Source organism: Eulemur rufifrons, chromosome 16 (assembly GCF_041146395.1).
Source record: "Eulemur rufifrons isolate Redbay chromosome 16, OSU_ERuf_1, whole genome shotgun sequence".
In the NCBI taxonomy this organism is placed as follows: domain Eukaryota; kingdom Metazoa; phylum Chordata; class Mammalia; order Primates; family Lemuridae; genus Eulemur; species Eulemur rufifrons.
Window position 1 is genome coordinate 20772698 of NC_090998.1, and position 144179 is coordinate 20916876.

The 144179-nt window shown below is 35.6% G+C and overlaps 1 protein-coding gene across 2 annotated transcripts; it reads left to right on the forward strand.

Moving 5' to 3' along the window:
- The first annotated feature begins 4391 nt into the window (after positions 1-4391).
- ETNK1 (ethanolamine kinase 1) lies at positions 4392-70656 on the forward strand. 2 transcript variants are annotated; one of them, XM_069490345.1, is made up of 8 exons: positions 4392-4745; positions 26163-26422; positions 46051-46191; positions 48857-48999; positions 58592-58675; positions 60332-60492; positions 69648-69721; positions 70053-70656. In XM_069490345.1, the coding sequence occupies exons 1-8, from the start codon at positions 4590-4592 to the stop codon at positions 70123-70125; spliced, it is 1092 nt and encodes a 363-aa protein (XP_069346446.1). In that variant the 5' UTR covers positions 4392-4589; the 3' UTR covers positions 70126-70656. The 2 variants fall into 2 exon arrangements, with proteins under 2 accessions (XP_069346446.1, XP_069346445.1); XM_069490344.1 differs by lacking the exon at positions 4392-4745 and adding an exon at positions 10162-10218.
- The last annotated feature ends 73523 nt before the right edge of the window (positions 70657-144179 follow it).

The following is a 144179-nucleotide window of genomic DNA, read 5'->3' on the forward strand; positions in this document are numbered from 1 at the left end:
CATTTCCTCTTCTGAGAACTGATATTCTTTGCCCATTATTCTATTGGGTGGTTTGACTTTTCTTGTTGATTAGTAGTATTCTGAATACAAATACTTTTTTGATCATGCACATTGCAAATATCTTCTCTCTTCTAATGACTTGTCATTTAACCTTATGGTGTCTTTGGTCATGGAGTTTTAGATTTCAATATTTTCAAATTTATCAATCCTTTTCCTTCATAGTATGTGCTTTATGCTTTATGTTTATTGTAAAAAATACAAATATGAACTAAAGTTCATAGTTAATATTAAAGTTCACCCTTCATGTTGTAGAGTTCTATGGGTTTTGAAAAGTCCATAATGTCATGTACCCACCAGTATAGTATGAAACAGAGTAGTTTCCTTGCCCTAAAAAATCCCCTATGCTCTATTCCTCCTTCCCTTTGCCTGATCCCCTGGCAATCACTGGGTTCTTTATAGTTTTGCCTTTTCCAGAGTGTCAATGGTTTCTTGTGACTTGATCCCTCATTCCTCTTTATCGCTGAATAATGTTCCATTGTGTGGATGTAGCATACATGAATTTTATCCATTCACCTATTGAAGGACATCTTGGTTGCTTCCAGTTTTTGACAGTTGTAAATAAAGGTGCTATAAATATTTGTGTGAATGTTTCTGTGTGGATGTAAGTTTTCAACTCATTTGGGTGAATACCAAGGAGCATGATTGCTGGATTATATATAAAATGTTTAGCTCTGCTAAAAGTCTGCCAGGTTGTCTTCCAAAGTGGCTATATACCATTTTGCATTCTACCAATGATGAATAAGAGTTCTTGTTCCTCCACATCTTCATCAGCATTTGGTTATTGGTGTTTTGGATTTTAGCCATTCTAATAGATGTGTAGTGGTATTTTATTATTGCATAAAGTTGCAATCTCTAATGCCATATGATGTTGAAAATGTTTTCATATGCTTTTCTGTCATCTGTACATCTTTTTGATGGGGTATCTGTTCTGATCTTTGCCCATTTTTAAATTGGGTTTGTTTTCCTATTGTTGGGTTTTAAGAGATCTTTGCATATTTTGAATACAAGTATTTTATTCAATATGTTTTGTAAATATCATTCCCAGTCTGTGGCTTATCTTTTCATTTGCTTAACAGTGACTTCTGCAGAGCAAAAGTTTTTTAATTTTAATGAAGTACAACTTATCAATTTTTATTTCATTGATTGTGCTTTTGGTGTTGCATCTAAAAAGTCATTGCCAAATCCAAAGTCACCTAAATTTTCTATTATGTTACCTTCTAAGAGTTTTATAGCTTTGTGTTTTACATTTATGTCTATGGTCCATTTTAAGTCTTCCTGTGAAGGATAAGATCTATGTCTAGATTCTTTCTTTTTTTTTGCACGTGCTTATCGAGTTGTTCCAGCATCATTTATTGAACAGGCTATCCTCTTTCCATTGAATTGCCTTTGCTCCTTTGTTAAATATCAGTTGACTATATTTGTGTAGATCTATTTCTGGACTCTATTCTGTTTCATTGATCTATTTATCTACTCATTTGACAATTCTACACTGTCCTGATAACTGCAGCTTTATATAGTAAGTTTTGAAGTCGGGTACTGCCTGTTTTCTGACTTTGTTCTTCTTCAATATTGTGTTGGCTATGCTGGGTCTTTTGCCTTTGCATGTAAACATTAGAATTGGTTTGATGATATCCACAACATAACTTTCTGGGATTTTGATTAGAATTGCATTGAATCTATACATCAAGTTGTTAAGAACTAATGTTTCTTGCACATTTTTACAGTTTTGCGTTTAACATTCAGATTTTTAATCTTCCCAGAATTAATTTTTATGCATAATGAGGGATCAAATTTTTTCCCATACAAAAAGCATTTGTTCCAGTACTGTTTATCGACAAGCTCAAACTTTCTCACTAATTTTTAATGTTACTTTTGTCATATACAAAGTTCTCATGTGTGTATAGGTTTTTTTCTGGGATCTTTATTATATTCTAATGGTCTATTTGCCCATTCCTAAACCACTATATAGTAAATCTTGGCAGCATGGGACTCCCAACTTATTCTCCAACATTACGTACCTCTCTCACCCCCCAAATTACAGCAGCTTTCCTGGGACCTTGTCAACGGAAAAAAGCCAAACTCTGTAAAATAATTTTAAAGAGATTTATTCTGAGCCAAATTTGAGGACCATGACCTAGAGCCACGCCCAAGAGGCCTTGAGCAAGTGGACTCACTGTGGCTGGGTTATAGTTTGGTTTTATACATTTCAGGGAGATACAGGTTACAGGTAAAGTCATAAATCAATACGTGGGAATCATACATTGGTTTAGCCCGAAAAGGTGGGCCATTTCAAAGGGGGGGGACATTACAGGTTATAGGTGGGTTTAAAGATTCTTTGGCTTGTAACTAGTTAAAGACATGAAGCTTTGTCTAAAGGCTTGGAATGTTTTAACACAGTTGCTGTTTATCAGAGATAAGCCATAAGGACATAGATTTGTTGTGTAAATTGAGGGTCTGTAGGTTTGTCTTGCCTACCCTTAGGCTTGTTAATGGGTTACAAAGGATATCCCCAAGAAGGGAGGGGGGCATGATGAGGCATGTCTGATCTTCCCTCTCCTGGCAGGCAATTTAGTTTTAGGATATTCATTTGGCCACGAGGGGGTCCATTCAGTCAGCCAGTGAGGGGGTGGAGGTGAGCCTTAAAATTTTATTTTCTTTCACAACCTTAAACTTTGGTATGAATTTCAATGTCATTTTAACAAGTTCTATGAAAAACTCTGTTGAAATTTTAACTGGAATTGCGTTATATGTATTGATTAGTGCAGAGACAATTGAGGTTCTTATAATAATTATCCTTTCTTATTTATGAATGTGGTTCATTTCTCCATTAGTATAATTTTATTCATAAAGATCTTGTACTTTTTTTGGTTACTTTTATTAAGTACTTAACAGTTATTTTTTTCTTTCTATTTGTTAGTGGACTCATTTAAAATTACAAACTAGTTCAGTTTCCAAAATAAATTTTCATAATTTGCTAAATTATTTTACAGTTACAAAGTATAGTTTTAAAATTCTTAAAATGTCAGTTTAACAAAAAAATACATACAAATTTATATAAAAATACAAGAAATGTGAAAGCATTAGTATATTATCTCTTCCCAAATTGGAAGGAACTTATAATCTAATGTTTCTTGTAGTACATGATTTAAAAAAATATGCCTAAGTCTGCAGAATGTTGAGTCAACTTCCTTGATGTATTATAAAGCTCAATTCCACCTCCCTTTTCAGTTTAGGATGTTTACTGTTATCTATTAAGTATTTATTTTGTGACTTACAAAGGTAAGTTCTTTCTGAACAATCAATCACAATGTACACTTGTGCTAATGAGATAATTAAACATGAATGTTAATTAAACTGAGTCCAGTTGAGGATTTAATTTACTATCAACAAATGTATTCACCACGTTCTAAGTGCTGCAGGGAAGATACAAAGGTCAAATTCCAGCCCATTTTCCTCCACCAAAAAGGAAAATTAGGAGGGCTCAATAAATTACTTGTGGATTACCCAATTCCCAGTATTCCCTTAATAGGGGAAATGGGTGCCATAAGGCATTGAGATGCAAAGTTTCAAGATAGCAATGGTGAGCCCTCAGGGCCCACTTGGGGAACCTTTGCACAATGAGTTGTTCTAGCGCTAAGCCGCAAAACTATTTTCCTTTCCTTCCCTTTCATCTTCATCCCAGACTTTAACCTGTTCTTCCTGGCTTTGAATAATTGTCAGCATGGTCAAACCGCTGACTACAGATAACTCTTGAAGTGTTGTTGTTGTTTTACTCAAGTAACTTTAACTATGACTCGAGTACTGCGCTCTCGTTATACAGCTATAGGGAATTTAGTTGCTAATCCAACTAGTATGTGGTCTCCAGTACCTAACAACGCCAAGAGCAAGGCGACTAGGTTAATCTAGTTTGCCAGACCAGGCCGAGATCACAGAACGATCCTGGGGTTATTTCAGAGCGTGTCCCTGGCTTCCCAGAGAAATTCCACCGTAACTCAAGCCCAGAGCCCCACACCCTTGCTGATCAGGTGAACTAGAGCTTTAAAGCCTTAGGAACCCTGGCAAGGCTCAGGTTCATACCGGAGAAGGAAGCGGGCGTTTTTCAGACTCGCAGCTCACAGGACTGAGCGTGTAAGAACCGCGGTAGATAGTCCCACCGCGGAACAGCGGGCCTATTGTGCCCGCAGGCTAGGAATCCAGCCTCGGCCGCTACCGCAGGCGGAGGCTCCGCCCCGCGCGTGACGCCAGCGTCAGGCCAGTCCCGGCATGCTCCGCGGCCGCCCGCGGTCGAGCGCCGACAAGAGGAATTTTTCCCGTGAGCGGCCCAGCGTCAATTCAGCTGCTGTCCAGACCGGGTCGGCTGTAGTGCCGCCTCCAGCCTTTCTCCTACCGCTCGCCCGCCCGTCCGAGCGCCCCCAGCCCTCCCACGAGGGCGCCCCGGGACGGAAGGGTCCACCAGCCTGTCGGCGCCCGCCGTTCTCGTGGTCGCCGTCGCCGTCGTCGTTGTGGTAGTCTCTGCCGTCGCCTGGGCCATGGCCAATTACATCCACGTTCCGTCCGGCTCCCCGGAGGTGCCCAAGCTGAACGTCACGGTTCAGGATCAGGAGGAACAGCGCTGCCGGGAAGGGGCCCTGAGCCTCCTGCAACACCTGCGGCCCCACTGGGACCCCCAGGAGGTGACCCTGCAGGTAACGCCCACACCTCAGCCCTAGGTCTCTCACATCCCTCCTGCGGCCATGAGGCTCCTTACCACAGTCCCCTCTATTCCCCCATGACCGGGGAGGACCTAGGGGAACCGTGGCCTCCTTCAGTCCTTTGGGAGGCGACCCTCTATTTCCTCTGTCACACCTAGGAAGGTCACTCCCCCTTCCTTCACAGTTGCTTATTGAGATTGACCTGAGGGCAATTTTCTCTTTTTTAGAGGGGGCTACGTAAGTGACGCACCGATCACACTGGGAACAGTCCCCGTTGATAGTTGCCCCTCCTCCCACTCCCCTGACTTGCTAACTGCAAAATGAACCTTTTCCACTCCCCTTCCTAGGGGTCCTCGCCTACTGGCCCAAGTAATCTGCCTTCCTTTGCACAAATAATGCAGTAATTAATCCTCTCTGATCTTTTCCTTTCTCTCCCCTCCCCCGGTGATGGATTCCCACGTATGCCTCACCCTGCGTTTTATCTTCCCAAATCCTTGGATTGGCGAGAATACTGTATTCCAAAGTAATGACCATGACCATGCATTGCTATGGTCGGGTTCTCAGGTAGCACTACACACGTTGTTTTATTTGACTCGATATTTCTGAATTGTTATAGTCGTCTTAGTAAAATTAATATCTGATGTTCGAATGAGCAATGGCTTGTGAATTTTTCTTGAGCCACTGTATTCACAGATAGACCAAAAATTGGGATAAAAATCCCTGAGAGTCTAAGAGTTTTCTAATAACTTGGAAGTTATGATTTCATGTATGTGACATTTTGAATACTAATTTGTTTTTAGCTTTTGCAATATATAGTTTCAGGAACTATATAGAAAATTGAACCTCCTTTTCTCCTTTTCCCTTGCAAACAAAAAACAAAGCCAGTAATTTTAAAGGGCTGGATATTTGAGGTTTGTTTCAAATATGAGCAGTGATGTAAGAACATCGATTTGAATTAGCCTAATCATCTGCCTCATCTTGATGACTAATTTAGCCAGCAACGTTTATCGATTTAATTCTTTGCTAACCTAGCTAGCCACCTATACAGAGATGAATAAAACGTGAACAGTGCCTAGAGCCCAGAAAAGTTCCTGACACTGGGGCTTTCATGAGTGTTAGTTTCAGTTTTTATTGCTTAGAAGAGTTTTGAGCAGATTAAAAGGACCCATATGTTTTGGAAAAGAAAGTTTTTAGACAAAAAATTTCAACATTTTAAGGGAGTATCAGCGAAGTATATAGGACATAGTGGATCCAAAATGATCTTCATGCATAATTTAAAAAATTGATATATTTCTTTTAATTAAGGAAAGTCTTCCAGGTTGAAACTCAGTACTTGTGTATTAATTCATTTGTAGTTTATTATAGAAGGTTCTAAAATTTATTAAAATGATTTATTTTTTGGCATCAATTATAAATTAAACAGATATTAATTAAAGAGAGTGCTACTTCCTGGTAAATTCTAGTGCTGGCAAATCATGTTACTTTTTAAGTAGTGACTTTAAAATCTGAAGCTTTGAGGACTGAAATTTCCTTTGATGTATTTGTCTGTAGAATAGCCACCGTGGGGTAGTATATGCCAGGCTGTGGGGCAGGTGATCTGTATATTTTTTTATCATTTAGTCACCCAGACAACCATATTAGGTAGGCACTATCTCTTTTTTAGCTGACACTCAGTGAAGTAAAGCCAAGATATAGGTAAAAAAGGACAAAATGTAGTGACATCGAACTGTTTTTGATCATTGGAAAGTAACTATTTGGGATTGAATCTTCTATAAATGTAGCCAGCTTTTAACTTTAAGATGTTTGGTTTTATAATCCAAACCTCTAAGACACTTACTTGTAAGTGAAGGCAAATGCTACCACTTATTTTGCCCTAAGGATCATGATTACTTAGAAATACATTCCCTCATTGTGCAAACAAAGCTTTTGGGGCATCTACTAAGCTGAACTGATGGTGGTTCACTTCTAAACGCAATAGATCTGAGTCCTCAAGGTTATTACAAACTCCAGTTTTGTGATGCTTTGGGATTTTTTTTTTTGTAAATCTCATTGGGAATATTTTCTTTTGAGATTTTATTTTAGTTCCTTTAAAGTTTAAAGATAAAAATCGTACCGCACATTTCAGAAGGGGAAGTATGGATCATATAGTCAACAGATTATAATGTGATTTTAGAACAGCCGGGTAGCAGTAATATAGCCTGTTTTTTTCAAAGATTTTTTTCAAATACTTTTATGTGATTAAAGTATGTTTTCAATATACTTTAGAAGCTTACTATAGTAATACTTATCTTACCTGGTGATTACTCCTGCAAGCTGAGCTATCCAGAACATATCAGAAAATTCAGTAACAAACAAAAAAGACTTTGATACAGTCAAAATGATAGAGGACCCAGTTTTTGCTCAGAACTTATAGGCGCTTGGAATAATGTATCTCAACTTGGATAGGGTTCCTGTCCTTACAAGATTAAAAGGAAAAGTATAAAAGGAGTGATGAGTTTTTTGGAGTGTATTATCTAGTAGATCTAAAACGACAATACCAGCCACAGTACTTTGTATTTCATGATACTTTACTGTTTACAAAGCACTCTCACATATATTCTTCCAACTATACTGTGGGGTAGATGTAGACGAGTACTATTAGTGAATATTTTATAGTTAATGAAAGTGAATTTGTGGTTTGTAAATGGCAGAACTCATCTTATGAATTATTGCTCTTTGACCAAGAAAAGGTTATGTTTGAATATTATGATTAAGACAGGGAACCCATTTCAGTCTGAAGTTAACTTCTTAAAAATAAAAGCTTTGGCTCATAAAAAGATTTGGCTTTAAGTTCCCCTGAACACAATTTGAATTACTTTTTCCATAAGTGACACTATTTTAGAAAAAAGGGATCGTTTCAGCTTTCCTTTAAGATAGTGACCTCTGTTGTGTAACAACTCTCTTCCTAACTTATTTGAAGGTTGGGATTTTTGATTTAACTACATTTCTTTGGATAGTCATTTTATAAAGGAATAGGGAATCAAGTCAGATCTCAGGTCCAACAATAATTCTCAAGAGACTCTTAAAATTGTTTTTCCTTCTAAAAGAGCTGATGTTTGGAATATTCCAGTACATTATCTCAGGGTCTTTGTGTTTGCAATGTTGAGCAATGTTGTTTTTCTCATTAACTTGTCATTGTGTGAATTTTTCAATAACTTAGGACCTAGAGTAGGTAATGGCAAAGGCTTGATAGGTTGGGTAGTAAACCCATAGTTATTATGTAATATTATAAACCGAATATATCTATTCTTATTATAGGGTGTCAACTAGATTGCTTGCTATATGGTACCTTCTACAAACTTATTTTTTCAATAACAATGTATTATAGTGCTCAAGAGTGTGGAGCATGAACCCAGTGCTGGTTTTTAGTCCAGGCTCTGTACTTAACTAGTTTTGTTACCCTGATCAAGTTACTTAACCTTCCTAAGACTCAATATCCTCAGCTGTAAAATGGATTCAATAATAGTTCCTACCCCAAAGGGTTATTGTGAGGATGAAATAAATGCTGTCTCTCATGGTAATTATTATTGCTGCTGCGCATCTACTATATATTGGATGCCTGAGTCAAAACCCAAATATATGCTCTTTGAAATTCCCTGTCTGATGGAGAAGACAAATAAGAAAATTGTAACAGTATAGTGTTTTTGGAATGAACATTCATATTTTGTTCACATGTAAAAATTACACAGGAACATTTAAAAAGTGTACTTTTTACTGTACTACAAGTTTTTGAATGCATGTTTTTGAAATTTCATTTTATTTTTTAAGCATACATACACTATCTTGGAAACTAATCTTTGTGTCAGGTTGTATAGCTACACAGGAGTTTTTCTTCCTCTTTCCAACCGTGTTAGAGGTAGTTACCTGAATAGTCTATTAAAAATACACAACCCCTTTTATCTTAATATTGATATTTAATGTTTTATATTATTTGTTTTAAATGAGGAATCAAAAACCAGATCTGTATAGTTGCTCTTTTAAGTGTGTCTCTTTTAGTGTTCTAATTTAATAACTAATTTTCTTTTCTATTTTTAAAAAGATAAATATAACATAAATTGTTGTAAAACATATATTTGCATAACACCAGCCCAGAGAAAGAAAGTATCTCCAGCAACCCAGAATATGTTTTTCCTTTCCTAGTCCTAACCTTTCCCTCCCCCTAGTGGTAATCACAATAGCAGATTTAATTTTTCTAATTAAAATAGAATGTTTAGAATTAGTCCCTTTTCAAAAATATATACTCTGAGAAAATAATATGCTAAATGCATGAATGTCTTTTTACAAGAGACTACATGAACACAAATATCACAATATTGAAACTTATTTAAAATTTTTTTTTTTTTTAGAGACAGGATCTCACTCTTTTGCCCAGGCTGGAGTGCAGTGGCGCAGTCAAAGCTCACAGCAACTTTGAGCTCTTGGACTCAAGCAATCCTCCTGCTTCAGTCTCCCAGATAGTTGGGACTACAGGTGCACGCTGCCACACCTGACTAATTTTTAAAAATTTTTTGTAGATGGAAATAAGGGATAAAATGTGAGAAGGGGGTCTCACTGTATTGCCCAGGCTGGTCTTGAACTTTTGGTCTCAAACGATCCTCCTGCCTCAGCCTCCTAAAGTGCTAGGATTACAGGCATGAGCCGCAGTACGCAGCCATAATATTGGAACTTTGAATAGAAAAAACCCATTTCCCATCATTAATGTTCTATTCTATTCACAACTGTTTTATTTTTGTTAATTACCTTCTATTTCTCCTAAACATACTTTACGTGGTTGCAATCCTATGTACAATTTTGTATTCCTTTTTTCTTAGCCTTTCATAAACATTTTTCCATGTTTCTATGCTATTGACTATAATTTTCAATAGCCACAAACATAATATTTGATGATCATGTTAAACATCATGAGATTTAATTATTTAAAAATGACATCAGATTTTAAATTCTAAGGAATATAGAGAAGAAAATTAGGCCCATACTATAACTAAACCTTTTAATTTTGTTTTAAAAATACAAATAATGTGTGCCATTAATAAAATACAGTTGTTTCTTGGTATCCTCAGATTTGTTCCAGGACCCTTGCTGACAGCAAAATCTGAGGATGCTCTAGTCCCTGATATAAAATGGCATAGTATTTGCATGTAACCTATGCATATCCTCCTGTATATTTTAAATCATTTCTCGATTACTTATAATACCTGATACAATGTAAATGCTATGTTAATGGTTGTTATACTGCATTTTAAAATTTGTATTTTTTTATTGTTGTTACTTTTTTTTGTTTTTTTCTGAATATTTTCTATCTGAGGTTGGTTGACTCTGTGAATGTGGAACCTGCAGATATGGAGGGCCAACTGTATTTTAAATACAAAACTGTAAAATGAAAAGTAAAAAGTCTAATTCCCTCAACTCTAAATCAGTATCCCCAAAGGTAATTTTGTGAACAATTTCTTTTTCCTTCTAAAATATTAGTGAATTATGGATTTACCAGGCCACATATCTATGTTTATAAATATCAATAAATATCACTATTTTCCTCTTATATATATATATCTAAATTATTCTGTATCTTGCTTTTTAAGTAATATATCTTAAATATTCTCTCATGTCAGTATAGATAATCTCATTTTTTTAAACATCATTGAAGTTGTTTCTATTTTTTGGTTATTAAATAAACAGTATTGCAGTGGACCACTTTTGTTCATACATTATGGATAAATTTTTTTAAGTAGATCCATAGGCAGATTCTTAGTAGAATTTAAAGGTTACAAACTGTGTGTCAGGGTTCTCTAGAGAAACAAAATCATGTAGACACACACACACACACACACACACGTGTGTGTGTGTGTGTGTGTGTATCTATATATGAAATTGGCTCATGTGATTGTGGTGTCCACAACTTTGAAATTTGTAGGGCAGGCTAGTAGGGTGGAAACTCTGAGGCAGGAGTTGATATTGTAGTCTTGGAGCAGAATTTATTCTTCAGGAAAACTGGTTTTGCTTTGCTTTTACAGTCCTTCAACTGATTGATTGAGGCCCACCCACATTATGGAAAATGATCTCCTTAAAGTCAGCTGATTGTATTAATAGTGGACTACAAAATATCTTCACATCAGCACCTGGATTAGTGTAGAAGGGTTCCCCTTTGTTGCAGTAGTCACCAGGACCTGGGTGCGGGGCATATTAAGTGGTTGAATATCCTGGTCATTGTGAAGCCAGTTTGGTATGCCCTCCATATGCAGCTTATCAGCTCTCATCTCTAGTTTTCCACTGTGCATGCAAAGGAGCGACAGGAAAATTTCCTTTCTCAGTATAAACAAACTTTCTAGCAAATTTTATTCATTCCACTAGTCTAGCAGTCCTGTTGGGATTAGGTTGCTGTCGAGGTTAGTCACAGCCATTCAGGACTGTTCAATAGTGAACCGTGGGTTGTGCATTGACCCACACTTGCCATTATCTTCAAACCATGGAGACTGCTTCTTACTTTATTCTTATGATCCATCTTAATAAAGTTTCCTAAGGGAACCTTTTGATCCACAAAATATTGATCCCCAGAATGTTCCACAAAATCATTGTATTCATCGAAGAAATGAGATAATTTCCTTTACACTTTCATCTCCTGGTTTCAATAGTTTCCTGATTGTGTTCACCTGTGCCTGAATTATGTTCGTGAACAGGGAGCTGTCTGCTGTTCCAGCATGATCTGTCTCTTTTAGGATGATTCTAAGGTTAGGAGCCGGAGGTTGGATTGGACCAGCTGGAATCTAGAGTCTGGGTCAGTACAACATCAGGACTGTCTTTTCCTTTGAGCACTATGGCTAACAGTAGCCAGGGAATCGTGTATTACTTTTCTCATTATTTTGCACTTTATTGTGTGTATGGTGACCCAGCTCTTCTGGGGTTGGCTCTATCATTTCTAAGTTTCATTCACTTTTGTGTCCTGTTAACAGATGGCAGCATGCCTGCTGTTTCATACCGTGGGTGATTTGGCAACCTACTTAGGCATCAGGGATTTATCATCCTCTGCCCCTTCCTTATTCTTTTCCTCAGATAATGCTTTAGCCATATTATAATGAGTCTAGGATTGTTTTAGTGATCCATAAATTTGAAGATGGTCTTGATACCCCTGAAACAGATAAAGAGTGAAGACACCAGATTTTTAACCTGTTCTACTACTGTGTGACTTTGGATAAATCTGGGAATTTATTTAGGCCATGGTTTCCTTATCCTACAAACTGGTAATTTCCAAAGTACTTTATAATCAGCCTGTACATAAGCAAACACTTTTGAATATCTTCTACAGTCTAGGCCACTCTTTCAACTCTCTTTTCTAATTAATCTCTAAGAAGAATATTTAAATTAAATTAATTAAAATTAACAAATTTCTATTGAACAGGACAAATTAAATACTAAAGAATAAGATTTTATCAGGTAGGGTTAAGTTTCGGAGAGCTATAAAACATTGAAATATCTAAGATCTTTTTTGCCCCTCAATAATGAAATTTTGCTCCTTTGGCAGTGATATTGTCTCTGTTGAGAATGCATTAATAGACTAAGAAATTTTATTTTGTTTTATATATGTCCCTTCTTTAAAATAGTAATATATAAATTAAAGCCAAAGTTCCAAAGTTCTGTATTTCTTTTCAGTTTTAAAAACCTTGTAGCTTTGGGAAATTTTCTCTAGGGTTACTATAAGTGGAAGTTATTGAAAAGAGTTAAGTAGAAATATATTCTTTGTGATGTGAATATCAAATTAATACTTTATTAAAAAAATGTTTGTTGATGTGTGACATATGTAATCAAAAGTATACAAATCTTATTTTTAAGTGTGGAACCTGATGAATTTTCCTACGAAGTGGCCACACCCACTTAACAAGTATCCAAATCAGAAAATAGATCATGGCCAGCACCCCAGAATACTCTCTTGTGCTCTCTTGCAGTCATCATTCATCCCTCTTATAATTAATTAGTTTTGCCTCTTTTTTAAATGGCATTGTGTGGAACGTACAATTTTTTGTGTGTGGAGGAGGGGGTTGGTGTATGCCCAGATATTGAGAAATTTATTCATGTGTATATAGTCATAGTTCTTTCTCATAGCTGACTATCCATTATAAGAATATACATCAATTTATTTATTTTCTACTATTTGTGGACACTTGGATGGTTTTTACTTTTTGGCTAACACAAATTATGCTGCTACAAACATACTTGTATTTATCTTTTTGCAAATATGAATATCCATTTCTGTTAAGTAAATACCTAGAAGTAGACTTTCTAGTCATCTGGTGTGTGTATTTCCAGCTTTACTGGATACTTTCAGTTTTTCAAAGTGTCCTAGTTTATATTCTTAACAGCAGTATATGAGAGTTTCAATTGTGTTGTATCTTCACCAATAATTGGTATTGTCTATCTTTATTTTTCTTATTCTGGTAGGGCATCTTATTCCAAGTTTAATTTGCATTCTGCTGATAATTAGTGTATAAAGATACACTTTTCTACCTGTGTTGGTTATTTGGGTGTCTTCTATTTTGAGGTGCCTGCTGAATTCTTTTTCTGATTTTTTCTATTGGATTGTCTAATTTTTTTGTTAGTGATTTGTAAATGTTTTTTATATATTCTAAAAATACATTTGTAATACATTTTTAGAAATGTATTACAAACATTTTCTCCTACTTTGTAGCTTGCATTTTCACCCTTAATAGTGTCTTTTGATATATAATCAAGACAAACTTTTCAATTTTTATCTTTATGGATAGCATGCTTTATGTCTTGAACAAGAGATCTTTTCCTATGCCAAAGTTATGAAGATACTCCCCTGTGTTTTCTTCTAGAAGCTTTATTATTTCCTTTTACACTTTGACAAACCATCTGGAACTGATTGTTATGTGTGGTGTGAGGTAGAGGGGGTCATGATTCATTTTTTCCCATATGGCTATCAGTTGATCCAGTATCATATTGAAAAGACCATCTTTTAAACATTGCAGTGTCACCTTGTGGGTCTGTTTATGAATTCTGTTCTGTTTTATTGATTGTTTTGTCTCTTACTGTAGCAGTACCACACTGTCTTGATTCCTCTTATTTGTTGCTATAGATCTTGGTATCTGATATACTTACTATAGTCCATGGGGTAGTACTCCAGCTTTGTTGTTTAAGATTGCCTTGACTATTCTTGGCTTTTTAAATTGCCATATAAATTGTAGACTAAACTTCTCAATCCTGCAAAAGAAACTGGATGGGATTTTGATTAGTATTTTGTGGCATCAATAGATAAATTTGGGGAGAAGTGAATTCTTTAACAATATTGAGTCTTAAGGTCCGTAAACATGTATGTCTCACTTATTGAGGTCTTTAATTTCTCTGAAACGTTTGAAGTTTTCTGTAGAGAACTTACACATGTTTTATTTGATTTGTCCCTAGGTATTGATGCTTTTGAGTATTATTGTACAGGGTATCATTTTAAAAATTGTTCTTGATTGTTGTTGGTATATAGAAATACAATTGATTGTTGTATATTGACTTTTTCACATATTTATTCTAATGTTTTTTGTGGAAATTCTTTTTGCATTTTCTCTGTATACAATCTGCGAATAATGTTTGCTTGCTCATTTGCTTGCTTGCTTGCCGTCTGTCTTAGTACATTGGCTAGGACCTCCAGCACACTATTGATATAAAACGTAAAAGGTGACAGTGGGCATCCTTGTCTTGTTCCCAGTCTTTGGGAGAACATTTACAATAATTTATTGTTAGGTATGATAATTGCTGTTGTTAGGTATGATATTTTCTCTAGGTATTCTTTGCTAACTCTGTCAGATTAAGAAAGTTACTTTTTATTCCTAGCTTTGTAAGTATTTTCATCATGAATGAGTGTTGAATGTTATCAAATGTTTTTTCTGCATCTCATGACGATTACGAGACTTTTCTTTTTTCTATTGTTGAGGTGAATTATTTTGATTTTTTAAAAAAATTGAATGTTAAATGACTTTTGCATTCCTGGAGTAAACCCTGTTTGGTTGTGATATGCTCTCCTATTTATATGTCATTGTATCAGTTGCTAATATTGTAACTATATTCATGAGAGAGATTGGTCTATAATTTTCCTTTCTTGTAATGTCTTTGACAAGTTTTGCTATCAAGTTGGAAGGTGTTTCTTCTTTTTCTATTTTTGGAAGAGTTTTTAATAATACTGTATAGTATCTATAGCAAAGTACATTTCTTTATTGATAATTTGTGTTGTCTTATTGTGTTGATAAATTGTGCTCAGAAGTTATCAGCTTTATTGATCTCTTCAAAGAATAATTTTTGATTGCTGAGTTTTTTCTGTTTAATTGATTTTGTCCTTTATTATTTTCTTTCTAATCCTTTTTTCTCTCAAAGGTTAATAGGCTGTTAAATTTCTAGCTGCTCCTTTATTTTAACTTTTTTATTTTAAATTATTATGGGTTGGTTCATTATAGTTGTATATTTCTAGCTTCGTGAGCTAGAAGCTTAGATCACTACTTTTTTTTGCCTTTTTAACTTGCCAATATATTTATTTATTACATGTTCTGTAAGCACCCACAAATTTTGATATGTTGTTGGGAAAGGCAGTCCCCCTCCCACCAAATAAGAATGGGCCTTGGGCCTGGAATGCTTCCTTACTAAGAGATAGGGTCCTTACAGCCTGTGCTGGACTTTTATCTAAATGGCAGTATCCTTTCCTGTTTCAGACTCAGTGTATACTCGTTCGTTCTGCTTAAGCATGTGTGTCATATGTCATTTGGCCAACCTAACTACTATATTTCACTTGTGGGGAGGGCATGGGTTATTTTGTATCTGCACAACTGCAGGCCATTTGGTGTGTGCAGGCCATTTGTTTGCATCAGCTGCTGGGAGGAACCCACTGGCCACAGGGGACTGACACCGCTACTGAAGTTGATTTTGCTCTTTCCCTTACTCTATGTGAGTAAAGTGTTGTTCCACGCAGTGCTTGACTGTGCATTGTGTTTTCTTTGGTGACTATGATACTGAGATACAATGAACAGAAGTTCTCAGACTTCTCCTGATAGTAGGCGACAGGTACTACTTGCTCGGCAATATGTGTTTATTATTACTCAGTTCAAAATATTTTCTAATTTCCATTGTGGTTTTTTTTCTTTGCCTCACAGATTATTTAGATGTGTTTGATTCATTTTCAATGAGTTGGGTGAATTTTTAGTTTAAAAACAATTGTGCTAAAAACATAAAACTTATCATCTTGACTATTTTTATCTGGTAAAGTGTGTGCTATTGGTGTCTAGCTCATATCCACTGTAGTTTGAGAAGATACTCTGGCTGATTTTGATCCTTTGATAATTATTTGGGCTTGATCAATTTTGGTAACGTTTTATGTGGCCTCTAAAAGAAGGTATGTTTTGTTGTTGGATCTGGATGTTCTGGGTGTGTCACCTAAGTTGGATTTTTAGTTTTGTTGTTTGGATCTCTTATTACATAATGATTTTCCTCAACTTTTAAAAAATCAGGTCTTGAATGGTGTGCTCAAGTTGCTAATGATTATGATGAGGTTTGTTTAATTCTGTCAGTTTTTGCTATGTGTATGTTGAAGCTATGTTATTGGATGCATACAAGTTTAGAGTTGTATCTTCTTGGTGGATCAATCCCTTTGTCATTATGAAATGTCCTTTATCTCTAGGAATATTTCATTATGGTCTATTTTGTCTGATTTAGGACATCTACATCAGCTTTTGTTTGCATGTCTCTTGTAAGCAGCATATACAGTTGGCTGTCTGTACTGGAGGGTTCTGCATCCATGGATTCAACCAACTGCAGAGTGAAAGTATTTAAAAAAAGAAAAAATGAATGGTTATATCTCTTCTGAACATGTACAGACCTTTTTTCTTGTCATTCCCTAAACAAAACAGTTTAACAACTATTTACATAGCATTTAAATTGTATTAGGTATTATAAGTAATCTAGAGATGTTTTAAAATATATGGGAGAATATGCATATGTTATATGAAAATGCTATGCCGTTTTATATAATGGACTTGAGCATCTGTGGATTTTGGTACTGGGGAGGAATCCTGGAACCAGCCCGCTGTGCATGCTGAGAGATGAGTGTAGTTGTTTCTTTCATACTTAGTCTTTTAATTGGATTGTTTATTGAGTTCTTTTACCTTTAATGTAACTACTTATGTAGTTGGGTTTTTCTCTCTGCCATCTTAGTATTTTTTTTTTTTTTTCGTTTGGCGCATGTGTTTTCTTTTGAATATTTTTCAAGTCTCTGAGGAACTCACAGTGTAATATGGAGTGGCAAATATAGTTAAGCAATTATAGTGCATTTTAGTAAATGCTGTGGATAGGATACTAGCAAGCACTAAGAAATATTTATGCTTTGTATGAGTTTAGGGACTATCTCTCAGAAGAGATAACTGCTATGCTACAATTTTTAAGGAAGTTATTACAGAAGTTAGTGAAATGAAGAAAAAGAAGGAAAAGTTTATCAGGTGGATTGCTAGAGAGGTGTCAGGGAACTTGTATGCCATAAGGAGCTTGGAGCCATTTGATGATTTTCAATCATCCTGTTCATATTTGTATTTAATTTAATTTAATTTATTTTATACTCCAATGTAGGAAGTACAAATAGATATATATAAAATAAATAAAATAAAACAGTGACTTTTACTGTTAAGCACTGGATAGTTTTGCGGTTATTTGAAATAGTTTGAATTGTTCAGATCTTGCTTTTAAAATTTATTAGGTGGGACCAGTGCATCGTTTAGACTAGGGCTAATTATTAGTAATTACTGACACAAGATCCATTTGTGTACTCTATCCATTAGCCCACGAATTATGAGGTTTTCCTGTGTGGCTGTTAGGAACAGGGACCATTTCCAGTCCTGTGTGCATGTTAGGTACTGTTTTCCTCTAATCTTTTTGGATGGTTCTTTCTCACAGGTAGTTTCCTCACATGCATGTCCCAGTCAGTATTCTTTTGAATACTCAGTGGGGCCATTTGCATATCCCTAGAGGACTCTGTCTTTCTCTGCTTCAGTACTCTTGTCCTGCATATTCTGTCTTGATTGCCTCTGATTCTCAGTTTATGTCAACTCAGAAAGTCCACACAGCTCCATCTGAGCTCTCCTTGCGTGTGCTGGGGCTTGAGAATTCTTTCAAGGCATTAAGCTGGGACAGTTGTAGAGCTCACTTTTGTTTGTTTCCTATCTCTGAGGGATCGCTATTTTCTATCATCTAAACCCCAGTGTCTTGAAAATTATTATTTCATTTGGGATTTTTTGGGGGTGGGAGAGTTGTTTTAAGTAGAAGGGTAAATCCTGTCCCTGTTACTCCTCCTTGGCTAGGAATGAAAGTGGCCCAATAAATGATTCAGATCAATGATTTTCAACCTTTTCTCTAGGGCTAGAACCCTTTATTCAAATAAAAGCTTATGCCAAAGTCCAATATGTAAAATAGATGAGTGAGATGATGGTAGTGTAGTGTGTGTGCATATGTCTTTGTGTGTGTTGGGGAGAAAGCAGAGCTTTGCTCACTTGAATTTCTATTCCTATTGCTTCAGGGCTTTACAGCCCAATATTGGGAATACAAATAGGTATATAACGTAGTAAACAAATGAGAAAATAAGACCGTTATTAAAGAGGAAACAAATCATCTGGGAAAGGAAATTTATAGTATACCTCATGTTGGGGTTTGGAAGGATATGTACATAATGGTATAATTGAAAATTGATAAAACAAAAAATCTAATATACCTGTGTGTTCATGTGTATAGCAGGAGATGATACAAAAAGGCTCAGTCTTATAAGAAGCCCTTAAGTAATGTGTAGACTTTTTATAAAACAGTTTACGAATGGTATTTAAAATAAGGAATTATATAACATGAGAATTGAAAAGCAGTTTTTTTGGGGGGGAGGTACTGTTCCTTGTTGTTAGACTTTTAGTACTAGTTAACTTTTTAAACCACATGCCACAAGTATTGCTTGATAAAAATAAAAATTGCAAAAAATAGTAACTTTGGAAGTGGAAATACTGAATATAAAATTCTCTTTCAACAAACTTGCCTGAGAAGGGAAAGAGAAAGAAGTTGGCCTCCAGAAGTGGTTGGGATACATGACCACATAATCTATTTTTCAGTCTCCTAGCACTTGGACCTTTTAACTTACCCTCCCCTTTTTTTAACCTGTCTTTAAGTTTTATCATTTATCTGTTTTGGAATCTGCTAATAAATGAATCTTATATACTTGTGCTATATTATATTATGTAGTTCTCTAATAAAAGCTCTAGAGAGTTCCTCACTGATGCTTTAATTAGTTATATCATGCAAGTTAAAAAATAACAATTTTCTGTCGGGGGCAGTGGATCGTGTGTGTAATACCAGTGACTCAGGAGGCAGAGGTGGGAGGATCACTTGAGGCCAGGAGTTTGAGACCAGCCTGGGTGATGTGTCGAGACCCTGTCTCTCAAAAAATAAGAAAAATTAGCCAGGCATGGTGGTGTGTACCTCTAGTTCCAGCCAGCTGCTCAGGAGACTGAGGCAGAGGGGTCTTACTTTAGTCTAGGAGTTCAAAGCTGCAGTGAGCTATGCATGCCATAACACTGTAGCCTGGGTGACAGAGCAAGATCCTGTCTTTAAAAAAGAAAGAAAAATAATAAATATATATATATATACACACACACATATATAAATTTTTCTAACATACTCAAAGTACAGAAAATGAAATGAGTATTCATATATCCATTATGCAGAATCCGCATTTGCTTCATTTGTTTTTTTAACCCCTATGAAGTACTTCGAAGCAAATCTCATATCTCAAGTCATTATCCTTGGTTATTTCAGTATGTATTAGTAAAAAAAATATATATATATTTTCTTAAATAATTGCACTGTTGTCCTACCAAACAAAATTAGCAATAAATTTCTAGGCATAGTTTAATAACCAGTCCACAGTTGAATTTTCCCCAGTCACCTCAAAAAATATTTTCACACTTTTTTGCTTCAGTCTGGCTACAAAGTAGATCCATGCATTGGTTGTTATGTTTCTTAAACCTCTTTAAACTATTAATAGAATGTCATGCCATTGACTATGGTGGATCATTTATGTAGACAGACTTACATTTTCTGTTTTTTGTTATGCTTCTTTGCAGTGTTTCTTGAACCCCTGTATTTTCCTAAAAATAGAAAGATCTAGAAGCTTGATTAGATTCCAGGTCATCGTTGGCATAGTATATTTCACATCAAGAGGTGTATAATATGTCTGGTTGTGAGTTCATGTGGTGACCAATGACTCGTACCATTATAAAATTCCCCATCAATCTTTCATCTATTGGTTTTATTCATTGAAAATTGTTGCCAGAGTAGTTGTTTATTGGGGGTTGTAATATATTGATTTTCTAGTTCTGTTGTTTCCTCCACATTTGTCAGTTGAAATTCTTTGGTAGATAACTTTTTCTTATCAATAAGGGCTGTTTGGATATTGTGAAATATAGTTCATAGAAAATGCAGGATAAATGTTTAATTCTATTTTAATTGCCAATTTTCAGAGTAGAGTGATATCATTAATATTAAGTAATGAAAAAATGTTAAATCTCGAATTGTTGGAATTTGTTAAAGGGCAAGTTTAAATCCTATTTTTAACCTATACGTGTTGTTTTTTAAAACCATGTGATGAGGTAAAGCAGAAAACAAATTTAGAATCTATTATTTATTTACCTAGTATTTAAAAGCTGTTAATATTTAACCTAAAAATTAGAAGTGATTAGGAGCTAAATTCACTAACTTAGTTATATGCATTTTAGGAATTAAAGTTTAACAGAATATAATTAGTCATTAAAAACCTAACACACGTACAGGGTAGTACTAACTGGAGAATGTTGAATGGCATTTTTGACTAACTAAATTGAAGGCTTTTTACTTTCTTAGGTGTGAAAAGAGAATTTGCCCAGAAATGGTGATATTCAACATTTAACTATCTGGATTTAAGCTATTTTTAGAGAAATATGTTGGAATTATTGTGTGTGTGTGTTTTTTTAAATCCATCTGAAACCAAACTCTTTTGTTATTTGTAAAGATAGAGTCTTGCTATTGCCCAGGTTGGTATCCAACTCTTGGGGCTCACGCGATCTCCACCTTGGCCTCCCAAAGTGCTAGGTTTACAGGCATGAGCCACTGCTCCTGGTCTCAAAACCAAACTCTTGATTTCCAGTCTTCATAGTCTTTCCATCTCAATGGAATTTAACTCCATGTGGAATTCAGCTCCATATGAGTATTCAGGCCAAAATATTTCTCATTAACCTTGCATTCATTCTCACTTGTCATTCAACCCATGAGCATATCCTGTTGTCTCTACTTTCATTTTCCACCACTTTTACTACCACTGTAGACTAAGCCACTACCACCTTGCCTCCATACTTTATATACTTTTACCCTGCTACCCAGCAGCTAAAATGATCCTTTGAAAATTTGTCACATAACATAACTCTTCCTCTTCAAAGCCCTCCTATAGTTTCCTGTGTGATTTGGTCCTCTTCCCCTGTGCACTCAAACTTCCTACCTCAACTCTTCCCTTTTGCCTTCTTGGGTCAGCACAGTGGTGACCTTGTTTCCAGAACACATCAGGCACACTTGACTGCATCTGCTGTTCTGTCGGCCTAGAATGGTCTGTCCCAATACCCATACTACTTCGACACCTTCAAACCTGCATTCAAATGTCACATTCCAAAGGCCTTCCTAGACGTTAGTCCTCTTCCTCCATTCAGTTGTTTTCTACATCTGTAACAAAGCCCAGGGCCACTAGAAACATACCTGTGTCAAACTTAGAGTCAATGAGACAAAATGTCATATGCCTCTGATGTGTATAGAAGGATACATTACCTATTATTTTTGCCCAGAATGCCTTAACCTAACTCTAGGAATAACCAGAAAAAGAAAATAAGGGGTAACTACCTGGAATCATAAAACTTCATGAAAGCTGGGGTTGGTCACTTCCTGATTAAAAACTAGACATAATAAAATGCAATTTATGAACCTTGATTGGATCTGGATGTTGGGGGAATACAGCTACAAAGAACATTGCAGGGAAGTAGGGACTCTACTGTAGATCTGAAAAATTTCAAAAGAAATTGGGGCAGAGGGACCAGGTCCCACCAGCACCTGCCCATCCTTCACATTGCTATTTTTATCTGCCCTTTCAGACTTTGGAGGCTAGCTAGCTCCCCAACTGGATTTCATCTTAGATGTTACCTCAAGACTCTCTCCCACTTATCAGGTTACCCTGGTTTCCACAGCACTGACCACTGCCTGAAAATTCATGTTAGTGTGTTTCAGAGGGCAAGTGGCCTCCTAGATCAGAGTCTGGCTCTTCTTCCTACATTTTAACACCGGCAATCAGGGCTTGAAACTGTCAAGTTTAGAGTTTCCCACACCTATTTGAATTTGCTTTCTCCAATCACCAGGGGGCACTAATAACCTGATTAGTATCTGCATCAGGTTTTGGACATTGTGGACTTTAAAGTCACCAGAGCACCAGCCTGAGCAAAAGCAAGACCCTGTCTCTACTAAAAAAAATAGAAAGAAATTATCTGGTCAACTAAAAATATATATAGAAAAAATTAGCTGGGCATGGTGGCACATGCCTGTAGTCCCAGCTACTCGGGAGGCTAAGGCAGGAGGATTGCTTGAGCCTAGGAGTTTGAGGTTGCTATGAGGTAGGGTTAGCCCGGGCAACAGAGTGAGACTCTGTCTCAAAACAAAACAACAAAAAAAAAAGTCACCAGGGCAAAGTCCAGATAGCTAAATCACTGGATTCACATGTCCAAATGGACCCAAAAGTCACTGGCTTTTCATTAGTTTTAACCTTTAAGCTTTTACAAGTGTAGCCAACCAGGTGAGGGTGGCAAGGGACATTTCCCAACACTTCTAAAGTAAACTCAAATTTTAAGTTCTTCACTATATACACAGCTATTCCTGAGTTGTGAAAATTCTCCGTGTTTTTTCCTTGTATTCCTCTATTCAATCTTGGCTGCCACGATCAGGCAGACAGAAAGCGCAAGGACATTTTTCTTGCATTTGTAGTGGAATTATTGTTTTTAAATATTGTTTTAACATGGATTTTGTCTTCTTTTTAGTCTTATGATTTCATCATGAATTATTTTGCTGTTTGGTGTTAAAATTTAAATATATAGAGATTATTTTGTGCTAAGCACTATTCTAAGTGTTGTTATGTATAACTCACTATCTTCATACAAGGCTACAAAGTTGATTCTAATATACTAATTTTATATATGAGAAGATTGAGGCACATAGAGCTTAGTGACTTGCCTAAAGTTACCCAGTTCGTGGGTACCATAGCTGGGATTCAAACTCAAGTACTCTGGCTCTGTAGTTCATCCTCTAAAATACTACCTGAAATACTTGACAAACTGCAGCATAAACTCCCTTAAAAGGAGCACCATAAGATTTATATTTTGTCCTACCTTGACTGAGGTAGAATTTTGTATTTTAAGTATATATTTAGTATAGTATACATATCTAGACTATGTCTAATATGTTTTAATAGTATATTTTGGATGGTTCAGCACGTTGGGTTACTTGCGGTATATGTATGAGGTGGGAAACCATTCTAGGGTAGGAAGCATTATCCATACGTCTTTAAACTGAAGTCATTGTTCTCTAGCCAGAGACCAAAACAAACACACCTATAGCTGAGCAAGTTCTGCAGCAAAGAGGACTACATCATGGAGAATGGTCTTGATTTGTCTGGTGATTTGGGGGAGGGTTCAAGGTAACAGGGTATTCCTCTGGATTGGATGTTTTCAGGAAGGAAGTGTATCTTAATCTTACCTAGAAAGCTGGACGAATGAAGTAGGGTCAAAGCTGTGACTGGAAAAGCAGTAGCAGTCACTCATGTTAGCCAGCATAGGGGGGTATTTGGGGATGTTTGGTAGTTTTTGTGGTTTGGACAAAGTTCATAGTTTTACATGCATTTAGACATGATTACAGAATAATTTTGTTTTTGTCTTGATCTTTTATGATCACACAGTGGCCTCATGTGTTGTTGGATGTTGATGTTCTGTGAAATTGTTTTATGTTCAGCATCTGTTCAGCCTATGTTCAGGGCCTAGCTGTGAGTGCCAGGTCAATGCCTACCTGTTGGACTGTATTTCTCTTTCTCACTAGTTTTTTCACAAGTAAACAAGGTTCATGGCAGAAGAAAACAAGTGAGGAAACATACATAAGCCAGAAGAAAAAAGTTTAAACTACTTATGGAGAAATAAGAAGCAAGATTTAAACTACCTAGTATTTTATTAAATATCTTTGTAGACATTTTAATCCTTATTTGTACATAAAATATTTTTATAAATGTAGAGTTATAGTATTCATATGTTTCTTTTTTTCTTTTAGAGATTTATTTTGACTATCATTTCATTGCCAAGCATGGGGTTGTTGTACCATACAGAAAGTTGTGGTTAGGGTTGTTGGAGTTGTGACATTGTGTCATCTTTATAAATGTTTATATAGTGGTCAGTAATCCATATTCAGTAATCTTCTTGTCTTTCTCTAGCCTTTTAAGTACATGTATCTTTATATGTATGTTTTTGTAAGTACACATAAATGTACCATATAGCATGTTCAGTTAAGGAATTTATGGTTATAGGCAATAATGAAAGAATACAATTTTTATAAGCTAGATAAAGAAAACATTAATATGTGGGTCCTAATGTTTAAGTATTAAGTACCTACTATTTGCTGTGAAGATAGAGAAAACAGATGATGATTTCCAGAATTTGAGGAGTCCAAAGTGTCATTCATTATAAGCATTTCAGAATGTTAAGTAGTTTCTCAATCTTTATTATAGTAATTGAATCGATATATCTATATATGACATCTGAAGAAGTTATGTAATAGCATTTGTGAGTTGATATGGCATTATAATAAGAAATGACATACTTTTCAACACAGAGTTTAATAAAATGATGATTAGCATTTAGTTTAAGTGCATATGCTTCTTGGCAATGTCTTCTTTCATATATAGTGTTTTTGAAATCTAAGTGGAAAGCAATACTGGTATGTCTATGCATACCTAAAAACATAGATACTCAAAATAAGTCTCTTTACATTAGCTTATGCAGTTTTACCTGTATTAGGTGAATTGATAACAGGTTAACAGCTAAGCTCTGTATATATTTAATAATACAAACCATTATATAAACACTTATTAGGTACATACTCATTTTTGTAAATACTTTCTTTCAAATCTTCATCTGAACATCTAAAGCTTTTCATGTATCATTTATTGTCACAAGAATCCAATTGAAATAGAAATGTTTACTCTCTTTCTCAGGCATTTGTTAAATGTACATACATAGTTTTAAAACTTATCATCTGTCCTTTTTTCCCGTTCCTACCCAGTTGTCATGAAAAAAATGTCCTTAACTCTTGCTTTCACTTTTTCTTTTCTTCCTTTATTCTACTTGAGAGCCCCTAAAAGCTCTGAATTATAATTGGGTAAATAGAAGAGTTAGTTTTAGTGTCAAGTTAGTATGGAGATAATGTAAGTTACAATTTTTGAATAGACTTTGAGAACTAGTATTGCTAATCACCTGTTTGCTTTTTAAATATACCTTCTGAGCTGAGATCTAAAAAAGTATTTGAAGTACTTGACTTTACGCTCTTGAAAAGTCCCAAAAGTCCCATTTAGAAAATACCCTGCAAATAGCTACTTACCTCTTTATCTTCCTCTAATTGAGGTTGTACTTCCTTTTTTTAGCCATAGCATTTAAGTTTAAACTATTATACCTTGAGTGCTTAACACAGTGCTTAATGCATGTTAAGTAATCTTTAAAGTTAATATTTAAAATTGAGTTTTGTATAAATTGGAGAATTACTGTAATGTAAATTATGATAGATTATATTTGTATGTTTAAACCTGTGAACATTATTGAGGACTTCTGTATGTGATGTACCAGACTGAGAAGAGGGCAGTGTTCCCATCCTCAAAGACTTATCAGTTTGTTGGACATAGGGGAGATTATCTGTGTGTACATAAACACACACATGCAGTGACTGCAGTACAAGACAGACTGTGAAATACAAGAGGTAGCAAAAAAGTTATATGGACATAATGAAGACTGTGAATAATTAACACTTTTGGATCATGATGTTACAGTAATTAAGGGCAACATGTTAAATATTAGCATTCTTTTTTGTTTAAATACAGAATTAAAGTTTTAGACATGTTAGACAAAATGATATCCAAAGGTTCTTTTATGTTAAGAAGTAGGTATTTTCTTTTAGTTAGTATTTAACTCATTATTTTCAAATTATCTCCTATTCCTTAAAAATATATAATTGCTTTTTTCTCCCATTTCTTTCTTTTTCTGGCAGCTATTCACCGATGGAATCACAAATAAACTTATTGGCTGTTATGTGGGTAATACCATGGAGGATGTAGTCCTGGTGAGAATTTATGGCAATAAGACTGAGTTGTTAGTCGATCGAGATGAGGAAGTAAAGAGTTTTCGAGTGTTACAGGCTCATGGCTGTGCACCACAACTCTACTGTACCTTCAATAACGGACTGTGCTATGAGTTTATACAAGGAGAAGCATTGGATCCAAAGCATGTCTGCAACCCTGCCATTTTCAGGTACATTTAACCAAATTTTTTTTCCTTCTGAAAAATAAGAATATTAAGTTCCCTAAGGAACTATCTTTTAATATTGCCTTTTCTTTCTTTTGAGCAACTATTTGGTTAGGTTAGAAACTTTCTTTAGTTAGGGTTTTATTTTTGTTTCCTAAAGAGAAAGAAAGAAATTCCTTTAAATCTGTAGTTCTCATTGCTGACTCTCTGCAGAAGAAAGGACTATGAGGCTTTGGGATTAACTTGCTGCAGAGAGTCAAGTCTTCCCCTTAATTTTTTAAAGTAGTGTTTGAATTGAAGTATTGTACATTTTCTTATTGCCAATTGCTTATTACTTAATTGCGCATATTTTCAGAGTTCTTGCTTATTATGTTTCTATTGTTTCTGTTAACAGTTCTTTGGTTTTTTAAGTTGTTCATTATTTAATTCAATATATTATGTTTTCTCTAAAGAATAATGTCTTATATATGCTTGATCATTTTTCTAGAATTGCCAACTTTTAAAATTTTCTGTTTTTGAAAACTAGAAAATAGGCTTGATTTGAAAACAGCAAGTTAATTCATAGGTTAAACCAACAATTCTCTACTATTTTGGTCTCAGGAACTTTTTACAACTCTTTGCAGTTATTGAGCACCCAAAGAGCTTTTGCTTTAGTATTTTATTTATATTTATCAATACTTATGTTAGATATCAAAACCAATTTTTTGGAACATGAGAAATCAAGTACATATCCCGTTAGCTATCAGTGTGGTGACCTTATCACATATCATGTAGCCTCTTGAAAATTATACTGTACATGCATGAGAGAACAAGAGTGAGAAAGGTAAATAATGTCTTCTGAAAATAGTTTTAACTTTACAAACCTCCTGAAAGGGTTTCAGGTCTCTACTAGTCTCTGGATCTTTGGATTATATATTTAGAATTGTTAAGTAAACACACTGATAAAAATGGAATATATCAGTATTACTTATCTATTGTATGCCTGTACCAAACAATACTTTAAAATATTTTGGCATAAAAATCTGTTCAAACCCTACTATTTAGTAATCAGGTATATTCTCTTCTTTTACATGAATATACTCTTTAGATGTGTTGAAGGACCCTGATGAATAAATTTGTTTGCGCTTTCGTGTCAGATTTTTTTTTTGTGGTCCTTAGGGTTGCATATATTTATTTATAAACCCTCAATCTTGTTTATAGTGGTTGAGAAATACCTATATAACAGGATTAAAAATGAATAGATTCATAAATTAAACCAAAGAAAAAGCTGGAGTTAGATTCAGATACAAAAATATGTTCTATAAGGATGCTAGAGAAGCATCACATGAGTTTCCTTACAACTAAAGAAAAGAGAAAAAAATTAGTTTTAAGCCTTAGTATCCAAGGCCAGGTGCTCATGCCTGTCATACTGGAACTTTGGGAGGCCGAGGCAGGGGGTCGCTTGAGGCCAGGAGTTTGAGACCAGCCTGAGCAAGAGTGGGACCCCGTCTCTACAAAAAAATAGAAAAATCAGCTGGGCGTGGTGGTTCACACCTATAGTCCCAGCTACTCAGGAGGCTGCTGCAGAAGAATTGCTAGAACCCAGGACTTTGAGGCTGCAGTGAGCTGTGATCATGCCACTGTACTCCAGCCGGGTGACAGTGAGATCTTGTCTCCAAAAAAAAAAAAAAAAAGTCTGTATCCACAAGCCTTTCCTTCGATGCACTCCTGTCTTCCTACTGAAAAATAGGCCCCTGCTCACCCAGTGACCAGGATCTGCAAGCTGCAGAGTTTTAGTGCCCGTTTGGACTTTCATGAGCAGAGATGGCAGTAAAAGCATCAACATGAAAAGCTACTGAGTCTTGGTGTTCTCATCTAGTATATGCAAGATAATGGCAACATTATCATCAGCTAATGGCATGTTTGTGTGTGAATGTGAAGCCACCAGAGCACCTACAGGAAGGCCTTGGAATCCTATTTCAGTACTCCATGGTACTTCCTTCTGCACTTCTCCCCAAAGCTCTTATGATAAGGAGTCCCTCATTGGCTATTACATGACCTCCCAGGACTCCCACTGAAGTCACTCAAATTATAGAAAGTGTGTGCAGCATCTATATGATAGCAATGGGATCCAGGCATCTGCAAGAGAAGACCAAGCTTTGTCTAAAGAGGAGGGGATAGAAACTGAATCAGATGGGGAGGTAGAATGTGCCCTGAGCAATATGGAAATCATTGAGGAGCTCCGCGAGTACTTTGCAGAGACCAAGAGGCAGTGAGAAGAGCAGTGATGGTAGCAGCAGCAGCAGCAGCGGCTGGACATGAAGCACCTGGACGACTACATGCATGTCGACCACCACCTGTACTACAATACCCGCTGGTCAGTGGAGCCCCTGTCCTAGAGGCCTGGCAAGCTGCACCAAGCTGAGATGAAATGGTTTCACTGGAACAGTGCCACCGAGATCCAGGCAGTGGAAGCTGCAGTGCAGCTGTGCTTGATAAGTACTGTGATAGAAAGCAGCCTAAGTACTGGTCAGTTGTTCCCCTAAAGTTCTAAGCCCTGGGCACAAGGACCCCTGGGAATGCTTTCTGAACAAGATTCCCAGGCTATCACCCCTTTCTTTTTGGATATACTCTCTTCATCTGTATGTTTTCTCAGGGAAAGAGGACTTTATACTGAGAAAGAATCATGTTCACCAAAGTCCCAGTGGGTCTGTTATAGGGGTGGATATAATATGTCAGCCACTTAGAAGTTGGCAGGATTTATACTGTTGCCAACATGAGAAACTTTAGATAAAATGATAATTTTGTATATATTACACTAGTTTTTGATGTCAATAATGGCATTCAGTATATTAAAGTTCTTGCCTAGAGATAACCCAAAGAAAAAGTGTCCAAAAGATTTAAGAGAAAAGTTGCTTAAGGCTAATACCATTTTTACTGGTTTAGTAATTTTTAAATTTACATTTTATTTATTTTTATTTCAAGATATTAAGGGAGTACAAATGTTTTAGGTTACATGGATCGTTTTTGTAATGCTTGAGTCCTGGTTATAGGTGTGCCCATCACCCAAATAGTGTTTGTAATACCCATTAAGTTGGTTTATTCTCCTACCCCTATCCCCCCTCTCCTCCTGATTGCTTTCCACTGAATTTTACTTCCCTCTGTGCACTTGTGTGCTCATCATTTAGTTCCAATTTAATAGTGAGTACATGCGGTGGTTGCTTTTCCATTCTTGCGATACTTCACTTAGAGAATGGTCTCCGCTTCCATCTAGATTGTTGCAAAAGGTATTAATTCATCTTTTTTTATGGCTGAGTAGTACTCCATGGTGTACATATACCACATTTTATTAACCCACTCATGAATTGATGGGCTTGGGTTGCTTCTGCATCTTTGAAGTTGTGAATTGTGCTGCAGTAAACATTCAAGTACAAGTGTCTTTTAATAAAATGACTTCTTTTCCTTTGGGTAAATACCCAGTAGTGAAATTGCTAGATCGAGTAGTAGGTCTACTTTTAGTTCTTTGAGGATTCTCTGTACTGTTTTCCATAGAGGTTGTACTAATTTGTAGTTCTACCAACAGTGTATAAGCATTCTTTTCTCTCTGCATCCACACTAGCATATGTTGTTTTTGGGCTTTTTAATAAGAGCCATTCTAACTGGGGTAAGGTGATATGTCATTGTGGTTTTAATTTGCATTTCCCTGATGATTAGTGATGTTTTTTCATGTTTTGAGACCATTTTTCTTTCTTCTTTTGAGAAGCATCTGTTCATGCCTTTTGCCCACTTTGTATTAGGGTTGTTTGTTTTTTCCTTGTTGATTTGCTTGAGTACTTTGTAAATTCTGGTTATTAGCGTTTATTGGATGTGTAGCTTGTGAATATTTTCTCCCATTCTGTAGGTTGTCTGTTTGCTTTCTTGATTGTTTCCTTAGCTGTGCAGAAACTTTTTAGTTTAATCAAATCCTATTTATTAGGCCGGGCGCGGTGGCTCACGCCTGTAATCCTAGCACTCTGGGAGGCCGAGGTGGGCGGATCGTTTGAGCTCAGGAGTTCGAGACCAGCCTGAGCAAGAGCGAGACCCCATCTCTACTAAAAATAGAAAGAAATTATATGGACAGCTAAAAATATATATAGAAAAAATTAGCCGGGCGTGGTGGTGCATACCTGTAGTCCCAACTACTTGAGAGGCTGAGACAGGAGGATCCCTTGAGCTTAGGAGTTTGAGGTTGCTGTGAGCTAGGCTGACGCCACGGCACTCACTCTAGCCTGGGCAACAAAGTGAGACTCTGTCTCAAAAAAAAAAAAAAAAAAAAAAAATCCTATTTATTAATTTTTGTTGTTGCCATGATTGACATTGGGGTATTTTTCATAAATTCTTTTCCTAGGCCAATATCTAGAAGAGATTTTCCTCTGGAATTCTTATTGTTTCATGCTTTAGATGTAAGTTTTTTATCCCTCTTGAATTAATCTTTGTGAGTGGTAAGAGGTAGGGGTCTTGTTTCATTCTTCTGCATGTAGCTATCCAATTTTCCCAGCACCATTTATTGAATAGAGCATCTTTTCCCTAGTATACATTGTTGTCTGCATTGTCAAAGATTGGTTGGTTGTAGGTAGATGGTTTTATGTCTGGGTTCTCTGCTCTGTTCTGTTCCATTGGTCTATGTCTTTTGTACCAATACTGTGCTGTTTTGGTTACTATAGTCTTGTACTATAGTTTGAAGTCTGCTAATGTGATGCTTCCAGATTTGTTCTTTTTGCTTAAGATTGCTTTGGCTATTTGGGCTCTTTTCCGGTTCCAAATGAAGCATAGAATTATAATATTTTCTATGAAATATCTGTGAAATCTATGAAGTATACTCTGGTAACTTAATGGGGATTGCATTGAATTTGTAAATCACCTTGGGTGGTATGGACATTTTAACAGTGTTCATTCTGCCTATCCATGACATGACATATTTTTCCATTTATTTGTATCCTCTATGATTTCTTTCCTTAGAGTTTTGTAGTTTTCCTTTTAGAGATCTTTCACTTCCTTGGTTAAGTATATTCCTAGGTATTTTATTTTCTTTGTAGCAATTGTGAATGGTAATGAGTCTTTGGTTTTAATGGCCCATGTAAATCCCGCACTTTCCTATCCTATACATCGATATTCCTGAACTGTCTTTAATATACCAGATTTAAACTTACAGTTAAACTGGTGGCAGTGGATACCATCTGCCAGTCAGAAGTTCAGATTCACACGATTCTTATCTCTTTTTACTGTATAGTCACATGATGGAAACTGGACACCTGAGCCAGTTTTTTTCTCTTTCACTGATGGTTGTGGAAAGTTATGGCATCAGGTGCCATGTTGAAATTCTGTATTAGGCTGGATAGCTCTTTCACTAAGAGTACATTATGGAGCCAGATTGTCTCAGCTTTATGAGGTCTGTGAATTTGGGTATAATACTTAATTTTTTGTGTCTTAATTTCCTCATCTTAAAAGTGGGCGTGATAATAGCACCTACCTCTACAGTTGTTGTAAGGATTAAATTTGTTAATGCAAAAAGCTTGGACTAATACCTGCCATATGTTAAGCAATGTGTGTTAGCTTTTATGATAATGACAATTATTTTTCTCAGAAGACTTCTCACACTTTATCAGACTTCTGCAGAACTTCTAACAAATTGGACATTAACTAAAAAAAGCTATTAAATGTTACTTAGGCAAATTGTCATGGATATTGCTAATCCATTGGCTTTATTATGCTTTTAGAAGCATATTTTTTGAATTTTAAAATTCAAACAGATCTTTTTTGCTTTTAGGTACTATTTACTTTGGTATATTGTGTTCCTTAAGGTATAGGAAAGCAGCATATGGATGTGGCACAGCAAATATTTATTGCCACTAACCCTACCCCCTTGTTCATAACAGAGAATACTGACTAGTCCTGGGAGTCTTTCCTGCTGAACCTGGATGAAACCTCAGAATCTTTCCCATCTAAGCAATTACACTACCTCTTTGCTCTTTCGGGTGCAGATTTATTTTGTCTTTTTTGTGATTTTAACTAACTTGAAGATACCATTTTATATTAAAAATTCAAGATTTTATTTTTTTTCTAGTACTAAAAATATTAGTAAGAGGTATGTTGTAATTCTGGTAATAATTGTGAGGATTTATACATGAAAGATTTGAGAAATGACATAATAAAATGATGATGATGGTCACTTATACTGATACAGCTCTTATAAGCTGGGCACTGTTCTAAACACTTTACATATGTTAATAAATTCAACCTACAACAGCCATAAAAGATAGGTAATATTACAATCCCCCTTCAATAGATGAGAAAACTAAGGTGTAAAAATTTAAAGTAATTTGCCAGTGATCACATGGCTAGTAAAAGCACATCCTCAAAGAATACTAATAATGAGTAACTGAACCGTTCTACTTTCTCATTGAGAAAAGAAAGTAAAATGTAAAGAAAAATAGTTAAGTATTTTTTATACTACTTATAAAAAGTGAAAATTTGTAGATTTGAAGTAAATAAAGCAAGAAAGTGAATGTAGACTTTTTTCTATTTTTGATTTCTCACCATTTTATATAATTAATTGTTATTAAACCTACTGTGTAGGGTTTAATAGATTTTCATAGTTGATCTTTTTAGGTAACCTCAAGTAGAAAAAAATAAGATAATTTTAATTTTTAGCCAGGAACACTAAAGGTTTGTTAAAACTGACTTTATTATTTGATGCAATGCCATAAATATGTTTATAGTAATTGTTAAAACTGACTTTGGTATTTGATGCAATGCCATAAATATGTTTATAGTAATTGTTCCCTTTTCTGTACTTTTAGTTTTCATTTAGAATATGTGTAAGTGATACTAATGAACTCATATACACACTTCATAAAAAGAATATACACTGCTAGAAATCAAGCATCAATACTGTCAATTAAATTCTATGACAGTCGGCTTACAATAAGTGATATATTGAATTGCATAATTTTGAAGAGAAGAAGCAGAGTACAGGCTGAGAAAAGAAACAATAAAAGATGACAGTAAGGTGTGTGATAGGATATGATTAGTTGACATTATGAGTAGTAACATTTGCTCTTTATTTTGCTATTAAATTTGTTTCAAATTGTAATTTTTTATGGCATATTTAAGTGTTTAGCCGAGCAGGTTTTGTTAATCATTATAAAACAGAAAATACAAAAAGAAAAGCTAATTGAGGAAAAGGCAACTTTGAATTAATAAAATGTCTGAATCATAAATGATTTTAAATAGGAACATGGTTTTATTGTTTTCAAATAGTGACATACTTTTTAAATATCAAGTAATCAGGTGAATAAATGATGGCTGTGGAGCCCCAAGAAGAGGTTAGAGAGATAAACTTGGGATGACATACTTATTTAGCTTTTCTCCTTCTATAAAATGATTTTTATCTGTGATAAAAAAGAATTTTTGATTTATTAATTAGTAGGCGCTTATTACCAATTTGGGGTTAGTTGGATGTCCTATTTTGATCCATTGTTATGACCTTTAGTGTTTGAATATAGTCATGAACTTTCAAGAAGCTGTTGATTGTTAGGTCGGCCACTGATCTGGACTGATTGATCACAGCTTCAGTAAATGTTGGTTGAGCTTTAGATCAAAGTCCACAGTACTCTTTTGTTTTGCCTTGTTGAGCCATAGCTATATACCTGTATTATGATTATGATCGAGGGTATCTGCTTTGAATATAAAAGGCATATGTTTATGTTTGATCTAGTCTGGGGGAGGAAGAAGAATTCAAACAGTTCCTGCTGTCCTAGTAATTCACAGTTTGTGACAGACAATAATCTTGGGCGAAAGAAAGCTAAATAGTATACAAAGCACAGAATAGGTTTTCAGAAAGGTAGAGTTGTTGATTGTGGGTATACTTGGGAAGTTTGGCAGTGTTTCACTGAGATTACATTTGAACTGAAATTTAAAGAACAAGGCAAAGCGGGGAGGAGGTGAAGGGAATGTTATAGGTAAAGACAAAGAGTTATACTAAGTTAAGAATTTGTACTAAGTTAATGCTTAACTGGTAATTTCACTTATGGAAATTAATTATGACGTGTTTTATTTGAACCTTTTAAAAGCAATCAAGTGTTGCTTAGGCCTTCAGAAATTTTTAAAAAATCAAAGGTGTTTAGTAATTTTCTCAAATTTCTCATCAGGTATTTCTCAAAAACTTGCCCCTTGTTGGGAGTCCTAGCTCAAGTTTAATTAAGAATCACCTAGTGACAGACATAGTAAAAGAAGTGTAGTTTCAAACTAATTGTTGCATATGTATCAAAAAGCATGCTGAGGGCACTGTAGTAGAACTGGCACACTGTGTTGCATGAAAAATTGGTAATGTTTCCTCTTGGAAATCAATAGGGTAATATATAATAATTCATAAAAGAAAGTTATATGCTGTGTTCCTGGCAGCAGCAATTAGAAATCTCTTATATTCATGTATAATTAAGGTACATCAACACAAATGAGTATATGATACTATTGAAATGATAATTTTGAATATAGTCTAATTCATGCAAAACTGATGCCGGGCTAAGAGGAAAAAATGAGTGTAAAAAACTGCTTAGCTGTGGCTATGATCTGGCAATAATTTGCTTACGTGAAAGCTCAGAAGGGGTATGTAAAAATGAAATAGTACTGGAATGGTAGGATTAGGGATTATTTTTCAATTTCAATAATTTTTTTATTGTTACAATATCTTTAATTTTAAAAAGCTTCCAAGAGGGGAACAGTTAGTATTAGTGGACATTTGAGGAATTCTCTGAAGCCTTGAGATTTTCAAACATTTGGCTTCAACAAGTATGGGATTTTAAAGCAGTATGTCCCTTCATGTTACTATAGTAAAATCTCACTTATTGAGACTGGGTAGAAGGATGATTCTGTGACAGTGAATCAGAAATCTTTAAGTAATTTTTTATTATATTTATATGTAAAACCTAAATTAATGGTTTATTAAACAATGCTGTTACCTTAATGAAGAGATTTTCCTTTTAAAGATTTTTATTTTTTAAGAGCAGTTTTAGGTTTACAGCAAAATTGTGAAGAAGGTGCAGAGATTTCCTATGTACTCCCTGTCCCCACACATAGATGGCGTCTCCCATTATCAATATCAGAGTGGTACATTTGTTACAATTCGTAAACCTACATTGATGCATTATTATCACCCAAAATCAATAGTTTACATTAGGATTTACTCTTGGTGTAGTACATTCTGAGTTTGAATACAGAGTATTTTCACGGCCCTAAAAATTTTATGTTCTGCCTGTTCATCCCCCCTTTCCCCTTAACCCATAGCAACCACTGATCTTTTCACTGCTTCCGTAGTTTTGCCTTTTCCCCATTTCATATAGTTGGAATCATACAGTATGTAGGCCTTTTAGATTAGCTTCTTTGACTTAGTAATATACATTTAAGTTTCCTCCATATCTTTTCATGGCTTAATGGCTGATTTCTTTCTTTCTTTCTTTCTTTTTTTTTTTTTTTTGTGGAGACAGAGTTTTTTTTTTTTGTGGAGACAGAGCCCCAGGTAAAGTGTAATGGCGTCATCATAGTTTATCGTATCCTCAAACTCCTGGGCTCAAGCTGCAATCCTCCTGTATCAGCCTCCTGAGTAGCTGGGACTACAGGCACATGCCACCACAGCTGGCTAATTTTTCTATTTTTTCATAGAGATGGGGGTCTCGCTCTTGCTCAGGCTGGTGTTGAACTCCTAAGCTCAAGCAATCCTCCCACCTTGGCCTCTCAGAGTGCTGGGATTATAGATGTGAGCCACCGTGCCTTGCCAGTTGATTTCTTTTTTAGTGTGCTGAATAATATTGCATTGTTTGGATATAACAAGTTTATCCATGCACCTACTGAAGGATATATCTTGGTTGCTTCCAACTTTTAGCAATTATGAATAAAGCTTCTGTAAACATCTCTGTAAAGTTTTTTTGTGTGGACATAAGTTTTCAGCTCCTTTGGGTAAATGCTAAGGAGTGTGATTGCTAGATCATGTGGTAAGAGTATGTTTAGTTTTGAAATAAACCACTAAATTGTTTCCCGAAGTAGCTGTGCTGTTTTACATTCCCATCAGCAACGAGTGAGAGTTGCTGTTGTCAGTGTTTTTGATTTTGGCCATTCTCATAGATGCATAGTGGTATCTCATCATTTTAATTTGCATTTTCCTGATGGTATATAATGTGGAGTATCTTTTCATGTGCTTATTTGCCATCTGTATATCTTCTTTGGTGAAGTGTGTTTTAAGGTCCTTGGCCCATTTTTTAGTTGGGTTGTTTGTGTTCTTATTGCTGAGTTTTAAGAGTTATTTGTATGTTTTGGATAACATTTATTGGGTATGTGTTTTGCAAGTTTTTTTTTTTTCTAGTCTGTGGTTTCTTTTCATTCTATTGATAGTGTCTTTCACCGAGCAGAAAGTTTTAATTTTAATGAAGTCCAGCTTATGAATTTTTTCTTTCATGGACCATGCCTTTGGTCTAAGAAATCATCATCAAACCCAGGGTCATCTAGATTTTCTCCTGTGTTATCTTCTCAGAGTTTTTAAATTTTGTATTTTACAATTAGGTATATGATCCATTTTGAGATAATTTTTGTGAAGGGTGTAAGGTCTGTCTAAATTCCTTTTTTTGTTTGCATGTGAATGTCCAGTTGTTCATCACCATTTGTTGAAAAGACTATCTTTTCTCCATTGTATTGCCTTTGCTTCTTTGTCAAAGATCAGTTGACTATATTTATGTCTACATCTGGGCTTTCTGTCCTGTCCCTTGATCTGTTTGTCTGTTCTTTGGCATATACCACACTATCTTGATTACGGTAGTTTTATAGTAGGTCTTGAAGATGCGTAATTCAATTCTCCAATTTTGTTCTTCTCCTTCAATATTGTGTTGGTTATTCTGGGTCTTTTGCCTCTTCATATAAAATTTATTTAAAACATTTTTTTATTAATGTATTTTAATTGAGAAATAGTTATTTATCTTTATGAGGTACAATGTCCATATAAACTTTAGAATCAGTTTGTCAGTATCCACAAAATAACTTGTTAGGATTTTGGTTGAGATTGCATTGACTCTATAGATCAAGTTAGGAAGAACTGGCATCTTGACACTATTGTCTTATCCATGAACATGGAATATCTCTTCATTTATTTAGTTATTTGATTTCTTTTATCAGAGTTTTGTCATCCTCTTCATATAGATCTTTTACATATTTTGTTAGATTTATACCTAAGTATTTCATTTTTGGGGGTGCCACTCAAAAGGCATTGTGCTTTATTTTCAGATTTCACTGTTCATTATTGAGATACAGGAAAGTGATTGACTTCTGTGTACTAAACTTGTACCCTGCAAGCTTGCTATAGTTACTTTTTCCAGGAGGTTTTTTGGTTACTTCTTTTGGATATTCTGGGTTGACAATCATGTTATCAGCAATTAAAGACAGTTTCATTTTTTCCTTCCTAGTCAGTATACTTTTTATTTCCTTTTCTTATTGCATTAGCTAGGACTTTCAGTACAGTGTTGAGAAGGATTGGTGAAAGGTGATGTTCTTGCCTTATTCCTGATCTTCGTGGGAAAGCTTCAAGTTTCTCACCATTAAGTAGGATATTAGTTGTAGTTTTTTTGTAGATATTCTTTGTCAAGTTGAGGACATTCCCCCTCTGTTCCTAGTTTACTGAGATTTTTTTTTATGATTAATTAGGTGTTGGGTTTTGTGAAATGCTTTTTCTGCATCTACTGATAGGTTTGTGTGATTTTTCTTCCTTAATCTGTTAATGTAATGGATTACATTAATTGATTTTCAAATGTTGAACCAGCCTTGTGTACCTAGGATAATCTCACTTGGTTGTGGTGTATAATTCTTTTTATACATTATTGGATTTGATTTGCTAATATTTTGTGTTAGTGAATATATTATAAAAAGTAGAAACATTTAAAAATGAATAAATTTTTTAATTAAATAAGAAATGTAAAAATAGCTTGTTTCCATTGTATATAAAATTTACTAATAAAAAGTAATTGAAGTGCTCTAATCAAGTCTTTTTAAGAACTGTTTTCTTTTTTCAGGAACACTTTAAACAAAATTTAAATTTAAATTTTGGTCAACATACATATCATAAAATTTACCATCTTAACAATTTTTTTTAAGTGTACAGCCCAGTAGTGTTAAATACATTGACATGGTTGTGAACTAATTTTTAGGAATTTTTTCATCTTGCAAAACTAAAACTATATGTGTTAAACAACAACTCTCCTTTTACCCCTTCCTACAGCCTCTGGCATCCATCATCTACTTTCTATCCCCATGAATTTAACTACTCTAGGTATATCATGTAAGTGGAGTCATCCAGTATTTGTGTTCTTGTGACTGGCTTTTTTCACTTAGCATGATGTCCTCAAGTTTCATCCATGTAGCACGTGTCAGAATTTCCTTAATTCTTAATAATATTCCATTATATTTATGTGCCACATTTGTTTATTTATTCATCTATGGATGGACACTTGCGCTGTTTCCACTTTTTGGCTATTGTGAATAATGTTGCTATGAATGTGGGTGTGCAAATATATCTCTTTGAGTTACTGCTTTCAATTCTTTCGGATAAATACCCAGATGTGAAATTGCTGGATCATGTGGAAATTCTATTTTTAATTTTTTACTGAACGACCATACTGTTTTCCGTAGTAGCTGTACTATTTTATTTTCCCACCACCAGTGCCCAAGGGCTCCACTTTTTCTACATTCTTGCCAACAATTGTTATATTTTGGTTTTTTTGATAGCCATCCTGATGGGTGTGAGTGATATCACATTGTGCTTTTGATTTGCATTTCCCTAATCATTAGTGATGTTGAATATTTTTTCATATGCTTATTGACCATTTGTTTATCTTTCTTGGAGAAATGTCTATTCAGGTCCTTTGCCCATTTTCTTATATGATTGTTTGGTTTTTTTATTATTGAGTTGTAGGAGTTCATTATATATTCTGGATATTAATATATGATTTGCAAATATTTTCTCTCATTCTTGAGTTGCTTTTTCCCCTTTGTTGATTATATTTTTTGATGCATAGTTTTTTTTACTTTCGTTGTTTGCACTTTGGTGTCATATCTAAGAAATCATTGCCAAGTGTCCAGTGTCATGAAGCTTTTCCCCCTATTTTTTCTTCTAAGAGTTTTTATAGTTTTAGCTATTACATTTAGATCTTTGATTCCTTTTGACTTAATATTTGTATATGGTATAAGGACAGGGTCCATTTTCATTTTTTTGCATATGGATATCTAGTTTTCCCAGCACTATTTTTTGTCCTCTCCCCACTGGTGTTCTTTTCTCATTGTTGTCCTTTCCCCGTTGAATGATGTTGGCACTCTTGTTGAATACCATTTGACTTATATGCATGAGTTTATTTCTGGGTTCATTCCATTTGTTTGTATGTCTGTTTTTGTGCCACACTGTTGTGATTACTGTAGCTTTTTGATTTCTAAGTTTTGAAGCCAGGAAGTTTAAGACTTCAACCTTACTCTTTGTTCAGTGTTAGTTTGGCTATTTGAGATCCCTTTAGACTCCACATGAATTTTAGGAAGGATTTTTCTGTGTCTGCAAAGATGGCTTTGGGATTTTGGTAGGGATTATATTGAATCTGTAGATAAACTTAGAGTTGTATTGAGATCTTAGCAATATTAAGTTTCCAGTCCATAAACATGGGATATCTTTCATTTATTTGTATATTTAATTGTTTTCAGCAACATTTTGTTTTTGGTGTATAAGTCTTTTATTTACCTCCTTGATTAAATTTATTCCTGAGTATTTTATTCCGTTTGATGCTATTGCAAATGGAATTATTTTCTTAAAATCCTTTTTGGATTGTTCATTGTTAGTGTAGAAATACAACTGATTTTTGAGTGTTTATTTTGTATTCTGCAACTTTGCTGAATTCAGTTTTTTAGTAAAAAACTATTTTTTTTAAAGCCATTAAAAACTTGCATGTTTTCTTCAAGCCCAATTTATCAAAAATTTTAGATGAGTATGAAACCTGTAAGTAGAATGTATTTATTTTTTTTTTAATCTCTTAGCAAGGCCTAGTTTTTAAGTATGTAGGGGCTATGGTTACAGTTGAACTATACTTGTTATTCCATGAGGAGATTTGTATTGTAAATAAGTTTTTCTGCTGTGGTCTGAAACTTTGTGTCTCCTCAAAATTCTTTTGTTGAAACCTAATCCTAGCATGATAGTATTACGAAGTGGGGCCTTTTGGAGGTCATTAGTAATAGAGGAGGAGCTCTCAAGAATGGCAGAGGCCCAAAGGAGCTCATTTGCCCTTTCTGCCGTGTGAAGATGCAGCAGTAATGTGGTATTTATGAGGAATGGCCTTTACCAGACTCCAAATCAACTAGTGTTTTGATCTTAGACTTCCCAGCCTCCGGAACTGTAAGAAAGAAATTTCTGCCATTTATAAGCCACCCAATTTATGGTATTTTTGTTATAACTGAAAGGACTAAGACATTTTATGTGTTAATTTTGCTGAATAAGACATAGGAGACCTGTAGTTCTGAGACCTATAGAAATTGGCTTGAATTTTAGACTTTGGGAAGAGGTTTAAACAAGATATGCCTTTCTTATCAAAGAATAGGCAGTAATTCAAATGTATGCTCATTTTGGTTTTGTATAGGAAAACATTAATTTTGTTAACAGTTTTTATTACATGTGATTTAAAAAATCCAAAATAGATTTTAATCCACCTGACAATAAACCCAATAGTGAAAGAATCTATGGTAAGAATTTTATTAGCTTTATGGTAAATTTCTAAATGTACTCTGAGTTTCCTGCTAAGATAACTCATTCTAACTTATCAAATATCTGTTAAGTACCTCCTCTTAAGTTCTGAGTGCTAGAATAGATAATAAGACATGGTCTTTGCCCCTTGAGGGATAACTTAGTGGTAGTATTTGTCAATCATAGTGATAAAGGATTCTCAACCATTGCTATTAATATTATTATTGGTATAGTTCTATTTTGAATTATATAGGAAAATGCTACCTAGCATTTTTAATAATACTATGAATATATTTTTACTTATATAAACATATTATTTGATATTAACTTTGCCCTTTACCTTTCTAATTTTATTTTGAGAATGTACCTGTAGATGGGCCAGATATATCTGTAATTTACTTATAGAAGATATTAAACACTAGTTTTAATTTTATTTTTTTTAAAGATAGAGTCTTGCAATGTGTAGCTCGGGCTAGACTTGAACTCCTGGACTCAAGTGAGCCCCCTGCCTCAGCCTCTCAAATAGCTGGAACTATAGGCTCATGCTACCATGCCTGGCTAAATGTAACTCAAGATTTTCTTTCTTTTTTTTTTTTTTTTTTGGAGACAGAGTGTGATTCTGTTGCCTGGGCTAGAATGCCGTGGCATCAGCCTAGCTCACAGCAACCTCAAACTCCTGGGCTCACGCAGTCCTCCTGCCTCAGCCTCCCGAGTAGGTGGGACTACAGGCATGTGCCACCATGCCCGGCTAATTTTTCTATATATATATATATATTTTAGCTGTCCATATAATTTCTTTCTCTTTTTAGTAGAGATGGGGTCTTGCTCTTGCTCAGGCTGGTCTTGAACTCCTGAGCTCAAACAATGCGCCCGCCTCGGCCTCCCAGAGTGCTAGGATTACAGGTGTGAGCCACTGCGCCCGGCCCAGATTTTCTTTTATAAAGAATGATCACTGCATTACAGAATGCAGAAGAAACCTTAGCTATATACTGCCACATCTTCACTGTCAAAAGAGCAACAAAGCATTGTTTCTGTAAGATGAAAGTTACATTTTCTGTAGACTCTTTCTTGACATAGGCATTTCTGAAACTTCTCTTCACAATCAATAGAGGTTTTTTTTTTTTTTTAAGTTGACAAGGTCTCATTATGCTGTTCAGGCTAGCCTTGAACTGGGCTCAAGCGATCGTCCTGCCTTAGCCTCCCGAGTAGCTGGGACTTCAATTATGCACCACCACCACCACCACCACCATGCCAAGCCTCTTTTAAGTTTTGATATATATATTTTTGTAAATATTAATTATGCTCTATGATGATGATCACTAACAGATATTTTGGTTTATTTACATTAGAGTAGGCATATATCACCTTATGCAGAAAATGTTTTTAAAATTTTATATAAAAGTAATTCTCACAATTCCATCTATAATTTTTGAAATTTGTTCAAAGGAATAATTGTATTTGATAAAGTTTTGATAAAAATCAGTATCATTTGAAAGATTTTGCCTTTGTCTCTCCATGGTTTGTGTGCATTTAATCTTTCTATTGTAACTCATAGGGAATTGGTGTGAAATAGGAAGTTATTCTATAGGCTTTTTGTGTGTGAATCTGAATATGAAGTTCATGTCATTATTGAACTTAAAAGTTAAATAGATTAAATTTTTGTGTACATTTTTTCCCCCTGATATTCAGGTACATATGACATTAGATCTGAGGGAGAACTTCAAAACTATGTAATAGGCCAGCTATTTTGTTTTCCTTGTAAGGAACCCGAGAACCAGAAATTAAATGATTTGCTTAAGTTCCGATTGCAGGTACAATGGCAAAGTCAGAATGGAAACCCAACTAATTTTGTGCAGTGTTATGGGGATATTCTATAGTGGAGAGTGCTGGGCTTTTCCAAATCCTGGCTCAGCCCCATTTAGCCACCTTCTGTCAGGAAAGGCAGGGCATTCAAAATTAGTTGATACTTTGTCTTCTCCAGCTTTTCATGTTCAACAGATTCCATTAATCTATAAATGCCCCTTGGAGTTGTAGCTCTACTTTTTCATTCATTTTTTAAGTATTTACTGTAGAATTTTCATCCCAGTCGCTGTCAGCTGAATAACTAGAGAACTTCTAAGATTACATTTTGTAATTTGCAAATCAGGGTCTTCTATGAACCCTGAGGTAAAACTATTAAAATGATATTCTTCTTCTTATTTTTTGAGACAGTGTCTCACACTGCTGCCCAGGCTAGGGTACAGTGATATCATCATAGCTCACTGCAACCTCAAACTCCTAGGCTCAAGGGATCTTCTGCCTCAGTTTCCCAAATAGCTGGGACTTCAGGTGTGAGCCACTGTCCCTGGCTAGGGTTTTTTTCCTTTTTGGGGGGGGGGGCGGGTAGAGACAGAGTCTTGCTATTGTCCAGGCTACTCCTGAACTCCTGGCTTTAAGCAGTCCTCCCCTCTCAACCTCCCCACGTGTTAAGATTACAGGCGTGAGCCATTGCACCCAGCCTATTCATTTATTTTTAAAAATCACAGCAAATAAAATTTGTTGGTGTTAAATACCTATTCTGATATGTGACTCTGTAATACCTGTCTCATTTTTTTCAGTAAACATTTCTGGGACATTATATTCTGTTGACATAGATTGCCCCTTGAATTTTATGTAGCACAAATTGTGCCTTTCTTCAAGCCTCTTCTTTCTCTCCTCCTCAAGTTTTAAAACCAGTTTTTACTTAGCTTAATATGTGTGTGTAGTGTGTGTGTGTTTGCATGCATTTGGGCTCTTTTTTGTTTTGATTTTATCACTGCCTGGCTTTTTCATGAAGTTACATGGTGCTTAAGTACCATAAGTTCATTTGGGCTTAGCTTTCTATGCATGTATGAGACTGGCATAAAAATAAATTTCTTTTTTCTGTATCTTGTAGATGTGAGTGTGTGGTGTTGGGGAAGGTCAGTCAATAGTTATTTAATTTATATAAATAAATATTTACTCATTTGTTTGAGAGATCTGAACCAAAGTACACACACATAAAAAGATTACAAATTTTAATATTTTGGTAATGTATTAGTCAGAATAAGGATAAGACTGATACTATCAATTGAGGATGACAATTTAAAAATTTATGCTGACTTAAAGGAGAAGAAATTTATTGATACATATAACTGAGAATACTGAGTTCAAACATGGGTGGATTAGATGCTTCAACCTTATTAGAGATATCTCTTTATTCTGTTTTATTCTCTTAGTTTCTTTTTCTGACAAATTATCCTTAAGTGTGAGCATTATGATCAGCAGGCTTCTCTAGCCAGTTCAGCCATCCCAGGGGGAATGATCTCTTAATAGCTTCCACCAGCCTAACATCAACAAATCTAGTTAGTTAATAATGAACCTAGGATCAAGTCTCTTTGGCTTAGATTGGGTAATGTGCTTTGAACCAATCACTGTGGCCTGCACAATGGAATGCTCTGGGCAAGTCTGGTTCATACGCTCCCTCATTCCTAAAGTTAGTGGTGTAGATGGGATATAGTTAGGATTGAGATCAGTTCTGTGTGAACCATATGAACTAAAATAAGGGGGATGGAAGTTTCTCCAAAGGAAAATCAGTACTCTTTTTTTTTTTTTTTTACTAGAAACTAGGTAGATAAAAGTAAGAATACTCACGATAGTATAAAATCTAATAAAGCTGTGTATTTAATCACAGGTTGGTGAAGGATAAATATAATGCTAGGTTCCCTGTATGTCTTAGTTGAGTGGTTCTCAAATGCTTTTGCATGTTAAAGTCATCTAGGAGGCTTTTAAATATCTCCATGCCCTGGCTGCTTCCCACATCAGTTAAATCAGAATTTCTAGGGGTAGTACCTAAGGCTCTATAATTTTTTTGAAATTCCTCAGCAAAATCATGTCAACAAGAATGAGGTGGACAGAGTTGTTGGGGCATATAGTCAGCAAGGGTTTAAGAAGGGGTTTCAGGTGACAAAGAAGTTCCCATGGGAGAAGCAGAATCCAGTAGAGAGAACAGAGGGGCCTCACAGAGGAGGAAGAAGGACTTGCAGCCTAGGAGATACCTTTCAAAAGAAGCCTGGGACTCTAACCTAGTTTCAGAGGTTTAAGAACACTCAGAATCTTAAAAATCAAAATCAGTCCTTGTTAGCTTTGTTGGGTGTTAGTCTGGAGCAGTGGTTCAGTCAGAAGTGAAGACAAGGGTTTCAAAGGGGCAACTTAGGGTCCAGGAGCCCAGTTATGAATCTAATTCTGTCTGAGTCACGGCACCATAACTGTGAAAAGAAAAAATTATTCAGTGATACTTGTTAAAGCTTTATAAGGCCAACTTTATTCAGAACCATCATGATAGGTATAGGCACCATGAAAGTAGGATTTTGCATTGGGAGAAAAGAGATTAGGCTCTACTCCAGATATAGCATGGGCAAGTGGGAATTTATAGCCACAGAGCAGGGTGGGGGTTCGTGGATGGAAAATTACTCATAGAATCAGGAGTGTGGGGGGATTCTGGCTAAATCAACCTAACAGGATTCTTACCGAATACATGCTACTGTGATTAGACATTGCCTGGGTGATGGTGGAGGATAAGGAACCTGATCAAATATCTAGGGTGATCAAATATCGAGGATGGGACGTTCTTGCTAAACTGATCTAGCAGGGTCTTGCTAAAACTGGATTTTATAAGGAAATGCACAGAGAGCCTATAAGAAGGTTCAGGAGCTTGACTAAAGTTTGGTCAAATGAAGAATCTGTGTCGATAGACATGAACTTTATGATGCTTAACTTCTTTTTATGCTGTTTTGAATCTTTGTCAATAGACATGAACTTTATGATACTTACACTTTTTCTTTTTCTGCTGTTGTGTTTTAAATAGGCTAATAGCTCGTCAGCTTGCTAAAATTCATGCTATCCATGCGCACAATGGCTGGATTCCCAAATCTAATTTATGGCTAAAGATGGGAAAATATTTCTCTCTCATTCCCACAGGATTTGCAGATGAAGACATTAATAAAAGGTAAAATTTTTGTTTTACATTGCTTTGCTTTATAATAGGGTTTCAAAGGCAAACAAGCTTTGTGTGTAAAATTAGGTTTGGTTTATCTCTTTGCATTAAAGGAAAATAAGCATTGATTTTTTTTTTTTTCTCCCAGATAACTCTGCAGAAATAACTACTTTTATCTCCATCAGTGCCCCCGTCCCAACAAAAACCCCTACAACAGCAAGAGGGGTGGAAGTAGGGGAGAAAGAAACAAATATAGAACATTTATTTGGAAATAATTTTAATATAAAGATCACTATAAATGAGTACATTTTTGCATTTTTGCATACTCCATAGTTGGCCATAGAGATTTTATTTATTTTTTTTTAAATTCTTTTTATTGAAAGCTGTTTTTAAAAGACCTAGGGATTGGGATAATGTAGTAATATTGAAGGATGAAAAAGTTTGGATTGTCTTCACTGTGGCTATTTAAATCCTAGATAATGAGGTTGAAAATTCACTTACCAAAGTCTTACCAGCTTTTATAAAACTGACTCCCCCAAGTTTAAACTAAGATATTTCATTATTTTCTATATAAAAAAATTTATGGATTAGTATTTAGAATCTAAATTTTATGATCATATTTTTATATAATATTGCTAATACAAAATTTGGAAATTTTATTTTATCCTTTATATCTAAAACATGTGAAGGCCACATCTTTGTATTTAGAAAGTCTTTGTTTTAAGAACAACAGAGGCGAGCATGACCTACATGTATTTTTTTCTTTTTTTTAAAGTGATTCATTGGGAAAAATAGCTGTTGAGTTTGATTATTTCAAAAATTAATTTGATTCACTTTGTGTATGTGTGTGTGTATTTGCAAGTGGTTTGTCAAACTTTGAATTAGATAGGGATATTATACCCCTATAATGAGTGTGGGCAAACTTCTGGAAGTGTATCCAGTGTGCTGGATATTTAGGAAGCTACAGTATAAAAATAGAGAATTCTCTTTTGAAGTAGCCATTTTATTGAAAGATTTTGGGGAAAACTATTTAAAAATAATTAGGTGGATGAAGATGGTGAAGGAAGATTTTCTTGGCTTGTTAAGATAACGCAGAGTTGAGAGAGACAGTATATATTGTATAGGTTAAGAGCATAAGACTCTGGAGCCAGACTGACTGAGATCAAATCTCTCAGTTCTGCCACTAGCATTTCTGTTGTGTAACCTTGAGCAAGTTTCTTCATCTATAAGGTGTGAATAAGAGTAGTATATTAACCTTATAGGGTTTTCATGAGGATTGAGTTAGTATATATAAAGTGCTTAAAACAGTGCCTGGTCACACTCTTAAGTGCTGAATATATATTAGCTGCTATTTTAAAAATTATTATTCAAAGAAAGTTTTCAGTTATATTTCCTAAACTCTTCCAAAGTATACTTTAAATCCTTGAGGTTACTGATTTCGGAAAAACTGGAGGCGGGTATTATGGTAAATAGCAGGAAGAAAGCACTCTGTCCCAATAGAAAATATATAACCAGAACATAAAAACAATTAAAATATTAAAAACATTTATTTTCATATTTTCTTCCATTCCCTTTTGTTTGTATGTTATTATAATTTTCATGTTCATAATCATTGGAATCCTACTATTTCCATTCAACGCCATGCTTTTTAAAAAATAGATTGTTTTGAACAGTCATACCATTTTGAAAACAGCATGTACTTTTGGAAATTGTATGTAGAGAAGAATGCAGCAGTGGGGAAAACACAGTTAGAAAGCACCTGAACAGGCAAATTCGGTAATTTAAAAAGAATCTGTATTATATTGTAAAGTAGAAAAGTAAGGAGTTATTGAGAAACTGTGGGGAAAAAAAATCAAGAGAGCATGACTTAAAGTATTAAGGGAAGGAGAAAAAGAATAAATTAACAGCAATTTTTTAAGCCTGATGGTGCTGTTGAGGAATTTGTGATAGCAACCCATTTTTGTTTCATTTGATTTTTTATCAAATTAATACAAATACAGCATAATAAATAGTGTAGAAGAGTATAGGATAAAAAGTCATGATTTCTAGTCCAGTTTGTCATGCTACCTCCCACCCTTCTCAGTCTCACTAGCCTGAAGCAATTTCTAAAACTGTTCTGTTTTTAACATAGCTAGATAATATAAGTTTATTTCTGATTTAGCTGTAGATCATAATCTATTGACATCTCTGAGAATTTAGATGATATATACTGCATTTACTCTTTCAAGCTTGAAATAGATATTTTTAGTTTTTTAATAGTCTCTGTAACTAAATAATGTATTAATACTTAAACCTTTTTTTTATTAAACTTTGTGTCTTAGTTTGTCTTAGTTTTATCATCTATAAAATGCAGATAAACATAAAACATTTAGAATAGTACTTAGTAAATGTTGCCTGTTAACTATGTATATTACTTCCCCCCCCACAAATTTTGTAGTGATAATTTTTTTAGTTTTCTGCCCTGCATTTTCACTATTGTTCAGTTACTTTTTATTAAGTTTAAGTTCTTTATACAGGTTTTCTTTATTCTAACTTTTGGAATAATTGGTTTATTGTTTTAATTAGGGAGTATGTACAATTAAATGGAAAGAACTTATATTCAAAATATATTTTAATCCTTAAACTTGAAAAAATCGTTAAGATAAACAAGATTTAATTCTTCTTTTAAAACTAAAAGGTTCCTAAGTGATATCCCAAGCCCTCAGATTCTTCAGGAAGAGATGACTTGGATGAAGGAGATTCTTTCTAACCTGGGCTCACCTGTTGTGCTTTGCCATAATGACCTATTGTGTAAGAATATAATCTACAATGAGAAACAAGGTAGGTATTTGACCATAGCAGTAAGTAAACTTGATTTCTTTTATGTTCTTAATGGTCCTTTTATCTTTGTATCAATAAAAATAAATTTAATTCAAATGCAAGGATTAAAAACATGCGTGAAGCCTTTAAAGATTTTCTTTTAGGCTTTAAAGTCATGGTAACTGTGATAAGTTAGGAATATATAGTCTGTATATTTGTATAAAATATGTTTTTTAGAATGGGTGTTTTAAAAACAGTTTGTGGTTCCTGTTGTATCTTTAAATATAAAATGATGAATTGATTTTGTTTATAAGTTTTACTGTAAAACCTATTTGGTTATTCATGATTTGAAAGTATACCTGCTTATAATGGATGTTATGGAAAATCAACAAATTGACATTGCACCACTTTATAAATACAGAAATTTTCTCAGTGTTGGGAAGGACAATGGTATTAGAAATAAATGTATCTCCACGTTTCCCATTACTTGTTTCCTATGTTGATTAGATAGTTTGACTCTAAGGAGAGAGCCACAGATGGAGGAAATATTATTTGTAGTTGCTCAAATTTATATCTACTAAAGTAATAATCAGGAAGCTTTGGTTAATAGTTTTAACATTTTTTGAGGTAGACAGTGATACTTTTTGATGGAATGTTTGTGAGTGTTCTTATCTTGCTCTGTATTCAAATTCTGTTTTCATATTTAAGAAACACTTGGTTGTATTATGTCATTAGGTAAAGTGGTTTGAGGTTTGGTTGCTAAATGATAGATGCCTTTCAGTATTAAATTGAAATCTAAAAATATAATTTTGGTTGAAGGATTAGTATTAATTCAAAAAGTATGTTTGAAGCTATGAAGCTATTGCGTTATAGGAAACCTGCTTTTGAAGATAATTATTATAGTTGGAAGACCAGATTTTGAATCAAAAGTGTGCTGCTGTGAATATTCTAAAGCCAAAGAATTCTCATTACCATGGTCATAATTATATTAAATTACTCTTTATGACCCTTCTTAGAATGTAAGTTGGAACTATTCTAATACAACAGTTGTTAACATTTATAGCTGAAGAAAACCAACCAAAGGAACACTGTCAAGGGTGTAGGCTTAAGCACATATTTTCAAAACCATGTTTGAGTATTTTTTATATTTGATATTTTACTGTGGATTAGAGATTTTATTTTTCAAAAATATACTGAGCTAACATCTTTATTTTGAATCGTCTTGGAATTTTTGTGTGGGATCATTTTTTTTAAACTTTAGGTATACTCTAAAACATTAAGTACTTGACAGTGTCCTTTAATATATTATTATCGATTTATTATACATAATTACCGTAGTATATATGTACTACATTATACTAGTAACCAAATCTCAATGCCATTTGTGAGACAAGAGCATTAACTATGCATTATAGCAATGTATTAGCTTTTAAGTTCAGTGCAAGACTTAATAACACATTTTATATAATGGAATTTCAAGTGAGGGACTTCATCTTACATTTGAAGTGGACACTCAGCTTTATTTTTAACTGCAAGTTAATCAAAGATAATCTATTATTTTCTTTGGAATATAATTTTAAACTTTCATACTTTTATTTTTATAAGTTTCTTTTGCATATTCATTTCACAGAACAAACTTGTTTATAAAACTAAAAATAAGGGACCAAAAAAATCAGATTACTTTGTCTTTGATGTTAGAAAATACATTTTTACTCTTTTATTTAAACAGTTGCCTATTTCTAAACTGTTGATCAGCCATATGAAAAGTTCCTACATAAAGATCAGTCATATGAAAAGTTCCCATAGTTTAAGTAAAATGCTTCAGTTTGACTTTGAGTTCAAGGCTGTCATATGTTTTTTTTGCCAAGAGTTACCTGAATCATACTTCTGTGTTTAATTTTTCTTTCCTACACAGAAAAACAAATTTTACAGCTCCACAGATGTAACTATTTTGATATATTTTTTAGAGTTTGACCTTTTTCTTAGAAATCTGTTTTGTATCATTTGTTTCTTCTTGTCTTTGTGGTGTATGTGTGTTAGTTATGGAAATGTTCTGGTTTAACCCCCACCTTATCAATGGTTTTATAATGTTTGTTAAGAAGGCTACTTTGTACCCTGTGGCATTTATTTAAAAAAAAAAATTCCTATGTGATTAGTTGAATATAAGCATTAAGAAAAGTATTACTAGAATGTTCAGGTAAAAATCTAAAACTCATTAAAGTGTGGCAGGAAGCTTACTTTAGTCTTTAGTATTATGTTTCAAATTAGGAGCTAATGGTTTTGAGGTAATATAACTATGACATATTTGAATCTTAAGTTATAAGTGGAAGATACCATGCCTCATACTTAAAAATGTAAATTCTATAAATTTAGTAAATTTAATAGGCAATAATAGGCAAGATTTAGTAAATTCACTATGCAAAAAATGATACATTTGGGACTGTAGCATAGCATTAATATTTTACTTATGATAGTGATTTTAAAAGGTTAATTAAAACTACAGATACAGACTACAAAGTTATTTACCTTCTTAACTTGTTACCCTGTTATAGCGTATAAAAGCCAAGTGAGTCTTTTGAGATTGAGATAATTTCCACATATAATAAATGATTAAGTTGCATCTTATATTCATAAACATGTTTGATTTGTTATTTAAGTCAGTCATGTAACTTGATCTCAGGACTTCACTATTGTGTACCCACTTATGAGAAACAAATAAATATACTATGAAAGCTAAAGGACTGGCCTTGATACCGTCAAGCTCAGTATCTATCTGTAGTAGTATGTTTCAGACCCTTAATTTTTCAGATGTGCAAATTCTAAGCAAACTTCATAAATTTATGCCAGATCATCTTGAAATTTCTGCATATATTTTTAAACCGTAATAACTTAGATTTTATATTTTTTAACTAGAAAATCTCCAGCTCTTAAAAGCAGATATATTTAAAGCTTAGTTATAGCCAAGAGAAGTCAGAAAAAGTAATAGATTTTGGGACCAAGTACACTTGGGTTCAGATCCCTACCCAGTCACTTATAGAAGTAAGTGGTGTTAGACAAGTTATTTTATCTCTTTACAAGTGATTATATTTGATTTTTTTTTTTTTTTTAATTGAGATGGGGTCTCACTATGTTGCTCAGACTGGTCTCGAACTCCTGGGCTCAAGTGATGCCTCCACCCCAGCCTCTTGAGTAGCTGGGATTACAAACACACGCCACCACACCTGGCCTTACGTTTGATTCTTGACTTTGCATCAGAAACACCTAGGGTACTTGGAAAAAAAACTGCAGATTTCTGGGCCCCCTGAAGACCAACTGAACAAGAACAAGATAGGCTTAGAAATAGGTGTGTGTAACAGATTCTGAAGGAGTTCTTGTACTGTTCATATGCTAGAACTCTAGTTTGCTTTATTTGTAACTTAGAGGTAATATCTACTTCGGATAGTTGCTGACAAGACTTTAGATCATGCATATATAAAATAGGTAGTACTAGACCAAGTAATTAGCAGCTCTCAGTTGTAGCTATCATACTAAGGTAGGGGTTGGCAAACTTTTTCTGTAAGGGGCTAGGTAGAACATCTTTTAGGCTTTGTGGGCCATACTGTAGTCTCCATTGCAACTCTTCAACCCTGTGTTGTAGCATGAACATAGCCATAGACAATACATAAATAAATTAGTGTGGCTGTCTTCTAATTAAACTTTATTTCCAAAAACTGGTGGTGGAGTGGATTTGGCCTGAACATACATAGTTTGCCAACCCCTGTATTGTATTTATGGCAGGCATTTTACAATGTATCTGTTTTGGAGAGAATGAAAAATAATTAATATAGGTCAGAAAGGTTAACTATGTCCTATAAGTACCAGTGAGGGCTCATAGGTACGAGATGACAGTTTGGTTTGTCTTTAAGTGCAACCTACAGTTTCTAATTTATGATAACTTGAATGATTAATTTAGAATTAAAAAATGTATGTGTGGGTATGTGGATGTGTATACATACATACATGTTCATACATACATGCACACAAAGACTATGAGCACCCTGCAGCTTGTAGGCATTTTCACATGTGAATGTAACAGGAACTGGTAGGCATCACAGGAAAAAATACTGCCTCTACTTGCTCTCATGATGTCAGTTGACAGGACTCAGGAATATGGGAGAAGAGTCAGCTTCCTTTCTGAAGTTGGTGGTAGCTGTCAAGATTTTTGAAAAGTTAGTGCCAGGAATTAGGTGATTGGTAAACAGCGGCCCATTCCTTATCTTCAGGAAATGACATCCTAAAAAGGTAAGAAAAGAATACTTAAATGATATGACAATAGAATTTGATACACAATAAGAAATAAAACCAAAAGCAGTGGTTCTTGCTCCAAAACGGTAAGACTTACCATTCATCTTTTAAATTAATCAATTATTAGACTTTATACTAAGTAGAACAAATTGTAATACTACTTACTGACTAACAGACTTCAAATCTAATATTTCAACTAATTCTTTAACTGCTGACATGTCAAGTAATTGCTAAAGCTTTTGAGATTGCTGTCTCATGTCTTGATGCTCTGTCAGAATGTTTATTGGTCTAATGACTTTTGGTGGTTATTTTGTTTCTCTCCCTGTCCCACATTTCTTCATAAAATCTCACAGAAATATCTGACATACAACTTTAAATTTCAGTAATGGCAATCACTGTTTAGTTTCTCTGTCAACAAAATACAAGAAGCTGATTTATAGCTTTTAAAGGAAATACAATGAATTGAAGAAAAGGAAAGCTTTTTCTGGGGATAAGGAGTAAACCAGGTTTTTATTTTAGAGTTTTACACACTATGAATAGAAAATGGGTGTGCGACTAATTCTTAGTCACTTGATTGACTACAAATCTTGTCAACTGTGTTAAAATTATTAGAAGGCATTGTTGTGGTTGTTTTAGTTATGTTTTAATGACTTAGAAGAGTATTTTTAGATTGGTTTTACGTTAAAATTTAAATAAACACAAATTTATTTTGTATTTGGCAACCTGTATTTTCCAGAGTGAGGTTTTTTTTTTTGTTTTGTTTTTTTAAATGAAGGATAATCTTTAACTCTGTTTTAATTTGTATTTTGAACCACCAATTAGCAGAAAATAAAATATCCCTAAGTCAGGTAATAAAAAACTTAAATGGACTATAAAAACCTGAACTATTAAGGAAGAATGACCTAAAATAGTTGCTAGGTTTTTTGTTTGTTTTTTAACTCATGCATTCAGGCCCACTGTGTGTTCAATCATAAGAATGTCAGAAATGCCACACTTCTTTTTTCTTTGGTATTTCATGCTTATTTTGTTCCCTCCTCCCCCTGCAAATATGTGTTGTCATTGTGTCTCAGCATTCTTTGCAAAACCTCCATTTATTCCACTAGCATTTGAGCACTTTTTGTGTGCTACGTATTGCTCTGTGGATTGCATAATGAAAAATGAAAGGGACCCTACTGCCCCTCCAGAAGGCCATGTAACATTGGAAGAGTCAGATCCCTAAACAGTTACTTAAATTTAGCATGATGAGTGCTATAGAGAAGGTGTTCACAGATAACTACTGGACACCAGAGTGAGGAATGAAGGGAAAGTTTCCCAGACCAGAATACTCTCTGGCTTTTTCTGTATAAGAGAGAAAACATTTGGCTAACATTAGTATGATTATGGTTACTTTTCTCATTGTTCTCTTTCCACTTGCGTAATAATGCAAAAAAAGGGGAGTGAGTTGGAAAGATTTTCAGGTTCTCATATTGACTATTTTGCTTTTTACCTTTCTCCTAATAACAAAATAAAGAAATTGTCTAGACAGATGTAGCATGTGATAACTATGTAGCCTTAGTTAATAAATTATTATTTTTTGCATTCAAAGTACTTTTTTTTTTTTTTTGAGACAGAGTCTCACTCTGTTGCCTGGGCTAGAGTGAGTGCCGTGGCATCAGCCTAGCTCATAGCAACCTCAAACTCCTGGACTTAAGTGATCCTCCTGCCTCAGCCTCCCAAGTAGCTGGGACTACAGGCATGTGCCACCATGCCCGGCTAATTTTTTTATATATATATTTTTAGTTGGCCAGATAATTTCTTTCTATTTTTCATAGAGACGGGGTCTCGCTTTTGCTCAGGCTGGTCTTGAACTCCTGACCTCGAGCGATCCACCCGCCTCGGCCTCCCAGAGTGCTAGGATTACAGCCATGAGCCACAACGCCCGGCCTCAAAGTGCTTTTAAAATTGTTAGACTATTTTCAGTATACTGAGATTTGCACAGTTTAACCCAGTAGTGTGTAGATTTTATTACTGTGGTGAAGAAATGTAAGAAATACAGTAAAAAAAAAAAAATAAAATTTAGCTTTTGAAAATTCATATTATAGTCTTATCCATTAATCATATAGTTTATCCAATATGTGTTTGTCACTGTGCTAATTATATACAGACAAATAACAGTCCTACTCTTTAAAGTAGTGGTTCTTTACTTTTTAGAAGTCAAGGATCCCTTGAGAATTTGGAAAATTGAGAATTCCCTCCTTAGAAAATGCACATACACATAAAATTTTAGGGAGAAGTCTCATTGTCTTTCCATTCTTGAAACTGCAGTTAAAAATTTATGTCTTAAAGAATTAACAAAATGGTCATGCCATATGAGCTAGTTAATTATTAATAGTGATGTGGACATTCCTCTAAAAAATTGGAAATTTTAGAGATTAGAAGTTAAATTTATAGAAGAAAAAAAAGATAGTATATTTTCTGTTGATAGGAAGGCATTTTCCAGTAATTTGATTTTTCTGGCACCCTGAATAAGGGAAGTAGGCCTCTTTTTAATTTTACTTTGTTGCAGAAGATTAAATTTAAGGTTGAGTTCCACTTTGTTTGCAATAGTTTGAAAAAGAATAGTTAATGCAGATTTTTTTTTTTAAATTTTTTTCCTTTTAAGCTTTGTGTCTTGTACAATGTGAGTTTGCCAAATTTTCTTCATCTGCTACAGATTAGGTATGCCATTGTTGCTGCCATGTGGCGGCGCACCCCGTGCTTCTTAAACGCACTGACTGGAGGTTTATCGCATCACTTGTTCACATGCACGGAGCCTGGTAACAGCCTCATCTGTATCTTGTTAGCTTCATTTTCTTATTTTTTAAATTTCATTATTTATAACTCAACATAGCATTTAAAAATAAAGGCTAGTTTTAATGAATTAATGCTACTACAAAAAGTCATTGCTAAAATTTTCATACTGAAACAGATTTTAACTTTTGTTAAAATGAGCTATGCTTTAATTAAATTGTATTTACTTTACAAGCAGGCATGTTTACCTGCAGTTTTAACTATATTTGCCAAATTCTAAATATAGTTCTGAAAATTGAAATTGAAGCTTTTATTTATGTGGCAAAAGTAAGCTTCAGGACTAGGCTGTGTATTTTTATTGGCATGTAACAGTTAATATGAGCTCTACAAGAATTTGTGTTTAAAGAGCTAAAGCAATCAACAGCTGCAATTAAAAAGTTATATTAAAACGTTTAGGTTGGCTCAGTTGTGCAACTTGGTAAATATTCTTGTATCCTGATTTTCTGAAGGCTGGTGGATAGGTGTCTCCTAAATCATGCTTTGTCTCTTATGGACAGCTTTGTATAGAGAATTCATCTTACTTTCTTTTAGAATAACATTTTTCCTCCAAAAAGTAATAGTTATTGTAAAGAATTTTTAAAACAACAGAAAAATAAAAGGAAAAAAGTCACTTGTCTATCACCTGTAGTAAAACCAGTGGAAACACTTTGTTTTGCTTTATTTCCATTCATCTTTTTTTCCTATGTATTATATATATATTTTTTCTCTTTGGGCATATTTTAATCATTTAGAGCCAGAGTGTTTACTATTTAGTATGTACTTTTCATATGACATTTGCAAGTCTGCTAGTCGTTAATTTTGAAAATGAGATTTCTTCATGTTTTATTTTCATGGCTGCAAGTATTTTGTCATGATGGTGGTCCTCACTCACTCACTCCCAATGATTCTTAAGAAAAGAATTTTAAAACATGTTTCTACTTCCTATTCTGCAGTTTAATAAAGTGATTTGGCTAACTGTAAGACTGTTTGTGGAATAGTGTCCTGTGAATTCAATAATATAATAATTGTCGTAGTTGAATTGCTGTGATTTATTGTCACCAACATTTAAAACTTACATTTATTATCATAATGTGCATTACATTTTGAAAACTGGGATGTGATACTTTGATCATTCTCATTTATTTTACTCTAAACTTGACAGTTATTTATACAAGTTTAGAATTATATATTAAATACAATTATATTTTTGAAATACAACTTTTGAAAAGTTTTTGCTTTTATGTGAAACACATTTGCCATGACATTTTTTGTCATGTAATTTTATTTTTCTCTGTGTGTGAATACTATTAGCATACTTCCCCAAATTAAACTTACAAATCTATATCAAGACATTATAGCTCAAAAGCTGTTTGGGGAAATGCCAATGTCCATTGACCAGGAGTTTGTTTTGTTACTTCAGCTTAATCTTTAAAAGTCAGTGTTAACTATACGGGTGTTACACATTTTTTTCAATATAAACAGTTGAGAAAGTATTCTTACAGCCATCTCAGTTCATGTATCTGTTTTAACTCCATGCCCCTGTAAGCCTTTGAGTTTGTGATCCCTGGTGTAGACAGCGACCCACATTGATTTTTTTTTTTAAACATCTGTCTCTCTTTTTTCTCTGATTTTTCTTACTTTTTTCTCTTGTCTACGTAAGACCTATATCTTTGTTGAGCCAAACCCTTTATAATATTCAGTACTCAAAAATTAAAAGTTCCTGAGTAAGAGTATGTCCCTTGGATAGGGAGAACAGGGTTATCTTTGGAGAATTATAATGACGTACATATATATGTAGCAATAATTTAGAATAGGAATCTATTTAGCTTATATAAACATTTCTCAAATTTAAAAATGTTAGAAGAAACCATACCTTTGCTGTTTTTAAAAGATAAAACCACTACCTTAATGCTACTCAGATATGGAAATTTTAGTTATGGAGCATTCGAGGAAAATGTAAAAATATGATAGCAACTAACTTCTTAAATTAGTGGTATTATTAAGTTGACTAGCAAGTAGTAGTATAGCATTACTGCAAGATTTATAGATTCAAGTCTCTGAAAGTTTTTATTTGATTTCCACATGTAGATAAGCTTGTCAGTTTACTGTTAGAGTATTATAGATTAGGTTTTTGTTAAAATTACATAGATTATTAACAATTTCAAACAATGGAGTTTTCATTTCTAATTACGCTTAAATTTTTAAGTAACTGATGCCCCCTTGTGGTGAGAGACATATTTTGCTTTTGTTTGCACTCAGAGAATGACTATACCTTCATTTTTCTTTAATAAAGTAGACATTGATGTTCACAAAGAAGCTGTTGATCAAGAGAAATAATTTGAATTTTGTAAAGCTCATTGCCATAAAATTCACAGCCTTACCCTGCATTGTCTCAAAAGTGCATGTAACCAAGCACGTACAATGAGACAAAATATTGGAAGCTATTTAATTACAAATAGCATAGGGATTTTCTGATCTCGTGTGTGATTTCTTAATGTCTTTGTTTTTGTGTCTCACATAGGTGATGTACAGTTCATTGATTATGAATATTCTGGATACAACTACCTGGCATATGATATTGGAAATCATTTCAATGAATTTGCAGGTAAAAACCCAAGGCTTAGCTAATGGAGTAACTTATTTGACTTTGAAATGATATTTTCAGCGTTTTTTTTCTTTCTTTAAAGAAGATCAGCTGGAGCAACATTTTTCTAGTTCTTGCTGACCTTTTTTCTTTATTTTTGTTAATTACTGGAAGAAAGAGATGAACAAAATTTCTTCCTTAATTGCCCTCAGCAAATAATGCATAGGAGAAAAAGAATGGTTGGGGCTTCTGTTGAGATCTGACATAGTGCAAGGTGCTTCATAAGTCTCATCTCTTTTTTTCTTCCACAACACACAGGTAATATTCCCAGTTTATAGATGAGGAAAGTAATTCACCAAAGGCCCAGTAAAGTACAGAGAACTAAGATTTGAACCTATTTTTTTGTGATTTAAAAGCCTTTGCTGTTTCCATTGTAAACTCGGGATTTTGGAATTTTGGTTCACTAAAAAGCTCAAGAATTTTTGTGTCATTGTGAATATTGAAAACTTGGTCATTTTTACCCGAGTTAGTCTATAATCAATCTAAAAATCACTAGTTTTTTTTTTTTTTTTAATGTAAGTGGAGTTAATTTAAAATCCATTTTATGAATGTATGTGGAAACTTGAAATGTTCTAAAACTAAAGATTAGAAAATTTTCCTGGATGGTTTAGACCTAATAGGAATTTTTCATTGTTGAATTTGTATTTGCATGAGTTTATGTGTTGGGGTACTTTTATGTACTTCAGATTACCAGACTGGGAAATAAGTTGGGAAAACGTTTTAATTTATGTTTCCTGTTATTATTCTCCATGAAGCTTATTATTATAAATACATGCCATAGCCCCACACATGTGCTGTATGTATTTTTACATATCTCATCTACAGGAGGGAAAACCAGCTGTGCAGGTAATGAGATACGTTAGTAATGTAGATAGTCACTGCTGTGAATATAAAAGAAAGCTCAAGTGAGCCAAAACTTCAAAGTTAGGTAGGATTTGGATGTGCAAGTAGAAGAGAAGGGAGAGTACCGCAGGAAAGGGGAACAAAAGTTCAAGATGAGTTACTTATTTTCACAGGATATAAAATACATGAGGGAGAATAGAAGGTTGTAAGACTAGTGGGGTAGATTTAGACCAACTTATGAAGAACCTTCAGTTGTAGGCAGAATAGTATGAACTTTGTCTTCTAGGTTTTTCAAACTGTAGATCATGAAATCAAATTTGTATGGTAATGACTTTTTTTTTTTTTAAAGCAAGGAATAGAAATAGAAAATATTAGAGTTGGAAGATATAGTTGGGGTAAATATTGTTTTGTGAAAATTAATTATATATATAAGATCTCAATAAAAATGTGTTTCTTGCTATGACTCATAGTCAAAAAAAAGTTTTAGAGGCACAGTTTCAGGTAATGCTGTAAATGTGAGTGTGTTTAAGAATTTCCTGAGGTGCTTATTAAAATGCAGATTTGGAGCATCTGATGTAGGTGTTTTTTTGAGGAAAAATTGAAGGAATGAGAATTGTTTATGGTGATCAACAGTAGTGTGCCTTAGAATTTAAGCTGAAATACAGAATGATTAATTTTTTTATGAAAAAAAAAAACTATTGTTGGTAAAGATTATTAAGGTATGCAGAAGAGTATATGTTTTTAAAATCTGCAGTGTATTTTTTCCCCCTAAAGGTGTGAGTGAAGTGGACTATAGTCTCTATCCAGATAGAGAACTACAAAGTCAGTGGCTGCGTTCTTACCTCGAAGCCTACAAAGAGTATAAGGGCTTTGGGACCGAAGTTACTGAAAAGGAGGTAGAAATACTCTTCATTCAAGTCAATCAGTTTGCATTGGTAAGTTTAAATGTAAAAACATGAAAGATTCTTAGGATAGTTTTAAAAGTTTCTAAATTTTCATCATCTTATAAAACAATTTCCCATTTTAAGTTTTGTGAATTTTTCTTCAAAATAATGAAAAATCATGATTATTTATAGTTTACATTACTCTATTACACTGCGTTTGAGGACAAAAATTTTGTTTCATCTACTGTTATATCCCCAGCCCTTAGAACAGTATCTGGCCATCTGGTAGATATTCAGTAATGTCTTATTTAATCACTGGATTGTAGTTAAGGTTAGAATTAATGTGTGAAGCAGTTTCCTATATCCTTGTTCTTTACATTACAAAAAACATATAATCCAAGACCGATTTATGGGAAATGAGGTTTTCCACATACATGTAATCATTACATATTAATGTTATAATGATAAAAATAAGTTGGAAGGACCAGTAGAATTGTTTTTTATGGCTTATTCAGTATTTTGTCTTCTTTACTTTCTTGTCATAAGCATTTATTTCTAGCTTCTTTGGTGCTTTAATGCTTTATTATTTTCATTTTTAAGACCCACTTCTCTTTACATGCATTTATTTTTTAGAAAGTATCTCATTTAAATTATCTTTTGAGAATAACGTGATGCATTGGAATGAGCTTTCGACTAAGGTATTAGACAATTAACTTGAATAATAGGTCAAAGTTATTTTAGCTGCTGTTTTTTAATTTTAATATAATTTTTATACAGTTGACATGGGGAATGTTTGCTATGTTGTCTTTACAGATAGAACCTAATGGTGGCTCACAAGTGTACTGTTTTCATAGTCTTGAGAGCAGCATATCCTCAGAGTCACTCAGAATACATCTCAAGTAATAGAGTGTGCTGAAATGTGACTTTACCTGCTGTTCTCAAATCTATTTTTGGTAGAACTGTTGGTTCAATTAATGCCATACTATCCAGCTGGTCTTAGGATGCCTGCTGTTTCTATTTATTCTTTTTAAGCATGGTCTTAAAGGAGAGAAAATGAAGGGTTTTCTTTCTCATTAGGTCATTTAATGAACTTTAGAATCAGCCAGTTTTTGTATTAATAAGAGGAATATTATTGCTATAATTTGTATTTTTCATGTACCCATTTAATTTCTTGTGTTCTTAAGGCATTGAATTTATTAATTTCCACATGAAGTCCATACACCTCCCAAATTCTTAGTTAACAGTCCCACTGTTCTTAGAGAGCTGACTTGGATTCCCATGTGAACTTTTGATGTTTAACAGATTTTATTGGATACTGTGTTTGTATCTGTATGTGGTATGAAAAAATAGTTACTTCTGGTTTGATCACGAAGGTGTTTATAAATATTCATTAATCAGATATTAAGTACTTATTGCTCCTCTAGGTCAGGTAGATCGGAAGCTTAAAACAATGCATTCTTTCAAAGTGCTTATAATTTAGAATGGCAAATAAAATGTACAAAATAACTTTTTTGTGATAAAATTTAACACCCATTTCTATGGAAAATTTCTTAGCGAATTGGAAGGAAACTTACTTAACCTGATTTAAAACAAAAAAGAATATCTCCATGAAATGTGCAATAAGTATATTCATATTAATAAAATGTCATAAATTCAGAAGGTCTGATGGAAAAAGGATAAAGGACAATTGATAGAGACATAAAACTTTAAGACTTTTTTGATAATAGTCCTAAATAATTTAGCATGTCCTCTGAATTTACATTAGTTTTTGCATAAGGGTATATAGTAAGTTTATTATGCACTGAGGTTCTGATACCAATTTTCAGTTCTTCCTCATTAAGAAACCATTAAAAACCCTTTGTTTATTAAGCCAGTTTTTGTCTGAATTCTTTTTATTTTATCAAAATTCTCCTGATCCTTTGTAGTGTGCTTTTCTTTTGCCTTTTCTCTTCTAAGATGTATAACTTTCTTGCATCAGGACCTCTATTGCTATCTTCAGAATAGAAAGAATGTATCAGAAGTTAGCAGACTTACCCACACATGGATTCGCCAGTCCCCCTCACTGAGATTATCAGCTTTCCTTTTGTTAGATCTGTCTTCCTTTCCCAGGACTTTTTGTAGCTTCTTTTTAGCTAGCCGGTTTACCTTCTCCTCTTACCAACTCCTAATTTCATCTCACCAATAATATTAAGTATGTGGCCGCCACATCTCAAATGTTTGAATGAATAAATAATTGGGAATGCTGGGTGAAATATCAGCAAACCCTCAGTCTTTATCACCTTTCATGCACTCTTCAGATCACTGCAGTTTGCCTTTTCCCTCACTGCTATAAAAAAAAAATCAGGTAAAGCTTACCAATAATGATGTAATTGCTAAGTCCAATTTAAACTTTTCAGTTCTTATCTTACTTGATCTGTCCCTGGACAGATTTGATAGTATTTACCACTGGTTTTTAAATTTTGTTTCATTGACTTTTGTGGTACAATTCTGTTGTATGGTGAAAATAAGGAGATGGTCAAAGTGTGGCTTCACAATTCACACAGATTATTGCTATACAGAGAGAATTTTTTCCCCTTATGTTCACAATGCTTAAAGAGGGGAAGAATAATTTGAACAAATCTCACAGGGAATACACTTGATAGATGAGATACATTAACCGCATAGCAAGTAAGTTCCAAAATTATTAAAGTCTAGTTCAGTTAGGATGGAAACAGCCTCTGTGGAACGTAAAGTCTAATTAACGAATGAGGCGTGCCTTTTTATGAGCAGTTTCTTGGGAGAAACTAGCTTGACCAACACAGGGGAGATTCAAGGCCTGTTAAGGCCTGAACTCTTCTGTTTGAAGCAATGGATGACAGAATGCATCCTGTCATGGCCTAAGCTCTCAACGTGTCAAACTCTTAAATTGATGTGTACTTTGAAGTCCACTAGTTGAGGTCAGTAACTTGTACATGGGTTCTGAAAAGGTGTGACTTAACGTTTCTGAGAGGAGGAGGAGTTCACCCTATGCTCTCGCATATGGGGTCTGATATGTCACATTCTCAAAGGGAGGGGAGAATACACTTCCAAGTTCTTACTACAGCAAAACATATCATTCATGTACCAAACTAAGTGTTTTGGGTTTTTTAATGTTTTTTTTTGTTTTATTTTTTGGAAACAGAGTCTCTCTCTGTTGCCCTGGGTAGAGTACAGTGGCATCATCATGGCTTACTGCAACCTCAAACTCATGGGCTCAAGTGATCCTCCTGCCTCAGCCTCTTGAGTTCCTGGTACTACAGGCTCACACCAGTGCGCCGGCTAATTTTTTTCTGTTTTTTATAGAGACAGGTCTTGCTCTTTGCTCAGGCTGGTCTTCACCTTCTGAGCTCAAGCGATCCTCCTGCCTCTGCTTCCCAGAGTGCTAGGATTACAGGCATGAGCCACTGCACCTGGCCTCAAACTAAGTGTTTTGAATCATTTCACAGCTACATAACAAATTCTTCCTTGGTTCTTCTCTTTTAGTGCTTTCCTGCTCAGTCTCTCCATCTGGTTCTTTTTTTCCTTCTCTTCGTCCAGCCCTCTAACATGTTAGTATTCATTAGTGTTCTGATTTGGGGCTACAACCTCCTTTTACTCTATATTACTTTCATTGAATGATCTAGTCCCAAGGATTTTATTGCTCTTTCTATTAATGACCATAATTTGCATTTCTTCCCACTATTGAGCTCTAGACTGTCTCTGTTGGGGGTCCCATTAGTATCTGACCATAATATGTTGAAACCTGAGTTTTATTTTGTGCACCCTGTATTCTACCTCATTATTTAGTCTTTATTTTACTATCTTGATTTAATTAAAATACCTTCCATTCAGTTGTTATATTCTAAAATGGGAAGATTTTTTTCTTGTATGCCCCTCTCCCTCATCCTCACATTTTTGGTTTCTAAGTTCTGTTCTCCTTGGTTTCTAAAATATACTCAATTTCAGCTCCTTCTCCTTAATTTTGTGACCTTTGATTAAGGCCTTAATCTCTTGCCTAAATTAGCCTTTGGTAGTCTCTTTGCCTCCCGTTTTTTTCTGTCTTTAATTCATCCTATACATTAAAAAAAGTGATCCTGTCTAGTAGTTAGAATCTTATTTGTGATTCTGATTATGTCACTTTCCTGTGGCTCCCCATGACCTACAGGATGAAATTAAATGATGGCATGTACAATTCTGTCTTATTTCCCCACTGTTTCCCACCTCATACTTCTGCTCTAACAGAGGCATCTTGTTTTTTCCGATACTCTATGATGTTTTATGCTTGTTTTATGTACTTTTGTGTAGGTTATTCCTTCTACCTGAAATGTCCTTTTCCCTGCATCCCTTGGCAGATTCTTTTTGTTCCTTATGGATGTGTCTTAAATATTACTGCTAACTCCTCTGTAGACTCCTCCTTCCTTGTTCACTTGTCATTAAGCACATAATGTATATACATTATAAAGCTGCTTTGATAAGGGTAAAAACAGATCTGAATAAGATTAAGGTATACATGTTTTTAAATAAATGGTTAGTAAATGTCTATTGCTCAGGGGGCATGATCCAGCCTTCTAAAGATTTTAAGACTTCACTTGTTGATTGTTTAGTTAATGTTGAGATGGTGGCAAACAAAAGTAGGCATTATAAAACCAAACAAAATATACATAATGGGTGTGTTGAGCTTTGAGGAGTATTTAGACATGTTGTATGAAGATCTGGAGTTCTTTTTTGGTAAAATATTAAGAGTTACATAGGGGTTTTTCTGAAAACAGTTTGGGGATTTATTAATTTGTTTCACTTATGTAAAGCTTTGAATTTTTCTTTGCAACAGGGGTGAGTAGCCCAGAAATTAAAATGCCCTTTAACAGAGAGGCTTTTATATCTCTAACTTCCAAATGTGAGAGAAATAGTATAAGTAAATCACAGAATATATTATTTTACTTGGACTTACTTGTCCTTTTTGGGAATGCAAATGATGAATGGGCTGTTTCCTGCCTTTCCTCTTCATCTATTTAGAGTCTAATGTTATAAATAAATGTTTCACTTTTCACCCTATAAAAATTGTTGCCTACCAAAATGAGATTTTTGTGAGGTTTTATGTTATAGTCCTTCTTTAGTGTAGAACCATTTAGTTAATTTATATCACTATATGAATAAATATTGATTGAGAAATACATTTACCAACTCTGCTTGAAAATGGCAAGAAGAGGCCTGGTGCAGTGGCTCACGCCTATAATCCCAGCACTCTAGGAAGCCGAGGTGGGAGGATCCCTTGAAGTCAAGAGTTTGAGACCAGCCTGAGCAACATAGCAAGACCCCATCTCCATAAAAAATAGAAAACTTAGCTGGCTGTGGTGGCACATGTCTGTAATCCCAGCTACTCAAGAGGCTGAGGCAGGAGGATTACTTGAGCCTGGAAGTTTGAGGTTGCTGTGAGCTATGATGATGTCACAGCACTCTATCCTGGGTAACAGAGCAAGACCCTGTCTCATACACAACACACACATACACACACAGAAAAAAAAACCAGAAAGAAAGAAAATGGTGAGAAGAGCTTGGTTGATGTGTATTTAAAATGCACAGTGACCCCTAATTTCTCAATCTTTTCCACTACAGAACAAACTTAGTAGGAAGAAGAGATTATAATCCACAGATGATTTTGCATCACTTAAAATATGTAAAGGTGATTTAGACTAGTGGTTCTCAAAGTTTTCGATCTTCCCTTTTGACTTTTTAAAAAAAGTTTTGAGACCTCTATGAGCTTTTGTTTATGTGAGTTATCAATATTTACCATATTAGAAATTAAAACAAAATTCAAAATGTTTATTATATATATATTTTTAAAATAATCTCATTACATGTTGACATAAATACCCTGGTTTTGTTTTTTTGTTTGTTTTTTTTTTTTGAGACAGAGTCTCACTCTGTTGCCCGGGCTAGAGTGCTGTGGCATCAGCCTAGCTCACAGCAACCTCAAACTCCTGGGTTCAGGTGATCCTACTGCCTCAGCCTCCCGAGTAGCTGGGACTACCGCATGCGCCACCATGCCCGGTTAATTTTTTCTATATATATTTTTAGCTGTCCATATAACTTCTTTCTATTTTTAGTAGAAATGGAGTCTCGCTCTTGCTCAGGCTGGTCTCGAACTCCTAAGCTCAAACAATCCGCCTGCCTCAGCCTCCCAGAGTGCTAGGATTACAGGCGTGAGCCACCACGCCCAGCCAATACCATGTTTTAAAACGAAAAGAATAACTGTTTTCCAAAACAAACAAACAAACAAAAAAAACCCAATTTATTGAGGAGAATGGATTATTTTCACTTTTACTAGTTTCTTTAGTGTCTGGCTTAATAGAAGATAGCTGGATTCTCATATCTGCTTCTGCATTCCATCTGTTGCAATATATTGTTTTGGTTGAAATATATGAAAAAATTAGTTTCACACACATATGTTGGAAAAGAGAAGTATTTTGCCTTTTCAGATAATTGTGGATATTCTTTTTTGATACTATACCAAAACTCAACAAGTGGTAGTTTCTTAAAGGTTAGCTGCAATTTATAATCTAAACTTACCAATTTACTTTTTACTCTATTCCATCAAAATCTATTGGCTTATCTTGTACTTTGAATGATTGCCTGTACGTGATTTTATAACTTTAACATTATTAGTTATTTGGAAAATATTGATTTATTGAGTAGTGTAGATATCCGAAACGTTGACACATCTCTATATGATACCAAAAGATTTTATATCACCACCAGTGTCATCAGAAAAGCTTATAGTACTGTACTGAGAAGCTGTTAAGCTCATGGAATCAAATACAACTTTTCTCAAGTTCTAATTTTAGGGTGAAAACTTGAATTTATCATTGGCAACAAATATTGTCAGTTATTTTCATTGAAATGACAAGTTATCTTTTTTATATTTAAGAAAATGTCTGCCAAATACCCAAGTCTGATAACTCTAGTTTGTATATCAGTCATTTTTTTGAGTAAAAATGGTGTTCCATTAAAAATGTGCAAATTCAACTCACAACTCAATTATCTGAATGCTTTTCTTGAGACAACCATTGTACACATTAGACATGCTTTATGTGTACTTCATATTTTTATCCCACAGAATATTAGAACAACATGTACTCTAGTGTAGAAATTTGATAAAATTAATAGTTTTAATAGCTTAATAAAGGACATTCTTTAGTAAGACTAGATTTTTACTCTTGAGTGTGTGATGGTGAAGAATAAGACCATTATACTACTACAGTTGCTGCCACTGCCTTGGCTTACAATGAGGTACCAGTAGCTTCACCCACCATTGCTTTTAAACCATCAGTGTATATGTTAACATAGTAAAAAATGAAAGTGACTTATTTGTATTATTATGAAAATAGTTTTGGGCTTCAGAAACCACTTCTGGGTTCATGGACTACTTTAAGAATTTCTGATTTAGACTTTCAGAAGAAGGAAGTCGTCGAATCTCATAATTTATTTCTCAATACTGAGCTGCTTTCCTAGATAGAAAGAAGACCATTTTTGAAAATCTGTATCATTTTTATTCCAATTTCATATAATAACAATAGCTAATATTCTATTGAATGCTTGGTATATGCGATATGTAGATACTATTATTACCTATTAATATATTTTACAAAAGTGGACCTATTAATATATTTTACAGATGAGGAAACAAAGACACGCGTTAAGTTGCTTAAATCCATACTATAGAGCCCAGGTTTTTTTTTTTTAAACCATTATGCTTCATGCATGTGACTTTACCTGTCTACTCTTTAGTACATTGTTTATTCTTTCTACACCTGTGTTTCATAGGAAGTTATATATCCTGTTAGTGATTTTTTTTTTTCTTTTAAATAGACAGAATCTTGCTATGTTGCCCAGGCTGACCTTGAACTCCTTTGGCTCAAGTGATCCTTCCGAGTAGCTCTGTTAGTGATATTTTTTGGGAAGACAAAAACAAAGTGTAGTAACACTTTTAAGTAAAGATCTTCATAGGAACATACTTTTAAAGTAGAGATCTTTAGATTGAAAAATTTTTTTATGTGTATTATTTCCATTAATCTTAAAAAAAAAATCCTGTATAGAATACTGAATGGCTAATGCTATTCCCATCTTACAAATGATAGCTCCGACACTAAAAATTTGTGACTTATTAAAGATTGCAAAGGGAGTTGGTGATAGAGCCTGGACTTGAACTTCTGCACCTTGTAATTCACATTAAGAATTCTTTCTGGTACACTGTGCTACTTCACCTACCAAATTAGCTTTTTAAAAATGCCAAAGTCACAGCTATTGAGTACTTTTTTCTTAGAGACCTTTTGTTGCTGCTGCTATAGTGAATTTAGCTGAAACAAAAACCTTACCTTTAAGACTTTTTTTTTATATTGACAGTATTTTCTAATTATAATAGTATATCTTGGGAAGTGAAAACTTACTAATTGTATCAGAAGCCCCATTAAGTAGATTGTAAAGCATATACAATTATTTTATAGTTGCTAATTACATAGTAATTTCCCTTTAAGTCCTAAGAGTCATTTTTTCCCAACATAAGTAAAGTTGTATTATTTTATGTTGTGGTTGGTTATGCAGAATTGAGCCAACAAAATTATTTTCGGATGTTTGTCACTCGTAGAACATTTTTCACATTTAAATATATTTATTTCTGAGATCGGGATTGACTTTTTTGCTTATATTTTTTTGTCAAAAAACAAAGGCCTTTGATAATATGGTACAGGAAAGCCTGTTAGAAATTATAACCATGAAAAACACTTAACCAACATCCATGAATGCTGATGCTAAACTCTTCTTTATACAAATTAGGTCACAGGAATTGGGGCTCTATTTTTTTTTTTTTTTTTTATTTCACTTCTTTTTTTTTTTTTTTTTTTATTTTATCTTGTTATGGGGGATACAGAATTGCAGGTTACATATGTTGCTCCTGTACCGCCTTTCCCCCCAAGTCAGTGGGGCTCTATTTTTAAGTACTTATAATTTACCATAGCTCTTCTGGTGTGGACAAAAGTGATCTGGAGCCATCCAGTAACTACATTTCAGTTTGATCTGTGTTTTAGATATTTTATATGACAAGAGAAGCAAGGAAGTATTGTGTATGGAGATGATGAAGAGGATAGAATTAACAAATTGACATTTGTAAATAAAAGCATTATCATAATTCTTGATTTTTCTTCCCTTCTTTTAAGGCTTCTCATTTCTTCTGGGGATTATGGGCTTTGATTCAAGCCAAATACTCCACTATTGAGTTTGATTTCCTTGGGTAAGTTAAATTTTATTATATGCATTACATTTGTCTCTATTTTTTTTTTTTTTTGGATTAACATTTAGAACTCATAGGGAACATTGCAGTTATTTTTAGTCAAATATTATATTCTAAAAGCCACATGCATTTAGTAATTGGTCTATGAAGAAATCTGCTATAAGCTAAGTGCTCGCATTACTGGAAAAGTGTCCAGTAGGTGGTGCAGTAAACTAAAAATACATCCCTTGAAAAATCAACTTTTGAAATACCAGAAGGGTGAGTGGAAATAAAGGAAGGATTAAGTTTTTCAGCTTTGAGTAATTTTGTTACTATTCTCTTTTCTCACTAGGTATGCAATTGTTCGTTTTAACCAGTACTTTAAAATGAAGCCTGAGGTTACTGCGTTAAAAGTGCCTGAGTAAAGAAGAGATTTAATTATTCACAAGTAGCTGAGCAGTGCTTGTGAATCTTTTCTTAAAAAACTCCAAAAAGCCAATATTTGTTAAAATTCTGTTATTTAATTGGTTATTTTGCTTTACAAATTATGCCTCTAAACAATCGATCTATTTTTAAATAGACTGATGTCAAGAAATACACTTATTGCTGTCAGTATGTGGTGGGTTAGAAACTTGTTAAATCTGCAGAAGGTATAAAGATGTCAGTTTAAGCCTTTCTTTGATAATTTAATCTCTGTTATATGTGAATTATTTATTATAAATTTAACGTGATTCTGTGACTGCTTTCATCTGTTTTTTGAGTGTAAGCAATGAAAATGTTCCAGAGAAATTTTTAAATGTTTTACTTTAACAAGATTAATTTTAGTAAACATTCTAGTTCAGTGTAACGTTTTTATCTTGATGCACTGTAAGTAAAATGAATCATTTACTCTAGAAATGCTAGTCATTGACTGATGTAGATAACTTAGGATGTTCATATAAAAATATCTGTTTAGGTGGGTGAAATACATTTACTGTCTCTGTTGATGGTACATCTTGTTGAACTGAATATTAGAAAGCATTTCTTTTGGGGGGAATGTGAATTAGAATTAAATCCCCCTCTCTCTACATAGTCTGGCAGTATAAATATAAATATTTGCCATATAATCTTGGAAAAAGTATGAATTAATGCTACCAGAACCTGTATTAAATAATGTTTGAAATGCTGAATATGGTCATTATAGTTACTAGTTTTAGTTTTAAAAATTTTACTATATCAAATTGTTTCTAACCAAAAATTTTGTTTTGCTTACTGAGATAGTCTATGTTTTTGATTATTAAATAGTCACTAGTATTGTTAATTTTTGAAAAAATATACAAAATTTATCATACTTGGAAATACGAAAATATCATTTAGATTAATTCTTTTTTTACCTGTCCAGACTCATTCCTTATAGTTTAATTTTATGTTTTAGGTTGGTTCCATGTCTTTAGAGTGATAGCAAATGATTACTTGATACATTTAAGTTCAGAGTAATATGTTGAGGCGATTAGAAGAATTAAATAAGGAACATTTAGGACATTTATCTTGTACACTTAAAATGTGACAAATGTGAATTAAGCAGAAATAGCCATGGTAGGAGGGCTTCTGTTTGTTTTGATTTTTCCTATTTTTAAATGTATTTTTAATTTTGTTTGGGGGTGAGAGAGAGGCAATTATTATATGGAAAGAAATTAGATCTTTGGGACAAATTAGTAGGCTTCAAGTTTTGAAGTCTGCTGTGTGTAGTTGAGCAGTCATGGTTAACTTAGAAAATTAGTCTGATAAGCTTTGCACTTTGGTCACATAAGTGCCCATGTACAAAGTTGGCTTACTGGATCTGCATATTCAAAATATGCAGCTACAAATTTATTCTGTGAGAAATCTTCTGGGGAGTCTGATGTATTATTCCAAATGACTTTTATTCTCAAGACAAGTGCTTTAAAATACTTGGATTATCTCAAGATATTTAAAGCTAATAAAGTAAGTAGAAACACTTAAAGGCCATTTCAAATGGTAAATTCTAGTTACATAAGTAGAATCTTAAAATGTGTTTGTATCTATAACAGTGTTAGACCAAGATTTAGTTTCTACCTCCCCAATGTTATAAATGTTCGCTTTTGTGTTTATAAAGCATATTACTGTAAGATCAATAGAGTTTGCCTAGTTGATTAAATGAATGGAACCAATTAATTAGTAGCTTTTTATAACGCTAGAGTGAACTTGAAAACTTATTTTTGGTGGAATTTTCATCTATGGTTGAACATTTTCATAGAACGATGAAGAGTAAACAATACTCATGAATTTTTTTTTTTTTTTTTTGGCTTTCTGCCTTCTAAAGTGCAACAGTATATATCTGTGGAACTATGGGAGGAGAGAATATAATTAATTCTTCTACCTTACTCCATATTCTTCAAACTATTTTGAATGGAGATTGCCTGAACCATTTTTGATAGACCGTGCATAGCTGCCAGCTTTGACACTATTGTGTTTTAGAGAGAGTCATATAGAAGTGAATGTAACCAGGAATAAAGGCACTCACTTTAGCCCCAGAAGTATGCAGTGGATCTTGGGAACCAAGTAAGATATTCTAATCTATTGCCCCCACTCTTTGCCAGATTTTGAGTGTTATGATGCTCCTACTTCCTGTATAGGTTTTTGGGATCTTCATGCAGGTTAGCAATAGGATTCAAAATTGCTTCCCTTTATAATGATCAACTATGGGATTCTAAAGGAAGGTAAATCTCAACAGCACTGTAAAGTCAGCCCTCTAAAATTTGTCCTGTGGCTTGCTGAGATATCTGTTGCCTTTTTTATGTGAAGCTAAGGAACTTGAATGCCTTACCTAATAACTCAACTGGTAGTAAACTCATTTTGTAAATATGAAAATGGCTGTTAGAAGTGGCATTCATGTATGTTCAATGTTAGTCAGTAGACCATAGTGGCCTGGATGCTTTAACAAGCAAAATTCCACAATTTCTTTTTTTTTTTTTTTTTGCTTTCATACTTGTATGATCTTACCTGACCAGTGATGATTTTTTTCCTCCTAACCCTGTGCTGCCACCATTTTCTGAAAAATCAAAGAGATGTGGTAGTAAATCATTGTTCACATGATCATCTGAGATCAGTATGAGCACAAAACTCATCAACTAGGTCTGCCTGGAATGTATATAAAACAGTATAAATAAAAATTTGTAAATTAGTGTGAATTGTATCTTGCATATGAGATTGTGTATTGTTTTGCATTCTCTTCCCTTTTGTAGAAATTTTTCTGTAAGGAAATGATGCAGCTTGTTGGTTTTAGACTGGAAATACCCAACAGTTCTGGCTGTACAGTGAGATCACAGGAACTGGAAATAGGGTTTATCAGCTTTGGTTAATGTGCGTACTTATTTATTTAGCCTCTCAGTGCCTAATAAAACTTTTCATTTTTAGTTAGCCATCAGTTTTTGTGAGGTAAGATTACTGGAAACATTGAATTTATACACTGTTACATTAATAGAGCTTCATTCTTTGAGTCATGATTCTATGCTAAAGGAAATTAAAAGTACAATTTAATGGTTACAGACTAAAGTATTACCTTTTCTTATTTTCAGGGTTGTTAACATTTTTCTACCAAAAAACCCTTGAAATTTTGTATATCTCAATGTGAATCTAAATCCCATATTTACAAAAGATATGACAAATAATAGCTCTTACTTCCTCTTAAGCATATCTCAGATGACTTTTCTAAATTTAAAGTTGTTCATTATATTGTAAAAGACAGAAGTAATCTTTTAATGACAATTACTTTTAGTTTTTGCTGAACTAAAAATATTTAACATCATAAATATGTTACTAAAGTTTACAGATTTAAAGAAAAAAAAAAGTTTCCCCCAAGGTGTCAAAAATTAAAGACCATCACTTTTAAAATGATACAGATATTCTTTTTTACGTAACACAGAAGCCTTCGATACCATTTTATGAATTTGTTTTCTTCATATTATAAATGAAAATACTATCAGTTTTATTTTCTTATTTAAATTGCTGTTAATAAGCATTTTATACTGCATTCCAAAGTAATACAGACTTAGGGTTTTAATACTAATCAGTCATTCAATTGATAGACAAAGTTAACAGTGCTCTATGCTAGCAGAGTTTTGTTATTGGCAGCAACTTGCCCTACTTTACACAGAAGGCAAACACTAGTAATTATGCATAGAGGAAAAAGAGTTATAAGTATGTGGTAAAGCAGCTTTATCTTTATTTCAAAATCGATTTGTTCTTTTTTTCTTTAGTTCATTAGATTTTAGAATGTCCTTTTACTGGGAATTTAGTTACACATTAAGGCAATCTGTTTTTGATTCTTTTTAAAAAGAAGCCATTAGTTATATTGAACCATCTTTTTTTTTTTTTTCTCTTTCATACCATTTTGTGTGAGTACAGTGTCATGTCTTAGGTGTGATATCTTTGGACAGAAAAGTGTATCAATTATCTTAAATGAATTTTACTCCATCTTTGAAGCTCAATCTGTAAATGTGTTGCTATAAAAGAAAATACTGGGGTTTGTATTACTTAAATATTTGAAAGCTGAAATTAAGAAGATATATTACATAATGAATTAGATTTTTCTGAACAGAGTTTTTGTGCTGAAAATTTTCGTTTCTGGATTATAATTTGAAATGGAATGAAGATCTGAACTATTTGCATGGAAAAAATGACAATAGTGCTTATAAGCACTATAAACCCTTTTGTATTTGAGGCATTCAAAATTCAAGTTTTTAGTAGGTTTCTCCCTGGAAATTTTCTTTCTCTTTTCTGTACTTTATGCATTTGCTATACTACTGATGTTATAAAACAGCAGGGTTAAAATATCATTATATCTACGGTCATTATGAATCCTGTAGCTTTTCTTAATCCAGCACCTTAGACTGCTTGGCCACGCTACCATGCGCTTTTCTAGTTATGAAAAAATTACTCTCTAAAATACTCTTAGTGTCATTTTTGTTAACTTATTACCCATTAATGGTATTTTGAATATCATTAATCATTTTATAAAAAACACCTGTGTTTATAAAAATTGGAAACATTGCATACTATATTTGAACTAATTAGTGAAGAATAAGAAAAGAACTGGCTGATTGGAATTGTAGGCATTCCATTAGTTAAATTTCAAAACTCATAATGAAGAAACTTTGTCAGAGATAGGTTGAAACCCAATGACATCCCTGTAAACTAGCTCCTGTGGCCTGGAAAAGGCCCCCAAAAGGCAGTGGAGGAGATGAGAGTGTTAACTTACCATGGTTGTGGTTGTGGTGTGCTTGCTACTTAATTATAGGTAGTGACACACTGAAATTTTTATTGTCCAGTAATCGGAAGTAGTTTCCTGTGTTTATCTGTACTAAAGTGACTATAAATTAATGGCATCTGCAGAGAGGAAACTTTTTGACTGTACTCTATTTAGGAGCTTTTGTACAGCTAGGTCAAGTTTCCATGATACCAAGTATTTGATTTTTAAACTAAACTGTGATTATAAGGAAGAAGACATGGCATTATTTCATGTGTTTAAATGGTAATGTTCTTACTCACTTTCAGAAGAAGAAAATGAAATGAGTAACTGTCATTGCGTTAGCTGTATGTTGAATTGGGAAATTGTGGCATAAAGCTTAAATTTGTGTTTATCAAATGTGAACCATAGTAGTATGATGCTGCTTTGTATATACTGTAAGTGCTACAAATAGTCTCAGCACTGAAAATATATTGATACCTCTCAAATGAATGCAACTTTTGATGTAGGTGTTTTGATATGCCTCAGAAAGTATCTGAGTGTCTGAGAATTTGTTAATCTGTTTGGTAATGAAGATACTTCCTGTTTTTTTTGTTTCATATTTTCATGTTTAAAATTTAATTTTTACATTTTTAATACTGTTAATTTAAGTAAAATTTGTTCTGTGGGTAAAATGGGGTTGCCAGTGAAGACAATTAAAAACAGCGTCATTCATGTAACTGCTTAAGTAAAAATACATTTTTGTTATGTGTTCATAAACTTTTAATGAAGCTGTTTGTATTTCTGTTTAAATATAAGTGACATTTGGGCTTTATTTCTGTTTAATAAGGCTTTTTACCATTGATTAAATGAAGGAATGTATCTTTTTGAAGAGATTTATATTCTGTAAATAAAAATTGATTGTAACAATAAAGTTGGGTTCTAACTACAATGTATCCATAAATTTTATTGTTCCACTTATTTTCGAAGTTTTCCTTTTGTAGAATATCTGGAAATATAAGACTTTTCAAAGTTAGTATATAAATGTATATTTGGAATGATTCTTTAAATTCTAATTTTTCTGGTTTTATAATATATGGTTAAAAAGTTTTGAAAAACGTTTACTTTTGAATATTTGAGATGAGTATATGGAATATTGCATAACTTATGAACAAATTCTGTATACCTACTATACTTTGTGTCTTCACTATTCTTGGAATTGGAGGTGGAAAACATAGATGAATAAAGACATTATGTAGGACCTAGCATCTTACAGTCTAGGCAGGGAGTGTCTATTCAACCAGCAAACTCTTAAAATTATCAGATACTGTGATAGATGGTGGAGATACAAAGATAAATAAGATAAGATCTCTGCTTTTCAGGTGGTGTTTATTTACCTTGAAGATCAGTTCTCCATAACAAAAATAATACTTTGTGTGTTTGTGTGTGGGTTTTTTATAGAATGTTTTCTAATTTGGGTTTATCTGATACCTTCTAATGATTAGCTTGTGGTTATGTCTCCCCAACCAAAAAAACTACAAAAGCGATGTGTCTTTGTTAAGGTATCACATCTAAGGTGAGGAACTTGTTGGTATTAATTTTGATCATCTGGTTAAAGTGTTGCTCTATGTCCTCACTGTGTAGTTATTTTTTACCTTGCAACTAATAGGCAATGTGTGAGAAGGTATTTTAAGATTATGTAAGTATTTTGCTCCTTAACATCTTCTGTTCCCCTCCTGATTTAGCAACCCTTGATAATTCTTGGCCAAACCAATTTTTGTTATGATAGCTGCAAAATGATGATTTTTCAATTTCACTACATGCTCCATATTTCTCAGCATTTTACTGTAAAGAATCATCCTTTTGTTTTTATCTGTCAATCATCTACCATCCATGTGATTGTATTTTAAGTATAGACTCATAGATTTCTGTTTTATTCGGGGGATTGATTATCTGTTAACTATTTATATTGATGTTAAAATTATCTTAAGATTTGGCTTGGAGGAGCCAAATCAAAAATCTGGTTCCTGTGTCCTTTTAATATACTCCCAACATTTTTTGAGCCCTTCTTTACTTTCTAGCAAAAAAGACATTTCAGACTCATTTTGTACGTTCCCTGTTTCAGCCCTGGATTCAGCCATTTCTCCTGGAGGAACCTAGTTCCTTTTAGAAGAAGTGGTATTTAGAAATAAAGATTTGAGAACTAGATATGCTCATTGCTCCTGAGATATCACAGATCCTAGGTCTTTTTTGCTGGCAGAGAAAGAAAGCTACACACACATTCATATATAAATAAAATATAATATGTATAATAAGTACATATTATTTTAGAAATTGTTACGTTCATACTGATACCTCCAGTTTCTAATTCAACTGCAGAGTTTTTCCTTGCCGCTCCCATTTCATATTTGTTTCATGTATACATGTGTGTGTATCAAGAATACCATAAAATCAGTATGCCCTTTCAGTTTGTCATATGGGGATGTATAAGATGTTAATATGCAAATTAGTAGTTAAACAGTATATGCCAGGTTCCTTCCAGTTTCCCCCTTTTAATTAATAAATATCTTGGGGGAGAATATTCTGAAACTGCAAATCTCTTGCCAAGAATGTTAGCATCCATTGGTGGGATTTGCCTGCAACAATTATGTCTTCCTAACATTGATTTTCTATTTCCCTTTTTTCTTCTACATTTATAAACTGGAATTTTACTGTAAGGCTGAACTATACCTTTTTTTGACATTTATTTATTCAGTTACTTATATTAATAAGGACTCAGATATTTAATTCTCTGGCCTATAATCCATTACAATAATTTTGTTGCTCAAATTGTTTTGAGTTTGGTAATCGAGAACTCCTTTAAGTTGGCTTCTGTATCCTTTCAACATGCCTACATCATTTTTTGAGCACTTCCTATTCTGACAACATGAGGTGTTCTAGGCTCATCTTGTACCTTCCCTACTTCAACCTTCAACTATTTCTTCAAGGAGCACTGATTTCCGCGCCCCCCCCCCCCCACCCCCCTTTACTAGGGAGTGGTATTTAGAAACCAAGTTCTGGGTACCAGGTGTGTTCATTGCTACTGAGTTGCTACTTCTAGATTCCATCAGTGGACAGTTAGAAAATATTTGTGTGTAGAATAACACATGTATCTATATTCATCTGTTTTGTAATTTTTTATATTGAAGTCATTTCAAACATGCAGAAAAGTCACAAGAGTAGTTCAATGAATTCTCATATATCCTTTTTCTATGTCCTCTAATAAATACTTTACTTCCTTCACATAATCATTTTCTCTCTATCAATATTCTTTTTATGAATTATTTGAGAGTAATTGCACACAAATCTTGACCTCTCAATACTTGTATTTTCTAAAAACATTGTTCTCCATTGTTTCTGATGAACAGTTGATCGTTCAAATGAATGTTATTCTGTGTATAGTGTGTTTGGTTTTTTTGTGACTGCTTTCAAGGTTTTTTTTAAATTTAGTTTTCACACTTTGATTTTGATGCACTTAGGTATAACTTGCTTTGTATTTACTATCCTGCTTGGGTTTTGAGCTCCTTGAATCTGTAAATTTATGTCTTTTACTAAATTTGGGAAAGCTTCATCCTCATTGTTTTGTTCCTATGACCTATTTTGCACTGATGGTGGTATGTTAAACTTCCCAATCATTAGTGTGTGATTTTATCAATTTCTCCTCGTATCTCTTCTAGTTTCTGCTTCATATAAGTTGTTGCAATGTCATTTGGTGCATAAATGTGCATAATTGTTATGTCTTTGTTTTAAATTGTGGCCGTTACCATTACAAAGTTTCACTCTTCATCTCATTTCATGCTTTTTGGTCTGAATTCTTTGATATTGGGATCATAATCCTGTTTTCTTACTGTTTCTAATTGCTGGTTTATCTTTGTTAATCCCTATAGCTTTCTTGAGTCACTGTTGTAAATGTGTCCCTTATATACAGTATATAATTGGATTTTACCCTATGAGTCAATTTGAAAATCTTGTCATTTTAATAAACTCATTCATAATTTTTATATGACTGATATGTTTGGATTCAGTTCTGGCCAGATTAGTCTGTGTTAAAATTACTGCTGTGTATTATGTTTATATCTATTGTGTTTTTTCTCTATCTAGTGTGTCTGTTATTTTGCTATTTGTATTCAGGAAAGTTTGTACTTTTGTTCTGTGGTTTCCTTTGAATGTGTAGTTTTTATGCGGGCCTTTGCTCTTGGCTTTTCTATGTTGCCTGTTAGTTTTAAATTCTATCCTTTGACTCTAGCTTGTTATCTGTTGAGCAGTCAGTGATGTTACTGTACTTTCTCTTTTTTTGCTCATTTTATTTAGTTATACTCTCTGCATGTCAGAACATACAACATTTATATACTATTCTTCCACCCATGTCCCCATCCTTATTTTATTCTTAGCTCAACAATTAAATATATTAAATACTTCAGTCTTTTTACTTTGTGCTTTGTTCATGCTTTTCATCTCATCTTCTTGATCAGGTTGATTCTTACTCTGTTAAAACTTTTAAAAACTCTCTTCACACTACTTTAGAATTAGTACTTTCAGAAAGCCATGGTTTGCTTAGTCAATTGTCCCTTCTGCCCTTTTCTCCTATCTCACTACAGTGCTCTGGGAACACTTCTTATCAACGAACTTCTCATTTTCTGTTTATGAATTTGTCTTCCTGAGTAGACATGCTCCTTAATGACATGAGCTGTATTTATTTTTATAGTCTCTGAACCTTATGTAGTGCTAGGTACATAATCAGCTTCAATATATGTTTGTTAAATGAATGAATAAAAGTACTGAATAATTAGGAAATATTTCCAATCAAGCCAAAAAAAAAAAAAAAAGGTAAGACAGGGTTTGATCTTAGAGAAAGGTAAAAACTCAAAATAGTTGTGCAGAGTAACTTATCCTGAGTTAATACCCCCCCAAAGCCGCTTCTTTGGTGCACCTGTACTTCATTACTTTGGAAGTTAGACATCCACTTTTCTACCACATACTTCTTTCTGCATGGTTTAGTTGTAAGTGATTTAGTTGAGCCCAGTTGAGGGAAGTGTGTAAATACTTTGTAAACTGCCATTGATTTACCAGAGGTGACTAGAATTCCGTATTCTTAGAATCTAGCATCCTAGCAGCTTTTGCAGTCCCACCAGTGTGTAGTCTTAAAAAGTGTGTCCATAACATTGAGACAAGCAGTAAAAGATTTTTTTTCTCTCTAGATATGTTTCAGCCAAACCCATAAAAGTCAATAAGACCCAAGCCAAGCATTATTGACTTACACTAGAACTTTATTTTTTAAAGTAGCTGTCAGTTAAGATTGAGCAGTTATATTGGGTTATCACCTCTGACTCCTTCACTCACCCAGAATGTCACAAAAGGGAAATCAGCCTAAAACTCTTCTTTGACATATCAGGTATTTTTACTGTATTATTTTAATTCAACACTAGATCATAAACCAAACATCCTAGTTTCTACTGCAATTTCTCTAGTTGTTTTCTCAACCATATTGTGAATCTTAATCGTTGAAAAATTATTTAAACTATGTATTTAGTAATTAGTTGATAAAGGGGTTGCCATTTTAATCTCACCACATTTTAAGAAGCTAACTAAAACTGTTCTCTTTTTTCCTAGTTTTGTAACACTTGGAGAGAATTTAAAATGTTATTGTGCTTCTTGCAGTTTTTTTTTTTTTTTTTTTCCTCACATGGAAACAGAAGGCTGTGTAGGTGCCTTGTAAAATGCTGTCTTGGTGACATCCCTAACAAGAACCTAAAGCAATCCTGCTAAAAAAGATTTTTAAGTTCCAGCTTCAAAATATTCTAAAACAGAAAAATCATTAACAAGAAAGAAAATGTAACCATTTGACCACATTTGCCAATGAGTTTCCTTCCTTAGAGGAGCAGAATTGTCTTACGTTACCTGATACTGTATTGACATCAGCTCATTCACCTTAGCAATACAAACGAAAGGGGGGCTGCTAATTGCACCAGTCTTTGTAAAGGTTGAATGGAGGTTAGTTTCTGCTCTTTCTCCTTGTCAACTCAGAGTGTCTCTTTGGAGACAGAAATTAGAGATGAAGTCTTGCATCAGAACCTATCACAAGGTTCTGTTTGAGTGGCAAGAACTCCCAATTATGACCATGGATATTGTGGGCTTCATTTTCTCCTGTGTAAAATGATCAAAGTAGATAAGATTACCTCTAGGGTCTCTTCTAGTTCTAAAATGCTGAGATACAGTAGGCAAAATACTGTTGAAAAGATTTAATATAAAAATTGAGAACTTTTGATATTTTTCTGTCACTTTGGCATATCACTTCTTTCCCTTTGTTGTGTGCCCTACTTAAAATTCCAGCTCAGAAGATACTGGAGCTGGCCCTGGTGGCCCTGCTCTAACACTTCCTTCCACAAGGAAATAAATACCTTGTCTTTGTAGGTCTTGGGCTTTGAATTTCATTTCCTGTAGTCTGTTCTCTCTGAAATACTATGTAGGCTCTTCCTGAATGAAGGCCATTTTCATCTAGCTTTTGGCTGATGTTATAGACTGAATGTCTGTGTCCTGCCCAAATTCATGTGTTGAAGTCCTAACCCTCAGTGTGGCTGTGTTTGGAAATGGGGCCTCTAAGGAAGTAATTCAGGTTAAATGAAATAATAAGGGTGGGGCCCCTGATAGGATTAGTGTCTACAAGAAAAGGCACGAAGGACCCCTCCACTTCCAACGCCCAACACACACATCTGAGGAGGGTCCACAGTGTGAGCACACAACACGAAGGTGGTTTTTCACAAGCTGGGAAGAGAGTCCTCACAAGAAACCAAAACTGGCCCCTCGATCATGGATTTCTAGGCTCCAGAACTGTGAGGAAATATATATCTGTTGTTTAAACCACCCAGTCTGTGGTATTTTGTTATGGCCTCCCAATTGGTTGGATTGTAGTAGGAGAAAAACAGTGGCTTGGATGGATCTAACCATGTGCCTCATCCACTCCTGCCCCTGGGGCTGGCCCTGCTCAGTGACAATTTTGCTAGTTGATGCTCCTCAATTCCAAAAAGTCTCCAATGTAGCCTGGGCCTTCAAGAGCAGTTGATGTCAGGAGCAGCGGGCCAATTTAATCATACTTGTCTTTCAAAGCCATGTTATTATTGTTGGTCCTTGCAAATTACTTCTGGCTAGTTTGCTCATTAATTTATTAATTCATTCCCTTTTTATCTTATAATTAATACAATATAATTATAATATTCTCTTATTCCCCATTCCCAATAAGCAACCACTGTATATATTTTTAATTTGAATTTAGTTTTACAATATGTGTATAGTTTTATGGCAATTTATCTTTAATTCATATCACTGATATTTTATTCATTGCATATTCATTCTCACTTTTTTCATTGAGTACTATATTCTTAATTTTTGTAGCTCTGTGAATATGTACCTCTAAGATACTGTTTCTGTTAGCTGCACAATACATTTAGTGCACATCCAAAACATTTCACCTATTTCTCACAGTGATGGACACTCAAGTTGTCTCCAACTCTTTGACACCATAAATAATAGTGAACATCCTCATGTATCTACTGGTAGACATGGGTAGTAATTTTGCTGGGATATATCTGAGGAGAATTGCTGGGTCATAGGGTATGCATATATTTATTTAACAAAAAACTGCTGGATTGCTATTTGGACTGTTCTAATGTTCCTTGTATCAGTGCATAATGTTTTTAAATTTATCATTTAATAAGGAATATATATATATACACACACACTAATGCGCTGCATAAAAATGTTTTGGTAGATGATGGACAGCTTGTATAATGGTGGTCTCATGAGATTATAATGGAGTTGAAAAATTCCTATGGCCTAGTCTCAATAATCCTGACCCTGTATAGGCTAGGTGTGTGTTTAGTTTTTAACAAAAATTTTTAAAAGCAAAAAAAAAAAATTAAAAATAGAAAAAAGCTTATAGAATAAGGATATAAAGAAAGAAAATATTTTTGTACAGCTGTACAATGTATTTGTGTTTTGAGGTGTCACTACAAAAGAGTAAAAAAATTAAAAAGTTTATAAAGTAAAAAAGTTGTATGCTAAGATTAATTTATTATTGAAGAAAGAAAAATTTTTTTTGTATAAATTTAGTGTAGCAAAGTATACAGTGTTTATAAAGTCTACAGTAGTGCAGTAATGTCCTTGGCCTTCACATTCACTCACCTCTCACTCACCCAGAGCAACTTCCAATCCTATAAGCTCCATTTAGTGGCCCATACAGGTTTACCATTTTTTATCCTTTATATCATATTTTTACTGTACCTTTTTATGTTTAGATATGTTTAAATACATAAGTACCATTGTGTTACAGTTGCCTATGGTATTCAGTACAGTAACATGCTATACAGGTTTGTAGCCTAAGGACAATAGGCTACAGCTACGCCATATAGCCTGGGTGTGTCGGAGGCTATACCCTCTAGGTTTATAAAAGTACACTCTATGATGTTCACACAGCGATTAAATTGCTGAATAACACATTTCTCAGAACTCATCCCTGTCATTAAGTGATGCATGGCTATCCTTTCACTGATGGTGAACTGGGATAGTGCACTGGTGGATTGAAATCCATTGGTACAGTGTGATTATTCAGGAGTTTGAAATGAACAGGGGGAATGATAAAGATAATTGAACTGGATTGTTGTTACTAAATTGCATCGACACCGTATAGATGGATAATGGAAGGCTAAAGTCAATTAACAGTTGAAAACAGTATATTAGAGCTAGTCTCTTTGGTAACTTACAGTGAGTTTATTGACTTGAGGGCATTCTCTTGGGATATACAATTTAACACCCTGGTAAGGGCTCCAGGGGATGATGCCAACTTACTACCAGGATGGTTCCTAGACTCTGGCAAGAAAATGATGGCCCCCCATGATTGAGATTGAAATGCCTGAGTTGCCATCGCATATGTTAGAAAAAGATATTACGGTAAAGGGTTGGAAAAGTGGACATGCTGGACATATAATATTGAATATATTATATGAGGCCAGACGACTCATCAGAAGATCATGTTTTACAGATGACACATCATTCACCAAGTCCATAAAGAATTCACTGGTGAAAGGGCCACCAGCCAAGTTCAGTGATGGCACTCCTCTTTAAGCCAGGGCTGATGGTAGGAGAGTCTATCACAGAACTTGTCTCATTGATAGCAATGGGGATGATAGTGCGCTGAAGTGTGGAGGTCAGATGGTGGTGCTTAACTGCCAGAAACCAGGGGTCGTGAATATCAAAACAAACAAGCTGGAGTGACAACCTAGGGAGCCTGACCAGTTGAGAATTACGGAGATTATTATCACCATCAGATGTGAGCAAGCAGAGGCCCTGTCATGGTCCCATGTTTTGGAGTACGTTCCTGGTAATTTAAAAAGTCTCCCTCCAAGTAGGATGCCCCAAGACTAGTCCAGGACCTTCATGCATTCCAGTTCTTATTTCTCCCTGTTGAGAGATCTCTGGCCCCCTACCCTGCATGTGGAATCACCCAGATAGATGCCCCAACAAGCTCAGGAACTCATGCTTATGGGGTTGTTCTAGAGCCCTGTGGCCATGCCCCAGCTCCAGGAGGCCAGCTGCGTAAGTGTCTCCTGGTCAGCACAGTATTTATTTCATGGGATCATACAAGGGGTGTGCTGGCAGATGTTTATCAACAAGCTGTCTCATAAAAAAACCATGTAGCATTTGCCAATTCCCAGGTGTATTATAATATAAATACGCTCATTGTCACCAATTTCAGGATACTAATGTGATGTCACTGAATCCAGAGTTAGGGATAGATGCTGACTATTGGCTGTCATGAGCTGGTACTTAGCTCCAGCACATCAATGGATCATTCAAGACTGGACTGCCTGAGTAGTTCTGACATGCTGGTTTTGGAACGACTCTTCTCATGTTGGACACAGAATAGGTTCAGGACTCTGCGCTACCAGTGGTCTTCTGCTGACTCTTGGGATTGAACCACATGTGGGCCCATGTGGTGTTTCTCATCTATATATGTTCTGGCCATGGTACTGCGTCCGTTCTGCAACACTCAACGGCAGTTGCATGGTTTCAGGCATCCTTTACTCTGTGTGCCCTCTTGCCTGCTTTCAGTGTGGTTATTCTACTCCCTTTTTAGGTGCAGGCAGTTCTTCAGGGGTCATTGCATCTATCTCTTTTGAGGGCTTTTGAGGCTATGGGTCTGTGATGCCAATGGCTCCTTCTGATGGATGTCCTCTTTTGCCTGAGGTTGACATGGGTCACACTTAAGCCATGCCAGATGAAGGACAGACATTTCATGTGCAAATAAGACTATTCTTTTCACTCCACCCAGGAGTCCCTCCACCCATGGGTCCCTCACTACCCTCCTTGCTGGTGGTAGTGTGTGGAAAGCAGTGGTACAGTCAATGTTAAAAGAAATCACATTATAGAAATGCAGTGAATACAGCCTAAAGAGTTCATTTGGAAGATACGTTATTCTACATTTTTCTATAAAACTCCAATGATTAAGTTGACTAAAAAACAAGTTATTGTTTACATCTTCTTGCATATTCTAGGTAAGACTTGAGTTTGTGGTTCTCATCAATCAAGCATAGCAACAACTTTGAAAGAGTCATTGGAAACCAATATTCATGAGAACTACAAAGGATGATGCACGATAATAAGTGATGATGTAATCAGCGTTAAATGGTATGAAGGAATTGCAGGAAGAAGCAAGAAAGTCTTTATTGTTCCAGTGGTAACAGAGTCTGAAGAGCAATGGCATTGTGATTAATAACAGTGTTACTACCTTTTTCTTATGGTGCCAGTTTACAAAGTTAATGAGCTAACGAGTAATGGTGCATTTGAGAATAAAGAATATTAAGAGATCATTCTTGGACCTAAACACAAAGAGATGGTTTCTGGACACCACAAAGAATCTTCACATGCACTGATTGGACAGGAAAATAATATGTAATTACCTCTTCTCTATTCATTATTCTAAATCTTCATTGATAAATCACTATACATGGGTCTATGAATTTCTTAACACATTTTAAACCAAATTATATAGACAGGGCTCCACAAAAATCATTTGCTCAGAGCCATGCACAACTAAGGTTTGAGCCCTTAGGTGAAGATGGTTAATAGTACACAGCATCCCTTGGGGCAAAAGAGATGAGCATACATATACTGATATATGTAAACAAAAGCAAGAATGGATGAGCAGAAGGCTGAGGTAGACTTGCTAATAAAAGCCACAATCTCTTGTCCAATTTTCAGAAATGAGCCAATTTTCAAGCCTGGAATCCATTTACAAAAGAGTTGGTCGGTCCTCAGGTGGAAGTTCACTGCAACACCATAGCAAATAAAACTGTACTGAATCCCCAGCCCCTTTTCAAAGGGACCTACAGCCATTGAGTCTGTATGCTAGAGAAAGAGGAATACCTGGGAATTTTGAGGTCCATTGGATGTAGGGTCCGAGTTGGCATTGATAACTAGAGATAGAAGTATTATCATTCCCACCCACCCCCACCCCTGTGGTTAGTGTAAGGGGTGTATGGGGATCAGGTTTTAAATGGAGTCCTGGTCAAAGTCTGGCTATATTGGGTTCACTGGGTCCACAAATTTTCTTGGTGGTCATATTTTTCAGTCTTTAAATCAATAGTTGGGATTGATATACTTGGAAGTTGGAGTGACCCATGTTGGGTCCTTTGCCAAAGAGGTAAGAGAAATCATAGTGGGGAAGATCACATGGAAACCTCTGACACTGCCCCCTTTCAAGCCAATAAAATAATCAAAAACAGTATTGCATCCTGAAGAGGATGGTGGAAATTAGTTCCACTCTTAAAGATCTAAAGGATGCAGAAGTGATAGACCTGCTCGGATCTCTATTTAATTTGTTGGTTTGGCCCCTACAGAAAGGGGATGGATCCTGAAGAAAGAATATAGACTACCACAAGCTTCACTAAGTAGTGACCTTGATTATAGCTGCCACACCGATGTGGTATCCTCATTGGGGAACATTAATGCAGCCTCAGGTACCTGGCATGCAGCCATGTGTTGGACGAATACATTCTTTCCTATCCCAGTCGTGAAACAAGATCAAAACTGTATTCATTCACATAGAAGGGATGACAATAAACGTTTATAACTTTATTCCAAGGCTTTGTTAACTTCATCATGCTCTGCTGTATGCAATCCAAGTAGATCTAGACCATCTGGACATTCCACAAAACATATCGATCCATTACATCAATGACAAGAGGTAGTTAACATGCTAGAAACTTTGGCAAAACACAGATGTGATAATCCCTAAGATTCAGGAACTCATGACTTAAATAATTAGGGGTCAGTTGTAAGGGTCATTCTGAGACATCCCTTCTAAAGTAAATGACAAAATGTTGTATTGTGCATCTTTGACTACAAAGAAGAAATCACAGTGTCAAGGAGGTCTCTTTGAATTCCAGAAGCAACATATTTTACACCTAGGAATACTGCTTCACTCCATATGATAGATGATATGGAGACTGTTAGCCTTGAGTGGGGCTTGGATCTGATAAGACCTCTGTAACAAGTCAAAGCCTGTGGTGTAAGTAGCTTTGCCACTGGGCTGTATGGTTGGTAGACCCTATGGTGTTGGAGGTGTCAATGGTGGAAAAAGATGCAATACGGAGTTTCTCCTAGTGGAGGAATCTCAAATCAGGCACCATAAGGTTTTGGAGTAGTCTTGCCATATGCAGCATAGGATTAATTGCCTTTTGAAAATAGCTGTTGGAGTGCTACTGGGCCCCAAATAATCAAGAGATGGAACAATTGATCATGGGACCCCAGATAATCATGCGTCTTGAACTGGCCATCATGATCTGTATCCTGTAGGTCCTGTCAGGTACTAAAGTCAGGTAGCTATTCATTTTAAGTTGGAAATAGGACATCTGAGACTAAATATGAACAGGACTAGGAAATACAAGCAGACTGAATGAGCAGATAAGCCACCCCCTCTTGCTGTCCATTATATCTGCATCATCGCCCCTCCCCCAACTCACACCTATGCTTGTATGGGAGGTCCTACATGACCAGATGAAAAAAAAAAGAGAAGTCCTGAGCTTGGTTTATAAATAGGTTGGCTTTGTATGGATGTAAGCTGGATATAATCCTGAAGGAAAATATTCTCGGTGAAGACAGTTTTGGGTGGTATATGAGGCTATCCTCTTTGTGTGGAAGGAGGTTACACTATATAAGGACTCATGGGTAGTGTTGAGCTGGTCAGAGAGAGAAGGAACAAAGATTTGAATATCAGTGACAAGATCTGGGATAGGGACATATAGTTGGACATATGGGAGTGGCACAAAGCTTAAAGATCTATTGTACATTAACATATCCCAAATAGAATCCACCATGGAAGAGGCACTAAACAACTAAGTAGACAAAATGCGTGGCCATTTGACATTAGGCTTTAGCAGTGGCCACCACAGGGCTAACCTGACGGGCACATGAATGAAGTGGCCACGTTAGTAGAGGCATAGGCTAAGGCGTAGGCTAAGGTTGGGCTCAGCAGCATAAATTCCTACCTACTAAGTTTGATCTACTGCCTCTCAAGGTCTTACCAGCCAGCCATAGAAAACAACACTGAGCCCCTCATAAGACATAATTCCTTTTTCCAGGTGTTACTCCCTGATGAACTTTTGTACTCTCAACTCTGTCTCGGTCTCTGCTTCCCAGAGAACACCACTTATAACAATGTATCTCTCCCAAGAGGACTATATGTACTGTGGCTCTTTCAAAAACGTGATGCCTCTAAAACCACTACCTGACCTCTATCTCTCTAGCTGTTGATCTTGCCTCTAATTTTACAAAGAATCAAGTAAAAGTTTCTACCATATTCCATCCTGAAAACTACAAATCTTATCCATCCTCTTCATCACCTGTTTTTCTCCAACTGCAGAAGCAGAGATGTTCTTTATCCCATTCAATACCGGGCCCTCTCTTTGTGTCTTCTTTTCCTTGTTAAATAGCTCCCTGTTTAATAACTTTTCTCATAAGATATGAGAATGCTAGAGTCTCTTTTTACCTTAAAACAAAGAAACAATACGTAAATATTTCCCTTTACCGGCACCTTTCTCATTTCCACTTCATACCTGAAGTTCATGAAAAATTAACATACTCTTACTATCTCGTTTTGTTCACCTTCAACTTCCTCTTTCATCTATTATGGTTTTAGTGGGGTCCTTTTTGTCTGAACAAAAGAATTCTCCACATAAATATTTTATAGTCATTCTAATGAGATCAGAGAATCTTTGTATTGAAGATTTTCTTTGTAAATTAACCAATGGAAAATTTTTGATGAAATCTGAACTCAGATACATTTCTAAGCACTTGGAAAGAGTCAATCTGTCCTCTGGTTAGGGGAAGGAAGCCCCAGGGCAATGATGCAGAGCCAGATAGAATGGACAGGCATATGGCATAGGTAGTCTTCTTGCACTACGTTCACAGATATCCTTTCTATTCTCCATGAATAAAGGAAGTCTTTAGTATTCTCCAGGTCCCTGTAGTAAGAATAGAGGCTAAGTAGTGGGGGTGGGGTGGGGCAACAAAGGAAAGAAGGGTTATGTGCATCGTATGACCCATAATATTGACAGATATCACCTCTGCCCCCTACCTCCGTCGTCTCCAAATCATTTCCATTCACTGACACTGACCTCAAGTACATATTGATCTGAGTACTTGACACTAAGTCACATCCGACCAATTGGCTTAACCTTCTGTAAAACCCCACAGGTCTTTCTGTGATTAAGATTCAGACACTCTTTTAAATTCAGGCCAGCGTCCCATGTTCCTCTTTCTTGATGGCTTCAGGGACTCAGCCTTCTTTCTTTTCTTCTTTCTCTTTTCCTAAAAAATGTAACCTTTAATTTCCCCCCTATGGTTATAAAGACAATACCTCTTCACTGGAGAAAAATCAGAAACTAAAGAGAAATCAGAAATTAAATTATTTATAACTCTATTTTCATTTCGGTACATATATTTTCCCACCTTTTGTTTTGCATGGGCATCTATGTTTGTGTATGAGTGCATGCATTTACATAAGTCTACTGCATTAGTCCATGATAGAAATGAACACACACTAAAATTGACCACAGATTTTTTATACCAGCATTTATTTTGCTTTTCAGAAGAATAACCTTCAATTTCATTTTTAATAGCTGCCTAGAATTCCATTATCAGTTACACCACAGTTTACTTTGGTAAGCTCCTGTTCTGAATGTTTTAGGTTTCTAGTTTGTTTTTTTTTTTAACTATATTAAACCAGCAGTGACAAACAGTCTTATATCTAAATCTTTGTGCCCATTGTCAATTTCAATGCCTACAAATGGAATTCTGGGTGTAATGATATGCATATTTTGGATATATTTTGTTGTATTTACTTCTAGAAGATTTGAACAAATTTGAGCTCTTACCTGAAGTTTAAGAGAGAATCCTTGCTAACAGTGGCTAATTATCATTAAAAAATACTTGCCCAATGTAATAATCCCCAAATGGTATCTCCTTTTCTTCATTAAAGTTCTGGCCACCCACTCTATCAGATATCAGAGCCCTACAAATAGCTGCAGAGTGGAAGGCAACCAATCTTTATCACATACCCAAGCCTTGCTGCACACTATGCTAAGTTCTGGGAATGCTGAAATACGTATGGCACAATTCCAGTCTGCCGTACATTTGAGTTTAAGGAAGCTGGAAGCAGAGGTTAGAGAGAGATTGGTAAGCACATCATTGCAATACAGGGAGTTAGTGTGAAAGTGCTATGGGAACACTCAGTCGGGGAGTGAGGCCAGCCATGAGAGTTAAGTCTGAATTAAGACAAACCAAGATTAGGAGTTAACTAGGCATAAAAGTGGATTTTCATACAGGGATCAAAGCCTGCACCAAGACAAGGAAGTGTGGAGCATGCAGTGGCCCGGCTGGAAAGCAGGTAGCCTGATATGACTGGGGCAGAGCCTGTAAGTTGGGGGACCAGCAGCGAATGAATCGAGAAAGCAGCAGGAATTGTGTTATGAAGAGGTTAGCTGTGAGCATTTCAAATTCTTTTCTGCGGGTGTTAAGGAGTGCTGGAAGACATTAGGCGGAGAGTCACATGACCAGATGTGCATTTTGGAGAAGTCACTGCACGCCGTGTGGAGGGTCCATTGAGGGGGCTACGGGCTGGAAGGAGGGGGCCTGCTAGGAGTCTGGTGCGTCAGTCTGCACCAGAGACGAGGACAGCAAGAGCACCCATAGGAGGAGAGCGGATGCACAGGAGGGTGAATTTAAAAGATAATATGGGGTGATAGGAACAGTATTTGGGCTACTTGGGCTGCTGAGTATGAGAGAGGTAGAATGTTCTGGCTTGGGTCATCTGGCTGAATAGTGGGCCATTTTAGCCACAAATTGATTCCCTTTGGTTCCACATTGCAATCCTTCCCTGTTGTGGGTGCTATACCATATGAAGAGACTATGCTGCTCTGTCACATGCTGTAAGAAAAATAACTTCTATGGAGTTGGAGAAGGTAAGAGAAAGGTGAGTAGAATGCTCGAGGAAATAAAGGAGTTGAAAATTAAGATCCATCAGGCTGGAGATATAATGGTGAAAAGAAGATACGATAAAACCAAAAGAAACCATTAAAGATTTGCACAAGGTGAACTAGGATTTTTTTTTCCATAAAGTCCTGAAATACCAAATTAAGGAGCTAACCCAGAATATATAAAATGGGAAATGTGGGACAACAAAGCTTGCTGTATCTTGAGACTTTGTGACAATGAGTGGAAGTAAAGTCTGAAAATACTAGAAGAATCAAAAAAGTTTATATCACAAATAAGAAATCTCCAGACTAAAGCTTAGGTATGGCCTTTAACTGAGTTATACCTGGTCCAAGTATAGGCACGCTATCCCCACAAATGCCTACAGGTGTGAAAAAACATCATTATTTGAGTATTTAGGGGCAATATCCTAAAAGACCACAAGGTGGTAATGTAATTTCACAAGTCTGTCTTGGAATCTGCGTTGCTTTCACTCTGGTTGCCTCCTCTTTTTCTGTTTGTGTTTATGCCTTTAGCTCTCTCTGTTTTAGTCTTTTGAATTTTTCAGCCTTTTGCAGATTTATGGATCCTTCTTTTAAATTATTTTCCTCTCTTTCATTTCTCATCTTGTCTCCTTAACTGGCCATCATTAGGACTAATGTAAATTTTCCATTATTCACTGAGTAGAATTTAGTTTTGTCATTAAATTAAACAAAATGTATTACAGAAAAATTGAAACCTATAGGAAAATGCACAGAATAGTAGAATGAATGCCATGTACCTATCATCCAGCTTCAAAATTTTCAGTTCATGACCTCTCTTATTTCACCTGTATCTCACTTACTTTCCTGCTTCCCATATTATTTGGAAGCAAGTCCCAGTTCTGTAAGAAGTTCATCTGTAAATATATCTGTATATATCTCTCACTCATGAGGACTCTTAGACATAACCACAATGCCAGTATATTGCTCCTAAAAATATTCACAATTCTCCCTTAATATTACAAAACCTAGCTAATATTCAAATTTCCAATTGCCTTTTCACATCAATGAAAAATTATTTTTTAACCTGTCCATTGAATCAGTATTCAAATAAAGTTCACGTATTGTGATTGGTTGATTTTTCTCCTAATATTTTTTATTCTATAGATTCCCACTTTCTCTCCCTGTTTTTTTTTCAACTTGCAATTTATTTTTTGAAGGAATTAAGCTTTTTTTCTGCAGTTTCCCACAGTCTGGATTTTTCTGATTGCTGTCAACTTTTAAAATGGGTGGTGAAGCATTTGTTAATTTTTTTAAAAAAGTTAAGATGAAGCTAACCACTTAATTTCTTTGTTCCTATTGCTGGGCTTCTGAACATTGCAGGAAAAAAATTATATAGCTGTGAATTTGTAGCATCAGTATCCAGCCTCTGTTGAACTATCAATATGGATTGGATTATCATTTTTCTTTCCTCTAATCCATTTTATTTTCCTCTGTTTCAAACATTTACGATGCTCCTTAAACTCCAAGGTGTATTGTTTTTCCATTTCCTCCTGCACTGTACTCCTTTTGCTGTCTCTTCTCCTTTATCTTAGGTTGAATTCTCCACTGGTCCTTGCATTCTGGTCTCTCTGTTCTAAAATAACACCTTGCATAATTCTTAGCAAGGACCAGTGCATGATGTTGGGCAGGTTGTGCCCCACCCGAAGGTATTGGGCTCAGCGGAGATGGCACTCTCCTGCCACTTGGTGTGCTCTTGTGTCTCTGCCAACAAGGGATACCTTTTTCTAGTTTGCACAAAGGCGGCAGTGAGCTGGTGGTAGTCTTATTCCTACCTCCTGCGTAAGTTTCAACAATTTGCATTTAGTCCTCAGCTCCATGCCCCAGAATGTTCTCTATAAAGATTTTGTAATTTCCAAATACAAATGGCTTATAGCACGAGTGTCCTCAAATGCACCCTGCTCTGCGTTTCAGGACTCTCTCTGGCGTTTCCAGGAACACCCTTCTACCCCAGTTCTCTTAGCTTTCCCACCTTCTCGTCCTTGTTTCTCTTGTTGGCTTCTCCTATCTCTTAAATTTTGTGTTTGCTTGTGGTTTCCCTCCCCCTCTTCCCGTCCCCTGTTCTCCTTGTAGGCCCTGCCTGGTTTTATTCACGTCCATGGCTTTAGCACACCTCTAACTCTGCACTGATGACACCAGCGTCTCTGAAACCAGTCTTCTCTCTCATGCTTCAGTCCCAAACTTTAAAATTCCTGCAATATGTGTCAATCTGGAATCCTATAGATCCCTCAAAACTGCTCTGTCCTGTATTCTTTTTTTTTTTTTTTTTTTGAGACAGAGTCTCACTCTGTTGCCCGGGCTACAGTGAATGCCGTGGCGTCAGCTTAGCTCACAGCAACCTCAAACTCCTGGGCTTAAGCAATCCTACTGCCTCAGCCTCCCGGGTAGCTGGGACTACAGGCATGTGCCACCATGCCCGGCTAATTTTTTCTATATATATTTTAGTTGGCCAGATAATTTCTTTCTATTTTTAGTAGAGACGGGGTCTCGCTGTTGGTCAGGCTGGTCTCGAACTTCTGACCTTGAGCAATCCACCCGCCTCGGCCTCCCAGAGTGCTAGGATTACAGGCGTGAGCCACCACGCCCGGCCTGTCCTGTATTCTTGATCTCCGTCACCATCCATTCAGTTTCCCAGGCTAGATATTGTAGTTGTCCCTCAGGCATCTCACTTTCTCATCTATTAAATCCAATCAGTCCCTAAATTCCTTTGAGTTGACTTCATTCCTTCTAAACATATTTATGGAGGTTCTGCGCGGCGGTGTCCTCTGAACTAGGGATTCAGCAAAAATCCCTGCTCTTGTGGAACTTACAATCTAGTGGGAGACAGAAAATAAAAAATCAATAAGGAAATGTATGATATAGAAGATGGTGACAAGTGGCGTGGAGATATTTTGACATGTATCTTGCCTGGCCCTTCCTTCCCATTTGCACTGCCACTAGTCTGCCCCAGGCCCTCTCCTGTCTTGTTCTCACTTTTGTCTTGGCTTCCAAACAGGTGCCTCTGCTCCTGGTCTTTCTCTCTACTGCTCTCCATTCCCCACACTTGCACTTGGCTAGTGTTCCTAAAAAAAATAAAATCCAAAAGTTAGCCCTAATAATGCAATACTCTTGCTCAAAAGCGAGGGGCTCCTTTGCAAGAAAAATAATGTCTAGACTTCTAAGCATTGCAATTAGGGCCTAACTTAACCTTTTCTATCTCCTGTCACTCTCCTCCTCTTCCACCCTCCACTCTCCCAGCCTCTACTGCCATCATGTCAAGCTTCTTGCCTTTTCTGGCATGTGTCCTTTTTAAACACTGAGCTTCAGTGTGTTGCCTGTTCTGCTTTGAATACTCTCCATCACGTTCACGGCTCGAATGTCACTCCTCTGGGGAGGATTTCTTCAATCCTCTAGGCTGCGTTATCTATCCCCATCCTCCGTCCTGGACCACCACTCTGTTCTTGGTTCTGTAATAGCATTTAACGTGTTTTTCTTGCCATTTAAGCCCCGGGTGTGGGTGGAACAGAAATATCAGCTTATGCATCCATGTGACTCTAGGGCCTACTGCAGGGCTGTTGAAGGAGAAGGCAGTCATGAACAAGAACAGCCCAGGCTCTGGGGCCAGACGGACCAGGGGCTGACTCCTGGTCTTACCACACGCTAGCTTGGGGCACGTTACTTACACTCGCAGTCCCTCAGTCTCCTCCTGTTTAAATAAATATTGGTAATTGAACATATCTCACAGAATTGTTGTAAAGACTGGTGGAAATTATGCATATAAATTGTTTCATATAGTGCATGGTAGCCATAAATGCTCAGTAACGCTAGCTTTCCCAGATGCTTGTAAAATGAGTGGAATTAGTATGACCTGTGTTCTTATGATCCCCAGTTCAATGATTACACTGTAAGCCAGTAGCCCCCAAGGGAAAAAGAAAAGATTGCTCACCACTGGTTGAGAGAATTCAAAGGGAATAATTCCATAAAGTATAATCAAGGGACTCTGGGAATACTGTGATAGGGCACATGCCATTTTACACCTCCGTCTGGGTCTGACGTGTACCCTTCACTGGGTAGCAAAGTCTCCACGGCAGTTTCTTTAGGGCATCATCAGGCCTGTTGTGGACTGAGGCAAGGAGTTTGTTTTAGAGGAGAAATGGAGGTAGAGAATCTGAGGGACCATTAACCAGCCCAGCTGCCATTTCAGATGTAAGAAGAATCAGGTTCACAGTATGTGCCACTCAGGGAGGAAAGAGAAAATGTCAAGGATTGTACTGGGAAGGTGTTGGAACATTTTGTGTGAATGCAGATATTTGGATGAAATGCCTCCAAGGCCTCAAGATAGCACCACAAGCTGTAAATAGACAAGGGAGAAGGAAGACAGAGAGGAGTGTGCTTCTCCATGATGAGCATATAGACTACATACAGACTGCATACAGCCTGCATACAGACTGCATACAGCCTGCATATAGACTGCATACAGACTGCATACAGACTGCATACAACTCAAATGGTGCAGGGGTCCCTGGGAGAAGAAATGTTAGCTAAAGTCCTTTTTACAAAACAGCATCACAAAAAAGCTATGACTAATTCACTCTGGATTTGAGGTTTTGTTCTGCTGCTGCTATTGATGCTTCTAATATGATTAAAAAAGGCTGAGTTAGTAAATGATGTTTGGCAACATTGTGAGGTCTGACACGCTTGTGAAAACCTCTGGTACTAGTGCAAAACAGAATTCCCATGGTGGTTGTAAATATTAATGGGAAATATTTCATTATTTATGAAGAGTACCAGGGTGTCTGTTTTCTCAGGTTGATTAGTAGCTGACTTACGCCATCTTATGAGGGAAATGTCTGTCAGTATCTCCCCCAGACCTTAGATATCCTTTATTAATCACTTGTGTTGATGCTACCCACTGGAGTTCAGCCTGGAAAGATTGGCAAAAGGTTAATCTTTCATAGTTTCTTGGGATTTGGAGGGCAGCATTTTGAAAACCTAGTTTTAATTTTGATAAATGAATTTAGCGAGTAATTAATCCTTGAAAAGTTTCAAGATTTACAAGTCAGTTAAGAGATGAAGTTAGCAATTTATTATACATGTGGGATGCTCCAATCACAAGATAACCCCTAAGCCCTTTGACAGCTTGAATGAGAAGTAATCGAACCCCTCACGTAAAGATAAATTCATTACTAGGATTTGCCCCTCCTCTCTGCAGAGCTATATTCTGTTTTCCTTCATTTGGAGACCTTTTTCAGCAAACCCAACTGTGCACAGGTCACGCCTCTGTTCTGACCTCTTCTGGCTCTTACTGTACTACTAAAAATAACACAGAGGATCCATGTGAAAGGTTTTACTCAGTCTCACTCTCTGGAATGTTCGTTCTTCTCCTGAACAATTTATTCTGTGGACACAAGGACTTTGTAACTGACAAGTGTCCTATATCCCTTTGACTTCAAGGAAGTTTAAGAATGGCATTTTCTCCAGACTGGAAACTATGGGTGAAGATGTGTTATAGATTTTGGTATGCTAAACTTCTCCCTGAAATGTTATCCTCTTTGGCATTTTGACTTTTGCTCTCTCTGAACTATTTTATCAAAAGCCATGTGTATACATTTGTGGCAGGCTAGATCAGGAGAGACATGTATCTTTTTTTCTGGTTATAAATTTTCCTTCTGGGCATAGAATAGATGCCCAGTAATTGTTTTTCAAATTAAAGAATTTCTGAGAACATGTCGTAGTATTTTGGGGGTAGCTTCTAGAGTTATTTTTGTCATATGCTCCCTTTTCATCCCACAAATACTTGTTTGTGAGTCGCCCTCTTTCTGTCTCTTTCTAACTGCCCCTTCGAGACATCTTTCTAAAATGCAGATCTGACTATTTGATTCTACCATTTTTGTTCAACCTTCAATCCTTCAATGGCTTCTAACTGTGGCTAGGATGAAGGCCACATTCCGTATGTGGTTTGCAAAATCATCTGTGACTCAGCCTTTATGTCTCTAGCTTTCTCCTACTCAATTCCGCCTGTCACTTTATTCTGCAGGCATTTTAAGTAATTTGTGATTTCTGGCTGTAATTGAGGTTCCTAATCAGTTGAATCTGTGTTAATCAAAAGGCAGATTATCCCAGGAGGGCCTGACCTAATCAGGCAAACTCTTAAATGAAATTAGATTTAGCACTTTGACTGCCATACTAGAAAAAAAATTTTCTTTCCCCTTGGGGCCACAATGTTTTATTACAAAAATGGAATACGAACTTTGAAAACAAAATGATTCTTTCTAATTTAATGAAAACTTTGTTATTTTGGGGAGCACTGTTTTGGATGGGCCTTAGCAGGAAGCCAGGACTTCTGGATTATTGGTCAAAAACAGTTTGTATGACAATCAGTGAAAAAACTTAGGTCAGGTAACTGCTTCGAAACGTTTCTTTAACAATGTCCTCCTGGTGACTGTCTCTTCAAGATCCAGCCACTTCTTGATCATCTGCTTGAAAGGTTTCAGGTTGCTGTAGTTCCAGATAAGGAAATATGTACTGAAGAAACAATGATGCCATTTTGTGGAGGTTATATATGCTTCTCGAGGCCCTGGGGTCAAAACTAGCATGAGTTAAATACAACTCACACGACAGTTAACGTGTTAAAGCATGAGAGAGATTCTCCTGCTGGCTTTGAAGAAGTAAGCTGCCTGCTGTAGGAGGGCCAGGTACCTAGGACCTTAGGGAAGCTCCAGGAGCTGAGAGTTACCCCTGGCCAACATCTAGCAAGAACACTGGGAGCTCAGACCTATAGCCGCAAGGAATTAAACTCTGCCAACACCCTGAATGAGTCTGGGAAAGAATGCTGAGTCACAGATGAGCTCAGACTCCTAGCTGACCCGTTGCCTGCAGTTTGGTGAGACTCTCAGCAGAGGACCCAATTAATCTGTTCCTGGGTTTCTCACCCACAGAAATTGTGAAATAATAAATTTGTTTTGTTTTGTTTTAAGCTGCTAAATTTTTTGTAATTTGTTATGCAGTAATAGAAAACTAATACAGGAGGAAAGAGAGAAAGGATGGAAGGAAGGAGGGAGAGAAGAAAAATAGAAGGGAAGAAAAAGGAAGGAAGGAAGGGAAGAAGGAAGAAAGTAAGAAACATAAGGAAAGAAAAAAGGAAGGGAGTGAGGAAAAAAGGCTATTTGGCTAAAATTTCTACTCCCTTGCTCTCTTTCCTGGGACAGAAAGATATACTTAGCCATAATTTATACATTTTGGGGAGAGAAGTTTTCATGAAGTCTTGCGTGGTTTTTAAGCTCCTAGATTATACTTTACAGAAGGGTTAACAAATTTACTACAGCTCAGTATAAGCCAGTGCCACCTTTGTTTTAGCTTGTTTCTTTTAAAGTTGAGGGCAACTAAAAATGTCAATATTTACAAAGGAGTTTGTTTATTCCCTCCACTTTGATAGGCCATTTAGATTTTTACTTCCCTTCATGCTTCTGCACGTGCCTTAAATTTTTTTAATTTGTAAATTATATCAAATATAAAGTAGTATGTATGTATTTAGTTTTAAAAATATTAATAAAATGAACATTCATACACGTATCACCCAATTAAAAAAAATAGGTCATTATCTTTACTCCTTTATGCTTATTGCAAATTGTATCCTCATCCCTCTACTCCCATAAATTTTATAATAATAATATTTTGCTCATCTTTTTAATTTCTATAGCTCCTAAGTAATATATTATTTAATCTTATCAGTTATGAACATTTTGCAAGTGGTTTTACTATATATTTTTTGTGTCTTGTTCACTCAACATTATGTTTTTGAGATATATGTGGTCATAGTTCATATATTTTCACAGTTATATAGTATTCGATTATATAAATAAACCACTATTTTATCTATTGTACTGTAATAGAAATTTGGGTTGTTTTTAAGTTTTTATTATCTCAAACAATGCTGCTATGAAATTCATGTACATTTGTCATAAGCAAGAGGTTTTCTAGCATGTAAGCTTAGGAATGGATTAGCTGGATCATAAAGCATTTCCAAGATTTATTTTATTAGGGAATGTCATATTGTTTTCCAAACTGGTTATACCAATTTACACTTCCAATAATTACTATAAGAATATTCCTGATATTCCACATTCTCACCAACATATGATGGTGTGAGAATTATAAATGTTTTCCAATCCAGTCTGTATGAAACGAAATATCATTGTGGTTTTAATTTGCATTTCACCTACAACCAATAATTTGAACATGTTTTAACAGATTTATGCTCTATTCATGCTTCGTCTCCTGTGAAATGCCTGTTTGTGTCTTTTGCCTATGTTTTCTGTAATGTTGTTTGTCTTTTTCTCAAGGATTTATAAGAGTACTTTATAAAATATGGATATTAATCTGTTCTTGGTTATATGAGAAGAAAAGAACTCCTTCCAGATTGTGGAACAATCTTTTACTCTCAATGCCATCTTTTGTTGAACTGCAGTTTTTAATAAAATTGAAATAAAATTGATTAGTCTTTTCCTTTACGGTTTATATTTTTTGTCATATTTTCTAAAAACTTTCCATTTTATAAAGATGTTTAAAAGATATTCTCATACATTTTTTTCTGAAAGTTTTGTCTTTAACAGTTTTATTCTTTTCCATTGGATAACCAATTTTCCTCACACTATTTATTGAATAGTTTATCCTTTTCTATAATGTCATATCTGACATATATCAGGTTTTCATAAATGCCTGCTCCCTATTATATGCCATTGATTCATTGGTTTATTTCCACACCAATACCACATTGTCTTAATTATTATAACTTTTATCCAAAGTTTTTCCATGGGGTAAAACACTTGATTCTTCTTTTTCAGGAGCATCTGGGCTATGCTTAGCTCTTGGCTTTTCCATATGATTTGCCCTCAACATTTAAGTGTGCAAAATCAAAAATAATGTTGAAAGAATTTTACAGTAAACAAGCATCCATGAACCTACCACCTAGATTCTATAATTAACATTTTATTATATTTCTTTGTCATATAACCATCCATCTCTCTATCCATCCATTAATCTATATGTGATATTTAAAAGTTAGCTTTTCCTGTCTCATGAAAACCTTATTGGACTGTGATTGGAGCTGAATATACAGAACAAGTTGAGCATGATTGACATTGTTACAATACGTACATGTTCATAGAGTCTATGAACATGGTATGTCTCTAATTTATTTAAGTCATCTTTCATACCTTTCAGTAAAGTGTTATATTTTTCTTCATAGAAATCTTGCAAAGCTTTTGTTAAATTTGTTCACACATTTTTTTCTATTGTTGGTTTTTAAAGTGGTATTTTAAAAAGTTATATATTCTATAGGTATATTCCTAGTATATAAAAGTACAATTAGCTTTTTTATATTGATCCTTACACTAATAATCTTATATTTTAGTTACCTCGTTAAAAATATTTTCATAGTTCTAACACTTTATATATTCTTTTGAGTTTTTATATATATAATCACATATTCTGTGAATAGTAATAGTTGTTTTTACTTTTCCAATTCTTATGCTTTTTACTTCTTTTTGGTTTCTTATTTCACTGGCTTTGATATGCTATATAATATGAAGATAAGTGATGATATCAATCTTTTTTTCTTGTTTCTCATTTTAAAGTTAATACTTTTAATTTTTAACTATTGAATTGATGTTTTCTGTAGGCTTTATTTTGGGGGAGAGTAGATGTTTTTATTTTTTAGCAAATTTGATATTTATTTTTGAAACAAATTATGAGTTCCCAAGTGGTTCTAAGTGGTTTGAAACAATGCATTTGAAACTATTAGTTTCTGTTAGAATGGCAGTAAACTTTCTCAGGGGAAGGTCTTTCACTCATACTTCTATTTAGCCACTCCTCAAGATCCCACTTCCAGCTGCCACTTTTTTCCTCAGGCTAGTATTGCATAAACACTCAATAAACACCTATTGATTAATGCCACTGTTTTTATTATGCTTCTAGTCCTGGAAGGTGATGGTCCATTTTGCATGAAAACCCCTTGCCAATCTCATTAATGTTGTTCATCCAGAAGCTGATATATTGCTTGAGTTAAGCTATAGATGTCCATTTGTTTGTTTTTACATTTCAGACAAAGCAAATGCCAAAAAAAGGGAGTGCATGTAAATTTTTAGTTCTTTTAGTGATTCAAAATTTCTTTCAGTTCCTTACAGAGCTCTTTTCCAAATAAAATCCTTAATTTCTAGTGCCAGGATTCATAAAGCAAACCCTACTAGATCTAAGCAAAGAGATGACATGGCAGCATCTTAATTGCTGGGGACTTCAACACCCCACTGACAGAACTGGATAGATCATCCAAGCAGAAAATATTATAAATAGAGGAACACTAGACTTAAATAGTACTCTAGAAGGAATGGACCTAACAGATGTCTACAGAACATTTTACCCCAAAACTACTGGATATACATTCTTTTCATCAGGACATGGAACATTCTCCAAGATTGATCATATCTTAGGCCACAAAACATGTCTTAACAAATTAAAAAAAATAGAAATCATACTATATATATTCTCAGATCACAGTGGAATAGAAATAGATATCAACACCAGGAGAAACACCCAATTTTACACGAAGTCATGGAAATTAAACAAGCTGTGCTGAACAATTACTGGATTAATGATGAAATTAGTATGGAAATCAAAAGATTCCTCAAACTGAATGACAAAGGGGACACAAGCTATCAAAATCTATGGGATTCAGCAAAAGCAGTCCTAAGGGGAAAATTCATAGCCTTAAGTTTCTGCAACAAAAAGACAGAAAGATCACAAATTAACAATCTAATGACAAGTCTCAAGGAACTAGAAAAGAAGAGCAAATGAAACCCAAAGCCAGCAGAAGAGAAGAAATAACTAAGGTCAGGACAGAACTAAATGAAATCGAAAACAAGAAAATAATACAGAATATCAATGAAACAAAAAGTTGGTTCTTTGAAAAGATAAACAAAATTGATAGACTTCTTGCTAGATTAACAAGAAACAGAAGAGAATGGACCCTAATAAGCTCAATCAGAACTGTAAAGGAGATATTACAACTGATATCACAGAAATACAAAATATAATTTGTGAATACTATGAAAATCTCTATGCACAAAAACTCAAATATGTAGAGAAAATGGATAAATTTCTGGAATCACACAATCTACCAAAACTCAATCAGGAAGAAATAAAACTAAAAAGACCAATAATGAGTAATGAGATTAAAGCAGCAATAAAAAATCTTCCAACACAAAAAGGCCCTGGAGCACATGAATTCACAGCGAATTTTATCAGACCTATGAAGAAGAGTTGGTACGCATACTGCAGAAATTATTCCAGAACATCAAGAAGGAGGGAATCCTCCCGAACTCATTTTATGAAGCTAGTATTACCTTGATACCAAAGCCAGGAAAGAACACAACAACAATAAAAAATAAAACTATGAACTAATATCCCTTATGAATATAGATGCAAAAATTCTCAATAAAATACTAGCAAACCAAATTCAACAGGACATCAAAAAAATAATTCACCATGACCAAATGGGCTTCATTCCAGGGATTCAAGGATGATTCAACATATGTAAATCAATAAATGTGATTCACCATATGAACAGAAGCAAAAACAAAGATCATATAATCATCTCAATAGATGCAGAGAAAGCATTTGACAAAATTTAATACCCTTTAATGATAAAAACCCTCAAAAAACTAAGCATAGAAGGAACATATGTCAAAATTATAAAAGCCATATATGACAAACCCAGAGCCAACATCATACTGAATGGGGAAAAGTTGAGAGCATTCCCATTAAGAACTGGCACAAGACAAGGATCCCCATTGTCACCACTTCTATTCAACATAGTATTGGAAGTCATAGCCAATTGGGCAAGAGAAAGAAATTAAAGGTATCCAAATTGGGAGAGGAGGTCAAACTGTTGCTTTTTGTTGATGATATGATCTTATATCTAGAAAACCCCAAAGATTCCACCAAGAGATACCTGGAATTGATAAATAAATGCAGCAAAGTCTCAGGGTACAAAATTGGTGTACACAAATCAGTAGTATTCCTATACACCAATAACAGTCAAGGTGAGAGTCAAATCAAAGACTCAATACCATTCATGATAGCTACAAAGAAAATAAAATACCTAGGAATACACTTAACTGAGGAAGTGAAAAATCTCTACAAAGAGAACTACAAAACACTGAGGAAAGAAATTGCAGATGACATAAACAAATGCTCATGGATCAGTAGAATCAACATTGTTAAAAATGTGCATCCTACCCGAAGTGATTTACAGATTCAATGAGCTCCCCATCAAAATACCAACATCATATTTCACAGACATAGATAAAATAATTCTGTGCTTCATTTGGAACCAGAAAAGAGCCCAAATAGCCAAAGCAATCTTAAGCAAAAAGAACAAAACAGGAAACTCAAATATAAAACCATCCACATACAGCCCACTGATCTTTGACAATGCAGACAGCAATATACACTGGGGAAAAGAATCCCTATTCAATAAATGGTGCTGGTAGAATTGGATAGCCACATTCAGAAGAATGAAACAGGATCCATATCTCTTACCATTCACAAAAATTATTTCAAGATGGATTTGACTTAAATGTAAGGCATGAAACCATAAGAATAGTAGAAGAAAATATTGGAAAACCTCTTCTAGATATCAGCCTAGGCAAAGAATTTATGAAGAAGGCCCCAATGACAATCATAGCAACAACAAAAATAAATAAGTGGGATTTGATTAAATTAAAAAGCTTCTACACAGCCCAGGAAATAATCAACAGAGAAAATAGGCAACCTATGGCATGGGAGAAAATATTCACAAGCCATGCATCCTATAAAGGGATAATACCCAGAATCTACAAAAAACTCAAGCAAATCAGCAAGAAAAAAATCAAACAACCCCATCAAAAAGTGGGCAAAAGACATGAACAGAAGAAGCTTTTCAAAAGAAGATAGACAAATGGCTGATAAACATATGACAAAACACTCAACATCACAATCATCAGGGAAATGCAAATTAAAACCATAATGAAATATCACCTTACCCTAGTTAGAATGGCTTTTATTAAAATGTCCAAAAACAATAGATACTAGCATGGAGGCAGAGAGAAAGGAATGCTTCTACACTGTTCGTGGGACTGTAAATTAGTATAGCCTCTATGGAAAATGGTATGGAGATACTTTAAGGAACCTAGCATTTGACCCAGCAATCCCTCTACTGGCTATTTACCCAAAGACAAAGAAGTAATTTCATCAAAAAGGCACCTGCACTCAAATGTTTATTGGAGCACAATTCACAATTGCCGAGATGTAGAATCAACCCAAGTGCCTATCAATTCATGAGTGGATTAACAAAATGCGGTATATGTATACCATGGAATACTACTCATCAACGAAGAAGGATGACTTAAAGCGTTTTGCAACAATTTGGTTGGAACTGGAGACGATTATCCTAAGTGAAGTATCCCAAGAATGGAAAAACAAACACCACATGTACTCACTATTAAATTGGAACTAACCAATGAGCACACATGTGCAAAAAGGGGAGTAAAAGTCAATAAAAATCAAGCAGGGGCAAGGCAGGAGGAGGGGATGGGTGAAAACCTACCTAACGGGTACAATGAACGCTATCTGGGTAATGGGCACACTTAGAACCATGACTCAAACATTACAAAAGTGATCCATGTAACCCAAAATATTTGTACCCCTATAATTTCAAATTTTAAAAAATCTTTAACTTCTATAGTGAGCACAGGGTAGAGCTGAGGTATCTAAATTGAGACAAATAAGTAGTATCAATTATCTTGTATCTAGAAATCGTCAAAGACTCCACCAAGAGACTTCTGGAATTGATAAATAAATACAGCAAAGTCTCAGGGTACAAAATCAATGTACACAAAGCAGTAGCATTTCTATACACCAGTAGCAGTCAAGGTGAGAGGCAAATCAAAGAATCAATACCATTCATGATAGCTACAAAGAAAATAAAATCCCTAGGAATATACTTAACCAAGGAGGTGAAAGATCTCTACAAAGAGAATATGACTATTTTGAAATTTATTTCAATCTTTATGATAAGCAGAAATCCTTTCTGTCTGTGTAGGCCTCTGTATTAGTCAGCTGTTGCTAAAATAATGTCATAGACCAAACTTCCCAAGCATTAATTTTCCTAGCTTGTGGGCCTGAAAGTTTGTCGAGGCATATCTGCTTCAGGATTCTCATTGGTTAGCTTGATTCCAGGCTCCAGGTTGAATTTATGTCTACTCCATATGTTTCCTCATTCTCCTTGGGCCAGCACCAATCTCAAGAATGCAAGATGACACATCAAATTACACAATTTACAAAATTAGAAAACAGACTTTAACTCCTCTATTTGAGTTACATCTGCTACATCCCACTGGTCAAAGCCAGTCACATGGTCAAGTCTGACCACAATGGGGTGGAGAGACGTATTCTGCCCGCTACAGTGCAGTGTAGGGTTGCATAACATAAAAAGGGAGTGAGTGAAGACCCGAGAACAAGATTCTAATCTACCGCAGCCATGTGATGAAGAAATGAAATAACATACATAAGGTGCTTAAAACAGTGACTACTCAGTAGGGTTGCTTATTACTATTGTTATTATTTCACGCAAAATAAAGATTTTAAATGAGTTGAGTTTTAGAATTCTTTTTTTTTTTTTTTTTTTTTTTTTTTGTTGAGACAGAGTCTCACTTTGTTGCCCAGGCTAGAGTGAGTGCCGTGGCATCAGCTTAGCTCACAGCAACCTCAAACTCCTGGGCTCAAGCGATCCTACTGCCTCAGCCTCCCGAGTAGCTGGGACTACAGGCATGCGCCACTATGCCCGGCTAATTTTTTCTATATAGATTTTTAGGTGTCCATATAATGTCTTTCTATTTTTAGTAGAGACGGGGTCTCGCTCAGGCTGGTCTCGAACTCCTGACCTTGAGCAATCCACCCGCCTCGGCCTCCCAGTGTGCTAGGATTACAGGCGTGAGCCACCTCGCCTGGCCGAGTTTTAGAATTCTTGATATAGCTAAATTTTTATGATTTTGCTTTCCAGTTTACCCTTTTAAGATTCCTTCTCTTTTTCCCCGTTTGCCCCTCTGTTCCTTTTCTGTTATAATATAAACAATAATAACTTCTGCTTATGTTTCCAGATTTTGGCTTTAATTAACAAATCTCTTTGGTATTCTTATGATTACAGTCTTGTAATCTTTAATACCCTTAGAACCTTTAACTGCTATGAAATTCAGTGCTGTGCCTGGTTGAAGAAACATGGGTTGTTTATTTACTCTTCCGTGTCTGCACTGGTTGAATGTTGTCTTGTGCAGATAACTGCTTTTGATTCAAACAGGCAACATGATTCCAGACCTAATTACTACAGAAGTAATTGCTCCTTGGCAAATGGGACCTGCCAGTCTGCCCAGACTTTGAATGTCAAAGAGCCAACTGAACACAGGGCATGTTCAGATCTTCTAATGGAAATCCATTGACCTTCTCACTGTGGCAGTCCAAAGGACTAGGATTTTAGCCACTAAAATGTAAAATGAGACTCTCCAAATCCCTGTTTCATCTAAGGCTCAAGCCAGTAGATGCACCACATACCATTTTGAGAAGTTAGTAGCTACAAACTGATTTTGCAGACCTTCCACCTTCAATCTGTGAAAGAGATTGGAGAGATAAAGAGATGTTGGTTGGAGATTAAAGGAAGGATTTTTTAGAGTTTTTAGTACACTGCTCATACGCTCCCCTCATGGGGGTAAAGTAGGGAAGGTGCTTCCGCCTCACTTCAAGTCAGGTAAAATGGGCTTCAAAAGGATGAATTGGAGACCTTGATATGGTTCCCTATTGTTTGGGAGACAAATGGATTGATATCTGACACATACCTGAAGCACCTAAAAGCAAGAGGCTCTGGCTAAAGCTTCTTGCTTTGTTGATGGGACAGGAAATGACATGTGAGTTTTTTCATGGATTAAATATAAGCCACATGTGAGAAAGAATGTTGCCCTTGAACTGCTTCAAGTCCTGTCTAAGTGCCTGGTGTAGGGATGGCAAGGAGTCTTTGTCAGAAAAGGCTGAAGATGTGTGGTGGAAGTCAGGAGCTGTGGGAAGAATTGTGAGCCACCATCTAGAGGAAATAAATTCACCTGGTTCTTCAGGAGAGGAGGTCTCCAGTGATAGCAGGAGGTCTTCAAAGAATGCTAATGCACCTCATGAGCAAGAGTCGGCTTTAGACATCAGCGAGATAGAGGGAACCAGTGCCAGATTGCATCTGTGTTGGTCAGGCAAGACCTTCTCTCTGTAATCTTACTTTTTTCCCCTGCCTACTCCAGGTCCCTGTCCCACCTTTGATCTTCCGTGGGGGACAAGAACCTGATTGAGTGAGGATGAGGAGGAGCAGGAGGAGGAGGAGGAGAGGAAACTTGTGACGAGGTTGAATGTGCTGGCCCAAACTGGGAGAACAGATCCCCAGTAGGGTTATAAGGGAAATTTCAACTGTAAACTCTATAATTTTGACTGGACTTTTAATTGTAATGTGAAATTCTGTTTCAGATAAAATGACTTTAATATCTGGGAATGGTAGGAAAAACCAGTTTCACCTTAATTTCTTCCAGGAGCAGAGAAAGAACTTGCCTCATAGAATGAACCAAGATTGAAGTGGGTGGTGAAGAAGACAGTTGTTTTATAATTGCACCCAACTGGTTCTACATGTCACATGATCAGAGAGGGAGGATCTTTTTCCTATTATTTTTTTGTTTGTATATACTCATGGGGTACAAGTGAAATTTTGTCACATTGATATATTGCATTGTGGTAAAGTCAGGGCATTCCGTGCGTACATCACAGAAGCAACACACATTGTACCCTCCAAGCAACCTTGCATCATCCAGAGGGAGGGTTTTTGTTTTTGTTTCATTTTTTTCCTGTAGGTGGTTCCCTGACTCTTCATTCCAAAGAGAGTTGGTTCTCTACTCATACTCACTCTGGGTACTAGACTTCCTATCCCCTAGGAGGTGTGTAAGAAACTTGGGGGTGGGAGTGGAGGATGTATGTAAAAAGTTACCCACTGATTACTCTGTGTCCAACACCTCATTTGAAAATTTCTCCTCCAGATAGATCCCAGATTTCTTTACATGATTTCCCCAATGTGACCATCAGAATCATCTGGAGAGATTTTTTAAAATTACGGATTTCCCTGCCCCACCCTAGATCTGCTGACTGAGAATCTCTGGGAAGTTTTAGGAAGAGTTGTATAAATCTTTTGGGTAATTGTGGTCCACCGGGCTATAAAGTTTGGCATTTGGGTGGATGGGTGGGATATTTTGAGAGTGTTGGAATCTGTGGTAAATTTATTGTTCTAAAAAGATCAGGCATTCAGGTAAAAGGAGTGAGGCTTAAAATGTTTCTGCTATATTTTCTATTTTTTCCTTTGATCTTTAGAACATTTAGATTGCTATTTTAAGTCACTAGATAGATGTTAGAGTATTTACTGGATTGGTCTTTTTCCACCGTATTAGAACATTACTTCTGTTCTAGTGGCTTCTTGGCCATCTGGTAATTCTGTTGATGGGAGCAAAAATGGAAAACAGAGGGCACTATTAGCCTGCAACTCCAAAACATAACAGTTGTCTGACTTTCCACTAATCCTGCCAAAACTAGGCCAATGACAATATTGTTTCTAACCCACATGCCTCTCTCAGGCCAATTTGGAAACCCATCTCTTATAGAAGAACAAGTCTGTCACTGATGGAAAAGAATCAATAGGTTAAAAAATAAAAGATTAAGTCCAGGAGTTCTGCCAGAATCAAGAAACGTGCATCACCAGTACAGCTGGGTATAAGATAATGATAATTCTAATTTTCTTTGTCTTTTTCTTTGGAACTCTTTGCAGTTTTTGAATAAGGACCAAATGAAATGAAATGCACTGCTTTATTAGTGTACTCTTAGTCAGTATACTAATTATTTTTCCTGACAAATGTCTGTGAGGAGGGTGTTATAGTAGTCTGATTTATGGCTACTTTATTTTGCAAGTCATATGCTCATGTTGGGATAGCACAAATAGAAGAATATTTTAAGTGCCAAAACCACGAAATGTTAAACTTTATTTCTGAGTGATTTTATTTTTGTTCTTGATTTAGAAGCATTAATATATTTTCTTGACAACTCAACAGTGAGGAAGATCTTTTGGCTGGTGTCAAGTCCTATAGGCTGATGAGGAATGCGTTTATTTATTGAGTTTTGAGTAGGTTACTGAGTTGAGAAATTTTAAATAAGGCACCTTCTATACCTAATTCAACACTGGAGGATAGGAGGACTGGGGAATGGCATTTTACTGTGCTTAGGTTGAAAAGGCAAGAATTGGTTTGCTTGAGAGGTGAGGGGAAGAATGTAGTAATTATGTGCAAATGACTGAGGGGTTGTCATAGGGAAGAATTTTGGGAAGCTTCAGAATGCAGAACTAGAGCCTCCTCCTTCACTCTCCGTATTGAATGGGTCACTAAATACTAATGGCAATCGTTTCTTTTTCTCTCAAGTCTGTTGATTCACTTCTGCTACCTTGGCTTAGACACAGTTTCTATTGGAGGAGGGGAGAACAGAGAGAGGGTAGGAGAAAAAATGGGGAAGAAACTTACAGACTATTCACATGTCTCCTCTCGGTTCTTTTGTTTTCTTTCTTTTTTTTTTTTTGTTTGAGACAAAGTCTCGCTTTGTTGCCCAGGCTAGAGTGAGTGCCGTGGCGTCAGCCCAGCTCACAGCAACCTCAAACTCCTGAGCTCAAGGATCCTCCTGCCTCAGCCTCCCGAGTAGCTGGGACTACAGGCATGCGCCACCATGCCCAGCTAATTTTTTCTATATATATTTTCTATATTTTTCTATATATATATATGTATATATATATATATGGCTGTCCATATAATTTCTTTCTATTTTTAGTAGAGATGGGGTCTCGCTCACGCTCAGGCTGGTCTCAAACTCCTGACCTCGAGCGATCCACCTGCCTCGGCCTCCCAGAGCGCTAGGATTACAGGCGTGAGCCATTGCCCCTGGCCTCTTTCTTCATTTTTTTCTCCTTTCTCTGATTCATTCTTTATACTTCAGAGTAATTTCTCGAATCAGAAAACTAATCATGTCACTCGCTCACGTAACATTCTTTACTGGTTCTGCACTGCCTGGAGAGTGAAGTATGAGCCCGTTATCATGATGGACAAGTCTTTTCCTAAACTGCTACTTACGGATTTTTGCCAGTCTTACCTCCTACTCCACAACCTTTCATCTGGGCCATACTGAGCTACTCACGGTTTCCTAAATATGTCATGCTTTTTTATGCTTCCATGCTTGTATCCATACTCTTCCTGGTGCCTGGAATGTTCTTTCTCTTTTGATTCCTAGTCTTCTTTTAGGACTCTCTTTAAGGCCATGTTCTCTTTGAAGCCTTCTCTGACCATTCCCTTAGCAGAGGTAGCTGGAGGCTTCCTCCTCCGGTTTCTCAACGCACTTTGTACATCTGCACATTGGCGTTTATTAATTCCGTGGTCAGACCTCCTGTCCCCATTCCCAGGACTCTGTGAGTTCCCTGATGTCAGTTGTGTCTATATTCCCAGCCCTTAGCACAGTGTGTTTCTGCAGTGGCGTGTTGAAGCTGTTTACAGGACGATTTCATCTCAATATGAGTTAGAACTTTTAAACAATTACAGCTGTTCAGAAATTGAAGAGGCTGTCTGAAACAGAGTAGATACTTAGCAAATAAGTAGAATAGTGAATGAGCTGTGAACACTTGAATCTTCCTGTCACCAGGAAGTACTCAAGTTAAGTTTGACAGGCTTATTCAAGCACTGTAAGAAGTGCTTCATGATGAATCATTGAAAAATTTCCACCAAGAGTTAATGGACTGTACTTTCACTATTTATGTATTTACTATACATAAATTTAAAATACATATATATGTAAAATACACACACATGCATAATGTATTTTGCGCCATATATATCAGATTACATAAGAAATATAAAATAATATATTTTATAATATATAGTAACATATTATTTTATATATAAAATAATAAGATATTTTTTCCAGGTCATAAGTCTGTCTCTTTTTTCCTGTTTGAAGAATGATCAACTGTGAATATTATTTAAAGCATTACTTTTCTTACCTTCAGCAACTAGGGCTGTTCATACCTTTTCAATTCCCTTGAACAAGTCTTCGGGGTAATTCTCGCTGCTGTTGACAACTAAAGTACCTACACGATGGGAGCGGATTGGAAAAAGTAGATAGTTTGGAGAGGAAAAAAATCCCATATTTTCTCTTCAAAGTTAGAGAAAAAGAAAAGAAATTATACAAAAAGGGAAAATGGCAGAAAATATATGCTTCATAATTTTTAAGACTGATATATGGTAATCTATAAAATTATGTCTTTGAATATAGTGTATTATATAACATTATTATTTATCCAACTTATCCAAATATCAAAATTTACATAAGATAGGTACTACTTATTATTACGGTGTGCCCTCAGTGTAAGCAAATGCAACCCTTGACGTGAAGTGATAATTTTGACACTACCTTTGAGATAAACAATATATCCTAAAAGAGAATCTTCTCTACACGAGGTCAGCATATCACCTACAGGCACAATGGGGGTATAGTTAGACATAGGTTAAGCTGTTGTAACAAAGAGAACAAAATTACAAAGTCTCAAGCAAGAAAAGTTTACTTCTCCATCCTATGAGAGGGCAGCGGTAGGCAGGCAGTCCTAGGAGAGTGGGTGACTCTGCTCAAAGAACGTATCCAGCCAACCAGGTTCTAAGTGATGCTTTGCAGTCTTGTGTCCAAATCACCTGGAAGTTTTTTTTTTTTTTTTTTAAAGACAGAGTGCTGGGCCCCAACGCTAGAGTTTCTGATTTAATAGTTCAGGGGTGGGGCCCAAGAATTTGCATTTCCTGCAAGTTCCCAGCTGAGGCTGATGCTGCTGGTCAGGGAACTGCGCTTGAAGATGCGCTCCCCTGGCGTGCTGCCCTCATGCTCGCCAGCCATGGGAAAAGGAAAACAGAAAGCGGGAAAGGTACAAACGACCCAGAAGTTATACAGTTTTTTGCTGAGATGTTTCTTTAGGCAGATCAGAGTCAAATGACCTCACCTATTTGTAAGAGAAACTACAATGCAGCAGCTTCTACTATTAAAAGGAAGAAGAAAGCATTCTGATATTGAGTCTACTAACGTCCGAATAGGATATAGCTCTCCAGTTATTTAGGTCTTCTGTATTTCTCTCAGCAATGTTTTGTAGTTTTCGGTGTACGAGTCTTTCATGTTTATTTATCAGATTTATTTTTAAGTATTTCATGTTTTTAATGTTATAAGTGGTATTATTTTTAATTTTTGAGTGTTTCTTATACATGTATAGAAATATAATACAATTGTCATTCTCTCCAAATTTATCTAAAGATTTAATACAAACCTAGCAGTTTTTTTTTTTTTTGGGTAGAAACTGACAAGCTTATTCTAAAATTTACACAGAAATTCAAAGAATGTAGCATAACCAAAATGACTTTGAAAATGAAGAAAAAAATTGGAAGGCTACTAGCACCTTATTTCAAGACTTGCTATAAAGCTAGTTATTGATACTATGGTGGTTATGGATTGAATGTTTCTGTCCTCTTGAATTCATAAGTTGAGGCCCAAAGCCCCAATGAGATGGCATTTGAAGATGAGACCTTTGGGAGACAATTAGGGTTAGATGAGGTAATGAGAATGGGGTCCTATAATGGGATTATTACTCTTATAGGAAGAGACACCAGAGAGCTTGTTCTTTCTTTCTCTGCCACATGAGAACACGAGACAGTGGCTGTCTTCAGAAAAAGAGCCTTCCCCAGAAGCTGACCATGCTGGCACTATGATCTCAGACGTCTAGCTTCCAGAAATATGCAAAAATAACTTTCTATAACTGACCAACACTTAAGTGCACTTACAGTAGTGACATTCATCGGATGTCAGGCAGGTGGGAGCAGGTAGGAGGGGATGGATATATACACACCTAATGGGTGAGGTGCGCACTGTCTGGGGGATGGACATGCTTGAAGCTCTGACTCAGGTGGGGCAAAGGCAATATATGTAACCTAAACATTTGTACTCCCGTAATATGCTGAAATAAAAAAATAAAAAATTAAAAAAAAACTTTCTATTGTTTAAGCTACTCCATCTATGGTATTTTGTTATGGCAGCCCAAGCTGACTAACATGATGATAAAGTCATAAGGATAAACACATAGATCAATGACACAGAATAGAGTCCAGAAATAGACCTACATATATATGGGCAACTGATTTTTGACAAAGGTTTAGAGACAATTCAGTGGATAAAGAGTAGTCTTTACAACAAATGGTGCTGGAACAAACAAACATCAATCCAAACCTTTGACCATATACAAAAATTAAATCAAACCCCATATTGAATCATACACCTAAATATAACACCTAAATCTCTAAAACTCCCAAAAGAAACCATAAGTAAAAATCTTTGTGACCTTCCTTGGTTATGCGAAGTTTTTTTAGATATGACACCAGAAGTATGATCATTAAAATAAACTATTGTTAAATTAGACCTCATCAAAATTAAAAACTTCTGCTCTCCAGAGAATACTGTTAAGAGAATGAAATGACAAGCCACAGACTGCGAAAAAATATTTGCAAATAATACATCTGCTAAAGGACATGTATCCACAATATATAAAGAACTCTCAAAACTCAATAATATGAAAATAACTGCCCACCCCTGAAAATAGGCAGCAGATTTAAACTGACTTCACCAAAGAAGATATATGGATGGGAAATAAGCACATGAGCAGTAATGACATTATTCATTAGAAAAACTCAAATTAAAACCACAATGAGATACTATTATAGCCTACGAGAAGGCCTAAAATTTAAAAGATTGACATATCAACTGTTAGCTAGGATGTGGAAGAACTGGAATTCTCATACTATGCTGCTGGGAATAGAAAATGGTATAGCCAGTTTAGAAAAGTTTGGCAAGTTAAGCATACCTTATCATGTGATCTAGCTGTTACACTCTGAGGTATTAATCCAAGAGAAAAGGAATCATATGTCCATATAAAGACTTTCACATTAATGCTCATAGTAGCTTTATTTATAATAGCCCCAAAATGGAAAAAAATCAAACGTCCATTAATAGGTGAATAAATTGATTGTGGTACATCTATATAATGGACTGCTACTTAGCAATAAACTGGAAGGATTGTCATGCAAAAACATGAGTATGTCTCAAAATTATTATGCTGAGTGAAAGAGGCCAGACATTGAGTACATATTGTACAAATTCATTCCTATAAAACTTTGAAAATGAAAACTTATTTTGTCAACAGAAAGCAGATCAGGTGTTGCCTGGGGTGGGGGTGGGTAGGAAGGAGCAGGTGAGAGGAATTACAAAGGGCATGCGGAAATTTTGGGTGTGATGGATGTACAGTTGGCCCTCCAAATCCATGAGTTCTGCATCAGTGGATTCAACCAGGATCGAAAATACTTGAAAAAAATTTGTGTGTGTCCTGAACACATATAGACTTTTGCTTCCTTGTCATTATTTCCTAAAAACTACAGTATAACAATTATTTACATAGCATTTACATTGTATTAGGTATGATAAGTAATCTAGAGATGATTTAAAGTATACAGGAGGAGGTGAGTAAGTTATATGCAAATACTATGCCATTTTATATTAGGAATTTGAGAATTTGAGGATTTTGGTATCTGGGGAGCTGCCGGAAACCAATCCCCAAGGATACTGAAGGACGACTACCCGATAGTATTCACTATCTTGAAATGAGAGGATGATTTCACGGGTTTATGCATATATCAAAACTTAACACATTGTGCACTCGCTGTGTTTATTGTAGGCCTATTATACCTCAGTAAAGCTATAAAAAAGGAAAAAAAGATATAAAGAGCCAATAGCATATGGAGTTATTGTAGACTACATTTATTTTTTTTTAATGCTAGAATTCAATTGAACTAAATGGATGTTTGACTGTTTTCAACTATTTTTAAAACAGACTCATGTGCATAAAAGCATAAGCGTAGATATGGCTCAAGGGATGTTTTAGTTATGTTATCTTCATGTTACCAAATGGGAAACATATATCTAGAGCAAGAATGATTGAGAGGAAGATATCATAAGACTAGGATTTTAGTTCTGATTTCCCCAAATGCCTGGAAGTAGCTTATTTATCTGAACATTCTGATTTTGCCACTTGTAAAAATGGCCAAAATAATACTTAACTTAGAGGGCACCGTGGAGAAAGAAGACAGAATATCTAATACAAGTGCTGTCAGATTGTTTGAAGTAAAACTTGTGACTATTACTACATATTCCCTTCTCCTGCCTTCTCCTTCCTTTTACCACTCCCTGGAAATCTCTTTCACCATTCAGCTTCAGTTGGCATCTTTTCTATTTAAAGCAAAATGTGTTGAGTCGGCAGATTTGACTGACTTCTAAAGCCTCTAGTGACTTGAAGCTGACAAACTCTTAACTCTTTTTGGCCCAGAAACTGAAGCTCCGGGATTTGTCAGTTTCATTTGCTTTTGAGGCTACTGTGGTTTTTCCCCAAGCTTGGTCTTGCAGGGGTTGCAGACTGATTGAAAAGTGAGTGAATTTGTGTTTATGTCCAAGCTGAGCTTTGAGTAAAATTTAGCTACCCTAAGATTAGGGGAGGACTGAAATGCATTCCTTGACAGATGGGGGTGCTAGGATTTTCTAGACGTGTCTATTTAGGGTGAACCATTTTAGCTGTATATATTAGTGCCCAGCATAGGGGCTGCCCACTCATGAGACACTTCTGTGGGTGCTACAGAAAAATGGCATTGACATGTCCATAAATAACAACATTACTGTAGCATCATTACCAAGCATTATGGCTATAATGAACATTCGGTGAGGCCAATAGGATGTGGAAGATTTAGGGTGCTCGTGACATGCCTCCCCAGTGACAACCTCTCTTTTTCCTACAGGATGGAGGAGAGCTTCAGCTGATGGTATACTGATCAGTGTTTAACATCTGGCTCTGGAGAGTGGGGAGAGCCCTGATTTTAGCGTTCGCCAATTTCCATGGTTTAAATATTATCACCATTGCCAATTCCAAGCCTCTTATGTATTGTCAGAGGACTCACAAAATCCCTAAAAATTTAGATTGGCTCTCAAAAGTCCATGAGAGCTGGCTCCAGCACAACACTGGCTGCAACAAACCAGTGGACGAGGCCCACCCATTAAGTAAAGATACAGCCATTCTCCATATCTTGCCCCCAGCTCTACCCCCAGACTTGAAGGGCATGAAGGAATGCCTGTTACAGTTCATGAAATGACCTAAGGTAACACAAGTCCTCACAGACAGAAGTGAGACTTTTTCTGCAAACAGAAGAATGGATGTGATACTGTCATTTTCATTTTCATCTATTTTGATTGGCCACCAGTGTGTCTTGTACAGTTTGTGACACACCAAAGATTTCTCCATTAGCAGGATCAAATTTCCTTTTAAAGAAGTTGATTTTTTTTTTTTTTAAATTTCTGAGCTGAAGTGGTCTCCACAGCTGCTAAGAAAAAAGGAAACTGTGGTGTTTTTTCTGAAACATTCCTCAAGCACACTAGTTCTCAATGAGGTCAGAGTGATACCATTCTCTGGGAATGTTCTGGAAGTTTGATGTGAAGATTTTTTAATCAGTCTAGTGATTTAGGTGTCACAAGGACTTGGCTATTACAATAGCATACTAGGAGGATGGGATGCTAAAAATCTTGTGGTACACAGGACAGTCTCACACAAAGAATTGTCCTATATTCTGTACAACTTTAAATGGTCCCAGCAGCCATTCATGTAGGTGAAAAAAAGCCATTTATAATTTTCTAACCCTAGAATGTGACTCCATTTTACCTATGAATATGAAGTACGTTTGTACTGTTGAAATATATACGAAATTCTCTAAGAATGCAGCTGCCATTTAAAATGAAGGGAAATTGTACTATGTTTTGTTGAGAACAATGTTGAGCATAACATAATGTTTAAAAGTTATCCTCCAGTTTGGAAAAGCATATTATTGTCAAGAAGATGACCTAGCATTGGTGGCTATTGCACATTCAAGGTGATTTAAGCATGTAGGAATACAATTATTTACCCTTTATTTTAAAATGTCAAATATAAACAAAAGGTGTCAGTTAAATACAAACATTTATTGCAAATAAGTGCAAGCATGTGACTGCTTCCTTATGTCTTCTGATGTAACTGTGTTTAAGCATTTTCATATTGAAATACATATCATTTTATTATGCTTAATCCATTTACCATCCACTCAAACTAACCAGGAAGTTGGGAATAATACTCAACTCCTCTCTCCTCCCCACTCCTCATATTCATTCATTTAGGTCTTGTTGATTCTACCTCCTAGTTGTCCCCTTCTCTCACTTACACCACAACTAGTTCATTTCAGGGTCAAACTCTTTCTTGCCTAGATTATTCCAAAGTCTACAAATTAATCCCTCATTGTGCAATCTTTTTTTCACTCCAACCCATTCTCCACATAAATGTTAAAATAATCTTCCTAAAGCACAAATCTGGGAATGTTATTTTCTCGCTGAGAGCTTCATTGGGTTCTAGCTGAATAGAGGATAAAACCTAGACTTCTCAGAATGGCACCATCGGTCAATCACTGCCAATCTCCATGTGCTCTCTAGCAATGCTTCAGTGACAGAGACCAAACGACTGTGACATTTCATTCTCTGAGGTTTGAACATGCTATTTTCTTTGTTAAAGAACCTTTCTCCTCACTTCCCCCAGCCTGGAGAATTTCATTTATTCCTTATTCTTTTTTATGCTTGGTCTTCTAGTCTGTTGTTGAAGCTTTCAATTGTATTTTTTATTTCATTCATTGAATTCCTCAGGTCTAGGATTTCTGTTCAGTTCTTTTTTATGATATCTATCTCTTTGTTGAATTTTCATTCAAATCATGAATTGTTTTCCTGACTTCGTTGACTTGTCTGTCTATATTCTATTGTATCTCATGGGGTTTCCTTAAGGTTATTGGTTTGAATTCTCTTTTCTGGCATTTCTTATATTCCCTTATGATTGGGGTCTGTTACTGGAGGTGACATGTTTCCTTGCTTTTTCATGGTTGATGTGTCCCTATGTTGATTTCTATGCATCTGGTGGAAAATTCACCTCTTCCAATTTTATGGAGTAGGCTTCATAGGGAAAGACTGATTTATATGAATAGGTCTTGGGGTGTCAGTTCAGTGGGGTCTCCTTCATTCTTTATGACCCAGTCCAAGTTCCTGTTCCAAACCTCCCTGAAGTGCATGGTTTCAAGTGATCCTTGTACTTATCTTTATTACGATGTTTAGTATACTCTATTAGAATAGTCCTATTACCACCAGGTACCAACCAAGCCCATTCCCACTCTATCCTGTCTGTATTAGAAGATTGGGTGGGGAGGAGAGAAAGACACCATTATCCTTGGCCTTGAGGGGAAGGCCACCCTTCCTAGCCTCTGCTTCACCAGGATGTCAAAGGCTCCAAGGGCTCCAACAAGACTACTTGAAAGATGAGGACACCTGTGTCTTGATTCCTGCCTGGATTCTTCCTGAACTTCAGAATCTATAAGGTTACTGAGTTTCTGTCATAGCGAAGTGTGGTGACAGATTTCTTGCCAGAACAACAGAAATAAATGCCACTTATCAAGAGCTTTTTGTGTACTAGACACTGAATATAGACTATCTGTAACCCACAAAAGAACCTTCTGTAGTAGATATTGTGTTCCCTTTTGTAGAGATGAGGAAACTTTGAGAGGGTGAGTTATTCTTGGTGACCAACTCATAAATGGTGAAGTAGATAATTCTGTCCTAGGGCTGCTGATGTAAAACCCATTCTCTCTCCACTATGCCAGGCCACAGAGCACTAGGAGGTAAAAGACCTGGTTATTTTTCAAGATATGACAATTATATCAAAAGTGATGAGAATAAAAATGAGACTAAATGGGCACTCTAGAATTATTACCTTTTGTAATTCTTAAAGCCATTTTATGGCAGGTGCAGCAATATTTCTGTTTCTAGTTTTAGAAAGGACAGTAATTTTAAATAACATGTTGCTAATGTTGTTATTTTAGTTTGTTTTAAACATTTGATTTCTTTCTGGCATGTTATAAGAATTTTTAATTTCTCCACCATTTCTAGAAAACAGAATATTTGTGTTTTTGAATGAAAAGTCATATTACTCTTCATTTTTTATAGATCTCAGAGCACAAATGCAAATATTTGCTAATTGGTTCCTCACAATCACACTGTGATGGAGAGAGGTGGCTATCAGTATCTCATTTTGCACATCATGAGATTCCAGGTGCAAATCAGAGATACTCAGCAACTCCTTCAAAGTCACACAGCTGATCCAAAATAGAATTGAGAATCAATCGTACATCTTTTTTCTCAAAACCTTCCCTGTCATGTCTCACCATCAACATATCTTTTAGTTACTGAAGAAATGTACTTCACATAGCTATTTATCAGAATTGAAAAGCTGGAAGCTGAGGGTGTGTACAAGTTATTTCTGAAATTCCACTTTCAAAAATGAGTCTTAATATAAATTACAGTTGCATTACATGGTTGCCATAGCTAAGAGCTATGAGGTTTTCTTATGCTTAAATTTTTGAATAATTAAATGAACAGCAGCATGTACAATGTAAATTTCTTAAATTTAATTAAATGATACCCCTATATAAAGCACTATTGTGAAATCTATGTGTAATGATTAAAGGGTTTAGTACATATAGAGTAATTTTCCCTAGTGTTTAAAAGGTCACCATAAAGAAAAAAGTGACAAATATGCTGTTTTAAGCTTTTTTTTTTTTTTGCCACTTTAAAAATGTCACAGTGAGTGAAAGGAAAAAGCTGCCCGATAGCAGATGAATGGGTATTGACAGCTGCACCAGTGTTAAATGCTGCATGGCAGAAAAATCTAGTGAAGAAAAAACAAACTGTATTCACGTTTCCATATTGCTTTTTATTAAATTTAAGTAAAGAGACTTTAACTTTGATTTATATCTGAATTTGGTAATGAAGGCAATTTGTTAGACAAATCTATGTACACACAGAAAAGATAGGTATATAATATAGGACATTTTTAATCATGCACTAAATATAAAATTATCTTGACAACACATGTGATATTTTATGGTGTCCATATGGTATTGCATATGCAGCTTATAATATACAACTGGTATCTGGATAACATATGATATAGATATAAAGCACACCCTACAAGCTTAGAATTCTATGATTGCACGTACACACACACACACACACACACACAGTGACAAAATATTCGTGGTTTCTCTGTGTTGAATATACATTTAACCTCTGCGCTCGTGTCTTCATATTATGAAGGGCTCAAGTTACTTCTGGGGGTGTGTGAGATTTCTTTTGGCTTGAACAACTCTTTTCCCAGAAGCCTGGAAAATTCATCATGTTGGATAGCCAGGTGTTCTCCATTTGCAAATATTATTACCTTATAGGATTAGAAAAAGGTTTAATTATGAGAAAGGGAAAATAAACAATGCAGTAAGGCAGAAAGTGCCACCATGCCCCATAGTCAGGGAGTCTCTTAACGACCGCATTATCACTGGGCGTTCAGAACGCACAGGCGGGGTGAGGGGAGATTCTTAAGCTGGAAACCACAGGGTTTCACTGGCAGACTCTGAGGCTCAGTCAGGATGCTGCTGAAGCGCCCTGAGAACAGACATTTTGCTCTTTGTTATTCCTTAACATGACCATCTTCCTACGAAGCAGGCCTGATGGATGTTTTTTTGTGAATCACCATCATTCCCGGGAGAAGCTCAGCTTCCACACTCAATCTTAATCAGCACAGGCAAAACTCCTGTGTGTGTCTCCCCCGACCCCACCAGGCTGCAGCAAAGCCTCATCTTTTTCATTCTTGGAGCCACACCGCCGGTACATTACCTGCCTCTAGAAGGTGCTCGATAAATTAATTCAATAAACCGGTGAATGAATGATGACAATAGTATCTCTTCCTAAAGTAGACTACCTTCCTGGAATTCTTTAGTACTGGAGGCAATTTGTTGTATTTTTGTTGCCAGGAATCACAAATACATGAAGTCTATCTTCAGTTTTCCTGAGTTTTCTTGACTCTAAGACCCTACTTCTTTTGTGTGTATGTGACTTTTATTTCATTTATTTATGTATGTAATTTTTATAGATTTAGGGGGTACAAGTGCAGTGTTGTTATATGGTGATACCGGTGAAGTCTGGGCTTTTAAGTGTAGTCATCACCCCAATAGTGTACATTGTACACATTAAGCAATTTCTCATCCCTCACCCCCCTCCCACCTATTACTCCACTCTCTGTAGGACTGTACTTCTGAAGTAACTCCTTCATACTCTGCTGCCACAGTTGGCTATGGTAACAATAAGCCTGCAAAGATGACATTTCTCCCTGTCCTTGGGGTTTCTGGTTATGCAGATTAATCAAAAGAACTTGAGAAACAATTGCTGAACATCACCTTAGATGACATAATTCATAAGGAAATGGTGAATAGTACTAATGGAAAATACGTAGACTTTGGAGTTTTAATTTTTCTTTAACTTTGCAAACATCTTTAGAGGGCGTAACCTAATATGAAAAAAATTATGTGAACAAAATTACTTTGTTGTATAATTATTCTACCAGTGTACATAAATTTTGGAAGTGAATGCTGTCATTTTTTGTTTTTAAAAATATATCTTGTGATGGATGAATAACAATCACACCTGGAAACAGTTTTATAAATAAAAAAATTAAATTGCATGAAATTATATTCAAAGGTGCTAATGAGTGTCAGTATTGCTTAAAAGAGAAAAGATGATTTTTTAGACCCTCAATATGTGCTTATGTGTTAACTAGACATATTTAGTTTTCACAACCAACTATGCGATCGTTTAAGTGCCTGTAAATGGCATGAATGCTTTCTGAGCTATGGTCATTTTTATTGTTTTCCACAATAGCCATGCCTCTAACCTCATTACCAAAAAATTCTCCCCTTAGAGTTTGCAGACATCTTGAGCTATATCCACACGATGCCAAAACAAGCATATGAAAACCCCAAACTCTGTCAACCTATTAATGCCTCCATTCTTTTTTTCCTGATGGAATTGACTGATTTTTCAAATGAAATCAAATAGATACCCAATTTCCTGCTGACACAATTGTAAGAGGGAAGATGACTTGAAAAATCCTCTCGTCCATGGGTTCCCATCCCAAGTTAAATTGCAGACTGCTGGGCCACTGCACCTGTTTACCTTACCTGCCTGGCCACTTGTGGTCACGCTGGTTTGCACTCTTGTAAAGAATATGTTCCCTAGATGTTCTTAGGGAAAAAGTAATGATCATATTTCTGAATCAGCTGAAATAACGAAATCGTTTGGTATTTTCCAACCTCCACTTCTGAACCAGTAAGGTTCATGTTTGTCTTCAAGGGGAATAATGGTAAGGCTAATTACTTATTTTCTCTTCTTCCAACAGGAGTCTAAACTCACATCTTCACTTCTTATGCTTCATGCTCTCTGGAGTGGTCTGTAGAGAAATTAGACTGTTATAAATGAACACCTGTCAATGTCCTATTCAGTTGATCCTGGCAATGGGATGCCCAAACACATATCTGTTGCTAAAAAGGATTAAAATAGGAATGTTTATATTGTTATAAATGATGGTTGGAGAGGCTTATGCAAACCCATGAAGAGTTCTGTATTACTGAGTTGAGCCCGAGAGAGTTTATTTTGGCCTCCCAAGGGAGGCTTGTATTTGAGAGAAGCATATTAGCCCAAGGTGGTTGTTCTCTGGGAACATGCCACTTAATCTGAGGGAATTTGGTAAGGGAAGACTATAATTATATAAATTAGAATTTGGCTAGAATACCAGGATCGATACCTCTCTTTTGGATAAAATTACCAAGGGATTATTAATGATCCTAGGAAGTCTGACCAAGAGCCAGACTTATGGAGCATTTATTACTTACTAAAACTCTGATGCATAAAACCAATAAGTGAATCATTCTTTATTTAATTGGCTTTGCTTGCCAATCATAATGGCCATTTGGATTGGCTGTACGGTCAATAGATTCTATCTTTAATAGGTTTGAATATATCAGATTGACCTTTTCCACTCTGTTGTCTCTAAGCATATGAACACAATGGCATCAGAGGGAATTTCACTTCTTTAGTTGGATTTTCCAGGTGGCCTCAGTTGCTTCCACGAATAAGTTGAGCACTATTGGGAGTCACGTGAACCCTTAAGTGATCAGAAAACTACATGGTTTATGGAAGCCATAACTGAATTGCTGAAGTTGTGAGAATAATTTAGGTGCTAAGAAAATTTAGTACCATCAGATAATAACTTACTAAACAGTACCCTAGAGGTTTGAAGAGCTAATGTAATTTCTGAACCCGTGTAAGTTATTTCCAGAGAGTAGCTTAGCATGCATGGAAGAGAGTTCGATGAAACATCACAATCTTTTACAGTATCTGGGTTCACCTTTGAAATCTATTTTGGACTTGTTTCATCTCTAATTTTAAATTTATAAAATGTGAGCTTCTTGGTAGCATTTTTAATCTTATCACCACCTTAGAAATTCTTTCCCATTCACAGCTATCATCTCAGAATTTATAAAATAGTTTTCAGAATTCACTATAATTAAGTCCTTGCTCTAAACTTTGTTTCTATTCTAATTATTTTCCAAGTAGAAATGGTCACTGGTTTTTAGTCATATTAAGTATCTTTGAAATTTGGCCTCTAAAATTTCTCTTTGTTAGAAACAATTTGAAGACTATATTTTAGAAGATATATGAGATACATGAGTTACATGAGATATACAAATTTGGTGTAGTTCCAATTCATATTTTAAAGCTATGTATACTTCATATATGTACTAAATATATAGTACTACATATTTTTATACTACACACATAGGTAGTAGATGTGGTAGACACCAAAACTCATAATAATGCTTGCTTCTGGGGAGAAAGGGAGGGGAATCGAACTGGGAGAGGAATAGTAGAAACTTCAACTATATATATAAGGTCTTATTCTTTCAAAAAAAGCATGACAAAATGCTAACATTTATTAAAACTGTATTATGGATACATATGTGTTTATAATATTACTCTTTGCGCTTCCCTGTATTTTAAAGAAATTTTCAGTAGAACAAAAATGATTTAGACCATTTTCCTTGATGGTACATTCACACTGAACTTCTTCTTGTCAAGCAGTTTTTATTTAAGTTCTTAAATTTTTGCTCCTTTTTCTTCTTTAAAACCATAAAATTACTTTGGCATTGTTTAAAGAATGATGAAAATCTCATTTAGATTTGGGTTGAAAAATCCTTCCTAATTTACCAAAGCATTTATTTCTTTTTCAAACATTAGTTTAAGTCTGTCCCTCAGACTGTCACATCTTTCTTAAGGGGTTTCTCATAGTCTTTTGACTACTCCATCTGCTCTTCTAAAAGGAGAACATCAAACTAGTTTGTTAGACGTGACACAATTAGATCTCAGATGCTCAGTTGCCTGACCATTTGTAAAAGCATTTTCTGGAAATTAGGAATATACCAAAGTACTTCTGACTTTCTGTAAGGCTTTTCGTTAGTCTTGATTTTATGTGACTTGGGTTTTTATTTCCGTTCAATTTCTCCTGTTGGAAACATGAATAATTTTTGTTCAAAGTCATTCTCCCCAAATAGAGCTCCCATTGGTAATTAATCAGTAGTTATTTCTCTTCCTTTTTCTCTTTTTCCTTTATCTTTTTTGTAGAATTGTGTACTTTAGAAGTAATGGTATCTAGCTCATGGTCACAAGATGTGTTTCCCCAGTTTAAACGATTGAGTGGGCCTGAAGAAACAACGCATGAAACAATAAGCACACGTATATTTAGTTAGATGGGCAATAGGCATGTCTTCTTGAGAGGTGAGGTCAGCCACCTTATCAACAGGGGCTCAGGCTGGCAGTACTTTGCTGCAGTCACCATGCTTTAGGTCGAAGAACTCTGCTTTGACAGTTTAGTCATATGATCAGATTTGATTTATCCCAACTGACGAAACACTAAATATAAACCCGATGTCAATTCATCAATTTATTCTGAGACAGCTGTGAAGTGATGCCCATGGTTCCTTCATTCTTTCCCAGTGGGGGAGAAAGAAAACATCAGAAATAAAATTATAACCAGGAAGTTTGTTAATTACGGTATCAGAGCAAGAGGGGTTGGTTGAATGGCCTTGATCTGAAACATCCCTCTCTAAGCCCAAGCTATTTGGACTGCTCACACCATTTGGCCACAGCGCGGCCTTTCCTGGACAATTATGAATAAACCTTGTGAAATTCCTCCTCTTTGGACTCACATTTTCTAGCCTTCTTGATGTTCTTTCTTTTTTCAGACTGGATAGAGTAGAACTGAGTATGACCATGGATTTATGTTAATACTTTAGATAATGTATATAAAACAGTCAGCTCACTGGCAGGTACAGAAGAATAAATTTGGTTGCTGGTACTGGGGAGTCTGTACATCTTAGTAGCAAAAGCTTGGCTTCTTGGAGCTAAAGCTGAGACTTGAATTCCAGTTCTTCCCCTTCAAGTTATATGGCCTTGGGCAAGTTACTTATCCCCTTTATGCTTCACTTTGCTTATAGGACTGTTGTGAGGATTAAATGAGATTAAGCACAATGGCACTGAGTATGCATTTAACATTGCTTATTTTTGCTAAGATTACACCAGTCAGTCATGATTGGTCTTTTGTTTCTCCTGAAACTCAGCTACTCATTTATAGTTTTTCACTTTGGGTAATTATGTTATAGGTGGCCCATCCATCCTGTCATACACTTCTTGCTGAAAAACTTTCCAATTTTTTTTTCCTCTGGACTTGTTTAATTCAGGTATGAGTATATTAAAAAGTAACCTTAGGCACATTAAAATTTTAACAGGTTTATTTGTGCATTCAGTGATTCATGAATCTGGCAGCATTAGACCACAAACAGTGGAGGAGACGGGGAGTGAGGGAGAAAACTTTTATAAGGTGTTTGCAGAACCAAGACAAAAAAAATATATTTATTGGTTAAAATGGAAAGTCCCTAGTTAGAGGTTGGTTGGCAGTGTCTGGTTGGTTAAGCCTAAGTTTTGTTTTATTGTTTACATTGGGCTTTGGTTTGCTTGTGTAGGAACCCAAGGCGCTGGAGCCATCTCGGCCTAATGGCCTCCCAATTAAATTTTTTTTTAGCAGGGACAGAACAACTCCACAACCTACAGGTTATTGGTGTAATAAAATAAGACTCCAAACAAGGCTAGTTGACTCATTTAATATCATGAATATTTCTTATTATAAAGCATGGTAATTAGGGACAAATGCTCAGTAGTTTACACAAGAGACAATAATTTATGTTGCTTTTTCAGAGCCAGGGAGATAACCTCATTAGTTCTCTAGCAGTTGACTAATGGCACCAGTATTTTCCTGAGCCAATGTATACGTTTTCATCATCATTGTTAGTGTACATCTATCCATACAGATTTAAAGATAAACTTTCTAGATCAAACTGAGTTGGAATCCACTTATGCTCCTGCAGTCCTCTCCTGTGGGGCCTCTTCTCTCAAGGGTCCCTTCCCCCTGTAGAATGGCACAGCCCCAGGGACACTTTTCACATTGTATTCTGTTTATTGGGTCCCCTGGAGTTGTCAAACTAAACAGTTGCCCTGAGAGTGGAGGCTCAGAGGCACGTGTGTTCTGCTTCCCATCTTTCTACCCACCTCTTGATTGGTGCCTGGAGGCTTGTGACACAAGCCCGGGAGCTGTCACTGCCAACTTGAGCTGCCGTAATAAAAGGGGAGGCATGAAACAACTAAACATCACATCTTGGGGGGAAAAGTGAGAAACAGGACATAGCCAATAGCCTTCCTCCCGCCATACCTTGAGATCTGTTCTCTTCCAAGTTTTGCGTGTTTGTATAAAACTTGAGCTGAAAAGACAACTTCAGGGGCTAAAATGAGAGATTCACTTAACCTCTGAGCCAGTAACCTACTTGAATAGATTCAATCACTCTGACCCTTAAATAATATTTTCAAAAAAGGGGCAACCCATCTGAGAGCATCTCATCCTTCATTGGTGTGACGGTCGTGGTGGAGAATGATGCAGGCCAGGCACAGGGCAGGGGGCAGGCCAGGTGGGAGCCATCTCTGAATCTTTGGAATTTGCAAGTCTGGCAGCAGAGGGGGAGGGATTCGAGTGAAGGAGTGAGTAGGAAGAGAGAGGGGGGCAGGGGCACCTAATTGGTGCAATCCGTGTAAACCTGTGTGATGCCACAACAGTATCTTTCAAACTCCATAGTTCTTGGTGAATAGGCTTCCTGTGGCTGTAGCCGAGGTCTCTCCTCCATGAAATGACCATCCTTGAGAAGGTGCCAGAAGGGGAGGAGACTGGCCTTTCACAACCTGTCTCCTCCAGCCTCATAAAGCAGGATGCATGGCCATAACATGATTTCAAAGATAAGGAGATATCCCCTGTTCCTTGAATACTTCTCCCACTTGCTCGCTCATTCTAGATACGTTTGTTTTCTCAAAAAGAAGATAAAGACTTTCATTTTATAGTGTGAGAAAGGAACGGGACAGTGGACATGCTCCTTGGGTGGTTAATCACCCTCCCTCTTAAATTGCCATGCTGGTGTAATCCACACCTTCCTCTTTCCGTGCTGGTCACCTGCCGCAACACTTCTACACATTGATTCCCATTCTGGAGCCTTCTGTATTGTCACAAAGCACTGGGTTGCCCAGAATCTTGGTTCTCAAACGTGGTGTATGAACCAGCAGCGTTAGCACCACCTAGGAACTTGTTAGAGATGCAGACCCTGGATGCTGAGGCAGAATCTTCATTGTATCAAGATATCCCCATGACCTGTGATTTGTATGAATGTTAAAGTTTGAGAAGCTCTGTCCTGGAACACTTCTTCAAATTTAGCCTTAACTGAAATCTGATTTATATATAATGGTAGTTATCACAGGTTGTTAGTTAATTTTATCATATCTTCAACAAATATTTATTGAGTGCCTACTGTATTCTAGGCATTACACATGCTAGGAGTTGGGGATACAAGAATAGTATCCCTGCATAGCCCACAGTATAGCAGGCTTATAAAAACTAAACAAAACACCCAAACAAAAGCCACAAAATTTTATTTTAAGCTTGTTCAAAGCTATTCCCTCTAATTAATGTATTTTTTTCTTTTTATGTCTTTCACTTTTCTCCTAGAACCCGTGCACTCTGTAAGGAAAAAAAAATCAACCTTGAACTGTTCCCTTCTTTCCGTTTCTTTTCCATCTCATAGCTGCTATTGCATTGCTGGCAGAAGCCTGTTGGAAGTAGTACTCTCAGGACCAAATGAAAAGGCAAATAAGCATTTTTTAAAAAATCAGATTTTAAGAGAGTATTTGTGGTTCCATTTTCTCAGATGATTTTCTTTGCATGACTCTGACCTTCAATTCGCAATGCTTCTATTGCTAATTACAATATTAAAGGGCATATTCTGGAATTTTTGTCATTTTGGTTTTGGTTTTGTGGAAGGGTGGGGAAACAGGGAATTACAAGCATGTTTATTAGACCCAGTCAATTGTGTTTAAGTTTTGGAGACACCAGAGAGTTTTTTTGAAAATATATTCCACAATAGCATCACAGGATGTGAGTCCCAAGGATAACATTACAGCAGGAACTTAGTGTGTTTTTGTGGGCTTAAAAGAACTGATTCTGGTGAATCAGGAAAAGTCTTGGAAAGAGTAGTGTAAAGAAGTCAAATCTTCCACTGGAAGATGGCTGTTGCTTCTATTGCCAGGACTGCTGTGGTTCTTTGAAGTCAAAATCTCTAACCGATTTAAGTTTAGGTCTCTTGATCAATGTCAGGTGATATGAAAAACCTGATTTTCTCATCTTATGGGGATTTATGGCATTTCCTTTAGTTTTGAGATCACCTTCTCGCACATATTTCAAGACAGTTTTCTTGTATTTGATCTTACGAACATCCTGCCATTTTGTTTTTCCTATAAGTATATTACTCATATAGTTACTAACAAAACTCAATGAAATATGTAATATTTTGGCTTCCCCTCAGTAAGTTTTACTGTTTTTGACTTTTATTGCCTTTGTAGGCTAGAGTTTTAGCTGGCACTGTGCTGACCTGGCAGGTCACTTCAGTTTGGAGAAGAGCGAGTAGCAATTGTGTTGCTTACTCAGCATGTTATTTCTCTTTGGAGCAAAGGGCAGTGGCTTCTGGTCAATTTTTGAATTGATTTTAGGATGGTTTTAATGATTTATAAAGCAGCATTTAATCCTATACATCTAGGCTTTGTTTGCCTCCTGAAATCAGCTACCACATGAAATTGTCTACAGTTAAGATAATCCGCTCCTAAAAACGAACACACAAAAAATGACTCTTTGGGGAGGATTCAGTGTCAATCTCAGCTTATAATCAAAGCTTCATATTTGGTCATTTGACTTTTCAAAAATTGAATTTCAGGAGTTTCATCCTGTCAAAAAATTATATATTTCAAAAATTAAAATATTACTGACACAGGTATAAAATGAACATGTATTAAAAAAATCATTTGTATCTCTGCTGAATAAAAATATGTAAGTTAGCATGTAACTTCATATCTGGGTTATAATAGATGGTAAATAGGAAGTAAAGCAAAAATACATTCTTGTAGAGAATTACATAGACTTTGTGTGGACTTACTAGAGAATGCTACAGTATGACACTGAAAAGATTAGGTATCATCTTTTTAGTTTATTTACAAATTTGGGATAATTTTTCTTAACAATTCTCCCTTTCCCCAAGTATAAATAATCTCTAAAGATTATTCTTGATCATGTTAAAGGCTAGTTACATTGTGTTTTGTTCCTTTTCATTTACATTGGTGCAACCAGGTATAGTAATTTGCATATGTAGGCCTCTTTCAAATATAAATTAACAAATCTAGAGCCATGCAGTGTTGAGCAGCTATTAAGCTAGAAGTAACTTCTACCTGGTCACCTTCTGGGTCTTCAGTTATACATACTTAGACATTTCAATATTGTTCTACAAGTTCTTGAGGCTTTGTTCACTTTTTTCTTCAATCTTTTATTCCCTTACTTCTTCAGACTGGATACTTTCTATTGTCTGGCTTCTAACTTTGCTGATTCATTACAAAAAAATTAAGGGTATAAAAATTCAGCACAAAGGAGAGAAAGTTATTCTGATTAGATACAGAATCCTGTTACCTGTGCAGATAACATAAAATATACATTTTTTAATCTCTCATTAAGAGCAGACTAATTACTCTGAGAACAATTTTCATTTTAAGAGAGAAATTAATTCTTAACCTTTCATTAAAGCATGATATTTTGAATTAATGCACCAAACTCAGCATACTTTGCTGATTTTCTTTTTACATATTTCATTTTTTCTTTTCAGACTCATTGTTTGCAGGTATTCAAAACTAAAACAAATAGCACTTACTTTCTGTAACCTTTTACAACTTTCTATATTCATTTAAGTTTTGTCTTTCATTAGTCCTTTTCAAATTCTGAAAAAAGACACTTTAAAACAAAATCACTTTTTTGGGCCGGGCGCGGTGGCTCACGCCTGTAATCCTAGCACTCTGGGAGGCCGAGGTGGGCGGATCGTTTGAGCTCAGGAGTTCGAGACCAGCCTGAGCAAGAGCGAGACCCCATCTCTACTAAAAATAGAAAGAAATTATATGGACAGCTAAAAATATATATAGAAAAAAATTAGCCGGGCATGGTGGCGCATGCCTGTAGTCCCAGCTACTCGGGAGGCTGAGACAGGAGGATCGCCTGAGCTCAGGAGTTTGAGGTTGCTGTGAGCTAGGCTGACGCCACGGCACTCACTCTAGCCTGGGCAACAGAGTGAGACTCTGTCTAAAAAAAAAAAAAAAAAAAAAAAAAAAAATAAAAAAATCACTTTTAGAAAAAAACTCACACACATCCCATTTTCTTGCATACACATTTGTACTTCTTTGCCATATTGTTCTTATAGAGCTTCAACAACTCAGCATGTCACCCAAGTAATTAAATTCTATTAATCAGAAAAAGTTTGGCATTAGGTAACTGTGACCTGTTACACACGGGCATTTTGGTAAACTACAAAAATCATGAGAATGTGCAATTTATACAGCCACACGTGTCCTTTTATATCTTCTTAAAACAAATTAGTACCTTTGTTAACAGAGTTCAGAGGCATAGACTCTAACAATTGTAAAAATAAGAAAGAAAAGTACATACTATATATTAAAACTATGCTTACTTAGAAATTATGTAGGTATCCAAGAAGTATCCATTAATTAGCTCAATTGAATATTAGTTCTGTTTTGTCTACAAGTTAAACAAAGATCTTGGAAAACAAATTTCAGCAGACACACTATAGGACATAATTACTGTTGATATGAAAAGCTTATCAGAATTTTGATTTTATTTAGTTGAACACATAATTTTATATTTTACTCAATTTACAAAATTGTGTGAAAGTAATACTAGTAGTAGCTTATCTGAACTTATAAACCAATATAAAAAGTCTAGAAAGTTCAGATTCCAAGTTTCTTTGTGAGAAACAAATACATATATTTTTAAAACTTTGCTTTTATTATACTCCACATAGATAAAATTAGGAAAAATACATGAAACTGTTTTTAAGCAAAGTTATGAAAATACATTCTGATTTGTCCAATGATATTCACTTTTATTACATGAACATGGATTCTTATATAAAAATGCTTTTGAGCTAGCAGTTTCTGTGAAAGGTTTTGTTTTTATTTTTTAAAGGTTAGTACACTCACAGCATTAAAAGTTCAGTTTCTTCATTTTATAAGAATTCTGGAAATATTAAATTTATGCAAGTCCTTATTGGTCTCTACGAACCATGAAAAACAGAGCTTCTATAATTTAAGAGGTTTTATAGCTCAATGTATTAACAGTCTCCAGAGGCAGAAAAATATTTCATGCCTACACAATAAAAGGAAAATGCTTTTCTCAATTATTGACACAGAGATACACAGAAAGCTTTCAGGTTCAATTCTACAACTACAGACACAGGTCTAAAAGTAAACAAACACAAAATTCCACCAGTACAGATCCTAAGGAGATTTTCTCCTTTCCAGTGAGCATAATGTTTTTCCTAATTGGATTGAGCTCACAAATAGACAAAGCGACAAATAAAAAAGTTGAACAATTTAGATTATCTGTCATCTCTTATCTGACAAAGAATAGGTCCCCATTATATTGACAGAGATCATCAAGTGGTCATACCATAGAAAATCAGATCTCCATTGTTTATAGCAATGGATAATAACCTTTCAGTCATGTATAGACTAGACTCATGTATACACATGGTGATCTCTACACTACTTAACAATTCATTATTTACTAATCCCTGTGCTGAATGGTGGGAAAAAAATCATGGCCAAAACCATGAATTAGATGAAATACAGACAGAAAAACAGATTGGGCAAAGAAACAGAAACAAAATAAAAACACAAAATCAGAAGAGTAAAAGACAGAGACTTAATGAAGGAAAAGTTATATTGTCCTTAGGATTCATTGCAAGACTCAAAGAAAGATATTCCCAGAAGGAAACACCTTGTAAGGTGTATGTACTTCTGGGACAGTACAGTGGAATAAACTCCAACAGATGAGTCTGTCTTAGTGGGGAAAACCCCACAAAATAGTACAGCATACTTTTCAAAAAGTTAACAACATGATTCATACAAATATAAAGATGTCAAAAATTTATTAATATTTAACTCACGAATGAGGGCTCTGGCTGAAAGGTAAAGCTGGTTTAAAGACGGATTTGAGGAACAAAGATTTATATAGTCATTCATGAATGGCAGGATGAAATATGCTTATTATATTGAGCAAAAGCAGGTTATGTCTTACACATCAATAAAACCAAAAAAGTTAATATTATTTTTTTCTATTGGAGAGAAGTCATTTCTACTGGAGAGGAATTATCACTTAGGACAAAAATCTACAAATTAATATGGATCTTCATAGAGTCTGGGGCTGTAATGAACAATATATAATGAGCCAAACAAGGATATATTCCCCTGGAAAATTAAATAAACCTTGGGCAGACCTGTTAGACAATGCTCTAGTATGACATTGAAAAGTAAATCTGGCATCTTCTACCTTATTTCCAAGTTTTGGATAATTTTTCTGAACAGTTCTAATGTCTTTGAGTTCTTATAACATTAGCCAGCATTTCTCAGTATTATAAAAGCTTCAAGAAATGCTTGAATAACATTCATTTGCTACATCATGACATATACTTTTATGTCTTTGAAATCCTTTGTTAAATTAATTTACAAAGAAAGTCCTAAAATTTGATGTGGCATTTTATTTTTTAAGACTTATGTTGGTCAAGGGAGACCCATCATTTATTTATACTCATGCAAGTTTCAGTGGTGATTTTTTTAAAAATGTCCATGAATTCTTTGATACTTTTTCCTTTGCTTCAAGAGGTGGAGGTAAATTCCCCTCCCCTTGTGGGTGGGCTGGACTTGACGACTTGTTTATAACAAATTGAATATGGTGGAAATGATGGTGTGGAACCAATAACATGATGTCATAAAAGACATTTGGCTTCTTCCTTACTCTGTCTCAAATTGCTTGCTCTGGGGGAAGTCAGCAGCCATGTTGTGAAGATACTCAAGCAGCCTAAGTGGTGAGGAACACAAGCCTTTTGCCAACAGCCAGCAAGGAACCGAGGCCTCTGGCCAACAGCCATGGAAGGCAGTCATCTTAGAAACAGATACTCCAGCTCCAGCCAAGCCTTCGGGTAATTGCAGCCCCTACTGACATCTCTGAAACTTCACCAGAGACCTTAACATACCACTTAATTAAGCTGCTACTGAATTCCTGAGCCATAGAAATGATGAGACTAATAAATGTTTATTGTTTAAGCTACCAAGTTTTGGAGTAATTTGTTGCACAACAATTGATATTTAATATAAGCCCTCATAAAAATTTTCCTCTCTTTTGGAAGCTGGAAGAGTAAAATTTTTTTTTCCAACTATTAAATAAGCCAATTTTCTCAAGCATTAGAGATAAGGAGGCTTCTAATATCTTATGTGATGTATCCACTGCTTGGTTCTCAGGTGACCTTGAGTATGGCTGCCTCCTGGTTATCACTTGCTCACTGGGCATTGTTCAAAACATGTCTAGGATGGACTTCTGAGTTTATGTCTGGAGAATATATGGGTTGAACACTAAGTTCTTCCAGAGAAAATCCCCTATAATGGTTACCTCTTATGGTATGGAATATAACCTGGACACCAAAACCGTATTTGATTCCCTTATCTGAGGGTTGAGCCCTATATTTGCTAGGATAGCTTCTCTCTTCCCACCCCACCATTTATAGACTGGGACATGTACCCATTTATTAAATATGACATGTTGACACTTGTAGAAATACATTTTTGGGCAAATTATGAAATTAGATTTAGGTTTCCAATTTACGTATTAGACTTTTATTTAACGGAGTGGAAAAATAAACTCCTGGCAAGAAGATGAACCAGTATGGGTTGCTGCCTCCTCTCACAGTCTAAGCCTGGAGAGCCATGAAAAAGAAACAGTGTATGAATAAACGAAGTAATGACTGTGAGAAACACTCAAGAAGAGAGAAGGTAGTTGTGACTTGTGTGTGTACGTGTGTGCGACGGTACTGGGGAGCGAGTCGGGGGAGAACTTCTGAGTTGTGCACTGTACCCTCTGAATACACTGCCCTGGAGAGATTGTTGCTTGTTCCTGTGCGACTGTGGGAGCCATCCTGAGTGAGGAGCAGGTAACAGCAGATACAGAATGACTTGCTGCCCCTAAGCTTTTCCTGCTGCTCATTTACACACCCCTTCATGCCCCAAATTATGCCAATATATCCAGGAAGAAAAGCCCTCAGAAGAGAGCAGTTTCAAAGTGAGAGGAGTAATGAGGTCAGCAGGACTGGTCGAGACCCTGAGCTCCCGGACCTAGGGTCACTCACTCCTTCCTCACTTATGAGGACAGCACCTGCGGAGGCCTGAGCTTTGCCGTGCCCACATAGCAGCCAAGCTGATAATTCCGTTAGGGAAAATAAGCTTCAGTTGGCAGATATCTGAAAAGCACAGTGGCCAGATAGCTGAGAAGCAGAACATGCCCAGAGACAGACAACAAACTGGGCCATCTATAGTGGGCAAATCAGAATTAATAAAACAGACAGATTAAGGATTTAAGATAAATGTAATAAATGTCCTCAAAGAGACGGGAGAATATCGGTTACATGAAGCATGAAGGAGCAGTTATAATGAAGAGCCGAGTGGAAACATTGGGTATAAAAATGAAAACAAAATCAATAATTTCAATGAGGGATAAATACCATGAATGTTATCGGCAAAGAATAAACTAGTAAACTGTAAAAACAGTCTAAGAATATCTCCCAGAAGACACAGGGACAGAACAAAAAAATAAAAATGAAAAATATAAAAGAAAAAGGAATGATGAAGGAGATAAATAACAAGTGCCAATATATCTATGGTGCACTCTCAACAAAACAGGGAAAAACTTTCATAGAGGTGAGGAAACAATTAAAAAATAATAACCAAGGTTCTTCCAGAATTAAGTAAAGATGAATGTCTTAGCCCATTTTCTATTGCTTATAACAGGATACCTGAAACTGGGTAATATATAAAGAAAAGAAATGTATTTCTTATAATTCTGGGGAGTCCAAGGGTGTGGCTCAGCATCCGATGAGGGCCTTACTCCTGGTGGGGGACTCTCTGTGGAGTCCTGAGGCAGTGCAGGGTATCACATGACGAGGTGATAAGAATATGCCATACAGGCTTGCTCAGGTTTTGCTTCCTCCTGTCATAAAGCCACCTGTTCCACTCCCATGACAGCTCATTAATCCATTTATGAGACCAGAGCCCTGTGGTCTAGTCACTTCTTAAAGACCCCCCCCCCTTTCAATACTGCCACACTGGGGATTAAGTTTCTGACACATGAAATCTGGGGGAAACATTCAAGCCATAGCAATGAGCAATAGTTACATGAAAGTTAATGGGGCACCAAATAGAATAAATAAGAAAAATCTCACGCCTAGAGATGTGAAATTTAAGAACATCAGATAGAAAGAGAAAATTCTGAAAGTGCCTAGATATAAATAAATGATCCACAAAATTAAGTCAATCAGAGTGAAATTAAACTTCTCACTAAGTAATACTAGAGGCAAGAAGACAATTGAGTAATGGTATCAATGTGTTAAAAGAAAAATAACTTCAAACTATAGTATTTTTTTGGAAGCTACCATTTATTGAGTACCTGCTACATTTCAATTACTTTCTATACATTATCAATTGCCCTGACAACATTGCAAATTCAATATTAGTATTCTCTATCATAAATGAGAAAAGTGAGGCTCACAGACATCAGGGTAACAAAGATAGTGGTCAAATGGGGATGTAAACCCAGATCTATTTAATTCCAAAGTCTGTTCAAACTATAATTTGATATTCAGCTAAACTATCTTTTAAATGGAAGATCATGATAAAGATATTTTTGGTCATGACACGGCCTTAGAGTTTTGACACATAAAGACCATATTTGAAAACTTTCTGGGAGGAAGTGCTCCAGGAAAAAAAGAAATACATCCAAGAGGATGCTTTGAATGATATATGAATTATGAGTTATAAATAATTTAGGAAAGTTTATTATGATCCAAACAAGAAAGGTCTCCCTATAAAGAAATAGAAGTATATTGTTATAATTCACAACTAAATTGTATGATACACCAATACCACCACAGAGGGGAGGTAGGGTACAGCAACCAAAGGGACAGTATTGTGGGGTTGAATGTTTGTATCCCTTCAAAATTTGTTGAAATCTAATCCTCAATGTGATGGTGTTTGGAGCTGAGACTTTTAGGAAGTAATTAGGTCATGAGGATGGAACCCTGACGAGTGGGATTAGTGCCCTTATAAGAAGAGGCCAGAGAGCTAGCTCTCTCTCTGCCATGTGAGGATACCAGGAGAAATTGGCAATCTGCAATCACAAAAGGGCCTTTATCAGAACCCAACCCTCCTGGCACCCTGATCTCAGACTTCCAGTCTCTAGAACTGTGAGAAATAAATTTCTGTTGTCTGTAGTCTACCCAGTTTGTGGTACTTTGTCACATAGCCCAAACAGACTAAGGCACAAAGTATGATAAAATATTTTTTCCTTTTCTGGGGAAATATTCTTGAGTATTGCTAGTTTAGTAAATCAATGAGGATAAATGAACATGAATATGGGCCTTAATAACGTAGAGCCATCCACCAGAGAATACAAATACAATGCATAAAATTTTCTTCAGTAGAAGAAATTCTGACTTACTGAATAGAAGACAGAAAAGTAGGGAAAATGTATTTTAACAAGTGAATAGAAAATATGGAATAAGATGACATAAATATCTCAGATTGTATTAAAAATACAATAATATATTATCTATAAGACAGACAAGTTTTAAAGCAAAGAAATGAAAATATTTTCTTGGTAAATATGAACTAAAAACAATTTTAACATCAGACAAATAGAATTCAAGGTCAAAGTCATAAAGGATGAAGAGAGACACTGTACGTGGCAAAAAAGGAAAACATCAAAAAGATATGATGATCACCTAAATACAAATCTGGGAACGACACCAATTGGACATCAGACTGAGGTGGGGGGGTGGGGGAGGGGATGGGGGTATGCCTACACAATGAGTGCATTGCGCACCGTTTGGGGAGTGGTAACACTTGAAGGTGCTGACTCGGGAAAGGGGGGGTGGGGAAAAAAATATGAAACTATTGTTTTTAACTTGCACTGTTCACTTAATAATTTATCATGAATATTTCCCATATTAAAAAAAATAAATAAAAAATAAAAAAATAAAAAAAAATAAAAAAAATAAATAAAAATTTAATAATGCACAAAAAAAAGATATGATGATAAACAAAAAATACATTCAACAACATAGGTTCAAAACATGCAAAGCAACAACTGACAGACTTATGAGGTGAGACAAATGACTCAATAACCATAGTTAGAGATTTTAATTTACTCGTCTCAGAAACCAATAAATCAAAGAGAAAATAAAACTTTAAGTGTGGAAAATTTGAATAATATAATTAATTTGCTTAAATCTATACATGAAATGTGCTATTGGATATAAAATTTTATAGATGTCATTTATTATTTATATATTATAAATCTACATACCAAGATAGATTTCTTCAATAAGCAGGAACTACACATTCTTGAAAAGAATGCAAGAAACATACAGAAACACTGTGACTCATAAAGAAAATCCTAATAAATTCCAAAGAAACAAGATCACACTGACCATATCTTTAGTCTACTAATTGACAATAAAACGGTAACTTTAAAATCTCCAAAATCTTAAAACCAAATATTACTGTAAAAGCCCTTATAGTAGATACAAAAATATTAAGAAAATTTAAAAATAATTAGAATTGGAGAATAATGAAAATTTACATGATAAAATATGTATAATACAGTGAAAACAGTACTTATAGGAGCGTTTTATCAAAAACAAATGAGATGAACACCCAGCTCAAGAAGTTAAAAAAATACTAATAGAAAAGACCTGAAGAAATAGGAGGGAAGAAAATAAAAATCATAAAGACAGAAATCGATGATATAGAGGACAAAAAGTAGATTAACAAAACCCAAAGTTGTTTCTATAAAAAGATTAATAAGGTATATAAGTCTTTGGCAAGACCAATCAAGAAAACTAAAGAGAAGGTACACATAAATAAAGAAATAAAAATGAGGACATGGTTCTATATATGGAATTTAAAATATAAACAACTATTAATATATGCCAATAAATTTGATAACAATATAGATACATTTCTGAAAAAATATAAAATAACAGAAATGGAACAGGAAGAAAAAGAAAAAGTAAATAACCAATAACTGTGAAAATGGAAAAGAAATCATATATTTTCTCTCCTAAAATCTCTGACTCAGACAATTTTTCAGATAAGATTTATCAAAATTTTAAGGATCTGATGATCCCTGTCTTCTTGTTCCATAATAAAAAGCCATTTAGAGCTGCCTTACTTCTTTTATACAAATGGAATAACCTTAATTTCAAAACTGTATAATTAAGTACTATATTTATATCTATATGTCTATATACTGATATATATACATACACCCCATTTAGTCTATGAACATACATGCAAAAATCTTAAATAATATACTAGCTAGTTGAATCTGACAATGCATTAAAACTACATTATTAATATTTTATTCCAGGAATGCCAGAATGATTTAATATCAGAAAATAATCAATATAATTTACCATATATATGGAGCAAAGAAGAAAAATTATATCTCTATAGATGCACCAAAAGCATTTGACTAAGTTTAATATCAATATATAATTTAAAAAAATTTTATAAACCAGAAATAGAAGATACTTCCTTAGTTTTATAAATGATATATACTGAAAACCTTTAGAAAATATTATACATACTGGAGAAAATTTAGCTACATTTCTCTTAATATCAAGACAAAGACAAGACAAAGATAATCACTATCACTACAACTGTGTATCATGTTTTTTGAAGTCATGATCAAGGCTGCAAGATAAGAAAAATGTATGATATGTAAGGTTTGAAAGGGAATTGTTATTATTTGCATATGATATGATGATCTTTAGAGAAAACCCAACAGGACCAACAAAAAAAGCTATTAGAAATAATGCTAATAAGAGAGTTGAGCAAATTTACTAGATAAAAGATCTGACGAAAGTCAGTAGTGTTTCTGTACATCAGGAAAAGTCAACTAAAAATATTATAGAATATAAAATAACATTCACATCACAACAAAGACTACTCTATAGCTAGGAATCAAGGTATCAAGAATGCATAAGCATTTAGTATAGATAATTTTGTAATCCTATTAAAGGACATAAAAGATTCCATGGAACAATATTTCATAATTGGTGCATGATAGAAGTTGAAGATGTCAATTATCCCCCAATTAATCTACAAACTTAATGCTGGATTCTAACTGGATTTTTAAGGAACTTGTCAAACACATTCTAAGATGTATAATAAAGTTAATGAATGGCTACGTCAAATTTGAAAAAAAAGAACAAAATGAAGATTCTTGCCCTACTAAAGAAGATTTGAGAACTATCAGAAGAAAGACAAACGTGATTCATTAGGCATAAGGACTAAAAGGAAAATTGTTTGAAAAGATGAGATGTTCTAAAACATGAAAGTCAGGCAATGCAGTGTCAAGCAATTCTCAATGAGGAAGAAAAGGAGTGTCTTAAATGCAAAGTAGCATAAAGAGCACTTACGTTTTAAAGGACTTACTTATATAAAAGAAGAAACAAGAAGCAAACAGTGGCTGGGAAAGGACAGCATGAAACTGTATGAGAAGAAACAGAATAGCCTGCCACCAGTGTGGGGACCTCCTGTTACTGAAAAAGCTTTTAGATTGGGAGGAACGTTGGGCTTCTATGTCAGGCAGAGTACCAGCAGGGAGCAGAAGGTGTGCTCAACTGGGTAAGGGAGAAGAGATTAATAAAGAAACTGTCACAATCATTTAGGGAAAAAGCAAGAATGGTGTAGGACCCCAAAGTCAGCAACAGCAGCAGGCTGTTATTACCCCTGGTCTGGAGAGGCAAGGCAGCGCGTGAACACCAGACTCAGAAGGGAGATAGGGCAGGTGGTCTGTAATGCTAGCACTTTGGGAAGCCCAGGCAGGAGGATTGCTTGAGGTCAGGAGTTCAAGACCAGCCTGAGCAAGAGCAAGACCCCCATTTCTACCAAAAAAAATAGAAAAATTAGCCAGGCATGGTGGCACATGCCTGTAGTCCCAGCTACTCAGGAGGCTGAGACAGGAGGATCGCTTGAGCCCAGGAATTTGAGGTTGCAGTGAGCTATGATGATGCCACTGCACTCTAGACCAGGTGACAGAGTGAGACCTTGTCTCAAAAAAAAAAAAAAGGGCGGGGGGAGAAGGCATGGAGAAGACTGCCTCCCACAGGGCTTTTGTTAGAGGGGTGAGCTGCCAAGTGACCCCAGAAGTGAGGAATCTGGGGAAAGGGACACCCCAGTCTCACTTTTTCTTCCCCCTCCCATCACCTGCTGGTGACTCCCATTGTCCAAATCCAACTGTAAGCTGGAAGGCAAGGAAACCAGTTGATGCAGCCAGTAGAGTCAGCCTCCTGGGGCACAGAGAAGGGTGGCAGGCAGATCTGGAGGGAAAAAATGGAAGATTAGTCTCCTTGAACTCAATAATTTCACTGCTCCATGATACTATTTAGCACCACCCATTCCAAACCAGGCAAAACGAATCAGGCCATGCTAAAAATGAAGCTGCAACAGACAGGTAGCTTGCCTGTAATTACTTCCTAATTTCCCTTTCCAACGTGGATACACCTTGTTTTCCTTCACTCTCCTGGCTCCAATCTGCACGCCCCTGGCTGGGCTCCCATCGGAGAGCTACTCTCCCTGGTCTATTCGCAGAAAGAGTCCTCTTCCTGGCCCACATTTTGGGCCGCTACACTCCGCTATGGATCCCTTTTGGCCTAACTTTGATGTTTTAGAACTTCTCATCTCTTTCAAACAGTTTTCCTTTTATTTTTTATGCCTATTGAATCACATTTGTCTTTCTTCTGATAGTTCTCAAATCGACTTTTCTCAAGCATACAGTGCTGAGAAAGGGAAAAGCAGCTCTCAAAGCTAGGAACTGACCTGGTGTTCTCAGCTAGGCCACGGTGTTCTCCTGTCAGACGTAAACAGTTTTGCAGAACAGTCACATCAGGCAACTCCACTCTGGGACTGTGATGGATCAAGCCAAAAACAAGACCACTCCATAATTATCTCCAAGCATGGCCAAAAGAGGAGCCCTGTCCAAACCACAAAAATGACCTAACATCTCTTATTCTGGCCAGAGTGACTCCTGCTTCTTTACCAATCACAACTCTAGATTCACTCTGTTCTTCTCATCTTAGAGATTAGAGTGATTAAGGTACCCAGTCACGAGAATTACCTCTGTTTCCTGAGAGAATGTAACCCAAAGCAAAACCAAGCTTCCTTGAATCCCCCTCACAAGCATCTAAGACAAGCTCAAATTCTATAATGCATGCAAACACTTTCTGGGTGTTTTTTGAGACAGGGTCTCTATTGCCCAGGCTAGAGTGCAGTGGTGTCATCATAGTTCACTGCAGCCTCAAACTCCTGGGCTCAAGCCATCCTCCTGCCTCAGCTTCCTGAGTAGCTGGGATCACAAGCACACACCACCACGCCCAGCTAATTTTTCTATTTTTTGTAGAGATGGGGTCAGTCTTGCTTTGTTGTTCAGACTGGTCTCAAACTCTTGGCCTCAAGCAATCCTCCCAAAGTGCTGGGATTACTGGTGTGAGCCATCGCACCAACCCGCAAACACCATCTTACTGAGATGCTCCACAGTTCTGAGTTCCCCCTGTAAGTTCCTTTTTTTCCCCTATGTGCTCCAGTGCCAGGACTGGGCTAATGCTTTTTTTTTTTTTTTTTTTTTTTAATCTTATTTTAAAGCCTCTTCCAAAGTTCTGGGTCCTGCTCCTGAATTTCAGCAAGGTAGTAGGCGCTGGCTGTTTTTGTTGTTCACTGATTCTTTCCTCTTTCCCAGTGTCTGCAACTTAAATGGATAGATGGTCTTAGATTAGAAACGATTGCTCTTGAAACTTCCAAATATCAATGGTCTTCTGGATTCCATGTCTCTGTGCTGGGACCTTGCTACCATCTGTTGCAACCCTTGTGCTGACAGTTTCCTAAATCAAGACAGAATTTGCCACTCTTTCTGGACATTTGCCTTGCTTGACTGCTGGAACCCCGGCTGCTGGCTGGGTTCATGTTTTGGCCCTGGTAGGCTGGTGGTGTGCAAAGTCCTGGCTTCTTCCCTCTCCTATTTTCCTCAAGAAACCCGTTTGTCCATCGGTATAGTTCACCCCTAAAGTAATGTGAGAAAAAAGATTCAGATTTTCTAAATTTATTCCTGCCATCTTAATACTGTAGAATTTTCGTTAATGCTCACTGCTCAAGGTAATGACTCTCAGGCTCAGCTACTAATATTTACTATTATTATTCATGTAATTCTTATGAATTCAGTAAAAGCAAGCTTTAAAAAATACTTCCTTATAATTAGGAAGTTGAACCACAAAGATACAGTCCTGTGTTAGAAACATAAAGACTGTGATTCAGAAAAACAAAAGAGTAGGGAGTCTGAGAAGGGGGCTGGGAAGGATTAGATTAACCTTTATTTGCCACGCAAGATCTTTAAAACAAACTGGTGAAGTGTAGCATTATGACAAAATTGGAATAATTCCATTGAATAGGATGTTATTGAAAAAGAATAAAGAAAGAGGGGTACTATTGTGACTTACTTTATCCATGGGTATTTTGCTCAATGTTTAATATTTAAGTTCATTTTTGCGTATGAACTCAACCAATAGATCAGAGATGGAGTCCAGCTTAAAGATACTATCCTCTTTGTGACTTATAGAAA

Coding starts and splice junctions, on each gene's coding strand:
- ETNK1 (XM_069490345.1), top strand. CDS start 4,590: ATGGCCAATTACATCCACGTTCCGTCCGGCTCCCCGGAGGTGCCCAAG. Junction 26,423..46,050: donor TGCAACCCTGCCATTTTCAG/GTACATTTAACC, acceptor TGTTTTAAATAG/GCTAATAGCTCGTCAGCTTG. Junction 46,192..48,856: donor GATGAAGACATTAATAAAAG/GTAAAATTTTTG, acceptor TAAAACTAAAAG/GTTCCTAAGTGATATCCCAA.